The sequence below is a fragment of the Tenrec ecaudatus genome, chromosome 5 (genome assembly GCF_050624435.1).
Source record: "Tenrec ecaudatus isolate mTenEca1 chromosome 5, mTenEca1.hap1, whole genome shotgun sequence".
NCBI lineage: Eukaryota > Metazoa > Chordata > Mammalia > Afrosoricida > Tenrecidae > Tenrec > Tenrec ecaudatus.
Window position 1 is genome coordinate 181,714,721 of NC_134534.1, and position 106,979 is coordinate 181,821,699.

Here is a 106,979-nt window from a genome sequence, read left to right on the forward strand (position 1 = left end):
CCCTCTTGACAACATGGCCAAAGTACATGAGATGAAGTCTCGCTCGCCTTACTTCCAAGGAGCACTCTGGTCACACTTCTTCCAAGACAGATTGGTTTGTCCTTTCAGCAGTCCATGGTAGTTTCAATATTCTTCACCACCGCCACAATTCAAATGCATCGATTCTTCTTTATTAAAGATCAAACTTCCACATGCATACAAAGCTATTGAAGCACAGTATCATGGGTCAGACACACTTTAGTTCTCAAGGAAACAGTCTTGCTTTTCAGCACTTTAAAGAAGTCTTGTACGACAGGTTAACCTAATGCAGCGAGTATTTTGATCTCCTGCTCTGAGCATTGACTGTAGACCCAACCAAGATGAACGAGATCCTGGACCAGTTAAATCTTTCTCAATTTATCATGATGCTATCTATTGGTTCCGTTGTGAGGATTTCTATTTTCTTGACATTCAGTTGTAATTCACACTGAAGACTGCGATCCTCGATCCTCATCTGCAAATACTTGAATTCCTCCACACGTTTAGCAAGCAAGGTTGTGTCATTTGCATATAACAAGTTGTTCACGAGCCTTCCTCCAATCCTGAAACCCAATTCTTCCTCATATAAGCCAGATTCTCTGATTATTGGCTTATTGAAACCTCATCAGTAATTGGAAAACCTATGGATAGCTCTTAGCATGATACCCACTAATTGACAATTTCAGAGATTAAAAAAAATTACTTTTGTTTTCAAAAATATACACAACAGAACATCTTACCCCGATTCGACAATTTCTATGTGTACAATTCAATGGCATCGAAACAGGGTGAAACATGTTGAAAACTTTATGCAATTGGGTAAAATGGCAGTGTTAACTACAGATTGTTGAGATCTCTCTCCCCTAAAGTGACTCCATAAAGCAAAAACAGCGAGGAAAACAGCATTCATGCTGAAGCTAGAAGCAGGTCCAGCACCAAACCACAACCTGGGAGCAAATGAAGATAGAATACGGAAACAGAACTCACTCCCTAAAGCAGCGGTTCTCAATCTGTAGGTCGCGACCCCTTGGGGAGGGGGGTCAAACGACCCTTTCACAGGGGCCACCTGATTCATAATAGTAGCAAAATTACAGTTATGAAGTAGGAACTGCATTACAGGGTCACGGAATTAGGAAGGCTGAGAAGCACCGCTCTAAAGTGGGCAGAAAGCAAAAACAAGGCGAACAAGATGAATGAAAAACAGTTGCTGTCAAGTTGAATCTGATTCGTGATGACAGCGGAGTAGAACAGTGTGCCAATCAGGTGTTCCGTGGCTGGTATTTCAAAGGCAGACTGCCAGGACTTTCTTCCAGGGCAGCTCTGGGTGGGTTCAAGCCTCCCATTTTCCACTCAGTAGACAAGCACTTAACTCTTTGCATTACCCAAGGACTCCTAAAATACCAAAGGTGGAGGAATTTCTGAAAAACTCTATTTCTTTGGGAAGTCCAAGGAAAGAGAAAACATATTCCATTTCCAGCCTTTTTCACATGCTGTAGGTAAGACCGAGGCTTAGGCTGGGAGAGATGCAAAACGTACCCCGCACTGATCTAAAGGAAACACACAAGGGCCAAAGTCCAGCTAACCCAGGACCATTTGTACATACCTGGCAAAGACAGCAGCCAACACAGATTCCGTGGGGACAGGGAACTGCAGGGGTAAGGTTTTCCCTCATTTAAATTTTTTTGAAAGCAAACTGCTTAAAGAATCTACAGCAAAAGAGACTTTTCCCTCTGAAAGATCATTTCCTCTATTTTTGCACCTACCTTTGGGGAGAAGAGTGTCTTTTACTGTACTTTTTAAAATGTGTTAACACTGAACGTGTGATTTCTAATTGCTTCTTTAGATATCATAAGCCAACCCCAGCTTACTGCCCCTGGATGCTGACCTATAGCAGCCCTATACGACACAGCAGAGCTCCCGCTTGGGTTACCAGGGCTGTGGCTCTTCTGGAGCAGAGAGCCGTATTGTTTGCCTGGGCAGCAGCTGACAATTTCAGACCGCTGACCTTGTGGTTAGGACTCCAGCTAGTAATCCTCCAAGCCACCGGGGCCCCTCAAGAGCTCCTACTGTGAAGAAAATAAAGAAAGTGCCCTTCCATACTCTGTCAAGCTTTCTGGGAACTGCTGAAAGTTTGCTTTAAGCTGTGAAATGAAACAAAATGGTATTTAGCTGAATGAGTTCCAAGGCCATTCTGAATTTGAAAGGTGAAAATTCACATCTACTTAATGTTCCCTGCCAACATTCAAATACTCCAATAATAATAATAAATGTTCAACTTATGGTGCTATATAAAATGTAAGCACAAACCTCCTCCCATTATTAATTTCTCAGAGAGAAAATTAAATTTAAAGATGAAAGCTCTTGGGGGGGGGGGTTGAAATCTAAAATATTTCTGTTAAAGTCCAAAAAATTTAAAGCCTGAAGAGGTCCTGCTGTCTTTGTGCATTATAAATCCAAGGAAATTAAAGTTTCAAGTCTCAACTAAAATTCTAAAATCATTCTCCCCAACTTCTCATTTTGCTCCATTTCAGTTAGATGAATTCCCTGTGTCTGGGCTCTTTTTGCAGCTGCAGTCTGGACTGTCTGCCTCTAGTTTTTCCCCCTGCAGTTCCTTTAGGACCTCAGGAATTATGTTAGTCCACTGCCAAGTAACTCAAGAATCTCACTTTTTAAGTATCCAAAGCACTAGTAGAAAAATGCATAATTCTTGAAGCATTCGCCTTGCACATTTTATAAAAGGAAGTAATCCTAAATTCTAAACCAGTTATCCCAAACATCAGGTCATCCCACACAAATTATCCCAATACCCAGTAATATGAATTGCCAAATGTCAACAGAAACTCAGAATTTATCTTTGAAAAACAATTGCTTCCAACTACACAGGGCTACTGGTCAATTCATGATGCTTATCTGGGTCCATAACCATTGTCTTACAATTCTATTAATCTACTGGGTTAAAATTTAAAAAAGAAATTACAAGTCTGAAAATAGGGAACCAGAGAGAAATTTGTAAGGATGACAACAAATGACAAATTAAGCAGAAGGAATAATGTACATATAGAATCCACACAGGGTGAGGAAGTCAAGTAGACTTTAAGATAGAACAAACTATTTGAAACTTGAGAAGAAATTAGTAAACTTAGGGTAACCTCAAAGAAAATTATAAATTTCATCAAAATTTTAAAAAAAGGGGAAGCACAAGATTTAGGAAACAAAAACAACAGCAATGAAGAAAATGACAAGAAAACACATAAATAAAATTAATTCAACAGCAGAAAATCACTTGGAATAAAGAAATTGGCAGCACTACAAGAAAACACACGGTCAAATAACAACTATAAATTAATACCTATCAATAAGGACACTGAATGTAAATAGTGTAAATGCACCAGAGAAGAGACAGAATAGCAGAATGGGTAAGAAAAGAAAACAGGCCCATCAATATGCTGTTTACAATAAAAAACATCTTAGTCACAAAGGCAAAAATTGACAAAATACGAAGGATGAGGGGAAAATATCAAGCTAGTGGGAATCAAAAAGAACAGGAACACCAATATCAATCCATTTAAGAGACCAAAAAGGGCAATTAAAGAAGGGTCAATTGAACAGGAAAATAAAACCATAGTGAATATCTTTGCACCCAATTAAAGAGTCTCGGTATATGTTAATTATACTCATAGAGTTAAAGAGAAATAACTCTATCATAATAGATTTTAATAAACTACTGTAGATGGAAATAGACAAATAGAAACTCAAAACACAGAAGAGCTAAACAACATAATCAACTAACTTGACCTTTTAGTCATACACAGAACACTCCATCCAACAAAAAATACAATGTACATTCTTTTCCAGTGCACATGGAACATTCTCCAGAGTAGACCATGTTAGGCCACAAAGCAAGCTGCAATAAAATTTAAAATATCAAGACATTACAAGCTAAACATCCTGCTTTAAAACTACATAGAAAAAAATTTTAAATGAAATTTTAAAATTCCTTTGTTCAAATGAGAATGAAAACACAATGTACCAATTCCTTCGGGACATAGCAAAACTAGTACTCAGTGAGCAATTTATAGCACTAAATAAACACATCATAAAATTTTTAACAACCAGCCCTTTAGCCGAACATCTCCAACTTTAGCAGTTACCAGCTACTCCAAGGAATAAAAGACAAAATCCAACACCCATTCCTGATTTAAAAAAAAAAAGTCTTAAAATAGTTACAGGAAAGATCCTCAACATAATAAAAGGCATATATTATAAAGCCAATAGTCAACATTACTCTTAATGAAGAGGAACTGAAAGCATTCCACTTACATACCAGAGTCAGACGAGGGTGCCCTTTATCACCACTCCTACTTACTATTGTGCTAGAAATCTTACCCAGAGCTAACAGGCAACAAAGGGAAACTAAAGGCATCCAAATTGGCAAAGAAGTAAAACACTATTTGCAGATAATAAAATTCTATGCATAAAAAAATCCCAGAGAATCCCCAAGAAAATTGTTAAAAATTAATTAAAAGAGTCAGCAAAGTGGCAAGGTATAAGGTCAACATACAAAAATCATTTGGATTCCTATATACTAACAGAGACTTATTTTTTTTAAAAGGAAATCAGCAAATAATACAATTTTCAATAGCCACCCCAAAGATGAATACTTTGGAATAAATGTGACTAGAGAAACAAGAGCTATACAAAGAAAGCTATAGAGCACTACTCGAAGACCTTCATCAATGGAAGGATGCAGCATGTTCATGGATAGGAAGACAACATGGTGAAAGGGTCAATATTGCCAAAAAGTGATCTACAGATATAATGCCATCTTAGTCCAGAATCCGTCATTCTTTATAGAGACGGGAAAACTCATCAACTTGAGAGGAAAAAGACAGACGCCATATAAACAAAGCACTACTAAAGAACAACAAAGCAGGAGGCCTCTGAGTTCCTGATCTCAAAAGCTACTACACAGCCTGGCACGGTACAGCCTCTGTGACAACTTCCATCTTCTCTCCATTTGTCATGATGTTACCTGTGGGTCCAGTTGTGAGGGCTTTGTTCTTCTTTACCTTGAGTTGTGATCCACACTGAATCCATCTTCATCAGCAAGTGCTTCAAGCCCTCCTCACTTTCAGCAACTAAGGTTGTGTCATCTACGTATCACAGGTTGTTAATATGTATTCCTCCAATCCTCATGTCACATTCTTCGTCAAATAAGCCAGATTTCGGATTATTTGCTCAGTAATTTGAAAATAGTCTTGGTGATAGAAATTAAGCTGGAAAGCATAGGATAGAATTTTGCAAGACTTCTTTTTTCAACAACACAGTGACTATGATGGAGAAGCTCAATATCAGCAGCTGAACCCCGGCCAGGAAAAGGGGAATCAGAACAGAATTTTCCTTTCCTTGTAAGGATCTAATGAGCCCTGCTGACCTAGTGGTTATACCTTCAACTGCTAACCACAAGGTGAGCAGTTCAAAACCACCAAGACAAGGTTTTCTACTCTTGTAAAGTTAGTCCTGGAAACCCATGGGGAAGTTGTCCCCAGCCCTGTAGGGATGCTATGGATCAGATCGCCTCCATGGCAGTAAGGTTTGGGTCTTGAGTTCCCACTATTCTTGGTCTTTGAGGTTCAAACGTTGGAACATTTACATGAGGGCAGTTTGTACCTTGTAGGTCAGCACTAACGTGAGGGGGATCCTCTTACACTGTCCGTACATTTCTCACAATAGGAACCAGGTAAAACCAACAAGAAGAGGGTGTAACCAGGAGGAAGCTGGGAATTTCAAGCTCCTCTGATCCTCTTTTATTGTCCTCCCAAGAGTCTGAGGAAATGTTTGAACAGAAAAAGTTTATTGGCGGGGATACTTCGGAAAAGCCCCAAAGACCCATAGCTAGTCTAAAGACCTGCAAAATCTAAAGCAGGAACTTATATCGTGCTAATGGTGAACCCCCCAATATAGGCTGCCTTTTTGGGGGTGGTGATGGTATCTTCTGCTATTGGCTAGTGCTCTGTCATGTACCTCCTCTTCCCAGGTAGCTGCAACCTTGTACCCCAGCACTCCAGCCTTTAAGCTAAGCTCTTGCCTCAGACTCAAGAGTCTATTCAGTCCATTGTTGGGGTACTGTGAACATCCTGGCTTTCCCCTCACTCCCCCTTTCATTATCTCCAATATATCCAGGTCTCTTCTATTGGTAAGGAAGTGTATTTTATCCTGCCCTTCACCTCCCTTCCTTTGTAGGGGGGTGAGGGTATCTATGGAAACATGTTTCCACCTCTTTTTTTGTGTTAAGATTCCTGCCAGGTCCCTCCCATCATACCCTCTTCTCCCCTTGCCAGACTCTGACAAGCTAAGAGGCATAAATCCGCTCTGCTTGATCATGCATGCCCAGCAAGAAAGGCAGGTCCTACCTTGACCTTTTGAGGCTTCAGGCTGAAAACCACCCCCTTTGCTGGCCATGGACCCTATGACACCTTCATACATGTTAATTAGCAACCCAAATGAATCCTCTGGATATGTGTAATGTTGTTAGAAAGTATGTGAAAATAAATCACCCACTGTATTAGGCCAGGTTTTCCAGAGAAACAAATCCATGACGTCATCTACGTCTAAGAAAGAGCATTACATCAAAAAGCAATTATGTATCACGAAGGGCAACCGGTACAGTTCAACTCAAGCGTCTGAAATCATGGGGGCCACCGAGGCCAGACTGTGACACAGAGGCTCAGCACTGAGACTATGGGGTGCCTTCTTCCTATCTGCCTGAGACCAAGGAACCAGGAGACCTAGCAACAGGCAAAAGGGCCAGACTGCTGAGACTGGAGAGACTTGGCTGCAGGTTGGGGAGAGTTCTTAATGCTTGCTGATGCCGGCATGTGGTAACCAATTAACTTTCCCAACAAACCCTTTAATTGTGAAAAATAATGACTATATAAAGAAGTGGTTGGTCATCTCTGAGCACTCTGTCAACAGCAGACATTTGGGGTTCTTTGAACGTGTAAAGTCAGCTGCTCTAGTTTGGATGCGCTAGTCCACCCAACAATGCCTCAGAAGGAAAGTCCTGGTAAACCACTCCTGAAACATCAGCCACTGAACACCCCTGGGAGCACAGTGGTACTGACACACCCGAGACTGCCAGCAATCAGAATCCACTCAACTGGTAAGTTGCTTTTTATTTGGGGTTTGGGTATACTGTATTAGAACTGAAAGTCCGAGTACCTCATCTGCAGAAGGCTATGCAAAGGAGATCCCCAAATCCCTTTGCAGAGTCTCACGTGTATTCAACTTTCATGGGATCTCTTCTGTTCATTACCTAGAGAGGAGAACCATCTTGCCCCTAGGCAGAGTGCTCTGGAAACTGGGTTACCCCGACCCTCTGCAGCCAGCCCGGGGAGGGCAGTCTACCCGAGGGGCTCCCTTGGTTGTCCTTGATTGGGAGTAGATATTCACGAGTTGGGTCCTGCCAGGAGTTCCCTGACTGCATTGGTCAGATGGCCTGGTCCAATCTTAAAAGCTTTCTACCTGACATAATGAATGTACCCCAAGTATGGCCCAGTTCCTGCTCCTATAGTCCCCCTGTAACTGTGATGCACTGATCTCCCACCAATCAGGAATTTGTGATGGTTTCTTAGGTTCCATGGCTTATTTTCTAGCTTCCTAGCTATGAGTCTCAGATGCCTTCCTCATTTGGGTGACGTGTCTGTGTCTTTGTCCTTCTAATAAATGTTCCCCTTAAATTATAGTTGAGATTGGGGTGTCTTTTGTACCCTAAAACAATATAAAAATACAGTTTCAAGTGTACAAATTTTCATCAAACACACATTTTACAAAAATATTTTCTTTTAATAAAGATTTCCAAATGTGACATAAATAGTCCAGTAAGTAAACTTTTAGTACTTATCCTTCATAGCACAGAGTTTTTCTTCTAAATATGTCCACATTCTTGTGACATTTTCAATATTGGACCTCAATTTACTTAAACATATTCCTAGATCCCATAGGAGAGATTCTAAACATGTCCGATTCTAATTCAGCATGAGCTAGAAAGAAAATGAAAGAATTATGCTTTCCAAAATACTTGTTAACTAAGTCTAACTCAGTAAAAAACGTTGATAACTTTATCAGTATAAATACAAGATACTAGATTACAGTTAAATATAATCTTCAATATTTACACAACGAATTAATTATCATTATGCTTAAAGCAGAGCAGTCCTGGAATGCACAGGAGAGCTAACTCTGCCAGGGTTATGTGAGTACTGGAGGCTGTGGGGTGGAGGTGTCCTTTAAGGACAAAGAGAATTCTGCCAGATGGAGGGAAGCAGCCCATGCAGAGCGAGGCGCAAGGAAGAGCACTGGGAAATGTGTAGGTTTGGCTCGATGCTAGATCAACGGGGAAGAGTAAGGGTGGTGAAGAGGTAAGGCTGGTTAGCTTGGCAATAAATGAAGGGATTTGAGCATTTTCATTTCATGATAAAGAATTTGGAATTTATTCTGCGGTCAGCAGGAGACCAATAACCAAGTGAATGATCAAGTCAGATTCACAAGGGAGAGCTGTTTGCTAGCACTACATTAGTTGACTTTTTCAGTCTTGTACTGTCACAAACAGCAGGACTGGGTGAGGCCTGTGTTTTCTGAGCAAACTGCCAGAGTTCAGGCTAGTAGTTTGCAGAGATGGCAGGATAGAATAGAGTGTAGGCAGTAATAAAAAGGGAGCCACATATGTTTAAAAGATTTTTTAAATATACAGAACATGATAGAAGTATTAGGAATAATTATGTTCATTATGAGTATTTATGCTTTATTTTCTTAAGATGTGCATTGAGAAATAATTTAATACTTAATTTCATTTACTCAATACCTAAATGTAATTAATAAAATTTATCAACATACCTTCCTCCAGTTCTCTAGTTATATTGTTTTGCAATTCCTCCTGCATCTGAAATAAGTCAAATATTATTTATAATGTTACACTAAACAAGACATAATTTAATTGGTTAAGTGGGTGAGCATAAAAATAATCATCTGAAATGTAACCTCCGCCTAATTCCCAATGAAAAGGAAAGACAATTTAGTAAGGATTACACTTATCTTTATAAAATTTAATCATTATTTAAATAATACTTTAGAAATTAAATCTAACTTAGGAATTCATTAAATAGAATAATAGGGAAAATTAAACATATTTCCTAGAGAAAAATTTAAAATATTGCTTAAATGACTGATAAAAATCCAAATATTGGCCCATTGAATCTATATCATTTTTTAAAAGTGAAACCTGATCTTATTGGTATAAAAATTAAATAATTCAAGTCACAATCATACTTTGTATACTGAATGCATTATTTTATCATTCTTAATAAAACATTGCCTTTTATAAAAGCTAAGTCAGTTCTTTGACTTTAATGTAGACTTTTCCTTAAGATATCAAAAGAACTTTCCAGTCCCTATTTTTAGAAATTGAAACTTTAAAAAATATCTGTACCTTCAATTTTTCAGTAGCTCATTAGTCCTTAAACTGAAGAATGTGGTACTACCTTAGTTTGATGTGACTATTCAACTGATAAAAGACGTAGCAAAAAATATTGTGAAATATATGTTACGGTTATACTTTATTCATGTGCATACAAAGAATCAAGAAAAATTTGCTTGAAGGAAGGATAAACAAACATTTGAAAAGATTTGAAATCAGATTTCAAATATAGTTGATGTAAGACTTTCTGGAGTTAGAAATAGTTATATTCAGAGGCTTGAAAAAGTTCCATCAGCTTTTCATTTCACTTTTCCCCACACTTTCTTATGTCCCTGAGTGCGTAGAAAGAGGGACTTCCAAATGTGGGTGGAAAGGGAGCCCCCTTTATTACCACTCCTTTTGACTAGTGGGCGGGAAGTCTTAACCTAAGCTAGCAGGCAGAAAACGGGGATTCAAGAAGCACACCTTTATTAGCAGACAGCGTGGTTCTTCCACACACAGGGAACCCCAGACGCGGAAAGAAAGTTGTTGGAACTAAGCTATAACTCAGCAATGTGCCAGGACCAGCATACGAAAACCAGTTGGATTCTTTTCTACTGTACAGTGGTGACAGGCACTGGGAGGTGCACACCCACGTGCATCTTCGCACTCTTCAGAAGCGCGGTGACAGGAAACCCTAAATGCCCCGGGGGCAGAATGGAGACTGATAACAAGTGCACCCTGCTGCAGGGTTACAGGCAGGGACAGATCCTGCAACAACTCAGACCACGACGGATTAACCTGAGGTCACTGTGCAAAGTCAAATCCATCAAGCACAGAGGACAAATGTCGCGACTTTCATGGGACAACTTCATGACTCATATAATGACCTCCCTTCTGAGTTAGCCAGGCCCCTTTACTTGTTTCTGCCTCACTTAATATGGTTCCATGAAGCTCCTTTAAAACAAAGACAAAGGTCCTTTTTTTTTTTTTCTTAATGCATGACGGTTAATGACTTAGTCAACCTCCCTAATCTTACAGAGGAGAAAAGACAGCCTCAGAGAGATCATCTAGCTTCTGGGAGGTCACCAAGGCAATTAGGGGAAGACCTTACCTCTAACTGAGCCCCCAGTTCTACTATGCTCGCTAATTCCTCCTATTCAGGAACATGTAGATAGTTAGATTTAACCCAAGAGAAATGAACCCATAAAAGTCCTGTAATAACGTGCAGGCTTGAGCTATGAAAACAGTTGCTGTAATCAAATAGGAAATTCTACAGTTATGAATAAGAGTAAATGAACAGAAACGATTCTCACAGCTTCTCTTAGTGGCCGCCAATAACCTCCATGTCAGTGCAAAAGGACTAACACAGTATGAGCCCCACGCATATGAAAGCAGCAGCCAGACAGATGGCAGAGTGGAAATTCAGAACAGGCAGGCTTTGCCTGGATCGAGGAAACAGGCCATCTATTCTTGCTTGGGAACAAATGGTCACAACTCACACAGTGCTCTCCCACATAAAAGAGGTACGTCCTAAGACCTGTAATTTCTGTCTTTGATATATTTATAGAACAACATTTAGGGAAAATATTGCTAAATTAAGTGGATATTTAAGAAATAGCATCATTACTAAAATAAATAATAGGGAAGAATTTTAAAGTGACAGTGCACCAAAACCAAAAATAACTTTTCTGATTTGAAACAGATTTAAAAACATTGACTGGGTAGTATGTACCATCTATCATCTTGGATAATATAAGTACTAGAAAAGCTTTGAACAGAAAAAAATATATAGTTTATAATAATTATAAAGCTTTTTATAAAGCTGCCTGAGATAAAATTTTAAGTTTAAATTCTTACCAATGAATTCTTCTAAGAAAAATAATTTTATGTGCCATAAAATCTTCTAGTGATGTACTGGTTCAGGCTTATTTTAACGTCTGTGTTTATATTACGATACCATTGCATGAGGAACCAATGAGAACAATATCCCTGCTCAGAGCAGTCAATGCACAGAGAAGATCATATGGCTGGCCCCACCACAAGACAAGACGTCCCTCACTGACCCACAGCCTTATAAGGGACAACACTGGAGACACAGTGTAGGAATTGCGCCTGATCTGACCCCACCTCACTGAGGCAAAACACTAAGGGCGTGCAACAGAACAGCACAGAGAGCAGAGCAAGGAAGTCCCCAGGGAGTACCAAAAATAGACTTTGGGGCCAGGGTGTGGCACCCCATCAGACTTGACTGGAAAATCCTCTTATACGTCAACAAAAAGACCTTGAACTATATAAAGGCTTTTTTGGTCATTGTTTTTTGTTGTTGTTTTGTTTTATTGCTTTGTTATGCTTATTTTTATGCGTATTATTATCTCTGCAGGTCTATATAGATAAGATCGGCTGATGAACAATCTGGAGGAGAAAAAAACAGGCCCGATGGTTCTGGGGGGACATGGGAAAGGGAAAGGTGGGGGGAAAGGAAGCAATGTTAATAAACCCAGGGACAAGGGAACAAACAAGTGATCCAAAAATCGGTGGCAAGGAGGGTATAAGAGGCCTGGTAGGGTGTGATCAAGGGCAATGTAACTGAAAGGAATTACTAAAACCGAAATGAATGCTGAGCATGATAGTGGGGCAATAGGAAAGTAAAAAGAAATAGAGGAAAGAACTAGGAGGCAAAGGCATTTATAGAGGTCTAAATAGAGGCATGTGAATATGTAAATATATTTATATATGGTGATGGGGAAATATATCTATGTGCATATATTTATAGGTTTAGAATTAAGGTAGCAGATGGACATTGGGCCTCCACTCAAGTACTCCCTCAATGCAAGAATACTTGGTTCTATTACATCTAGCATTCCATGATGGTCACTTTCCCGACACCATTGCTGAAGACAAAGCAGGTGCATAAGCAAATGTGGTGAAGAAAGCTGATGGTGCCAGCTATAAAAAGAGATAGCATCTGGGGTCTTTAAGGCTTGAAGATAAAACAAGCAGTCATCTAGCTAAGAAGCAACAAAGCCCACATGGAAGCAGCACACCAGCCTGTGTGATCATAAGGTGCTGAAGGGATCAAGTATCAGGCATCAAAGGACAAAAAATCATATCATTGTGAATGAGGGGGAGTACGGAGTGGAGACCCAAAGCCTATCTATAGGCAACTGGACATCCCCTTACAGAAGGGTTGCGGGGAAGAGATGAGCCAGTCAGGGTGTAGTATAGCACAGATGAAACATACAATTTTCCTCTAGTTCGTAAATGCTTCCTCTCTCCCACTATCACCACCCCAATTCCACCTTACAAATCTGGCTAGACCAGAGGATGTACACTGGTACAGATAGGAACTAGATAGGTAGATAGGGAATCCAAGATGGATGATCCCTTCAGGACCAGTGGTGAGAGTGGTGATACCGGGAGGGTGGAGGGAAGGTGGGAGAGAAACGGGGAATTAATTACAAGGATCTACATATAACCCCCTCCCTTGGGGATGGACAATAGGAAAGTGGGTAAAGGGAGACATCTGACAGTGTAAGCAAGACATGAAAAAAAATAATTTATAAATTATCAAGGGTTCATGAGGGAGGGGGGAGCGGGGAGGGAGGGGGAAAAATGAGGACCTGATGCCAGGGGCTTAAGTGGTGAGCAAATGTTTTGAGAATGATGAGGGCAATGAATGTACAAATGTGCTTGACACAGTGGATGCATGTATGGATTGTGAGAAGAGTTGTATGAACCCCAATAAAATGATTAAAAAATAAAAAGAAACTGTAAAATTACTCTGACACAGAGGATAAAACATTGCACAATTGAACTCGAATGTGAAATCTGAGACCAAAAATTAGAATGTATGTGCGGTTGTCTATTGGCACTAGATAGTATCCAGTGACAAGGCTAAAATGAATGCAGTGGTGAGAGATGGAACCAATGTGAATGTTTCCGATGTGGTGAAAGAAAGCGAGCTTCAACAAGGCGTACAACTCAATCAGCGACATAATTGTTTCCCTTTAAGTTAAGAGAAATCCAGATATTTAAAGAAAAAAAAGAGAGATGAAGCCCGTCTCTTTCTTGCATAGATACTTATGACTTCTACGTAACACACACACGTCACTTAAATAGCTCGGCATTTCACCAAATTAAAAACATCAGAAACCTGCAGCCTAAAAGGTAATGTAACAAACCTTAGCCAGGTAGGTGTCTATGTTGTCAGCTGGATGCCAGTGCCTACTTGTGGGAGAAACCCCAATATATTCCCGGGGGAGATTTCTACCAAGCATAGAACTAATTTGAGCAGTTCCTACAAAAGGTGTCTCTAAGGCTGGTCTCATGAGGCTGTTGAGTAAAGATTGGTTCTGTTGGTTCTGCTGTTTTTCCGCAGCTAGTTGTCCACTGATCTCTGAGAGTCTCTCGTTGGTCCTGTGAAGATTACATAAAGCAAATTAGTATTCATCCATTTCACTGTTCTCTACACGATTCTGTTTTCTTCAATGTGGTCGCCATGGCTAAACTCTAAAGAAAGGTCGGTCTGAAAGCCTGCTGGTAATGGGAGGAGCAACAAGTTCATAAACAAGTGCTGGACCATTCCCCGTGGGACACGTTAGTTACATCGGTTGTGGTGAACAAGGAAGCCTGGTGGCAGGGCAGTTCAAACACTCAGCCGCTAACCGGCACGTTACGTGTTTGAACACCAGCTGGTCTACCAGAGAAAGAAGTGGCGGCGAGCTTGGTAAAATCGTTGCTATGGTTAAGTGCCACCGAGCCAGCCCCAGCCCGTAGGACCACTTGCATAACAGAATGAGACCCTGCGCGGTCCTGAGCCGTCTTCACAGCTGTGTCCTGTGCCTGCGGCCACGGCTGCAATCAGTGTGCCAATCCATCTCGTAGCGGGCTTTCCTACTTCCTTTTCAATGGCACTTCGCTCTACCAAGCGCGATGTCCTTCTCCAGGGACTGGCCTCTCCTGGCAACGCGTCCAAACTATGAAGATGAAGCCTTGCCATCCTTGCCCCTAAGGAGCACTCTACGTACTTCTTCCAAGACGGAACAGTGCGTCCTTTGAGCGGTCACTGGGACTTTCAGTATTTCTCCAGCACGACTCAGATGGATCACTTCTTCATTGGCCTTCTTTTTTCAATATCCAACGTTTACATGCAATGTAAAGCGGCAATGGAAAATACCATGGTTTGGGTCAAGTGCATCTTATAGTTCAAAGTAATAACCTTGCTTTTCAATACTCTGAAGGGGTGCGCATCAGATTTACCTAATGCAATGTGTCGTTTGATCTCTTGATTGCTGCTTCCATGAGCACTGATTGTGGATCCAAGTCAGACAAAATCTGACTTCAAGCTGTTTTCCATTTATCATGATGTTACCTATTGGTCCAGTTGTGAGGATTTTGGTCTTCTTGACATTGAGTTGTTATCCATGCTGAAGGCTACAATCTTTGATCTTCAATCAGTAAGCAAGGTTGTGTCATCAGAATACTGTAAGTTGTTAATAAGCCTTTCTCCAATCCTGATGCTACAATATTCTTCATATAATCCAGTTTCTCGATTTGCTCAGCTGAGAGGCTCAACAAGTCTGGTGAGAGGACACGACCATAACAAGCACTTTTCCTGATTCGAAACCACGCAGTCTTCCCTCACTCGGTTCTCACAACTGCCTCCGATCCACGGGGAACTTCTACTGGACTTGCCTCAGAGCAGGAGGTCAGGGTTCGTTCGCTTGCTGTTAGGTGTCACTGAGTCAGTCACTTCTGACCCTGAGCGGCTCCCTGGGGCAGAGTAGAAGTGCCCCAGAGCCTGTTCCTGGCTGAAGCCAACAGTCCTCTGTGGAGCTGCTGGGTGGCTCCAACTACCAAGCTGCGTAGAAGCTCAGTTAGCTGCGTGCACACCACCAGAGCTCACCTGCTCAAAACCAGTTCCATTGGTACTATTTCCACTTACGGGAATACTGACGAGCAATTATATCTAAAAAATATGCGTCAATCATAAAACTTCAAAAATAACTTTAACCCAGTAGATCAGATTTCCTATGTAATAAAGAAAATGATAGTAAAGCCAAATAGAACCAAAAAAGGGAAGAGATGTAAAACATCCTACATAACATTTTAAAGATAAATTAATTTACTAATAGTATTTCCCAAATTATATTATCTAGGGTTCACTTCTTACCTTGTGAAACTGGCTCATTAAAAATAGACTTTAAGGCAGTGGCTCTCAACCTTCCTGTGACCCCCCCCAACCATAAAATTATTTTCCTTTCTACTTCATAACTATAATTTTGCTACCATTATGTGTTAGGCAACCCCTGTGAAAAGGCCATTCGACCCCCCCAGAGGGGTCGTGACCCACAGGTTGAGAACCGCTACTTTAAGGTATATTAATGAGTTAAATTTATTTTCTGTGTTTCCATTTTGACTTACTTTTCTAGTTTACTTGACAATTCCCTTTTCAGTTGCAATTCTTGAAAATAGAGTTGTTTGTATGTTTCTATTTCTGTTTTCTGAGAATCATTTTGGGAAGTTTTCATTTTGGAAAGTTCATATTCTAGCTCGTTCATTCTCACTTCCATTTGACTTCTCATTGAAGCATTATGTTCTTCTCTTAAGTACTCTAAGTTCTCCTGGGAAACTGCTTGAGTCTAAAACCAATTAAAAGGACACATTCAGAAAGATTGACAATGTGAATAATTATAATGCTTTGTTTCCCTACATTCTTGTCAGTGATTCTTAGAGAAATTCTAAGTATGTAAAAAATAAGGATGTTTTAAAAAAGGCTCAAGTTTAAAATAGTTACTAATACCAAGTGACATATCTGATACAAATAACTTTGAATTATATTTCAGTTATTACTTATGTGGTTTCATCATTCAAGGCACAATAATTACAGTATATACTCGAGTGTAAGCCGAACCAAATAGCAGCCAAAGTACCTAATTTTCCCACAAAAACTGCATTAAAAATGTGCTGGAAAACTTGGTTTATATACAAGTATATACAGTAAATAAAAAAATATATCAAGACTAAACCAAGAGTATGGGACATTTATAAAATCAAAACTTTTTCTCTGCCTGTTAGTACTTTTGTTTTATGGTAACTAGACTTAATAATCAAGTGATTCTCTAAAGCGAATCCTTATTCTGAGAGTAATTTATTATTAATAACGATGGGACTCACATATTAAAGAGATAAACAAATGCAACTTTCTAACAATCTAGACAACTGAGTTAGTTAATTGTGTACCAACCTGGCTGATAAACACATGTGGGGTTAATTGAAGGACAGAGGGATAAATGGCTTGGTGAGCCTTGCCTTTAAGTTCTCAGGTCTCTTGCTTTCTGATGGTTGGACCAGGGTGTAGCGTCTTAGCCAGTTCCCTGCTTTAGCTGGCGAGGCTCACTTAATGCAAGACATCCCTGAGGAGAAGCCGCAGACTCACTTCCTGCAAGACGTCCCCGAGGAGAAGCCGCATGGACCTACCCCGATGCAGCCCTGGGTGCTGGAGCAGCCACGTAGAGACCCCTGCCAGCGCTGAGATGCTTACATGTTCACTGACTCAGCTTGCGTCCTGCAGTCAGCATCATAGTGTGTGTTTTGTGAGATGGAGGAGGACTTTGTGGATCGGTGTTGGACATACGGGTTAATGGGTTAATGTTGGACTCGTGGTCTTGGGCAGCACTGGGTTGGGATGTTTTCTTGATGCCCACTTAACCTTTATATAAAACTCTCTCTTATACATTAGTTTCTGTGGATTTGTTTCTGTAAAGAACCCAGACTAACACAAAAACAAACGACCCCAAACAAAGTAAACATGGGCAGTTCCATGAACGAGAGCAGAAAACAGATAAAAAGCTTACCTGTAAAAACAGGTTGACTTGTTTTAGCTTTTCCACTAATTCCTTCTTGGCCTTCTCCTCAACCTCCCATTTATACTGTTTGACTTGAGCGTAGTCGATCACGCTCTTCTCCAGCTGGCTCTTGAGGTGTCCGACTTTTTGCTCCAGCTTGTCTTTGCTCTTCTCCAGCTTCTCACATCTCCTCTGCGTGTCTTTCACGGCGAGTAATTCCTGCTGAAGGGCTTGCTTCTGCGCTTCCAAGTGTTGACACTTTGAATATGAAGCTTCCAGCTTTTCCGTAAGATTATCAATCTGCATGAATAAAATAATATACTTTAACAATAAAGGAAGTAGGCTGTGAACTGTCTAACTCAATAATAATAAAAACTTAAAATAAATAAATTCATTGCAAGAAAATACCCATGTTCTTACGGTGGGATAGCTTGCATCACTCTAGACATCAGGAGCAAAGTTGTAACTACAAAGAGCCACATAAATTTATTTCATTTCTCTTTGCCACACAATTTCTGCACTCACTTCTATACTGTGTTTTATTTTCTGTGAGTTTGCGCATGTTGTCACTCCTCAAAATGGCTGTAAGTCACTTAATCAGAAAATTTCCCCCCTGAAGCACTCCCCACCTACACGTGTCCGTCCATTCAGTGTAGAAGAAATGGGCTGGCTTCACTGAGCTTTGTTTGCCTTTGTTGTGGATTCCTGAGCAAAATCTATGTTGTTCTGAGGCACTAAGATTTAAGTGCTTACGGAGCAAAATAAATAGCTGCAATGACACTAAAGAGCAGGATGCTGTGTCGATAAAAAACAAAACCACAAAAAATAAAACAACTCTGAAACGTGTGGAGTGGCGTTAGGACCACTCCTAACAGGAGGCATCGGAAGCTGAAGAGACCACAAGAGTATGACTGAAAACCAGGGGCTCCAAGAGAGGAAGCCTGCTGGTCCTTGAGGAGGCTGACAGCAAGGATCTAAAGGCAAGATTTTTTAAAAAGATATTAACTCTGGAAGAAAGTAGACTCTTGATAAGTAGCAACTGAAAGTACAATATTAGAGGCTAGAGAGAAGCTGAAGAAAGATTGGTCAATATAAAAGAACTGGGGTTCATCAGTTCAAATATATTGTCTGTTTCATATTTATAGCTTCTCTACATGTCAAACCATGTCCAAATGAAGAAATGACTTCTGGCTCCCACCAGTCCATGAGCTGTCAGGAAAACATGCTCCAAAGGCAGTGCCAGGCCAGATCTGCAAACCCTTTGCTAAGACCTTGGAATGGATCACTGGAGACAGTGCGGGAATGGCGCCCCATCTGAGCCCACCACACCGAGGCAAACCACTAAGGGCGTGCAACAGAACAGCAAGGAGAGCAGAGCAAGCAAGTCCCGAGGGAAGACCAAAAACAGACTTTGGGGCCAGGGAATCGCACCCCATCATATTCAACCAGGAAAACACTACTAAAGGTCAATAGAAAGACTTTCAACTATTTACAAGATTTTCTTTATTTTTGTCATTGGTTTTTGTTGTTGCTTTGTTTTGCTCTGTCTTGTTTTTTGTGTATATTATTATCTCTGCAGGTCTATCTAGATAAGATAGGCGGGATAAACAATCTGGAGGAGAAAACAATGGGACCGATGGTTGGTGGGGGGGGCATGGGAGAGGGGGAGGCGGGCAAAAGGAAGTGGGTGTTAACAAACCCAGGGACAAGGGAACAACAAGTGATCCAAAATCGGTGGCGATGAGGGTGTAAGAGGCCTGGTAGGGCTTGATCAAGGCAATGTAGCCGAGAGGAATTACTGATACCCAAATGAAGACTGAGAATGATAGTGGGACAAGAGGAAAGTAAAAGGAAATAGAGGAATAAACTAGGAGGCAAAGGGTAGTTATAGAGGTCTAAGTACAGGCATGTACATATGTAAATATATTTATATATGATGGCAAAAGATATCGATGTACATATATTTATAGGTTTAGTATTAAGGTAGCTGATGGACATTGAGTCTCCACTCAAGTATTCCCTCAATGTAAGAACACGTTGTTCTATTAAACTGGCATTCTATGATACTTACCTTCCTGACACAATTGCTGAAGACAAAGCAGGTGCATAAGCAAATGTGATGAAGAAAGCTGATGGTGCCTGGCTATCAAAAGACATAGCGAGCGTATGGGGTTTTAAAGGTTTGAAGATAAACAAGCGGCCATCTAGCTCAGAAGCAACAAAGCCCACATGGAAGAAGCACACCAGCCTGTGTGGTCACAAGGTGTCAATGGGATCCCCTTACAGAAGGGTCGTGGGAGGAGACGAGCCAGTCAGGGTGCAATATAGCATAGATGAATCATACAATTTTCCTCTAGTTCTTTAATGCTTCCTTCCCCCCACCATCATGATTCCAATTCTACCTTACAAATGCAGCTAGACCAGAGGATGTACACTGGCACAGATAGGAACTAGAAACACAGGGACTCCAGGACAGATGAACCCCTCAGGACCAATGGTGAGAGTGGCGATACTGGGAGGGTGGAGGGAAGGTGGGGGAGAAAGGGAGCACTAATCACAAGGTTATACATATCACCCCCTCTCTGGGGGACAGACAACAGAAAAGTGGGTGATGGGAAACATTGGACAGTGTAAGATATGATACAATAATAATAATTTATAAATTATCAAGGGTTCATGAGGGAGAGGGGGTGGGGAGGGAGTGGTAAAAATGAGGAGGTGATACCAAGGTGCTCAAGTAGAAAGCAAACGTTTTGAAAAGGATGATGGCAACAAATGTACAAATGTGCTTGACACAATGGATGTATATATGACTTGTGATGAGTTTTCCGAGCCCCCAATAAAATGATTTTTAAAAGAAAAAATTCACTATGACTAGAGAGAACCTGCCCAGGTGATGCCACTGGGTGCACTAACTCAGGGCGAGTTGCTTGAAGCTCACCTAGCTGGAAAATGCATACAGAGCTTTATCCCATTTTGGAGGTACCCCCTCATAAGAGCCATGGACCAGTGACCAGAAAAAGCACATTGCTTGAAATTGAGAAAAATATTTTATAATAGGTTTAAAAAGAAAAGTAATGCATTTAGCACAACCACATGCAGAGCGACAGGTAGACATCAACATGTGAGAATCTTGTACTTGTGAGCCCAGGCAAATGGCACTCTCTTACAGCCTTCTATTCAACACGGCTAGTTTTCAAATTTACTTCTGGGAACAAACCCAGGTTTGGAAATTGATGTTTCTGAGAGTGGGAATCTAGACGTTTTCTATATTTTAAAGCTCCCTAATAACTTAGCTGCCCCACATGATATTTGGGAATCACTGACGTCTGCTATCTTCAACTACCATTATAATGCTCACTAGATAGACTCTGAGGGGCCCTGGTGGTATGGGGGGGACACACTGGGCTGCGACCCACAAGGTCAGCAGTCCAAAACCAACAGGCACTCTGTGGAGAAAGACGAGGCTGTCTACTCCCATACAGAGTTACCATCTCAGAAACCCACAGGGCAGTTCCACTCCATCCCATAGGGTTGTGATTAGTTGGAATTGACACAATGGCAGTGAATTTTGAGTCTTGATCGATAAGCTCTACCTAGCTGAAAAACTGAACTTACCATGATCTCCATTGCCTTGCTATGGGAAGAAGGGAATCCCCCTCCTTTGCTATCCCTTTAATTGTAGTTTTAATATATTTTTGGTAGTTTTATTTCCATAATGACCATTTGTTATTATAAGCCAATAAAAATAACAACAACAGCAACAAAAAGAGCACTGTCTTAAACATTAAACAGCTTCGCAGGAGACCAAGGTGGAAAAGAACTTATCTAAAAAAATGTTGAGAGTAACTTTTCCAATGGAATGAACTCCAACCAGTAAGATTCATAGGAAACTCACAATGTTTTCAAGGGAATTACAGTACCACAAACATCGCTTGCCACCTTGGACTAAAACAGACCAAGACACTACAAGACAGAAAAGAACCTTTGGACTTTAGAGGTTCCACAGAGAGGAACACAGGCTGAGGTCATTTCTTCAAAAAAGAAGAGTACTGACTGGCGAGGAGCCGAGGGACATTCCTCCTCATGATTCAGCCTACTCATGTTTATGCAAATAACACGCTCCTTCTACATTTATCTATCAACCACTCCTTTCCTTCAGAGATATTTTGTAATTGTGATCTACTAATTTTTTATAGCAACATTAAAAGAAGAAATTGGCATAGCATGTGCTTAAGTGAGAAACCTGCCAGTGGGGAGGGAGCAGTGGGCAAACAAATTTCGGCAGCCCTCTTGATGTTTGTGTAAAAATACGGTGCATACCAAAGGACGGACAACAGGCACCTCTATTTAAGAATTTCTGTGGGACTATCGTTTTTAATGTTCTCAGTTTTAAATGCAGTGTTAATGTGCTCTGAATGTTAAGAAATTATACACAATTTCCCCCTTGCCTTATGTCAAGCTTGTCTGTGGGGAAGATAAGGCCTTCTCATGTGGTATCACCATACTTATTCATATCATACACATTAGCTTGAAAGTTTGAACATTCAAATTAATCGTTTGTCTGTTATCTGACTGCACTAAATTGCTTGCGTATACCATGTTTTAAGCACTGTACTCCTGAAGTTTTTCTTTGAATGGATTGAAATATATCACCATGTATGATGTACTAAAATAGAAAGTAAAGCTTATATATGATTTTCTGTGTGTTTAAGAAATAAGGAACCGAGACTTCTGGGGCTGTAAGGGTCCAGTGCTGGCACAAGAAGCAGGTCAAAGAGCATGCCACTATGAGCTGCAAGTCGGTGGATGAAGCAGGTTTCCAAAGAGGACACCTAGAAGCCCAGATTTAGTCACTGCCGAGTTCTATAGGGTCTATACATTGTAACAACTGGATGTGACGCATCAGGAAGTACAAGGGTGCTCCCAAAATTCATGGAAAATTCGAAAAGATTTTCCAATTTTCACAGCAACTTTTTGAAGCTCCCTTCTAAGCACTAGAATGAGACGACACATCCCGTGACCATGACTTGATGGCAAGGAAAGTGGAGGAGGAAGCCGGGTGAAAGACTAATGGTTTTACTGAAGAAAAGGAATGGCCTCCATCTCTGTATCATACGCAAAACTAACTCCCCACCACCAAGGAGTCTATAGATCGGCACAGCCACAGGTTGTCTTAAGAAATAAAAGTTCTACACGAGCAAAATTAAAAACGTTTCCCAACATTGACTTTCATTATTACCTAAGACCTCAGGTAATATGCTCACTGGCTGGGAAACAGCCCTCATAATATGTGATTTGGACTAGCACAAAGATACATATAGGTCAAGGGTAAAGAACTGCAGGGTCAAAACGAAAGCTTCATGTTTATAGCCAATTGATTTCAAACAAGAAAGGATAGCTCATCAACAAATTGTGCTGAGCAGCTAGATAGCCACACACGAAAGAGCTAACTTGGATCCCTACCTCACACCATCGGTAAACACGAACTCAAAATCCAAGACCTAAAACTATAAAACTCAGAAGAAAAAGTCCTCACAATTTAGCATTTGACAATGAATTCTTAGATATAATACCAAATTTGCAAGTAATCAAAGAAAAGAGATAAATTAGACTTCATAAAAATAAAAAACTTGGAGGTACAGGGAATCCAGGGTGGATGATACCTTCAGGACCAAGGGTATGAGGGACGATGCTGGGAGAGTGGAGGGTGAGTGGGTTGGAAAGGGGGAACTGATTACAAGGATCCACATGTGACCTCTTCCCTGGGAGAGGAACAGCAGAGAAGGGGGGGGAAGGGAGACTCCGGATAGGGCAAGATATGACAAAATAACGATGTATAAATTACCAAGGGCACATGAGGGAGGGGGGAAAGGGGAGGGAGGGGAAAAAAAAAAGAGGACCTGATGCAAGGGGCTCAAGTGGAGAGCAAATGCCTTGAGAATGATTGGGGCAGGGAATGTATGGATGTGCTTTATACAATTGATGTATGTATATGTATGGATTGTGATAAGAGTTGTATGAGTCCCTAATAAAATGTAAAAAAAGAAAAGAGGAGAAAAAAATGATTAGGGCAAAGACTGTACAGATGTGCTTTATACAATTGATGTATGTATATGTATGAACTGTGATAAGAGTTGTATGAGCCCCAATAAATTGTTTAAAAAAAATAAAATGAAAAACTTGTACTTCAAAGAATACTATATTGAGAGTGAAAAATCAAGCTACTGATTCAGAGAAAATATTTTTAAGTCATACACCTGTGTAAGATAAGGAACTCTTATAACTAAGGAACAAATTGCCCCAAAAGGTAACTGATTTGAAGAGACATTTCTCCAAAGACGATATACATATGGCCAATAAATACATGCAAAGATGTTCAACATTATTAGTCATTAGAAATATGGAAGCTGATTAATGGAAAAATAGAATGTGTCATATGCATAGAAAGGAATACTATTGAACAGAAAAAGTAAACATATTCTGTAATGTGGATCAATCTTGACAATAGTACACTGACTAAAAGAAGCCAGTTATAAAGGGCCACACTATGTGAGTTCATGAATAAGAATTGTCCAGAATAAGCATATCTATAAAGATAAAAGAGTAGATTAGTAGCTGTCTAGGCTAGGGGAGGGGAGGAGAGAAGATTGGCGGATATTCCTCAAGAGTATTTGGTTTCATTTGGAGATAATGAAAATCGTTTTAAAATGATCATGGTAACAATTGTACAATTTTGTTAATATATATTAAAAGACAATGAGTTGCATATTTTAAATGAGTGAATTATATGAAGTGCTAATTATAGTTCAATAAAAATATTACAAAAGTATTTTATTTGGTGCTAGTGATTTGGGGTCTTGTTCTGATAAACCAGGGGAGAAAGACAGGGTTCCCAACTTCTGAAACCAGCTATAGCCTTGGAACTCAGAGGGGCAGTTCTACCCTGTCCTGTAGGTCGCTGCGAGCCAGTATTAACTAGAAGGCAGTGAGCAACTGTAGACCGCTTCGTTTTAGATTTTAAGCCACAAAAAAACAATTTCAACAATGTGCCGTTTTTACAGAAAAGTCCTATCTCAAAAAGCTGTCTTTTTCACTGGCATCAAGGATATAAAATTAGTAGAAAAAAACTATTCCACCTCTCAAAACACTGAGTGATTTATACTTCCCAAACTTAAGTGACTTTAGTCCCAAAACTAATTACAGATTACCTTCTCTTTCAACTTGGTCACATGACTTTCCATTTCAACGTGACTTGTTTGTAAGTCTCCAAGGAAACAAAGGTCTCCATTTTCATATTCATTCAACTTCTTTTTTGTTTCTTTTAATATTTTCTTAAGGCTGCAGATATATATACATTGAATAAGCTCTTTCATAGTACATATATAATTATTTAAACAATCTCTAAATCATACTCCTTTCTCATTTGCCTCTTCTTAACATTGTTTATAAGCCTACCATCTATGTTAATAAAAATATGGCAACAACAACATATGGCAATACCATATGATGGCAGGTAAAGGGTTAATGATATAACGATATAAAGTTCTTATAAATAATTAACACCCTTTTTAGTGTGTCAATGTAAAACACTAATCTACGATTTAACAAAGGAAATATACAGAGATCTGTGTTTATGGTCAAGAAGAAACACATCATTACTAAAGTTTTGAAAAGACATAAAAACACTATCAACCTGCTCCTCAGCCTACAAGAGGGAAAAATACAGCAAGAAGCTTGAGATGAGAAAAAGGAAAATAACTGAAGGCTGACTGAGCAAGCGCAGGAGGCAGGCAGAGCCTCACAAGAAAGGAAACCAGCAGAAAGGCAAGGGGCGAGTCTGAAAAACTCTGTTCAGCGAGCTCAAGGCCTTGGCTAGGGCAATGTCTACAAAATGAGAGAACAGCAAAGCGTGAAGAAAAAGAATGAAATGAGAGAACAGCATTGATCAGGTCTCAGAACAAATGTCAGGGCTCAGCAAACCTGGGGGATTTAAAGGCATCAGGAATATTCTAGTTGTTAAAATGTGACTAGTGGAGACACGACAGTTCAGCTTCACTTTCTTCTAGGAGTCACAGATGTGGGCATGTTTGTCTAGGAGTGATATCTCTTATAGTTTAACTTCTGGTGCTGTCAGTGGCACAGATGAGTGTTGAGGTTTTAACTATTTTAAGGTTGAAAGGCTGAATACTATGAAAGAAAAAGAAGACTCCGTAGAGAGCAAAGATACCTCGCAGTAATAAAAGTTCGAGGTGAGCGGCGAAGACTGCAGCTGACAGTACATGCAAAGGGAATTCAAAAACGGCTCGGATTGTGATATGCATTTCTTAAATAAACGTTAACGTAGTTGGTTTAACTAAGAAAATGTAGCTTAAAACCAAATACACATTTATTTGTAATAAAGCAAAAGAGAAATTTCAGCCAAATCAATAATATACAAAAAATATCTGAAGTATTACCTTACCCAGTACGTGATCCATGTTATAAACCAAAATGTGTATAAACTGTGGAATGGAAAACTAATTTGCTTTGTAAAGTTGCATCTAAAATCACAATTAAAAGGTGGGTTTTTTTTTTAAGTCTTACCCAGCAATATCTTTTTCTAATTCATTTTTTTTATGTGCTTCTTGGTCCAAACGATGTTCCAGAGCTTTTTTCAATTTTTCATTTTCATCTTCAGACTTAAAAGTAATATAATAAGCAAAGTTAGTTTTTTAATGTACTCACTTTTCTTTTTTAAATATGTGCATTTTTCATGAGTTTGATAGTAATTGGTGTTTAGACAGGGGATCCTGAGCAGTGCAAACAGGTACAAACTCAACTGCTAGTTGAAAGGTCTGTGGATTAAACCCAACCACAGGCCACTTGAATAGCAGGCCTGGTGATCTCCTGAAAGACCTCCCACCTTGAAAACCTGGGCTCACAGCAGGAGGACTCGGCTCCAGGGCACTAACACCAGGGTAGGCTATTCATAGACACAATCAGAGCTTTAGTACAATAGATATCAAGACACTGACGCACCAAACTTTTACTTAACAGGGTTTGCTGAAGGTTTTCAATCTTGTTCTCTTGCAATCTGATTGTAGCATTTAATGTCACATTTTCCATTTCATGCCTAAAATGTGTATTTTAAAACAATTATTCTCACACATAGATTTAAAAATATAGAATTATACAATTATTACACAAATGCTTAAGATTTAGTAAGCAGATAATCTGTCAATGGTAACATTTTTTCTAGCTATATTTTTGGTGGTAAAGATAATATGCAAAAAATTATGCATTTCAAAGTAGTTTAAAGTTGATATTTTGCTCTGGATTTCATACCGGTACTTATTATCATCATAACTAAAAACATTAAACAAGAAATGAATTGCTTATTTGTTTCACAAATATACACGCTATTTTCTGTGTGACTTTAAACCATACTTTTGCAAGCTGTCTTGTATCCTCTCAGCATTTCTTATTGCCTCTGCATGTTGACACTGCACTTCTTCATACTAAAATAAAGAATAAAAGAAATTGCTTTTACTAGTAATCCAGTATAAGTCCACTCATCACCTATTTTTTTATCTTGTCTGTGGCTACTTTGATGACCTAATGGCAGAGGTTAGCAGCTGAGACAGGGAACTTACGGCCTGCAGAGTCTATGACAATGACTCTCTGAACCTTTGCAAAATTACCCACAGACTATTGCATTTAAATTATATTTGATCAGATGAATAAGCCAGTTTACTGAACTGGTGACATTGGGAGACATAAGAAATTAAATGAGTAATTTATATTTTCGTATTCCAAGTCCTGCCACATCACCTACAATTTTAAATTTGCACGTGTGTGATTGGTCATGACTATGTCATTGACTATTAGAGTTCCGATGTAGCTCTAAGGGACCTGAAGAGTTTGGGAAGTAGAAGAAATACAGGAGCCAGGATGCCTGAGTCCAAATCCCACTGGTTAACTCCACTAGTTACTGGTCGTGCAACCTGAACCAAGTTGTGAAGCACCTGTTCAGTGAAGAGAAAAATCCTGTCTACTTCATTGCATGTTGGGAGAGACTCTATGAGGGAATATAGGTAACGTCCTTAAGGAGTATCTGCCGCACAATGAGCAAAGGAAGGGTTGCTACCGGCATCATCATTGTTACTGCATTTTATGTTCCACTGAAATCTGACAGTGTATGCTGGTGGTCTGCCAACAGAAACGGTCTCTACGAAAGGTAGAATGAAACATTGCACATCCCACTGGAAGTGGCATCAAACAGGGATGTTTGAAGGCTATAGTCTGTATACACTCGTGGAGAAGCCGAGTTTTCCAGCACATTTTTAATGCATTTTTTGTGCTAAAATTAGGTGGCTTGGCTGATATTCGGGTCGGCTTATCCTCAAGCATATACAGCAATATGCTCCTGGGACTTCATAAACCTTTGCCAATCTCACCAAGAACTTTTCTCTTTTTACATTTTACTTTTTTTTTTTTTTTACAGTTTTACATTTTACTACTTTACCACTCAGTGGGAATGATCACAGACTACAAGGCAGTACAGATGGTACCTCCAAAGCGAAGTAGTGGATAACAGACATGCCTGTCATAAATGAGCTTCAGCTATGAGCCGGAAAATATCGAGATACAGTCAGGAGTCCTTCGAGGCAAGCATGGCAAGACTTGGTCGTACATTTTTGGGACACGGTGCCAGGAAAGACCAGTTCCTTGAGAAGGACGTCACGTTTGGTACCAGAGGGGCAGCACAAAAGAAGGCTCTTGAGAAGAAGGACTGACACCGTGGCTGCAAAAATGGGCTCGAGCCCAGGAACAATTGTGAGGATGGCGCAGGACCAGGAAGGGTTTCAGTCTGTTGTGCATAAGGGTGCTATGGGTCGGAACCGACTCAATAGCACCTACCAACCAAAATAACATTGCTGAATGTAGGCTTCTCAATCAATTCATCCTCAGCAATTGTTTATGTTGAGCAAGCACAATGAGGAGGAGATAACCCAAGTGAGTAGTCAGGGCCTATCAGAAAAGCCAATGCCTGGAGAGTTACAGCTGCCAAAGTGCCACGGAGCTGTAATCCCACTTCTGGCAGCCTACTGCATTTTAAATCGTGAGGGAAACAAAAGAATATACAAACAATGAGCATGTGATTGTGGAAGTCTCGATTAGTTAAGTGCTTTCAGTTTTATATTTAATTGCTTTAAAGGAACTTTAGAATAAAAACTTAGTTATTATAAGTGTCTCAGATAAATTACTTGATACGGTATAAAACACTTACAATTACCCTAACAGTGTTCACATAGAGTTTTCAACTTGCTATAAGTGCCGTAGATCTTAGATAACTCTATCCTTAGGCAAATTTACAGTTAGAAGCCTAGATATTCTCTCAGGGAAAAGTAACAAAAGCAAGGAGAAATTAGGAGTCAAAATGTTCTGCAGAAGCTGGCAGGGCAGGTACTGAAACAGCAGCTAGAGACGTCCTGGGAGATGGGGAGAGGGTGAGCTCCCATGAATGGATGTGGATGGGGAGAGAGTGAGAGAAGATGAACGGGTGTGGATTAGGCTACATGAAAAGACAGCGAACGCTGTCTCTGGCAGAACAGCTGGTAGTTCCGAACTGCTGACCTTCACAGAGACAACTGCGGAATTCAACGAGAAACTGAAAGCCACCACACTGTACACGTGAAAAGGGAAAGCGGTACAGCACGTGAACTAGAGCTCAGTTACTTGTTCAAACACCAAACGGCATGCTCGTTAACTTTCTTAAACCTCGATGCTTTGACAATACACACACACAAAAGAAGAAAAGAAAATGAAGGCAATGGCCAAGTTCCCAAAGGGTTTGTAAAACCACCTTAAAATTTTGCCTCCGACTGAGGATTCTTTTTAATGCTCTCAGTTAGTTCTTGTTGAAACTGTTTCAGACCTGCCTGGTAAGACGCTATGGACCTTATGAATCACATATGCTTTTACTTATAACACAACTCTGACATATATACATTTGCAGAATAGTATAATAGCATTTCTACACCACGTTAATCTTGAAAATCAAGAAATAAACATGTACTGATTCTGTAGTTCCAAAAGTGAAGGGAAATAAGACGCTGTTCACATAGTATCCTCTGCTTTAATCTCACCATGACAAGAGCGATCATGAGAAAATACTATTTTGCAATAAAGGCTCAACTTATAGAGAATTACGTTGAATTTCCAACCCTCCTAAGGGTATTGCAGGAAAAATGCTTAATCTAAATGGTAGAATGAGAGCCAAACTTTCAGACATTCATGTTATTAAAGGCAGTTTAACACATTACAGTGAAAATAAAAAGAAAGTTGTCCGATGGACCCCATGTTGTGAAATAATTTATGCTTCGCATAATCAACCATAAATGCACTGTTCCACGTTGACTTTCAAACATACCTGACACCTGATTTGGTCTAATTTCTTCTTTAAGTCCTGTACCTCGTCTTCTAAAGTCAACCGATAGTGCACAGCGACCTCCAAGGAAGCCTCCGACATAGAATGCTTCTTAATGCTCTCGGTCAGCTCTTGCTGAATTTGCTTCAGATCTGCCTGGTTAGATGTAAAGGATCTTGTAAGTCACATATGCTTCTAATGATCACAGAACACTCTGACATATACACTTTAAAACTATCACAGCATGTATCATTTGCCAACTCTTCCTCACATGCATCCGTTCCTGTTCATCACTTGACTTAGGTGAGGATACTCAAGGTTGCTATTGCCTTGCCTAACCAGTACTAACGCTTATGAGCTCACAGACACAGCCCCTCTCCACTGCCCCTCGCGGATTTGCAAACGTCAAAAGTCTACAGAAGGCTAACAACGGTGGCTGTGTGAGCTGGAATGCCGTGGCAAATTCTAGACTGTGTGAGATGTTCTCGCTCTTTTGTAATTGAAATTCAAATTAACTTCAGAGTTCCTTGCATGTCCAATCTTCTGCTGAAATCCTTCCAATGGGCGCTTGTCTCATTCCAATGGAAGGCATTACAATAGCCTTCCAGGCCCTACGCAACCTGGCCTCCACTTCACTCCTTGGATTCGGCTCTTACAACTCTCCTTCATTCGCGCCATTCCCACCAGCCAACGTTCCTCAGAAGAGGGATCCCGCCGCAATATAAATTCATCACACAGTTAAAATCACCTTCCCGTTGGGGCAATTCATGTCCAAATGATAGTTGCTGAGAATTGTTAGCAAATTACAGTCCATCCTCATTACTCATGGATTCTGTTTTTGCAAACTCACCCATCTAGCACATTTTTAAACCCTACAATCAAGAGCTCCAAGTCTTGAACAGTCATTTGCATGTACTGAGTGGCAAACAAAATTAGTCTCCCAAATGGACAAGGCTGCCTCTGAATTGGCAGGAACTTTGCAGAAACGTTTCATGTACATAACTACCACAGATCAGGAGAATGGACTATACTTGTAAAACTGTTCAAAGCAAATGATAAATAGTAGTGAAAGGATTAAATCAACTACGGCTTTGTTGAAATTTATCACATCTCTCTAATCACGATCAAACAAAAAGTAGATATTTTTAAAGTGTTGTTGAGAGGTCAGGCGGAGACGTGATTTTGATAACTAAATCCCTTGAGGGAGTAAGCTGCTGGAACTGGGGGATCAGGACCATCGTCTTTGGGGGACACCCGGTGCAGCAGCATAACACAGTTCACAAAGACCACGCTGTACAAACCACTTGGGTAAGGAGTAATTGGGCTCTTAAAAGCCCATGCGTAGCTACCCAAAGGAACAGCCCTTGGCCTCTCCCGGTGCGGAGGAAAGAAGACTGGTGAAATCAAGACACCTGGAAACTAGTTCAATGGACTCGTGGGTCACACAAACACCAGTCTCCACCACCCTGACACCAGACAAGCTGGATGGTGCCCACCAATCGCTCTGACAAGCATCCCATTAGAAGGACCTACTAGACAGGATGAGAGAAACAGGTGGAACAAAACTCAAAGCCCTAAGAGAGACCTGGCCTACTGTTCGGGTACAGACAGGACACCCAGTTATGACCGTTTAGTCACCGTTCAGGTCAGGAACTGTGATAGAATTATCAACCCCTGAAGGTCAGAGGGGCAGCTTCAGCCAGGGACAAAGTTCAGAGGCTAGGAGAGGAGAAAGTGAGGAAACAGGACTAAGGGACCTGCAATGGATGAACTGAAACAAAGTGTGTACGAATTTGTTGAACGTAAAACTGACGATTTGCATGGGACCCCAAAGGGTAGAGAAGGGGGAGTGGCAGGCCTGGTGGGAAATGATCACGGGTAAGGTTGCTTAGAGAAGAGGTATACTCTAGCCCAGGTGGCGATGAAGCACGGTGGTAGGGCAGGAGGAAGGTCAAGGGAGATGGAGGAAAGAGCTAGGAGTCAAAGGGCATTCATGGAGGTCTAGACAAAGACATGTACATGCAAATATATATAGGAGGTTGGGGAAACAGATCTTTGTGTCTATATTTATAGGTCAAGTATTAAGGTGGCGGAAGGACCTTGGGCCTCTACTCAAACACTCCCTCTATGCATGAATACCTTCTTTTATTAAATTGGAACTCTATGATGCTCACTCTCCCGACACAACCGCTGGAGCCAAAGTGGGTGAACAAGTAAATGTGGTGAAGAAAGCTGATGGTGCCCGGCTATCAAAAGAGATAGTGACTGGGGTCTTAAAGGCTTGAAGATAAACAAGCGGCCATCTAGCTCAGAAGCAACAAAGTCCACATGGAAGAACACACCAGCCTGTGTGATCGAGTGGTCCCAAAGGGATCAGTTACCAGGCATCAAAGAACAAAAAATCATATCATTGACTGCACACCTCCATGATAGGATCGCTGAAGACAAATGGGTGCACAAGCAAATGTGGTGAAGAAAGCTGATGGTGCCCGGCTATCAAAAGAGATAGTGTCTGGGGTCTTAAAGGCTTGAAGGTGAACAAGCGGCCATCTCGCTCAGAAACAAATAAGCCCACATGGAAGAAGCACACCGGCCAGTGTGATCACGAGGTGCCCAAGGGACCAGATATAAGGCATCATGCAAAAAAAAAAAAAAAGATATAAGTGTGTGTATGTATGTGTATATATGTGTATATGTATATATGTATGTATATATATATTATATTAAATGAAGGGGGAAGTGCAGAGTGGAGACCCAAGGCCCAAGTGTCGCCCAATGGAGATCCCCTCATAGAGGGGCTTAGGAGAGGAGATGGGTTAATTAGGGTGTGAGGTAGTATCGATGAAGAACACAGCTTTCCCCCAGATCCTGGATGCTTCCTCCCCCCAACTACCATGATCCGAATTCTACCTTGCAGGGCTGGATAGGACAGAGGCTGTACACTGGTACATATGAGGGTTGGAGGTACAGGGAATCCAGGGTGGATGATACCTTCAGGACCAAGGGTGTGAGGGACGATGCTGGGAGAGTGGAGGGTGAGTGGGTTGGAAAGGGGGACCTGATTATAAGGAGCCACATGTGACCTCTTCCCTGGGAGAGGGACAGCAGAGAAGGGGGGAAGGGAGACCCCGAATAGGGCAAGATATGACAAAATAACGAGGTATAAATTACCAAGGGCATATGAGGGAGGGGGGAAAGGGGAGGGAGGGGGGGAAAAAAAAAAGAGGACCTGATGCAAGGGGCTTAAGTGGAGAGCAAATGCCTTGAGAATGATTGGGGCAGGGAATGTATGGATGTGCTTTATACAATTGATGTATGTATATGTATGGATTGTGGTAAGAGTTGTTGGAGTCCCTAATAAAATGTAAAAGAAGAAAAGAGAAAAAAATGATTAGGGCAAAGACTGTACAGATGTGCTTTATACAATTGATGTATGTATATGTATGAACTGTGAAAAGAATTGTATCAGCCCCAATAAATTGTTAAAAAACAAAACAAAAAAAAAACACGATATGAAGTAATAAAAATATTCATTGTATTTAAAAAAAAAACTGACGATTTGCTCTCTAAACCTTCACCTCATTCAAAATAAAGATTAAAAAAAGACATGGTTTTTAATTTACACCGTCAATTCAAGTGGACATACATGAAAATAAAATTACACTGAAATATAGTTTAAATTTCTGAAAGAAAACTATTACGGCAGCATCTAAATTCCAGTTCCTCTGGAAAGCTTGCATGGCAACACAGGTAACCTACGCAAGTGCATCCTCCTTTCAAAGTCCCCATTTTAGGAACAAACCCTTCTGCTCCATCAAAATAAGTATGATCCTAAAAAATCTCAATGATTATCTCATCAGTCTAAGGCTAAATTAATAATAACAGTCTCTGCCTGTAACAATTGATCATTTCACCTCTTGGGATTTTATAGGTGACAAGAGGTCACCTATAAAAGGAAAGCACGTTTCAGACGACTGTACTAAGTATATTCAGTCTATATATTTTCACGGATTCAGCATGTCACCACAATCCTACGCCATTCTGAATGTTCTTCTGGATACTTACTTCTCGTTCTGCTTTCTCACTGTCACACTGCCATATCTGGCCTTTTAAGCGGCTGCACTCGTTGGCTAACTCCTTAGTTCTCTCCTCCAGCTTATGACTTTTTTTACTTTCATCTTTAAGCGTTTTTACAATCGCATGAAGTTGATCTTGGAGATTAATGACTTTCCTTTCTTTACAGTCGGCTTTGTTTTCTGCCTCATCCACTTGCTTTTGAAGTAAATTATTTTCAGCCTGTAGACTAGTCAGTTTTTCATTGATGAGTTTCTGTGCCGTAATGGATTCACGCACTTTCTCTTGTTCATTCTGATACCTGCGTTCCATTTCCTTCAATTGACCCTGTACTTGGCTGAGGTCCCTCTGTACACGTTCCAAATTCAGCATCTTTTCTCGGAGTATATCTTTGGTGAGAATGAATGCATTTTCCAGGCTACTCAATTTACTTTCAGTTACAGAAAGCTGTTGACAAAGCACGTCATTGTTGTCTTTGAGGTTAGACAAGTCTAAGCTCATTTTGTTCTGTGTTTGAAGCAACTCATCTCTCGCTGTCTGGAAGGAAAGCTGTAATTCTGCTTTTGACTTCTGACTCTGCTCGCGGTTCTGCACCGCAGCAGCCAGTCTAGACTGTAAGGAGTCCATTTCTGTCTCTAGTCTCTCCCGGTTTACTTTCTCATTCTCCAGTTTGGAGTGTAGCACGGCATTCTCGGCTGTCAGATCGTTCACTCGACATGCTGTTCTTGACAATGTTTCCTCACGCTTTTTCAGAGCCTTTTGAAGATCATCATTTCTGGCTTTTATAAATTCAACGTCCTCAGAATATTTCTTTTCTTTTGCTTGACTCTGATTTTTCAACGTCTCTATTTCCAGTGTTAGAAAGTCAATTTTCTTCTGCAAAACGTGATTTTGGTGTGAATCGTCTTTGTCTTTACTAGGAACCTAAGTAAAAGAAAGGAAGATATTCAGTCTACACTCAATAAAATGACACATTATCATTTTCTTTGAAAATAGAGATTAACCTGTATGTCTAACCAATAAAATGATTGGGATAAGTAGATATCCAACTAAAAAATGTTGGATATACTCATCTTCCATGAGTATAAATTTCCCAAAACTCTAAAATCTAATTGAAGAAGAAATAAAAAGGAATCCATGAAATTAAAAAAGAAACCATGTTACCCCACATGACTGATCACTCCAGAGACCAAGGGAACAGAACATGGAGTTCCCTTGCCCTCTCCTCTCCCCATTCCCTCCTTGCCAGCCCCTTGGCCATGGCCTGCATCTCGAGGGGGAGTGGTGGGGCCAGTCTGAAGGAGTGGGGTCAAAAGCGTGTCTGGGTCTGGTTTCTGTCCTCCCCAGGGTGACTGTTTTAGGGTGGCCCCAGGATAGGCAGAGGCCACACCATCTCTTCACCCCAGTAAAGGTGGCCCCTACAGTCACGGCTACGAAGAGGGTAGTGCTGTGTGATGCTCAGGCATCTCTTCATCCCAAAGGCGGCCTGCTGGGATCAGGCGAGGGTACTTGCTCTCCCCTCCTGCAGTGAGGGGAGCCAACCTCAGGGACTTGGGTGGCTTGGGTTGGGCTCTTTTGATGCTGAGAGCTGTCTAAGAGCAGAGGGCACTGTGAGCCCCCAATAAAATGATTAAAAATAATAACAATAACAGCAGAGGACAGCATGGGACATTGTCAATAAACGAATTCTGAGTCTCAAAAACAAAGGAGAAAAAGAAGAAACTATGAGATAAAATTTTAAAGACTCTCAGGCTTAGATCTTTCTCTAAATTATAAAAAGTCAAAAGATATAAATTAGGACAATGTATTTGGCTATATTAAAAAATTACTCTGAGAGCTAACTTACTGCTTTATAGTCAGTTATAAGAAGTACACTGATTGATAACTGACAAAACTAAGCATTATACTAATCGCTTTCACATAAATCAATCAACACAAGTTTGTGAAGTAGAAACTCAAAACATTGGCATGAAGCAGGATCTCCTGGAGGTCTTTTGCCCTTACTACCAGTGTCGTTCCACTAAACCATAGTTTAGGGGCTTACTCATTCTCTAGTGCAAATAGATAAGTGCAAAGGAAACAACCTATCTTAAAAGTCTAAATAAGGCAAATTTTTATTGAAATGTCTTTAGAAAATTATAAGATTATGTGCGGATAAAATAAATTTTGTTTCTTTTTTATAATGCCTGAAAGAAGAGTATGAAATAGAGAATACAATGAATTCTTCTATTAGGAATAAAATATTTATCAGTAACTTAAGACTACATATGTGACATGGCATATCACTGTTTTCAAAAGCCGCTCGTATTAAAATAGGGCAGCGCTTGGAGGAAACTGTTGTTTTTCATAAGAGTAAGGAGAAGACGTCCAAAATAAGATCTCTGAACTGGCTGTACACTTCCTCTTTTACCTGTAGGTGTAATTGATAAAGTAACCTTCTTTATTCATCTATCACAGGAATGGATCACTGTCCCAAAGTAGAACATGTGATATGACCAGTCCGTTTTATGAAGGTGGGAGGACTGACCATTCCTACGGAGGATACTAAGTGTCATGACATGACTGTGACAAATGAGAAGGTTACTTTACCCAACAGGCCCAAAGCTCCCCTCCGACTGCCCCCCTCAAAGACAGACCAGAGGGATATAAACAGTTTGTTCATAAAAAAATGGAATTTAAGAGATAATAGAATTTTTCCATGAACTTTTAAAAGTCCTTTCATATATGCCATGAGGCATACAGTTGCTTTTTAAACATGAATTAAACAAACTATTGCTATAAAAACCACAGAAAGTCTAATAAACAAAAATATCAAAATGCGAAGCTATTGTTTTCTGGCATATTTACAACCAATACAGTTCTGCAGGTGGTATTTACATCTCTCTAAGCTTTCCCCAAACCACTGTTTACTTTTTAGAGGTGATGCCATAAAAAATATGTCAGAAGGGCAGTCTGTCACCCTCCAGGGACTCGACTCTTATTTCTTTTCCGTGCTCTTTGGAAACCCCAGAACAGTTGCCATAACCTTCTGAACTGATCTTTCTACCTTGCATTTATTCTGCTCAGTAGATCCCCTTCTAAGCCACTGCTTGGCCTGGACCACTTTTCTGAAGGCGCCCTAAGGAAAATAAGACAAGTGGATTACTGGGAGAACTTGTCCGTAGCCATCGGCTTATCACAGGCATGTGTCAGCCCTTGCAACCAGCGGGAATCCTGCCATCAACACTTCATTACTTATCCTCACATGTAACACACACAGACACACACAGGCTTGAAGATCATGAAAAAACAATACCTCCGAATTCTTTTTCTTGTAAGCCATGTCAATTGCCTTTTGCTTGCAAAGATGATTGTTCAGAATTCCATCTTGTAATATCCTGGCATTCTGCTCCTGAGACAGCTGCTTCTGGGTGTCATCTCGTTCAGCTACAATCTAGAGACATACTGCATTACATTGTGGTTTCACACTATTAAAAGTTCATTTAGAGCCTTAAAGGAATGTATTAAAAGGAAGAAGTCTCTGGTGATAGAGTCTATATCAATAAGATGATACTTGTGTGGAGACAGGAGTAAACTCTAACCTTTCAGTCAGGTCACAGCCTGGTGACGCCTCCTTTTCATAAGGGAGACACTGAGAGTTCACATTCTCTCTCCTGCTCTTCGCTGTCCTGCTCTCCTGGATCGCATGTCTGAGTCTGGAGGAGGCCCAAACCTGGGAGCTGTGACGCCCCGCCATGTTCATGCAGACCTCAGGTCTCTGTGACTCTCCTGCCTCATCAACATCACCTGTGTGATTCCGATGAGGGCTCTGGGCTGGGCTCTGTGTCACTTTGTGGACATAAAATTCTTTCTTGATATAAAGTTCTTCCAAGTATATATATATGGAAAAACTCAGCCTAACACATCTATTCAATCACAAGGATCTTTATATTATAATAGATTACATTCTATTTACATAAAACCAAAAACCAGAGTCAAGCACATTGCCATTAGGTCGGTTTGGACTCAGAGTGATGCTATCAGGCAGGGTAAGTCTGAGGTTTTCTATAGGTTTCTGAGGCTGCGAACCTTAATGGGAGCAAAAAGCCTCATCTTTTCCCTGCAGAACAGCTGATATGTTCAAACTGCTAATCTTGCTATCAAGACCTCAATATATAACCCAATAGGCCACCAAAACAAAGGAACAAACAACAAAAAACAAGTAAACTCACTGCAATTGAACCAATTCTGGCATAGCAATACGACAGGACAGAAAGACCTGTCACTTTGGGTTTCCCAGAGTGTAACTCTTTGTGAACGTCTCATTTTTCTCCCCAGGAGCTTCTGGTGGTTTCGAAGGTGGACCTGTGGCTAGCAGCCCACTGCATAATCACGACCCACCAGGGCTCCATAAATACATACGAGATTGCTAAACTTGTCCTCGAGCCACACACTCCAAACTCAGTGCCGTCCAGTCAAATCCCACGCGACGTGACACACAGGCAAGAGCAGAGCTGCCCTGTGAGTTTCCAAGTCAGGCAGGGGCCTGAGCCCGCCGAGGGGCTCATGTTCCAGAACTGCTGTTCTTGGGCCAGTAGCCCGACACCCCCAACAAGAGTTCCTCAATACAGGCAGAGATGGAGTTCTCGGAAAGAACCTGTCTTACAAATATTTAACTACGTTAATCATAAAAACTACTTTTATCACAAGAAGTGTGTGCATGGTGCAGGACTGAGCAGTGCTTCAGTCTGATGTGCAACAATCATAACAATTTACCCTGTATTTAACATAAAAATGCAAAAATAACATTCATGTTAATGATGATACTCAATTTACCTTTAATTCCTTCACTTAGGAAAGACTACTGAGCATGAAATCTGTGAATAATTGGAACAGATAAATTACTTCAGCTAAAAATATCATTCACAAGGTGGTCCATCGTAAATCGAAACAATAGACATTAAATTACAGCACCATCCTAAATAATGTTGATGAAATCACATTAGAAATGAACCATCTCTACCGAGAACTGGCTTACCTTATTCAAATTGCTTCTTGCAGTCTTCAGTTCTAAGTCCAGAGCACTCAGCGTGTGCTCAAGCTGCCGCTTCACCTGCACCTCAGCATTACACTCCTCTTCTTTTTGTTTCAACTGAGCCTTAGTTACTTCAAACAATGTGTCAGCATTTCTTCTCTTCTCCTCTTCTTGTGCTAAGGCAAATCTGCATACAGACATGTTTATCTTAAAATTCGATTTGTTAGTCAATAAGTTGTTTTCCATTGTGCTCTGGTTCTACATATGTGTTGGTTTATTATAACAGTTAATAAAATTTGCTTTTGACAGTTTTCTTTCCAAACTACACTTTATTTTCTCATTTCAGTTTCTTCCAAAATTAACATTCTGTCCATTAGTGAAAGTGTTATTATAAGTAAATCAGATAAGTATTATGGGAAAGCAATTTTAAAATTACTCAGAAAAATTGGGGTTGACTATTATAGTCTTTGATTACAGTACAAAGGCTTAGGGTTAGAAAATGAAAAAGGAAGAACTCACTCAGCATACCTCAAACTAAAAGAATGGGAGAAAAATTCAAGCCTTGAGTTACAATCTTGGAAGATTATATGGGCAAAGTACTGAATGATGCGGGAACCATCAGGAAAAGATGGACAAAGTCCCTGTAGCAAAAGAACTAGTTAACATCTCCCCATTTCAAGAAGCGGCACAGGAGCACAGACCAATGGTACTGAGGGAAGAAGTCTATGCGGCACTGAAGACACTAGTCAAAACAAGGCTCTGGGACGTGATGGAAAACCAGCTGAAATGTTTCCACACGCTGATGAAACACTCACTCGTGTATGCCAAGGAATTTGGAAGACAGCTCCTTGGCCAAATGACTTGGAGAGATCCATATTAGTACCCATTCCAAAGAAAGGTGACCCAACAGAAAGCTCAACTTATAAAGCAACATCTTTACTATCTCATGCAAGGAGACTTTGGCTGAGGATCATCCAGCAATGGTTGCAGCAGTACCCCGACAGCGTTCAGGCCGGATTCCGAAGTGGACTCGGAACAAGGGCTATCATTGCAGATGTCAGATGGATTGTGGCTGAAAGCAGAGAATAGCAGAAAGATATTTATTTGTGTTTTATTGACTATGACAAGGCATTGGACTGTATGGATCTTAACAGACTATAGCTAAGCCTTGAGAAGAATGGGAATTCCACTGAGGGAACTGATGGCAATGACAGATGTAGAACCCTCCCTGAGGGGATGAATAACAGAGATGAGGGTGAAGGGACACAACAGACGCTGTAAAATGTGATAATAGTAATATATAGTTTATTAAGGGCTTACGAGGATGAGAGAGTGTGGGAGGGTGGCAAAACGGAGGAGCTGATCTCAAAGGGCTCAAGTAGAAAGATCAAGTTTTGAAAACGATGATGGCAACATAGGCACAAGTTCGCTTGATATAATTGTCATAATATCTGTAAGAGCCCCCAACAAAATGTCTTAAAAGGAGAATGGGAATTCCACAGCACTGCAGTGTGCTCATGGCGATCTTGTACACGGATCAAGAGGCAGGTGTGCAAACGGAAGGAAATACGCCATGGAATAAAATCAGGAACTCTGTGTGTCAGGGTGGCAACCTCTCACCAGACTTATTCCATCTGCATACTGAGCAAGTCATCAGAGAGGCTGGATTACATGAAGAGGAATGTGGCACAAGGATCTGAGGAAGGCTTATTAAGTATTCAGATGATACAGCCTTGCTTGCTGTGCAAACAAGGGAGGAGGACTTGAAGCCCTTGAGGATGAAGATCATGGGTTGCAACCCTCAGTATGAATTACAACTCAAGGTCAAAAACACGTAAATCCTCACAACTGACCAATACGTAGCACGATTGAAGTTGTTCAGGATTCGGTCTTGCTTGGATCCACAATCGATGCTCACAGAAGCAGTCGGACAGATATCAAAAGACACACTGCATTGGGTAAATCTGCTGCAAAGACCTCTTGAAAATGGAGAGAAGCATGGCTGTCACTTTGAGAATTCGGGTGTGCGTGACTCGAGCCAGGGGATTTTTCAAGTCCCTCCCATGCCGTGAAAGCTGGACGGTGACTGAGGAAGACTGAGAGAAATCATGGCATGTGGACTGTGGTGCCGGTGGGAACTGCCCGCAGTCCAGTGGGCTCCCAAAGAACCACACCTCTGTTGGGAAGGAATACTGCCAGGATGCGCTTTGCAGGCAAGGATGGAGAGCCTTTTTGCCTCATGTCATCAGGAGAGACCAGGCCCTGGAGAAGGATGTCATACTTGGAAGAAAAACAGAGAAAGAGCCTGCACAGGGCAGACTGAGTAGTCGCAACAATGGGCTCAAACACAGAAACAACTGTCAGGTGGGCGCAGGACTGCACAGTGTTTTGTTCTGTTTGTTCTGCTCGCAGGGTTGTTATGAGTTGGAACCTCACACCAAGTTTATAAATGCACGAGAGACAAAATTGATTAAGAATATAACCTTTCTTTCAGTGCATTTTTCTTAACACATATATGCATATTGTAATAAAATCTCACGCCAGCAGAGGTGGTCTAAGATATATTAACCTGTACGTTTTTGTCCTTCTCCTTTCATAACAATTAAAGCCATCCTATCTTGTTGACAGGATCTATATTAATTCATCTATAATTAATTAATGAAATAATAAAGGTTAACATGTGCTTTCAACCTAGAACTTTGAATGAACTTCATCTACATATGGAGAGCACTACAGAACAGTTCTATGTCCTATGAGGTCACTGTGAACCATGAAACTAGATGACAAAAGTTTATGTGTGAGAAAGAAGCTTGATAAAATAATAATAACTTTAATTTACTCTTCTTTCTAGGTATGTTAAGAGCAAAACTTCATACATGTAAAAAAATGGTTTTAGTTTGAGAAGTCATTTGGTACTCCATTGATGGAAATCTTATAATAAATGTTCTGAAAACATTTTTAAATCTATTTTTTAAAGTTCTTATATTAATCAATTAATTTTGTATTGAATATTTTATTCAAAGTAAATAACCAGAAATATACAAAATAAGTAGCAGTATTGAAGAAGCGTGAAAAAATATTGATTTGCTAAACTACTACTGAGATTCACATACAGTGGATTTTCATATGGCCATTAAAATTACGGTTTGGAAAATATATACTTAATTAGTAGTAGTCTTAAGGATTTGCTATATTCCAAGAATTTCACACTCCAGAGGACTAAGGATTTCGCTCCCCTACAAAATCCCAGAAAGCAAGTTAGCAATGATAAAAGTTTTACTTATCTATTGTGTAATACTAAGTAATCCATACATTTCTGTGAAATCAAAATTTTATACCTCAAATTGCTGAGTTCTTGTTCCCATTCCATTTTTTCATTCTCCAACTCTACTTTTATTTCCTTTGTTTCTGTTAGCTCCGTTTGTAGTGCACAAAACTTAGTTTCCATTTGTTTCATTCTTCTGGTAAGTAGTGTACAGTGATTTTTTTTAAGTTCGATTACTCGTTCATAGGAAAGAATTGCATCCTGAATTCTCAACAGATTAAGGGAATCTGTCCACGGGGAAAATGAAGATAAAGGTAATATAGGTGAGTAATTTTTGTATACGAAGGGCTACGCTGTTTCACATTCACTTATTCACACATTGCACATCTATGTACACATGGTGCCCACAATATGTGAACTGTTATACTAAATTATGCAGCTAAAACAGACATGACACCTGGCTCCTGATGAGCTCAAAGTCGACTGCAGGAGAAAAGCAAATACAATGATAACTATCAATTCATATAGATGCTCTTAGAAGGCAGAGTTCTATCCTTATACAAGAACCCGTGCTTCAGAAACACCAGGGAAGCTTTCCTGAGCACGTCACGGCTATGCTGAGAGCCAGAAGAGGAGCAGGAAGTGCTGAGCAAAGAGGGAGCATGTGGCCCAGCTTTACTGCAGCCAGCTTCCGGCTGACATGGGCTAGCAGGTATTGACTTACCTTCCCACCTGGAAGCGGCCAGAAAGAAAACAAAGATACATTCTTCAGTGTTTTTCAAAACGTCAGGCAATGAAGGGACAACGACCCTTGAAAGGCAGAAAATGAAGTAAGCCTGAAGGGTGCCCAGTGCACGGCCCTTATTTAGAGAGTGTCCAGGCTGACACAGGAGGAAGGAAGTGAGGTGGAGTCCAGATGACCACCCGAGTGGGAGGAACGAAGTGGAGCGTCCGTGGCAACCCGTGTAGATAGAGATCACAGGTTACGACACTGGGGACCAGAGAGCAGTACATAGTGAGAACCTCGGGCGAGGCCCCTTGGCCACTGAGAGGGTAATCAACAGTGCAGGAGTACGAAGAAACTATCTGAGGCTTTTGGAAAATAAAAATATTTTGGAAGATTAGAGGAACTGGTGCCTGGTGTTCACCGAGGGCCAAGGAAGTGTCTGTTTCCACTAGCTACCCAGAAGCACTCTCTGCATTCACACAGGACACTGAGGCGAGTAGGCAGAAAGTTCTGCCTCAGTGGTGAGGGATAATTAGCCCTGGACCAAATGCTGCACGCAATCTGCCCACCAAATGATAAAAGCTGGAAGGATGAAAGTGTCTGCTTCCACAAAAGTTCTACTCTGTCCTACAGCGCTGCTCGGAGTCTGACATGACTTCAAGGGCAGCGGCTTTTGAATGGTAAAATCAGTAAATGCTGGCATCCAATCACAGTTTACTAAGTACACAGAGAGGCAGGAGGAGGAACGAACACACACACACACACACACACACACACAGCGAGAGAGAATGAGAAGAGTGACCAATTGAACCTGACCCAGAACTATCGTGAGTGTCAGAATTACAAGAGAAGACTATTAAGTTATAATAACTGTATTCTATCTTTAAAAAAATCTTCAAGTCGAGCTAGAAGAAATATGCAAATCATAGTGTCACAGATAAAAAATGTACTGTATGGGAACAAAAACTGATTGGACATTGCAAAAGAAAATAGTAGTAAATGGGAAATAACAATATTGAAGCAGCTGATAGACACGTTCCCAAAGAGGTGGGAAAGGAGATAGGAAATAAAATTTTAAAGAAAAAATACCCCCAAATATTCCAAACTTAACAAAAACTGTCATCCCACAGATCTAGTGAGCTCAACAAGAGAGGGGACAAAAAGACACGTTGCCTACTGAGGTACAAAGGTAATGAGGTTCTGTCAAAAAACGCGTGCTTTCCTTCCCGACCCAATCGCTGAGGACACACGTGTGCACAAGCAAATGTGGAGAAAGCTGATGATGCCCATCTATCAAAAGATACAGCGTCTGGGGTCTTAAAGGCATGAAGGTAAACGAGTGGCCATCTAGCTCAGAAGCAACAAAGCCCACATGGAAGAAGCACACCAGCCTGTGTGACCACAAGGTGTCGAAGGGATCAGTCATCAGGCATCAAGGAACAAAAACTCAAATCATTCTCAAAGAGGGGGAGTGCAGCTTGGGGTCCAAAAGCCCATCTGTAGGTAACTGGACATCCCCTTACAGAAGGGTCGTGGGGGAGGAGACGAGCCAGACAGGGTGCAATGTAGCAACAATGAAATATACAAATCCAGCTTGACCAGAGGATGTACACTGGTAGATAGGAACTGAAAACACAGGGAATCCAGGAGAGATGATCCCTTCAGGACCAGAGGTAAGAGTGTTGATACTGGGAGGGTGGAAGGAAAACTGGGGGGAAAAGGGGAAACCGATTACAGGGATCTACATATAACCTCCTCCCTGGGAGATGGACAACAGAAAACTGGGTGAAGGGAGACATTGGCTAGTGTATGAGATGACAAAATAATAATAATTTATAAATCATCAAGGGTTTATAAGGGAATGGGGAGCGGGGAGGGAGGGGGAAAATGAGGAGCTGATACCAAGGTTTAAAATAGAAAGCAAATATTTTGAGAATGATGAGGGCAAAAAATGTACAAATGTGCTTGACATATAATGGATGTATGGATTGTGATGAGAGTGGTATGAACCCCCAATAAAATGATTTTTTAAATGTGTGCTTTATCATGGCCATTCTACCTCACTGCAGCTGCTGAAAACAAAAAGCTCTTGCCGACAAAAGGTATATGGAACAATGAAAGTAGATGTACACAACTACTGCCCAAGTTTTGTTTTGTTTTTTTAAAACGTTTTATTAGGGGCTCATACAACTCTTATCACAGTCCATACATATGCATACATCAATTGTATAAAGCATATCCATACATTCCCGCCCCAATCATTCTCTAAGCATTTGCTCTCCACTTAAGCCCTTTGCATCAGGTCCTCTTTTTTTTTTCCCCTCCCTTCCCGCTCCCCCCTCCCTCATGTGCCCTTTGTAATTTATACATCGTTATTTTGTCGTATCTTGCTCTATCGGAGTCTCCCTTCCCCCCTTTCTCTGCCGTCCCTCTCCCAGGGAGGAGGTCACATGTGGATCCTTGTAATCAGTTCCCCCTTTCCAACCCACTCACCCTACACTCTCCCAGCATCGCCCCTCACACCCTTGGTCCTGAAGGTATCATTCACCCTGGATTCCCTGTGTCTCCAGCCCTCATATGTACCAGTGTACAACCTCTGCCCTATCCAGCCCTGCAAGGTAGAATTCGGATCATGGTAGTTGGGGGGAGGAAGCCTCCAGGATCTGGGGGAAAGCTGTGCTCTTCATCGGTACTACCTCACACCCTGACTGACTCATCTCCTCTCCTAAACCCCTCTGTGAGGGGATCTCCAGTGGCCGACACTTGGGCCTTGGGTATCCACTCTGCACTTCCCCCTTCATTCAATATGGTATATATATATACACACACACACATATACTGCCCAAGTTTTTAAAGGAGAACGTGACATGCTCGTATCTGAAACTTTAAAAAGATCTCATCGTCATGGCAGCCACATCGACCGTGACTTAGGGAGGCAGAGAAAAGAGGTCTGAGGTGACTGCAGTATTCTAAGCAGAGAGGAAAAGCAAAGGAGACAAAACGGCTGGCAGCACCATGAACAGGGAGGAAAGGACAGCGGAAATGCACGGAGCGCCTCAGCTCAGCGCGCATGGCAGCTCTCGCGGCAATTTCAAGTGGACGCGTTTCTGAGATGGGCAGCCTGGTATTAACCCATCGCTGGTCTAAGCTGCAGCGCTGGACAAGTGTGCGTGCAAGACTGCAGGGAGAGGTAAAAGACTTTGCAACTGGAGAGCGCTCTTACCGGTACAGCTCAAGGCAAGTTGCTCCAGCAGCGTCACCGAGTTAGGGAGCACACAGTCCTCTGAGGCCGCTTCAGAGGTCAGAGACCAGCAATCATTGTCATTCACAGGATCCATTTTCTTTGAGACCTATGAAATAAGTAAGTAACCGAATGCTCCCAAAATATTTATACTACACACTAAATTTAGAGAGGTAGCAAATATCTACTTTTTTATAAGAGCAGAATCAAACTTTCTGTACTTTTTGAAGTAACTGATTTTTATCAAAAATGTTATCAATGTCTACTGTTTCTATATCACCTTTTCAAATTAAACATTATTTTTCATTTTACCCTTAATAAATGCATTTTGTTCAGCTACAGAACAATACTTTTAGTAATTTACTTTGTACAGTACCTTGGTGTTATTATCAGATGTTTTCTTTGCAGGCCTATAAGACAAAGTATTATTTTTAGGCAGATATTTGATAAGTAAAATACAAGTAATTATTATTATATTATATAATACAAGTAAAATACTTAGTATTTTACTAAGTAATATATCAAGCTATTGCTTTCAATATAAAATTCCTGCATTTAGAGCTTATTTCTCTTGTTCATAAGAAAGTTGATGGGTTATTTAAAATATGCTATCCAATCTTCTACAATGAGAACTGAAGTATAAATAGAAAGAGTAATATTAAAGGAAAAGGAAAATATGATTAATATCATCACCACAGAAAGCCTTAGATTAAGATCTAGCTTTCTGACAAACAGAAGAAAAACCATACTATAATTTACAAGATTTGATAGGAAAAAAATGTCAGGTTGTTTTTTTGTTGCTGCCTACAGTAAAAGCAAGCTTTTGCTGGTGCTAAGTCCTATTTGGAAATGATTACTTAAGTTATTAAGTGGAGCTTTTCTCTTTCTATTAAGAAACTCTCTAATAATGATGCCCTTAGTCGGCTTTTAGAGGGCTTCACTGTGCACTGTTCTAAGCCCAATGTCCCATGTCTTATTTCGATTCTCATGATAATTCTATGAAAATAGTCAGTATTTTACCAAAGAGGAATCAGGCACAGAGAGGCTGAGCCAGACAGCTCAACAGAAAAAGCAGGACCCTAGCCCAAGAGCTCTAGCTCCCAAACATGACTTTCATAAAAATGCTGTTAGAGTAATAATTATTTTTAAGTAGCAGATAGAAAATGAAGCTAAATTATTACTCCATCTCTGGTTATAATTAGAAATATTAACTTCAGAATCCTGAAAATAAATATTTTTAATAAAAAGACTTTATAACTAGGTAAAATTAAAAACCATTTTCATAAACGCTTTCAATTTTCAGAAGAAACTCATGACCAAGCGCTCCCTCATTCAGTGGTCAATTCACGCATTCGGCAAATACTGCGCATAGATTACGTTAATGACAGGTACGAGGGACCTTCTCATTGTACTTTGGAACTTTGAAATCCACAAATAATTTATAATAGATTGCTCTCAGAGGCTAAATAACAATTAAGTTGATATAACCTGTTATTTCAGAGTACCTTTATAAAAATCACAATCATTCAGAATGATTCTGTCAGGGGGGTACAAACATCAAAGAATCAAGGAATGATTAAATTCTATGGCCAACATGCTTGTATGCGTAGGATAACATATTCTAAATTCTATTTGATAATTTAGTTTTAAATCATCTGAATATCCAATTATCCGAGGATATGCCATTCTGAACTTCTTACCAACAATCTATATACATGGAGGATACAAAAATTTGTGGAAAAATTCCATTATCTTCCATTCCATTTTTACACCAACTCTTTGAAGCCCCATTATATGTAAAAAGAAAAGAAAAACAGAGGGCAGGACCAAAAGATATTAATTGTTAGAAATTAAAATATATACACACACAACTATATATGTATAACCAGAACTAGTAAATCTTTCAAGGGTAATGCAGCTAACAGCAATGAATACAAGAAAGAAGACGATGTTCCAGAATTGACTGTGGTGAGGCACTCTCCTACTGTGATTCAGCTATTACACTGTGTGTGAGTTATCTGCCAGTAAAACTATTAAAAAGAAGCAATAATATCAGCAAGCTTTCTGGAAATACAAACAAAACTAAACCTGATAAGCATGTCCTCAACTGAATCTCATCAGCCTGCACTCAAATAGCTCCCATTTTAAAATAAAATAAAACAGAAAATATGCTCTCTTAAATCCTGTCTCGTTCCGTTATCACCCAATTCTCTCCAGCCTGTCCTCACAAGTATATCCGCAAGTGCCAAGCGCCGGGGGCTTCCAAGTCCGCCAGGCACTGAGCATGCGCAGTGGGCTTCCATGTCCACCAGGCACTGAGCATGCTCCTTATCAGTAGTCACTTGTTCTCATTTCAGTGAACCTTTCACCAGCACTTGAAATCATTTGTAATTTTTTCTGTTTTATTTCCATTACAGGGACAAGCATTCCTTCGTGGGAAAATACAGAATTCATATTGTTTACCTTGCTTCCTCCTGATCAGTTTCGCTGAAACTGCTGTCAGGAGTGTTCACTTCTGGAAGAACACCACATAGCGCATTAGCCTTCTCCACCACTGGTGCAACTGCAGATGAGGTTGGGGTCCACTTTTGACTTTCATATTTCCTTACTTCCAACATAGGCAAGTCAAGACTACTACTTAAAAAAACCCACAAAAGACACACAATGTTTTCTAATTACTCGGACAAAGTATTCATGCAAAAAATGCAAACATGAGCAATTTACTAAAGTGACATCCAGAAGACCAACAATCAAACGAGGAAATGCTAGCGTCCATGCGCTACAAGAGCAATGCAAATCAAAACGATGAGCTAGCACCTCACATTGACACGGTAACAAAATTTAAAATCATAAATAAATGCCGGAGAAGATGTAGACAGACTGGAATGCTCCTACACTCCTGGTGCGATTGCAGAATTGTATGGCTACGATGGAAAACAGTCTGTCGCGTCCTTAAGCAAATACAAATGATTTATGCTCCTGTGACCCCTCTACTGGGTATACACCCTAAAGAAATAATGAACAACACACACACACACAAACACGTGCGCGCACATATAGGCACACCCATGTCTACTAAAGCAAGAAGGAAACAATCAAACTCTGTATCTGCAGAGGAATGTGTGGCTGGACATTGATACATTCACACAATGGAATATCCTTACAAAAACAATGATGAGGCTGTCAAACATCTTATGACCTAGACAACATTATGCTCTGCAGATTAAATAGTTCATGGCTTCACTATGAACGGGGAAAAGAAGAAAACTGGATTTCAAAGCAGAGAAAAGACTATCGTGAGGCCGGGCTGGTGGGGCGAGGAGGGGAGAGACCAAAAGTACGGAGGGAAGGAGGGGAGGAAAATGAGGTAAAAAGATGGAGAAGAAGAAAGAGCCACGTACAAGGGGGATGCTATCGGGATGCCGTCATGCTTTTGATCCCACAGGCTGTGCAACTACATATAATATGTTTCTCTTCATATGTGTTAGATTCCACATAGAAAAGGGGAATAAATAATAATAGTAAGGATTTTTTTTAATTGAGAGAGAGAGAGAGAGAGAGGTGGGCCAGAGTCTTAAAAACCCTCTAGATTCCTTACCCATCAGGTCTCAATTCTGGACTGAGCAGTAATAAAAGGAGCAAAAGTAATATTGAAACGGACTTAAATTCTTTTGTGAGACACAAGCAAGTTTCAAACAAACAAACAGTTATGAAGTTCCAACTACACACAAAGAAACACACATTCCCTGCTCCAGAAGGCAAGTGGATATGCAACAACGATATATAAGGTAATTCAGAGTGGGTTTATGAGAACTGAAGATTTGAGTACAAGAAAGTCTGTAAAGAAGAGGCTCGCCTGGCAAAGTGCGAGGGCCCCATTCTACTGGGACATGAGAAAGCGAGCGCAGGCATCAGGCACATGTCATGTCTGTCAAGAAACTTGGGGTGCCCCAGGGAAGCGAGCAGTGAGAGAGGAGACAGAAAAGAAAAAGTGTGGAAAATTCTGATTGCTAAATTCAGAGTCTGCAGCTCACTGCCCACATGGATGCTCTCAGACAAAGAAGTAATCACTTTGATTTCAGCTCTCTTGGGTTTTGTCTTTTAAAGATGAGGGCAACTCCAGGAGCATTGCTCTAGAATCACAGGAACGTTTGCTTCACAAAAACCTCAAAGAGGGAAGTTTCTTGGCGCGTCCACATGTAGGTCTGCAGACATTTGGAGGTGGGGCATCTATCTCCCTAACCCTTCCCCAAAGAACCCCTTGGGCTTCGGTTGACGCGTGTGCACATGGCAGGTGCGGCAGCCTCAAGGTCTCACCTTGTTCCTTGACCCTCCGGTCACCTCCTCGACCCTCAAGTCCGTCTTGCAGTCCTGAGTGCGGCCCGGCAGCGGCCGCGTCGGCGGTTGGGGGGCTTCGGATCTCGCGCAGTGCCGCCTCGCCCACGGGTTTGTAACAGCGAGACGTGCCCACGGCGCCCGTTAAGGGGTGCCGTGACGGCCGGCGGCGTGCGCAGTGCGCGGTCACCTGCCTCCGGCCAAACGAACACCGGCGTCCACCGCTGCCCGCGGGAGAGTGGCATCATCGGGCGGAGCAAAGATACGCCTCCGGCCATCGACGGACCTTAGGTCTCGTACTCTTCCCCCTCGGGCGGTGCACGGAGACGGGACACGCTCTTGCTGAGCGAGGTCGGCCGAGATCGGGGCACCCGGGAGGGATGCTTTTTCCCATCCGAGTACCGCCTGCTCATTTCCCAAGCGTAGCAAGGGCTGTCTGGTGGGTCTTTTGCTGTGAGCCCCTAAGGTACTCAGCCGACGGCCCTGATTTTGCCCCATCAATCTGAATTTTGTCTCCCCAAACTCAAAGAATATTTGGGGTCCTTTGAAAATTCCCAAACTGCCATTTTGGCAATGACGTGAATAAAAAAAAAGCAGAATTCTTTGGGGAAGATGTCAACAACACCTTCCAAAGCATATAGACGTACAGGTGGCAGTAACACAGTTCATACAAATACGTTTCCTACAAAACAAAACGTGTGTGAATTGTTGAAAGTCTACGTGTCAAGTAGACCTTAACCCAATTCACCTTCAAAACTTAACAACGTGGACAGACCGAGAGTGGGGCCACGTCAAGAAACAATAGCTTCACACTTTAATATGATTGCTTAATAAAGCTTCCTGTGATTTTGTAAATATACTCTTTGATTGACTCTCATATTCTTATATAAATGCATGGCCCCTTTCTAAATACATAAACCATCAAAGACACTCCAAGTGTTGGAAGGAGTAACTGAAGGGGCAGAGATGCACTTGGAAGAAGAAGATGGATGCGACGCAGGCCGGTTTGAGGCAGAACATGAGCAGCTTCTTCGAGGTGCCCATCACTCCCCATCAGCTGTCCAAACAGAGATGACAAGTAGGCAGGCTGATGCTCAGGTCTGGGGACCACGGCTGCATAGACAGGGCAGGAAAAGTGGTGGGAACACTGCTCAAGGATCGAGCTTGAGACACTCAATGTTTAAAAGGGACGTGATGAAAATGCACCAGAAAAAGAGACTGAGCTGGAGCCCAGCAGACTGGAAAGGCAGGAGGAAGCCAGGTGGCTGAATGACATCCTGGCAGCCACGCAAATAAAGCGTTTGAAGAAGGAACAATTTCACATCTGATCATATACTGCTGGTTGCTTAGGTAGACGGAGGTTTTCAACAGGATCTTGCGTCAGCAGCTTTATGAGCACAGCCCCACAGCTAGTGTTAATTTGTTATTTATGGCTGATTTTGCTCTACAACCGAAGGTCCCTCAAAGCCTAGAGAATGTGCTATCTGGCCCTTTAGCATAAAAGTGTACACGTCCTTATACAGAAATGTTTAAGCTATTCAGAATCTCTTATGAATATTCAGATTACTTTGAGGAGGTAATAAATACATAGAAGCATCGATACATAGGAGCAAAAGCAAGATCTAATAACTAGCAATTTTTCTCATAACCAAGAAGAGTAACAATATAGCATGTAGCTTCACTTTACAACTGGATAGCTATTGGAAGTATGCTAACAGAAGCTTGTTTCAGATGTCATAAAGTCAAACGATTCAGATATATTTTAACTGCAAAACAATTTGTACACTAAAATGTACATCTTCCACAATATCTGCAGAGTACATTCCTTTAAGCATCTGAGAGCTTAATGATCTCATGATTGATGGATAGTTTTAAGAGTGCCTCCACCTTTTTGATATGACACTATAAATACCCTGTACCTATGAGTAACACATTTAAATAAATATCCTTAACCTGTATCTTAAATATAGACAAAAATTTCTTAAGTATCTATCATATTTTACAAGAGAACTTCAAAGAACATGTAGAAAATTTCCCTTATCTTAAACAGGAAGCAATAGGCAGAGAGGGTAGACAGGTTACTTGGGTGAAGGGAAGGCAGTATTCGATAAGAGGAAGAAGAGAGACTGGAGCAGGGAGAGGGGTCAGGACAAGCTACTGGAAGTGGAGATAAGTAGTTAAGTTGTTGGAAACAGTATTATTTGAAATGTAAAAAGAAAGAAAAAGAAATGTAAGGCCCTACCTTATTAACATTAAAAGTTTTTTAAAATGTCCCCTATCTTTTAATACCACTTTTCACAACCTCTTAGAAGCCTCCTCTCCTATGTTATATACCCCAAAATAAACCTGCTGCTATCAAGCTGATCACAATTCAGAGTGAACCTCAAGGACCGAGGAGACCTAGTGCCCTGGAGGTTTCCGTGGCTGCAATCTTACAGACGTAGACTGACTGCTAGGTCTTTTCTCCCAGAGAGCGGCTAGTAAAATTGAACTGCCGACCTTTGGGGTTGGCTGTCAAGCGATTAAACCACTGTGTCACCAGGGCTCCTTAGATATTGTATACTCAGTATCCCTAACATACACGTGTGTCTATACAAGTACACAGTTTTCTCAATGATCTAGACCCAGAAGCAAAACTGCTGGCTTAAAGAGATGCCGCATTTAAAATCCTTATCTACTACTAAATTACCTGCCAAAAATGAGCTTCCCATGTGACATGTCAGAGTATAAGAGAAGGCCCATTCTGTCGGATTTGCCATTGCGAGGTTATTACCGTTTCATAATAAAAAGGAAAATTAGTATTGTTTTAATAAAATATGATTTCAAAAAGTGCTTCAGCATTATGTTACTTTGCCCTTGTCTGATTATGAAGCAAGAGTTAACATCTCCAGTCACCTTGTAACATTTATCATAAACCCGGCCCCCCAAATATAATTTGTTTTATAGGAAAGTACCAACCCCCGGCTGTTAAATATGTCTGTAGACTTACCCATCAGAATCTTCATTCTCCTGAATAGGAAATCGTTTATTACCAGTTTCTTCACTCTTTCCTTTTTTAATTAAGCCCTCACCATCAAAGTCAGCAGCTAAATGAGGTGGGTCTTCGGGTCCTGTCAGTGCACTGCTTCGGAGTCTATCCCTTTCTTCTCGAGCCTTCAACGAAAGAATGTAACTGTCATTATTTCACTCAATTAAAAGAGCTTTGGTTTTTGTTAATCTTTCCCTTTGACTCTGAGATTACGTGTGATGATTTTAATCAATAACATATTTTTGTGTCCTTAATTGTATCACGACAGGTCACTGGAATATCGTAAACATCCTCTTCACTTCGGCTTAAATTAAAAAGGCAGGATTTCTGAAAGCTTCAGAGAGATCTTTCTGATTTTGCACTCTTCCTCATATCTACTATTCACTAACATTTTCAACCCACGTGCCCGGCAGGCACACAGGAATTAAGAAAAGAAGACGACACAAGTGTGTCCTCTCCTGCCCGGAACCTCTCCGCTTGACAGTCAGAAGTCCGCCCGGCTGAGGGGCAGCAGCACTGCAGGCTGCGCCCAGGGGCATGGCACTGCGGCTGCTGCACTACCCGCCCACGCCCACCTCTGCCTGCAATGCCTTTGACAAGTCTCCCTTCCTTCCCTTTCCCATTTGGGTCCTGTGTTCATCCCAGCACTGTACACAAGAGCGAGAAGCTGGACACAACCTAAATGCCCTCCGTGGAAGAATGGGTAAATAAACTTTGCTACATACACACAATGGAAGGCTATGAACTACCAGAGAATAACAATGAAATTGCAAAGTACTTCATGGCATGGGTGGACCAGGAAAACATTGTGCTGAGTAAAATTAATTAAAATTAAATTAACGACAAAATAGCAGATACTGTATGAGACCACTGTTACTAAAAGAAAAGTTAAAATGAAGATTTTTATAACAGAAGCATATTTTGGTGGCTGGAGGTGGGGAGGAGCACAAAGGAGGGAAGGGGAAACGAGAGGATGGAGGGGAGAAAGGTGCTACTTTGGATAAAGGGGAAGAGAGAGGTGGTATTCCAAGAGAGGGAGAAGAAGTCAAAGATGGAAGGCAGAGCAAGCTACCGAGGGATTGAGAAATCATTTCAATTGTTGAAAACACAATGGATGATTAGAAATGTAAACTCCAAAAGTGACAGAGGAAGAATTAGTTGATTGGTTTTCTTTTCAGATGTCATTCCTGTTGGGCTGCATGTTTTTACAACAACTCTGCCCTTCCACAAGTACGGACATTGGAAAATTAGAAAATAATTAAAATTTAACTCTTAAACTTTTAAATCTGTCTTACTGACTTGTAATTGAGAAGTGAAAACTAAAGTTTGAGAAAAAGATGAACCAGTAAACTTAATTTTGTCACTGTTTGAACTAAATGCAATTCATTACACAGCCAATCTAACAAAATACTTGTTTGGACGTGGCTGTTAATATTGCAAATGCTTTTTAGGTTTAAAAAATTGTGGCCTCATCATGCCTTAAATTGTGAGCCCCTACATTGCACAGAAGGGTTTGCTGTTGATGTTTTTTTGCAGATTAGCAGCAGGAGAGTAGGAAAACTTAAAACCGTTAAGAGTCACAGTCAATTCATATAAATTAGAAAGAAAAGCAAATTCCTTATATTTTGATTCAAATGATATACTATGACCATGCTATGAACCTACATGGATTATCTGCATGAGTCTACTTCAAATATACCCCAATGTCCACTGCTGAGAGTGTATACAAAATTTAAACAATGGTATCTACTGATTTCCTATTGTATGCACTGAAGTGAGTAAGGTGGAAAGCCATTGTTTGTACCCGTAACACCAGCTGGCTCAGTCTGGCAGACTTGTTTTCATGCCCCCATTCATTCTCTTCCTGAAGGTACAGTTCTCAGCCAGTCACAGAGAGACCACAGGCCGAATAAATCTTTGACTTGGCATTCTACTCAGTGCCGTTGAGTCGATTCCGACCCACAGAATAAAACTACCTCTGTGGGTTCTCAAGACTGTACATCTTTTCAGGAGCAGAAAGCCTCAACTTTCTCCCACGGCATGGCTTGGTGGTTTTGAACTCCTGACCTTGCAGTTAACAGCCCAACACATAACGCGCTATGTCGCCACAGCTCCTGCCCTTGGCATTCGTGGTGGGCAATACAAAACTGCAAATTCTGAACCGCCGAGAGTGAATATATTCATTCTACACAAATCCAACTCAGTACTTATCAGCTTCCTAATCATGTGCTTCAATGTTTGAAGCTACCGTCATTAACATATGAAGTTATAAAAAAATGAAAGAAATAAACAATATTCAGAAGAAAACCTTTGTACCATTTCTAAGGATAAACCTTAAAATACTGCTATAATTTACTATAGATTCTAAGAAAAATTTAAGTTTTATATCTAGTCAAAATGCTTTATTAAATTGTATGACCTACAGTCTGCCAAAGACTAGTTCAAAAGATATTTGGACAATGGAATGATGTAAAGCAGAGAAAAGAACATAAAATCAAAACTTAAAAGTTCACGTACCTGTGACTCGTTATTTTTATGTTCATTGCATTTGTCCTTTCCCTTGGGACTCATTTTTAAGTCTACTTCTGCTGAAAAATAAATGTATTCAGTTAAAATATATTCTTAGGACAAATAGGTAAAAGTTTAACCTTTAAAAACATAGTTAGAAAATCACATTTTACATGAAAATTTAAATTAAGGTCAAACCCTTAGATTAGAGCTGGGTGAGGAGACTACCAGCAGCAGCCCAGTGACGTCTGGGAGATGAGCACGGGGAAGGTGGGGGAGAAAGAGGGAACCGATCACAATGATCTACATATAACACCCTCCCTGGGGTATGGAAAACAGAAAAGTGGGTGAAGGGAGCCATCGGATAGTGCAAGACATGAAAAATAATAATTTATAAATTATCAAGGGATCCTAACGGAGGGACGGTGTGGGATACAGAAGTATTTCTCCCAAGCTGTCTCCCCCAAATATATGCCAGACAGCTGCTTGGGAATGACTATACTTGGTCATCAGAAGTAGGTCAGGGGTTATTCTCCCTGAGAGCTATCAGCCATCTAGAGCAAGTAGTCACCACTGTTTATCCCACAACAAATAGGGCCCACTCCCTTCAGATAAGGATAATAGTTGTCTGTTTCCTTGTAGGAGACCCCTGAGGTCAAACCCTTCCATGGATGATCAAGGTTAGGTCGCCATCTTGAATCTGGGGTCTGCCCATCTTGTCACATGTATAACCCCAATCCCTCCCCTTCCTATTGCGTGTATGTCCCTAGACCACCCCTTCTGATTACTGTATTACTTATAGTACAGCCCCTTCCTGTGACGTATGTCCTCACCTGTAATTAGGGGGCTTGCACGTCCCCAGAGAATATAAAAGGGGCCGGGGCTACCATTAAACTCTCTCTCTCCCTCCACGTGGACCATCGAGTGGAGCTGAGGTGAGCATGCTACCATGAATTGTGACTGACTCCCATTTACTTCAATACTTCACTTCTATCTCTCATGCTCTCTGTAACTTTACTATGATCTTTACTTATTGTCGCTGTACAATTGCGCCTACCGGACCCGTAATGATGTGTTAGGGGCTGGCTTCCCCTGACAGGAGGGTAGGAGAGGGAGGGGAACAAATGAGGGGCTGATACCAAGGGCTCAAGTAGAAAGAACATGCTTTGAGAATGATGATGGCAACACATGTACAAATGTGCTTGACACCATGGATGGATGGATGGATGGACTGTGGTAAGAGTTGTACGAGCCCCCAATAAAATGAATTTTTTTTTAAATAAAAGAAATGAACACCGAGAGAAAAGAGCTAAATCTGGAGACAGGCAGAAGCCAGATTATGAAAGGCCCCATTGGCTTAGACATTAACATCTTTGATAGAGTGGCCCAGGGTCAGATTTCAATAATGCGGGAAGGGAGCATGAGAATCAAAGCAGAGAAGGAAACAGTGAAAAGTAAAGGTGAGACGAGTCTGAAAGGGAAGGTGTTTTCAGCAATGCGGGGAATATGAAATGAGGAATGCCAGGCATAGACTTATCTCGGAATCATCACCATCACGGAGATTTCAACTGATGGGACCCCACATGAGACAGAGTCCAGCTGTGCTCCAGAGTGCCCAGTGGCTAGAACCTCTGGACGCGGTCGCCAGGACCTTCAGGGTCACCAGGTGGACCACCAACCTCTCAGTTAGTGGGCAGAACTTGTGCCCCACAGATTTTAAGACTTAAAAAGATGGTTCTAAAGTATGATCTGAGAACCTCCGATCATAGGCTTTGCTTTTGGCAAAGGTCAAAATTCTAATAAGCATTTTAAAGTATTAGAAACAAAATTTCAGAGTCCCATTATTAACATCTGTGAATTTCTAAGAAATATAGACATGCCAAACTAAGATTTTTTAGGGGGTAGAAAGCATAAAATGGAAAAGTAAGGGTTCAGGCTTGCTGTGTTAAAGTCTTTTATGCAGCTAGAGATTTTTCAAACATGAATAACAGTGGTATATGAATGACTTATGGCAACTCTCTCAACTCAGTTTACCAAAAAATGGAATAAATTAGAAAGAAAGATCCTGTGAACATGTCAAACAGCTTAATGCACTTATTTCAAAGTTAAATTGGAGCTGTAACGTTTACCTGATTTGTATGTGTTTAAATCCTTGCTTGCTAACACTCCACGAGGAGAAGCAGTTTTGGTGGTCTAAAGGGATTTGAAATAAGAGGATTAACAAATAAGGAACATTTCATACAATCTATAGTTACTAACTGAAAGTAAAACTATGGACGTTTTATATAAAAGTTATTACCTGAAAATGCAGATTTTTCTTAGGAGAATCTAATGAGAAAATGGACATAATCAATTGCATGTAAATATAACAAAATCAATCACACATATTCATGTAGAATTAGTTATCAAACTGAAGTCTTATGCTTGACTGCAGACATGTTTGGCAGACATGTTTTGCATTTGCTGCTTGTTTTTGTTACAACAGAAAAACGAAAGAAATATGCATCCATCTTAAAACACTGAACAAATAATAGGAAGATAGGAATAACAAAACATGCCATTAAGATTTCAAAAGTGAGATTATGTTTCTGTCTGTAATTAAAGTGAGCAAGCTGACTGATGGGGAGAAAAGTGGTCTTCCATGAGGAGCGAATCATGACGCTGAGAACATCAAGCCAAAGCTGGCGGTAGCATGCAGGAAGCACGTCTCAAATGCAACCAGCAGAAGCAGCGCTGTCATTTTCCTCTCGTTATCATTTCCGTGTGCTTCGCTCTGGCCTGCACTGGAGGAAGGCACGCGGTTGGGAGGACAACCGAGTAGAATGCATGCTCCACTTCTCATCCGAGTAATACCATGTTATGACTTGATCAGCTTGAAAACCCGCTCCTAGGATAATAGTTCATAACAATCCTCATGCTATTCCGTACCCACGTGGGCTCCTGGTGCGCCTACATTTCTCGGATCCTCTAGTTTAGCCATCTTAGCGTTCCTCGGCGCACTCATGCAAGACGGTATGTAAAACACATCTAAGAAATAGTGGACAATAACATTCCAATATTGAAATACGGTTGTCAAAAAGGGGCAATTTTAATTACTGAAGGTTACATATCAAAAAAGAATGTTCGATATCAACGTTTAATATTTAAAAATAAGTGCTGTTTTCACTGACAATAGCAATTTTAGTATTCAAGGAAAGAATTCAACCATTTGTTTCTTTCTCAAATCACTCTGGTCACTTCACCCTACTTTCTCAAAGACTTTTATGAAAACAGAGGTTCAGCCAAAAAATGCTTCAATATTTCAATATTCAATTATTCTCATCTGTATAACTAACCCCAATGCCAAACACGAGTGGCTGAAGTCTAATCCAACTGCAGCACTCTCTCCTGCTTGCAGGGTTTTCTAGAGCAGAAGCAACCTAACTTTTCAGCGAGAACATACTGAAGTCAGAGAAGAACTCCATAAAGACTGCTTATCTAAAAGTGAATAAAGCAAATTCTGAGGTTCCTTTTGCATCAACTTCTTTCATTGTTCTTCTTCCCATTCACTGTTCTTCCCTTCAAGTGATCCCGAGATCTCTGATGCTCCTTTTTTTTCTTTATTTTTTAGCATTCTTAACATGAATTCTCCATTTCCTTTTTCAGTTGGATTACCAGTAGTACCTTTCGGGCTAAATTCCTATTTCATTATCTCTTGGCTCCTTCTCTCCACCATAAACGGCTCAGGAACAAAACAACGCCTTCCCTCAATAAGGCAGATGGAGACCACTATTCCACGACTCTTCTTCCAGACAGCCCTCAGCGCTAGGATCGTCTCACACTCATGCTACTCGGAGTGGGGTCTGAGGACCAGCAGCACAGGCAGCACTGGGAGCGTGTTAGAAATGAAGAACTCTGGGCTTACTGAGTCTGGTCTGTACTGTGTCAGCGTCCACTTTCCTTTACCTTAACTTAACCTTCTGGAATCTAACCTTGAGTTTCCTCCCTATCATGTCTGGTGAACTGAGAGTGTATTAAAAGCTATAAAGTTTATCAATGAAACTTTCATTGGACTTTAACTGTGGATTTGCTCTCTCCCAAACTAGAGGCTGCTTGTTTATTTGCTCAGTGTTCTTCTGTAGGTGGGGGGGCGGAGGGGGAGGTCAGATGCTCACAGGCATCCTGAGGGCGATCAACTGCCAGACTGCAAATAGACCCCACTCCCTGCTGTTAAGGACAATGGACGCCTGCAGCCATCTATTTGGTCCCTGTAGGTGGGGTTTACACCCTATTGATAATGGTTCCTATGGAGACCCAGAGAACAGGTCAAAGTTAAGCCGCCATCCTAAATCTAGGATCCGCCCATCTTGTCACATGTGTACCCCCAATCCCTCTTCTTCCTATTGCATGTATTTCCCTAGACCACCCCCTCTCATTACTGTATTGCCTATGGCACAGCCCCTTCTTGTGACATATGTCCTCACCTGTAATTGGGGGCTTGCATGTCCCCAGAGAATATAAAAAGCCTGGGCTAGCATTAAACTCTCTCTCTCCCTCCACGTGGACCATCAGGCAGGGCTGAGGTGAGCATGCTACTCTGAAATGTGACTGACTCCATTTATTTCAATACTTCACTTCTATCTCTCATGCTCTCTGTAACTCTACTATGATCTTCACTTATTGTGGTTGTACAATTGCGCCTACCGGATCCGTAATGACGTGTTAGGGCTGGCTTCCCCTGACATGTAGGCACATAGAATGCTGTCCTATGAAGTAGATGCATCTTCAGTACCAAGATCGCTTGACCACACCTACTTAAACTGGTCCATCTAGGTAAGAGTTCTGCATGATCAGTGCAGGAGTCCTGGGGGCAAGGTGATTATGAGTTGGGCTGCCATCTGTGAGGTGGGCAGTTCAAATCCATCAGCCCTTCCAGAGGGAGAAAGCCGGGGCTTTCTACTCCAGCAGAGACGCAGTCTCTGCGACTTCCAGGACCCTGGCATCTCCAGGGCCACTCCGAGTCGGCCTCCGCTGGATGGCAGTGAGCTGGGGGGATTGGGGGCCCCATCCTTAGTGGAGTCCCACTAAAGAAGATAGTAAAAGGAAAGCTACATCTCAACTTGCCTGAACTTGGAGGTGAATCTCCTTTTATGTTCTGTCCACCTAGGATCCCGTTCTTCCTTCTTCTAAAGAATCCGTTGATTTGACCGCCTTCTCCTAGGTGCCTGTTTCTTTCCCTCCATTTGCCCAGGGCTGGCTCTGTCCTTCTACGTGTCCCCTCTTACTCCTCTCTTCTTCCTTAATTACGTACTTCATAATTTGCAAATGAAATGAGCACTTTTCCTTCTTGGTGACACTCTTAAGTTAATCTGTTGCTGACACCTTCTTTAATCATCTACAACGCATCTCCCTCAGACTCCACTCCCCCATCTGGACACTTTCTGTTGGCGACTAGAATTTATCAGGACCCATGCTTACACAAGCATCTCTCAAATGACTTTGTATAAAATAGAATTTTACCTTGACTTTTTGATAAATCTTCTACTTTTACATCTGTAGTTGCAAATAAATCATCAACATGCTTCTGTGAAGGACTCTCGGGTATACTCTGTTAAAATTAATATCAACAATGGTAGTACAAAGATTGATTAATCACTTTATGATAGTGCTTATTTTAAAAGCAGTTACATTTAAAAATAAGAGACACATGTACTGAAAAGCTACACATTTAAATGACACCATCATTTTTGCTTCTAGATCATGTCTCACTTTCATCTTGAGTTAGGCATTAACTCTGTAAGCTGAGCTTGAAAGGTCAAGGAAAACATATTTACTTATAAAATACTGACTTATACATCTATTTCAAAAACAACTTCAAAGGAGCGGTTTGCATTCCTACCAAAAAGAGACTTAAAAAAACAACTATCTAAACAAATTATCTAACAAATATACTTGCTATAATACATATTCAAGAGTTCCAGTATTTCTAAATGACAGAATTTTTTAAAGTAAAATACCTGGCAAGATAAGGTACTGCACAGTGTTGTCACGCTGAACATGAACAGACGATCTTGGATACTCCTTGACATAGGTAAACATGGGTTGTAGGAACCTAACTATTTTCCATACCAAATAGGGACTAAGGAGCCACGACAAAAAAAATGTTGATGAAATTTTTACTGATAGAAAAAAAGCAAAATAAAATGATGGCCACGAAGAATTTTTTTATTCTGTAGGTTATAATTAAATCATACTAATTAATATGCTGTCAAGCTTTTTTCCAATTTTAGGAATATTTGAAAGAACAGTAAGTTTTCCATAAAAGGAGAATAATTTGAAAAGTACTAAGCATTGAAAATGTGACAGGCTCTTCTTAGTCATATTTTCCTTTTCTACCCAAAACAATAAAAATGATTAGGATGATGGCTACTCTACTTCCTACTTCCTGTCCTCCCAAAAAGCAGGAAGCAAACACTGAACAAGGCCGACAGGGCCTATTGTTCCCTCAGTGCAAACTACTCTCCCAAACCTTCACCAGACCCCACCTTCCCCTCTGATAAGTTAGGCAGCTGAAATGTTCACACAGATCGACTCTACCTCCCTAAAGCACCCCCACTGCCATCCACCCACTCCAAATTAACGACCCCCCAGTACTCACTAGGCAACCTAATAGTCTTCCTTTCCTTTATATGAGGCCTAGAATGACTTGCAATTGTTTGGTGTTTACTAATTGCCCTGTTCCTCCGACTACGGCATAAGCTCTGCATAAGCTCTGACCTTGATATTCAGTATCTAACTGCCGGGCACATGGTAGATATTTAACAAAGCTATTTAATTACAGTCAAACCATAAGGAAGGCCCCAAGTGCCAAACCACTGTCTAACTCAGCCAGTGAGTCCGCTGCCCATCCTAACTTCTTCCCTGGACACCAATGACATCTTATCATCTTCCGGGTTTGTTGGAATACTCAGTCCGTCACTATGGTAAGTCCACTGTGGCCACTGTGTCTCCCACTTGCATGGCATCCTTGATGGTTCCCCAGTGCTCTCCGTATTTGCTACCAGTTATTTATCACACACACTCAGGAGTTAGGGATTATTAGTAATATACTTATGTATAAGGTACAGTAAGCGATAATCGAGCATGTTCATTATTTCCCCCCCACGAGCCGATAGCTAATAGGTAGCAGAACATGGGCCTCACACTATGTTTCAACTTCGCTACAAGGCTTGTGACACTGGGACAGCTGCATGAATGGAAGAGAGTGCAGGCTCTTCCGACCACCTTCCGCAGTGGACTCCATGAATGCAGGGCATCATTGGCTTGTACCTACATACTACAACCAGCGATGCAAGAAGGGATTCAAGGCATTCTATCTAACTATCCCCAAAGTTATGAAAACACCACTAAAGCAGATGGTCTTGATTTCAGTCCAATGCAAGGCCAGTCACACACTCTTCCTTCACCCGCGTGTTCCCTGCAGAGCTTCTGGACCAGCACTTCCAGGTCCTAAGTATTACGTTTTCAAGTCCTAGTAGTTAAAAGTAAAACAAACAAAAAACTCCACAAAAGCATAGTACCACGTTTCTCTCTGGATTTCTCTAGTTTTTTTTATGCATCAGATCATACAAATAGATTGATCTGGAATCATTCTCTAATTTTTAGATGAAGTCAACTCCAAAATGCAAAGTGGACCTTAAAGCTTCTAAGCCGTGGCTTCGGGGTGTTATACTACTGTGGCTTCATTAAGTGAGTCCAGGAAATGAGTAGAATTGTGTGTGCAGCAGTATAGTTTAGAATGCACCTAATAAATTACAGGTTGAATAATATTAGGAAATAGCTCCTTGTGGGCATATGCAGAGCTGAAAAATTAAAATGAATTCCCTTTTATTTTTTCCCCTTTTTATTTTTTACCATCACTGTATGCTTACATTAAAAATTTTTTAAAAGATAGTACCTCAGAATCCCACGGTGACTCTGTTTGTTCTTCTTCTCCTAATCCTAATATTGACATCATATCTGTAAAATGTAGTTACAGATACATTAATCAGAGCATCTAATACCGTGAATTAATGGCATTTCAATAAAGTAAAAGGGTTGAAGCAGGTTAGGAAAAAGTAGTAGTTAGTAGAGCTGAGAGAATTATGAAAGGAACTAGCTAAAGGGAAATATTTAAATGACACAGGTATACTTGGATCAGCACACTTGCACTGCCGTACTTTAGCAGCATTTAAGCTTAGAAAAATTTTTAGTTGTAACTTACGGGTTGAATTATCTTCTTGCTCTCCACTGATAGAAGTCACGAAGCCATTATCCGTTTGCTCTCGTCCAGGAACCGTAACCACAGCAATACTACTGTTCTTTTGTCTGGTTTCTGACTTTGTTTCCTCTTCCTACAATTAGAGAAAAGAAAGTCAGTTTAGAAAGCAACGCATTCATTCATTCGCGCTCTCATTCAATCTACCAATAAGCCAACAAACCCGACAACAGAAATAAGAAACTTGTTTTGCCCTATACACCAGTAGTACGGGTGCCCAAGCCTCTCCCCAAAGTGGATGCTGACTCACAGCAAAGCCTACAGGACGGAACAGACTGCTCTCCGGGTTTCCAAGGCTGTGAACCTGTAAGAGCAGACGTGCCCGACCTTTCGCCTGAGACGTGCCTGGTGAGATTAAATGGCTATCCTTTTGGTCAGCAACCCAATGCTTAGCCTCCTGAACCGCAGGGGGCACTCTCTGATAAGGGAAAGGCAAGAACCCCAGTCACGGTCATCAAGTTGGTTCTAAGTCACAGTCACCCGACAGGGCGGGTAGAACTGCCCCTATGTGTTGTGAGATTGCAACTCTCTGTGGGATAGGAACGCCCCACCTTTCTCCAAAATCGGGGTGAAGACACATTTTAACAGACGAAATACAGGGAAGTACCCTTATTTTTCTGCAGTGTCTTTGGTGCAGAGTAATGCCTCTGCTCAAAAGCTGTCAGGGACACTTCCTTTCACGGGAAGGGGAAAGCTTGCTCTTACAGCTGTTTTCCAATTTGACCCCCTTTCTTTAGTATCGATCCTGCCTCGACCGTGCTCTTCTTCCACGCCTCAGCCCTGTGCTCAGGCCACGTCCTTCACACCATGCACAAGCCCCATCTGGTACACTTCCCAGGTAGAACTCTTGATTCCTGCCTACCCTTACCACACCATCACTCACTCATTTTACAAATTACAGCTAAAGATCTGCTCTCATAAAACCCACTGCTTATTTTGTGCTTCTATACCAATCTCACCTCGATTCTGCTAATTTATTCAAATATCTTATTCCATTTTCCTTATTCTCTTTTTCATCTTACTCTCCTGGAATGAATTTTCCCCTGGAATTTCTCGTCCACTTTACATCCCTCGAGGCATGTGTGAGGAACTTGTTCCCTGCTGTTGCTTTCCTTCCATAGGGCATACCAAAGAACTGCTTCGTCTCATCAACTTTTTCTAAATCTCAGTCCTTTTTGGTCCCTATATATTTCTACTAGTTTTATATTATTATCTAAAGGAATTCCACTTTGATCTAAAGTGCTTTCTACTCTTAAGCTGATGGACAACCAACAGGATGGGGGCCAAGACATGGAGAAGCAGAGGAGAAGGGCAAAACTGAACAACCGCCATTTTACCTTTGTGACACCTGAAGCTGTTAACTTAAAAGGAGCATCAGACGATGGAGCGGCCGCCCAGGGACTCTCCTTGACCTTAACTGGTCCCTCAGGAAGCGCTTCAGACACACCTTCACCTCCACAATCAGAATTCTCATCCGTAACGGGAGGAGAATGCTCAGTGCCTTTCATGTTTCTCTCAGGAAGAGGTTTCGGTCCACCTTCACTGTCACTGTTAGAATGATTCTCCTCACCGTTCCTCCCGCTTAATGGTCTCAGGAAGGGAGTCCCATCTGCTACAAAGCAAAGGAAAAGAAGACGTGAAATAACTGTGATCTCAAATCTGAGAATAACACCCAAAGGGCCGATCTTCAAATGGCTTACTCTGGTTCCTCAATTGCTGAGACAGCTGAAGCAACTTCACTAAGTTGGGCTTTGGGGAAACCTAAGAGGGGGGAAAGTTTAATAACAAGGATTACAATAGGTAAAATGTTCATCCCATTCACCATTATATCTGATAGAACACAAAGAGCCTAAGATTTGGAGTCATTCAGATAAAGACTGCCACTGACAACCTACGTCTTCTCAAGGGGTGTGACTGGGAACCCCCAAAGTGTTGCTCCCCTTGCTTCTGGTTTCTTACAGAAGCACCGTGGTATCCATTACATCCTTCTCTTCATCAAAACAAGATAGAATAAAAATTTGCCATGGGGAGGTATTATTTTTAGATACTAGCAACCGAAAATTTAATTGTTATATTTTTAAATGTGTGTAGTTTCATGTTTGCATGGTTTTATCTGGTCATAAAAATGATCTCCTGTGAAGGAAGTGTGCGAGTTGAATTCCTACTGGCGTCTTATTTAGAGGAACTGGAAACACTGTAAATTCCCTGTTTCTCAAAAAGCTGAGGATGAATGGCTGCGTCAATGCAGCCCCTCACAAGGGCAGGGGAATAAACTTTTTATGAATGAGAATGAGAGCTCCCAGAAACACATGTGGACACGGCAGCTAAACGGAAAGATGCAGACAAAGAAGCTGGAAAGAGACAGGAAGAGAAAAGAAATCCTTAAATGCTTCTCTGAGAGGAAAACTAGGTGAGGGGTAAATAGTTTTTTTTAAGGTGGAAGGAGGAAAAATATAAGGAGTAAAAAAAAGATACGCCCAGTATAAATTCAGGGGAAAAAAAGAAAAATAGCACAATAACCAAAAAACAAACAACTACTTTGTAAATAATCAACTATTTGAGGAGGCAATTAGTGAGACTAAATAACATCTTTTTTGCATATAGACGCAGTTTATTTTTGCACATCCCAGCCATCTAGTTTGTCATCTAGCAGGCCTGCTTCCTTCCTTAGGATTGATGGTGTGTCTCTGCCCTGCGCCGGGGCCCTGTGTTTGTCCCTTTTCTCATCGGTGCTCTTCGCGGCGCTGGGAGGTGTATGCAGGGCTTTCCTCCAGCCTGCGCTCATTTTCACAGAGGGTGAGGGATGGGCCCCTATCATGCTTCTGCAGGTAAAGATCCAGTTTGCCAGCAGTGATGGAACTCTCTTTCCCATGTAAGGTTTTTTTTGGCCTTTGTCAAAAATCAATCGTCTACAGCTGGATGGTTTTTAACCCTTGGTTTTTTCAGCTCGCAAATCTTTTCCTGCAGTTTTAACAAAGGTAAAAGGCTGAGGTAGTTAGTTTATTGTGCCATCCTGGCCAATAAACACATGTGGGGTTAACTGAAGGGGGTGGAGGGATAAATGGCTCGGTGAGCCTCGCCTTTCTAGTTCTCGGGTCTCTTGCTCTCTGATGGTTGGACCAGGGTGCAGCTGCCTTAGCCAGTTCCCTGCTTTATCTGGCAAGGCTCACTTCCTGCAAGACATCCCTGAGGAGAAGCCAAATGGACCTACCCTGATGTAGCCCTGGAGGTTGGAGCAGCCGTGTGGAGACCTGCCAGCGCTGAGATATTTACACATTCACTGACTCGACTTTCCACCTGCAGTCAGCATCATTGTGTCTGTTTTGTGAGATGGAGGACTTTGTGGATTGGTGTTGGACATATGGGTTAATGTTGGACTTGTAGGCTTGGGCAGCACTGAGTTAGGATGTTTGCTTGATGCGCACTTAACCTTTATATAAAACTCTCTTATACATGAGTTTCTATGGATTTGTTTCTCTAAGTACCCAGACTGACACAAAGGCAAATTAAAAAAATAAACTTCAAGAGTCACAATAAAGTTCAGTTAGTCATGTTTTATCAAAATATTTTAACAGCTATTTATTACAAATATAAAATGGACCATTGCTAAATGGTAGACTATTGCTAATTTTTAAGAGTAAAGACACAAAGCTACATTTCTGAAAAGCCCTTTACCTTGGGTTCCAAACCAAAGATGTCGTCATCTGAGGAAGGCCAAGAATCATCAGGGCCAGAATTTTTGGAAAGGCTTTGGAAGAAAAATATACAGCAAAAGTGAGTTCATTTCTTTGAAAACAAAAAAACTAGCAAAATGTTGGCTATTTACCATATTTTTACCAATAATATGAGCATCTTACATTTTTGCCAGCTAACCATCCTCTTCGCCACCCACATATTTTCAAAAGCACCCTATACTAACTTTTTAAATATACTGTTGTAATAAGAGGTTACAGATTATACTGTTATAAAAAATTTAGCATGATACATTTCTGAAAATACTGGACGGGTATAAGAAGGTGACCAAAAAATGTGTGGACATGCATAAAAATATGGGTATACACTAAGTGCCATTTTCCCTAAAATGTTAGACTTTCTTTGAAAAGGCAGTGTGATCTATTGCTGACTTCAATTCTCCCAACCTGGGAGACAGTCTATGCAGACTGACTCTTAAACACCTTAATCAAGAGAGACTGCCACTCAGAGCCTGAGAAGGATTTGTTTTTGCCCAAAGTCCTGGGGACGAGCTGAAAATTACAACCAATCGCTGACTGAATGTTTCCTTTCTAAATTTGAGCAAAACTGATGGATGAAAACAAGGTGGAAAGAAAGACACACTGTCCCTCGTCCATTGTCTTTCCTTGATTCAATGCCAAAGGTGCACCGACCAAACCAGAATGGTAACCTTGCTTCTGCAACATGGAACCAAAAGCCAACCCACAGCCATCAAGCTGTTTCCAAGGCTGCAGTGGTATGGGCGTAGAGGGTTCCGTCTTTCCCGTCCTGAGGAGCTGCGGATGGGTCTGAATCACCGCCCTTTCGGTTGACAGCCTCGTCCTCTACCCGCTCCCGCAGGGCTCCTTCAGCAGGAAGCTACTTATAAGGAGGCCACGTCACTGCTCCCGGTCCTGCCCTTTACCCTGACACAGTACAGGAAGGCCCCAAGATATTTGAAATGCATGAAGATAAACTGTGTGAAAGTCAGAGACAGATTACATGCGATTATTCAAAATACTGTTCCCAGGAAGGCTAATACAGTGAAAAAGTACAAAATCTAATATCTTTTCCTGCACAGGTCTTGCCTTATTCTGGACTACATAACCTGACAGTTCCCTGGCCACTGAACATCTATTTTCCTAAACACTGTTGAGATAGCTTCCTGCCTGTGGGTTCCATTCTGGTATCCCTCTTCTGCAGGGTTCGGTGGAGTCTGCAGTCCTTGTAGGTTCCGACTACGGAGGAACAAAGGTGGGCTCAAATGATTCAGTCAGAGCTCTCGATTTCCTTGCTGCTGAGAAAACTGCTAAATGGAGTCTCAATCACTCATCCCCAACATAAGCATGTTGCCAAAGACAAAATGAAGTTCTGTGACTAAGTTCCCAGCCAAACTTACCCTCGACCCCTTTGCTATGGAGACATGGGAAGGACAGCAGCAAGTGGGAAAAGAAGTAAAGTTCCAAGGATGCCTGCCCTGGAGCACACATCTATGTAACCCAGCAAGCTCCAGTATCCTAGAGTGACATCCTAGACAGCCATGTCATCCTCCAGACTTGGGGTGGTAGTAGGTAGTAGCACATACATGTCTGCTATATAGATATCACATTCTTACCAGCTGCCCAGAGGCTCATTATGTTAACATCTTTCAATAGAAATCTTGAAGCTTGTTAGACCCTTTGATTAAAAGGAAACAAACAAAACATCCAGCAACCTACTCAGGACTCCCTTAAATTCCCCTAATTTAAAATGCCTTTCTAGGTAACTTCCCACACCTTGTAGCCTTCCTCAAAACTGTCACAAACACAATCGATAATTCTGATATCATTTCTAAAACGCTCATTCCTATCCAGGCCAGTGCTGTCACTCCAAACTCACCCTCCCCTGCCAACTCCCCTCTTACCTTCTTCCACTGTGTCCACTAGACCTACTTCCCCATCATTCTGTTATTAAAACACTCACCTACAGAATGATAGAGTGAAAAGCACTGGGATTAGTGCTAGCCTCACTGAATATGATTCAGGTAAGTCACTGTTATGCTGCGTTTCAGGTTCTCCATCTAAACAACCACTTGGCAAAATGCCAAATAGAAGCTGAAAATACTAGGTGGTGTCTTGATAAATTAATCTTTAAATGCACTACCGGAGTCCTGGTGGCTTAGTGGGCTTCTCCTTGGGCTGCTAACCTCAAGGTCAGAGATTCAAAACCACCAGACTCGCCAAAGGAGAAAGATGAGGCCACCTCCACTGGTAGAGCTTCCCAGTTATGGAAATCCCCAGGGCCAGTCCCAGTCATCCTGTAAGGTCACTGGGAGTAGAACTGACTCCAGGGCAGTGAGAACCCACTGGCACGGACTCAGTAAGTCTGCATCGGGTTACCGGGGCCATATCCTGGACAGGAGCAGACAGCCTCATTCTTCTCCTGGAGAGTGGCTGTGGGGTTGAGGTTAGCAGCCCACTGAGTCAGCAACCCAATGCATAAACACACGCCACCACCAGGGCAGGGTGCCTGACTCTCCATGACTCCCTGACACCTTGAAATGCGAGGTCCTTATCATTTTATCTAGAGAAATGGAGGAATAATACTTAGCCGGCAGAAATTTTAAAAATATAAAAGGAGAGAAGCACCAAAAAATGTATAGACCAGTCACAAATGAATAAAAAAATATTCTAGGGAACATTTCAAATGTCACGCAAAACTAGGCGAGAATACAGATCTGGACTGGAAGTACAGCAAGAACACCCCTAGAATGGTGAGGGGCAGCCTTCAGCTCACCCACTTTGTTTCCAGGGGCGAACAGTTCCTGGAGCAGGGCATGGTGCTGATGAGGCAGTGTCGCGGAAGATGAGGGAGACCCTCGGAGAGGTGCGCTGACACAGCGGCTGCAACAATGGGCTCAGGGACCAGCTAGTATTTTTCTGTTATATACAGGGCCCCTACCAACTGAACAACACCGAACAACAACAGCACAGCTACTTTACAGAGCTGTCGGGGTTACTGTCTGATGTAACAAATGTAGGCACATTTTAGGGCTTTAAAAAGGTCATGGAAAGTGGAATGAAAGGGTTTAGCAGTTTTTCCATGAACTCTGAAGCGTCCTTGAATTACGGTATCTAGCCCAGAGTACAACACTCAATAAACGTTAGCTTCTCTTCTCTGCAGCCCTCTTTTATAAGATCTGGAAAATCTTACCTGGTTGAAGGCTCCTCTTCAGATATCTCTTCCCCTGTTAAAGAAAATGGTCAAATTACATTTCAAACCAGTAGTAGAACAACATAGGGTAGTAAAAGTATAAGATGCTGACGCTTAGTTATAGGATCACACCTGGAGACTATACTTCATTGAATTAAATAATAATTGTACTATTGGTAGTCAACTGATAGATTAAGACATTTCCCTCTCCTCTGTACTATCATTTTATTTATATAAGAAATGGAGACTATGATTTATCAAAATTTGATAACCTATAACTGCTGTTTACAATTAGTAAAACCTAATGAGCCTAATCTTAGCAGTTTTCAGACCTATAGAAAATAATATCATTAGTAGAATCAGCATCTTGAACAGTCATTGCCAAACTTAAATAGCATGCTTGTTTCTGGATTTCTACCACAAGGAGTTTGAAGAGAGCAATTAATTTTGTTGTGGCATAACACAATTTCTTCCGCTCTTGAGTCACTTTAGGATGAAGCACCCCATTATCAGGAAGAGGAGCCTTCTATTACCATGGAAGACAGCAAGGTTTAGTCATTGTGAAGACTGAAGATAAAGAGCAAAGTAATAGCCTATGGGTATTATTCCCCAAATTAAACTATATGAAAATATATAAAGCAAAAAATGTTAATTCGGTGCTCAGGAAATATAGAAATGATTGAATACTTTATTTTTATCTATATAGATACATTCAGTATACAGCTGGGCTACAAGTCAGGCTATATTATATAATTTGCTAGTGAGAATTTTAAGAATCAACACTTAGGTCTGTCTCAGCTATCATTGCTGTGCACAAAGGAGTTTGCACAGCAGGTCTGGGAGTGCAATTCTTGGAAAGGCCAATCACCAGGTTGGTCATTGGTTGGTAGCTGAAGAGGGCTCCATCATTCCCAAAATTATAAGAGCCGTTCACTGTGCCCAAGATATGCTGCACACCTGCTTTCCCTGTGGGAGTCTGGAATTTTGTGCATCCAAAGCACAGGGTGCCCACAAGCCCAGTCCCCAGTAAAAACCTAGAGTCTCTAACTACACCCTACTACCGACAAGATTTCACCTGGTCTTTCATCCATCATTGGATGCTGGCAAAACAAACTCCATGAGGAGAGGAATCTCAGGAGCTTGTGCCTGGTTTTCCTCTGGACTTCACCCACATGCCTTTCCCTGGACTTTTTGTTTTGTATTCTTTTCTTGTGGTAAATCACATCCACAAATACAACTGTATTCTGTGCCCTGTGTGTCCTACAAGTGAATCACTGAACCCGGGGGTTATTTGAGAGCCTCTGACACAATTACACTCAATGACATTTTCATTATTTGGTTGGATGTGTTACACGTGAATACAATCAGAATGTGTTAGCGCAAAATACCTTTTGTGCTCTGTGTCTTCGGTAAGAATAGATTTGGGGATGGCTTTGGTCCTGAAGTCATTAAGGAATAAATAATACAATAATGTTAAAAATAATGTAAGCCAAGCAACAACCCTATTTTTTAATTGTTTTATTAGGGGCTCATACAACTCATCACAATCCATACATACATCCATTGTGTAAATCACATCTGTACATTCATTGCCCTCATCATTCTCAAAACATCCACTCTCCACCCAAGCCCCTGGCATCAGCTCCTAATTTTCCCCCTCCCTCCCCATTCTTTCCTCCCTCATGAGCCTGTGATAATTTATAAATTATTATTTTGTCATATCTTGCACTGTCTAATGTCTCCCTTCACCCACTTTTCTGTTGTCTGTCCCCCAGGAAGGAGGTCCCACGTAGATTCTTGTAATTGTTTCCCTCTTTCCAACTCACCCTCCCTCTACCACTCACACCACTTGTCCTGAAAGGATCATCTGCCCTGGATTCCCTGTGTTTCCAGTTCCTATCTGTACCAGTGTACATCCTCTGGTCTAGCCAGATTTGAAGGTAGAATTGGGATCATGATAGTAGGTGGGGAGGAAGCATTTAGGAACTAGAGGAGAGTTGTATTTTTCATCGGCAACAACCCTATTTTAACTAACATGGAAAATAATGAATCTTGTTAATTGAGAAAAGAGTCTACAGTATAAATGCGCTTATAAAGAAAATGAAATAATCACGTAATTTTATCCAACTTAATAGAGCTTAATTCCTTTTTATAACAGTTTTGTGACAATCAGGTAGCTGGAAAGATATATAATTGTGGAAAGACATGTTCATCATAGAATATAATAATGTACTTCTGGCTACAGAGTTCCTTTTCTAAATATTTTCTTTATTTTTCCTAAAACTAAAGTCAAGAGTTTACCTATAAAAGGCAGCGAGGGGCAGACCAAGTCAAAATATGGATGAAAACACACCAATATTATTTTCTAAATGAGCAGACCTTCAGTAAAACACGTGGGAGGGATGAAATGTGCAGAAAAACACTGAGGATTTTTCAGGGAATAAACTGTTCATCCAAACTTTACTGATTTCATAGGAATGGGTGAAAACTTCATAAAAGACTGATCATAGTCCAAGTTTTGGCGGTGAAGGAGTTATGGATTTCATAACTGCAAATATCTTATCTTCTTGGCTCGACTTGGTTTCCCACAGTCTATCTTTTATATGAGGGGCAAAAAAACCCTAAAATCCATATACCAACTCCAGTCTCCTTTTAGTTACATAAATAATTTTTATTTTATTTGAAGACAACCATGCCTAGTATCTTCTACATTTTCACACGTTAGCGGGAAAGCTGAGTAGATGTGATAGAGACCAGAAATTCATGCAAACTCTAAAACTTATTATCTGGTCCATGACAGGAAAGCTTTGCTGATTCCTGCTGAATCCCACAAACAGAGGGCTATAATCTTATCTTGTTACCGACACCTCAAAACACTTCCTTGAATCCCTGCAGCAACAGTGCGGGCTCCCTGTCCAATGGCCACCCCTTAATCTTCTGTCTTGCTGCAGAACCACGAGTCTTTTTAGATAAGTTTCACCCCAAAGGGAGTGGTATCCACTACCTCTACAGAGAGACTGGTATTCTACGACAATCACAGTAAGCATATTTCCTTGGCCAGTGCCTGGTGTAGGAATGAGCACGTGACGCACCCCCATCGGTACAATGTGAGCGGATGCCTGAGGCAAGTTTCTGAGTTTACTCCCGTTTAAAGGAAAGATGGGGAAATGGAGCACCCCGCACCCCGCCTTTGGATACTGTCACGTGAGAATGTGCAGCTTGGAGCTGATTAGGAGGAGGCACAACCAAAACACAACAGCAACACAAGCCAAAGAGGGAAAACGCCTGGATCTGAATCACAGCCCCAAGCCACTCAAACAACCCCAGTTCCCCTCCTGCTGTGGTGGCTGCTCCTTAGGCCATCTGCTCTTTGCAGGTGAGGCATTCTAACCAATAAGCTTCCCACGGCCTACAGGATGGGGCAGTCTTCCATGAGCTTGCCTTGGCCATGGATTCTCTGTGTTCCCAAGCACTCCCAAATCACACTTTTCGTACTAGCTAAAGTGATGTGCTCCTGCACCTGAATCGTGCATAAGTCAAGAAAAGTACACGCAAGCATCTCAGCCTTTGCATTTGTTCCTTTCCACCAAACACGCACCCTTCTTAGATGTTCCTCTGTGCCAGCACTGTCCTTTTGCCTCTCTATCTCACACACGTGAATTCAGACAGCTGCTAAACTTAAATTCTACCCACTTTTTAAAGGCTCCTATTGCTAAATGTGTGTCTGCCACGTAGTGAAGACTAAATATAACCCATAGATTATTATGGTTATAAACCCCTGGATGGAATCTGGCTCTCAGTGAGCAATGAGTAAAGTAGAATAAAAAATAAAAATGACATTAATAGCAAATAGTAACTGAAAGGCAGGACTCTAATATTTGTGTTCTACACTAGGCTAATAGTTAATACGTGAAATACACTTCATAGCTATTTGTGAAGTGGCCACGAAGCTATCACATAGGGTCTCAGAGGTCATAATTAAATAAACATATTTCTTTTGAAACAACAGTTTCAGAATATAAGGTGCCTACAATTGAATTTTTAAATAGTTCTATATTCTAGACTATTAAATGTGAAAATGAGTACTGCATTTCCACACTAATTTTTTAAAGACTTTTTTATGACAAGCACCAAGAGTAACATGATTCTCAGTTTTACCTTGTTTTCCATTTTGATCAGGATATTTATGCTTCAATTCTTCTTTGTACTTATCCATTTTTTCAAGATAGCTATGTATTACAAAATGAGAGTTATTACTATTTGAATTTTGATATGAAGATATTTACCAAGTGTATTAAATAATCTTAGTGTTATTTCATGTATTAGTACTAACTCAAAACCCTACCCCACATATTTCAAGTTGTACCACATTTTTCACGTAAAGCACCCACGCAATGCACACATATATAACACACGGAGCACACACAGGAAACTAATGTGGAAGCGGGTGTGTTGTTTGGAAAAGCTGTGTAATATTTGCATAAAAACATGGTAAGCTCTATCAACTTTTTATTAGGTTTTACTTTAAAAAAACGAACTAAACTAAAATATATGACCCTGGATTGATGGCAGTACAGTTCAGCGAATTACCTGGGCTTAGCCTGACATAATGGAAAGTCCCTGAAAGCTGGAGCAGTTCAAGCCCCGTAACAAAGAGCAGTGGACAAATACCTTCTCTAGTTGTTCTCAGATATGTCGCTATTCTGAGGTTCAACATGCTGTTCTACGAAACACAGCGCTCTGACACCCTCTCACATGCTGTTGGTAGGAGACCCAGTGAGGAATGCTGAAAACGAAACTGCTCATAGAAACGGTGAACAGAGTAATTTGTTGTTGAGCTGCACTGCTGAAAATCGAGGTTCCAGCGAAACTCGTGTGTTGATGCGTGGTTTTCCACAGGCTCTATATTGAAATGTTGCATTTTTTGGAAAACACTATTAAGTATAATGTTGGTTCTTATTAGTTCTATTCTTTGTTTTGTAATTTCAGACATCTCAGCAACGATGTGACTCATAAATAAATTTATTTAGCGTATGGACATATTAACTCAGTAATTAGGTAATATGATTCCCCACTACTATTACTTCAAGGGCAGAAAATTAACAGAGGATAAGACTTACCTTGAACTACTATTTTCTGCATTACTCACAATAACTTCTAAACTACCAGATACGTATTAAAATGATGCTTAATTGCCAAGTTCATGTTCAGTTGACTTGGCAGATGGAATCCTATTTTTATATTGGACACCAATAAATCGTGACTGTAACTTAGCTCTTACAAACCCAAGGAAGACAACTAGATTCACAGAATTTGATGGGATGGCCTGCCTCCTGAGTCACAATTTTAAATTACGCCTCTCTGGAAACCAGAGGTAGAGATACAAGGCTCCTGGGAGATTGACCACTTGAGGGGCCAGGCTGAATTATGAAACTGAAGGCAAGGTGGCCCCACTAATCTGGGGGCAAGACAAGGATGCAGCTTGGTCTACAGATCTGGCAACAACGAGGAAAGGAAACGCTGAAATTCTCCTATAACTGTATTTTCCCTGCTTTGCAGCTTAGAATGCTTCCTACTAACAACTGCTAGCAAGAAAGCATCCCGGGCCCCACAGGTCATTCATTCTGAAGGTCTGGGAGAGGACCTCGGCGCGGCACCCTCCGGGGTTGAGCACAGGGACAGGGGAGTTTGCTCACTGCGTGTGGCCAAAGCTACCAGGATGCTGGTGCGTTGGGGATAGTGACTGACTAGATAAGCGTATGTGAACTAAGAATAAATAACTAAAGAGGGCAACGTTGACATCTAATACTACGAGAGACCTAGATCAGGAAGGCATACTGGAGAGCAGAGGCCGGTTTCATTAGCAATGCCACAACACGAACAGAAACAAGAGAGCGAGTAAAATGCCCCCCCCCCCACCAGCCCTGTGTGCTGTGTGATAACCCTCCGTCAACTCCAGGGGGTCTTGAAAAATGTAATGGGAGGGCGTAGGAGATCGAATTTACTGTGAGCCAGACATTTTAGGAAGCAAGAAATTCATCAGGAAAATGCGTTTCTACCTGAATGGTGTTTTATGTTGACATTTTCTCTATATATAAATAATTACAAACTAATCATCGTCTTATAATTTCCTCTTTCTGAGTTGATGGGTGTCAGCCCCTAGAACACTAAGATGGAAAGAGAAAGAACTACTGAACCTTTCTGCCTTAGCCACTGCACGCACATCGGCTTTGTTCTCCATTAGAAAGGCCACCATTTCCTCCTTGTTTTCATTTACGGCAAGTGACAGCGGTGTGAGGTCATCCTGTAAAGTAGCAAAACAACTTATAACTTACAAAATTATTTATCTCTCATCTCAATTGAAAACCTTAAAGAAGGAGCTACAAGGGCGTCAAAATTAGTGTTACGTAGGTTCCAATTTAGAGGCGCACAAGTATTTTCGAAGCATCTTTAAACGCGTCTCTGCAACCAGTGTTGGCTGCAGACAAGTTCTCTGCGCCTTTTGTCGTGGTTCTTGGGGAAAACGGCTGGAGGGGTTTTCCCACCACACCCTTTCCCTGGTCTCCCTCCAAGGGTTGGTTCCATGCAGCCAGGAGGGTTAACGTTTCCTGGGTACACGCAAAGTTGTGTAGTGTCATACTTACCACAGCCTGGCCTGGGACTGGTATACAAACTGCAAGGCTAGGTCAATGAGTTATACAAATGAAATGACTATAGCCTATTATGCAAAGGAAGCTTCTGTTGCCTACACTGCAAGGTTTAATTTGATGCCCCGCCCCACCCCACAGGGGCAGCCATGTCTTAAACTTGACAAGTGGTGGTTATAAATGTGCAGCCAACCCTACAAAAGTTTTGGAGGCAGAATAAGAAAGAGAGGCAGAAAAAGGAGAAGATGTAGAAGGAAAGAAGCGGTAAGGAATTTTCCTACAAGAGTTTAACAAAGGCTGTAACACTGAAGGTGGCAACAGGCACCAGTGGGGCCTGGCAGCAGAGCCAGAGGCAGGGTTGGTCTCTTTTGAAGGGGCAAAAGGACCTTGTCCTCAGGGGCCAACAGAACCTGTCTTGCCAGGGAAGAAGGCCTGCCTGGCCAAGAAGAGCAGTGCTGTCCTGTCTGAAAGAGGCAGATTTTGCCTACATGCTTCCTGATCCCAATCCCAAGTTGTAGCTATTGATCCCGGGCTCGAGTTGCGTGTACCCTATTATTTCCTTAGTCAGAAGGCACTTAGCCAGGAGCATGACCTGTGGGTTCTATGTGGCCATTGCAATAGATGACTCCAATCCAGAAGAGTCAGCTGGTGTCAGAACTGGTACACATGAGGAAGACTGGCCTGACCACCATCTCATGGGATCCGCCTCAGCTGATCCTGATCCGCTATGACGTTAGACATATTCCGACACCAGTGCTGACACGGGGGAACAGAGTGAGCCTGCTGTCCACCAGTGCTGGAAACACGACAGGCTTTGAAAGCTGTCCTGTTTAACTTCGGTTGCAGGAAAATTGAAATTTAACATTCCCCTTCCCCCACCACCCAAACCCCTGCTAGCAGCAAAATTCCCTTTAAACTTAGGAAGGTTCTAATTCAGCAAGTTTGAATGCAAAAAAAAAAAAATCATATGGGCAAGGAAAGCCTTCTAAGATAAGGAGCAGAGACTAAGACCTTGAGGGAGTGACAGGGAGTGAAGCAGGCATCCCAAGTCCCACTGCTGTCGCCCTCTGCCCACTGAGACAAACCTGTGAAACATTCCCTCAACTTGTCAAATAGGTACAGCCTGCATTTCACTGAGTTTCTGAAGCAATCGTGGGAGGTTTCAACCCTGCTGCTTCCTTCTGACAAGTGTTTACAGACACAAACGTAGAATTTCTCGAATCCATCTGCTCTCTGTATTTGGCTAAAAGACCTTGTCAGCCAGCACTCCTCTCACTCCCATCTAGATTGTTCAACATTCCCTGCCATGGGCTCGATTCCAAGTCAATATGGCACCATCTCAAACAACTGAGATCAGAACATGGAATCTTGCTGGACAGAAGTCAAATGGGCCAGAAAGCTCAAGCTGGAACTTGGTTTCCTTTATAAGCCCCTTCTAATCAGGATATTCCGGGTTTAAGACCAGAGGCTAGGCTCTCACCTAAGTGGCAGTTTCTGCCAGACCAAGGGATGGGAAGTTAGTTCCTGCTCTCCCCGCTTGCTACTCAATCAGCACTGCTCGCTGCCGGGCCAGATGCCTCCGGTCCTCCCCAAAGTGACTTCTCAGCAAGTTTACAACTCACTTGCTCTTGCCCAACCTAAGGACTACCTTGCCTAAGCCTATAAAACAGAGGAAAAGAAAACAAACACCCAAAATACTTTTTGGTATTTTCCCTCACTTATAACATTCCAATAGTGACTGTATATTTCTGATTGTAATCTCCTTTTTATTTTTCTTCTTCTGCTTTAAGCTTTGGCTACTGAAAATAATCACTTTTAGATGAATTTTGCATCTTTAACTAAAACGAGAACCCACAAGCTATAGTAATTGTAAAACGTTTGTGTTTTACTGTTTAAATAAGCATCTTTCCAAAATAAAGTGTTGTCCTGTGTTGCTTTAAACTGATTGCAAACAAAAACAACACTTGAGTAGCAGTGACATGGACTGAACTGCGTTTTCGAAAAAGTGGCTAACTTGTGTGGACTAGGCCTCTCGGTGGCTTGGCAGTTTGCAGCGCTGTAATCACCCCTTGGCATGACCAGCAAGTCAGCAGCTGTAAGGAGAAGATACCCCGGTTCAAGGTCAGGGGAGTTTCCTTGGGGTTCGGCCTGCACCACCTTTTAATTTACAAGATTGAAAATGAGGAAGAAGCGAGCAAAGGAGAGACTTGGTGACTATCAACAGAAAAGAGTCGGGAGCAGCCTTGGGTCCTCCAGACGCAGGGGTCCTGCACTGAGAACACAGCAACGAAGGATGGCACATCACCTGGGACTCTCCCAGAAAGCTGTGCACACAGATGCCGAGAGCAAACAGACTTTCTACGGAAACTGTACGGCCAGAGAGAGAGACAGCCTTTCTGTAGAGTTGGTGGCCTGAATCTGAACTCTCAGCTGGTCAGACTAGCGCTGCTAACCACAGATCTGTGGGCAGTTCAAGCCCCCCAGCTGCTCCACAGGAGAAAGAGGAGACTGTAGCTCCCACTAAGATGTAGAGCCTTGAGGCGGAGCCCTGAATGGGTGGCCATTCATCAAAAGGGACTCAATGGTAGTGGGTTAAGCAGTAAAGGAGGCGGTTTCTGCTTGCTAAAGCCATCCACTGACAGCTTCTGTTATGGCAGCAAAAGATAACTAAGATAGGCAGATTGCGATATTTGGGAAGAAAAAGTTTTACCTTGAACAACTAAATTCCGTGTTTCCCACGAGAATTAGCCACAAATATATAAACGGCAGCTGCATCCTCAAATGTTTATTTTAGAAGCATCCCTTAAAGTGGTATCTTCAGCAATTAAGTTTTTTCAAAATATTTGCATTAAGAGAAGGTGCAAATTTACAAATATGTACAATTGACCCTACTTCCATCAGTATTTTAAAAAATCATTTCAAATATTTTATTAAAACAGTTGTCTCATCGGTACCTTGTTTCTCGCTTCAATATCGGCACCATGAAAGAGCAGCTTTTCTGCTACTGAAACGTCACCAAAGGCAGCATGGTGGAGCGCAGTGTTGCCGTCCAGATCCATCACATTCGGGTCAGCGCCGTTTTCTAACAGAACAGCGGCACACTCCTCTTCCTGGCACTGCACCGCCTGTCAGTAGGATGAGGAAAGTAGAGTGCAAGTTCTAATTAGAAGTAAATTTTCCATGCACTTACTTTGCTAAAGAGAAAACAACAGGATTCACAAGAATGTAGAAACACTGGAATCCTTATGCCTGGCTGGTGGCAACACGAAATGGTGCAGCCGCGGTGGAAAACAATTTAATGGCTCCTCAAAAAGTTAACTATAAATATCCCCGATTAGGCATTTATCCAAAAGACCTGAAAGCACGATTCAAATATGTACTTGTATACCAGTGTTCATTATGGCAGTACTGTTAACAGCTAAAATGTAGAATCAACCCAAGTGACCATCAACAGATAAATGGATAAACACCATACGGTACAGTCAATCAACGAGTACTACTCAAAGACATATCAAAATAAAATTCTAATACACACCACTGAATCAATGAACCTTAAAAACATTTTACTATGTGAAATAAGCTAGACGCTGTCGACAATAATGTATGGTCCCACACTCAAATGAGATTACTGTTTAATGGGCGCAGAATTTCTGTTTGAGAAGATCAAAAGTTTTGTTTAAAAAAAAAGATGGCAACGAGTGCACAACTTTGTGAATATAATTTCACTGAAACACCCTTCAAAGTGGCCAATTTCATGTTTTAGTACACTGTATCTATTTTATATATTTTAGTACACTGTATCTACCAAAATAAACTGTCTATACAAGACACTGCAAAGATTTTATGCTAGTTACATTTAAGTGACAAGGATTAATTTTTACCCTGAGTATTCAAATCCAATTCATTTCACACTGAAGCTGCTGGCGGCGACATACCTTCATCAGCGCGGTCCTGTTGTCACGGTCACAGAGGTTGAGGTGGCATTTTCTCTTTACTAAAACTTTCACGACTCCTACGTGGCCGTTGGCACAGGCCAGATGTAGGGGAGTCCTGTGAAAATAAGAGGACTTCTTAGAAAAAGATCCAGCACACTATAGCAGAATGCACATTTACTCAAGGGATGGTGAACATTAACCAGCATGCTAGTCCTTTACCTTCAAATCAGACTTAATTTTCTTCTAAAGAAAGTTAGATATTTGTGAGCTATAATCGCTTACTACATTAATCAAAGAGAAGTCTATTTACAAAAGGAAAGAAAAAGAATGCTGCTTGGATTCAGTCCAAATTGGGTTTTAAATCCTAATTAACCCTGTCACTTATTCACTCCCTGTCAGCCCTTCTGTTCCTCAATTTCCACATCAATAAAATGAGTCCTAACATAATAACTAACCCACAGAACACCTCGGAGATGTGCACATAAGAATATCTGCAGAGAATTTAAAACAATTCCTAGTACAGGGAAGCTTAATCATTGTGAACATAAATGTTAGGTATCAAGGTAGCAGATGGACATTGGGCTTCTACTCAAGTCTTCCCTCAACGCAAGAACACTTAGTTCTAATGACCTGGCATTCTGTGATGCTCACCTTCCCATCACAATTGCTGAAGACAAAATGGGTGCATAAGCAAATGTGGTGAAGAAAGCTGATGGGGCCTGGCTATTAGATGATATAGTGTCTTTGACTCTTAAAGGCTTGAAGTTAAACAAGTAGACATCTAGCAGGGAAGCAACAACAGCTACATGGACAAAGCACACCAGCCTGTGTGATTACGAGGTGTCAACAGGATCAGGTATCCGTAGACCTAAAACAATCGCAACAATCATATTCATGTGAACGAGGGGGTAGGAGTGGAGACAAAAGCCCATCTGTAGACAATTGCACATTCCCTCACAGAAGGGTCACAAGGAAGGGATGAGCCAGCCTGAAACACTCAACATTCCTCTAATTCTTTAATGCTTTCTCCCCCCACTCTCATGACCCCAGTTCTACCTTACAACTCCTGCTAGACTGGAACATGGACACTGGTCCAGAGAAGAGCTCTGGACACAGGGAATCCAGGGCAGATAAAGCCCTCAGAACAATAATGGGAGTTGCAATACCATGAGGGTTAGGGAAAGGTGGGGGGAGAAGGGGAAGGAGGAACTGATTGCAATCAACTTATGACCAAAAGGATTCTTAAAAATGTCTTATTGAAACAAGGTAGGACACCTTACACGCTGTCATGCCTTACATTAAGTAAAAGATGGTATGTGAAACCTACTGCCATCCTACTTATAGGGTAAGCATTTAAAGTTCTTTTTCTTACTGAGTTAGTTAGTTTATTGTGCCAGCCTGGCTGATAAATACGTGGGGTTAATTGAAGGTCGGCAACATACATGGGTACTTCTGTCACCTTGGATGGTCGCATAGTATTCCACGAATCCAGATGCTCTGCAATCTATTAAACAACGTGTATACGACATTTGTCTAAGGAGCACGGATGGTGTGGTGGTTAAAGTGCTGCACTGCTAACTGCAAGGCCAGAGGTGGGAACTCAGTCACTGCTCCTCCCTCAGCAGTAAGCGGTGGCAGTCTTTCAGACGAGTCAGAAACCACCTGCTGGCAACAGGGTTATCTCCAATTATTTCCTAGACCCACTATAATATGAATGAAATTGATGACACGGGTATATCCATATAGTTTGAAGAACAAACAAACAAAAACAGGCTTGATTTTCTGCATGTGCGATTTGGGTGAAAGTTTAAAGAGCAATTGGTTTTCCATTCCACAGTTGATACACATTGTGCTTCGTGATAATGGTTGCAGTCCCCACAATGGAACAGCACTCTTCCCAATTTCTCCCTGCGTTTGCTATTTCTATTTCCCCTGTGTCTCTTGCAGTGTCAGGTCCCTTCCTGCGCTGTGAGCTTTATCCTTGGGCAAGGGCTGCCCTTTTGATGCGCATGGCTGACTGTTCCAATGAGTGCCTACCTCCCTGGTCTGACTGTTCATCTTGTAGGCCTGTCATCTGGCTGGCAGCTGAGCCACTGGGGCAAGCTCAGTTCCTGGCGTGAAGCACGTCAAAGGGCCCTAGTCTCAGGGGTCCCACAACTCCCTATCAGCCTAGTAAGCGTAAGCCCGGTCTTCACGGTCCTGAGTTGTGTTCTGCATTTTTCATAAAAACGTTAGTAATTGCCCTTCCAGATAGCAAACATGCTATTATTACAAATTAATCATTTACCAATAGTCGAATAGACATGAAAATGGCAAGGTAGAAAAGACAGAACCACTTGAATATAGATGAGGACTTAGAATTTGAAAAGGCCAGGCAAGTTACCAAAGAAGCTGTGTTCCACCAGGACAAGGCACCCGCGCGTTTGAGGATGGCAAGGGCTGTCCTACAAGAAGTTCCTTGGGAGAGCTCTCCCACCCACCCTACTGCCTAGATTTTGTCCCTTCAGACTTCACTGTGTCCCCAGAAGTCAGAAGCTCATTGAAGAGGAACACACTCTGAGTCCCTCAAGGATGCCAAAACTGCCACTTGGATGAGGTGTCGACTGAAGAGGGCAGACCTGTTGGAGGAAGGGTTACAGAGAGATACCCTGCCTTCGGATGTGAGCAGTTAGAGATGGAGCAGACCTCAGACAATCATAGCTTGCCCAAAATCTATTTGCATAGTACGTTTGTGGGCTAAGCCTCCACTGAATCCCCTCTGACCACTGACCAGGGATGTGAACAGTCTTGCTCTTAGAGTGAGCAGCCCCAGGAGGAGTAATCTCCCTTAGAGAACTATCTGGGTGTGTCCTTGATGGAGATCCCTGTAATGGGGATTGTTTAGACATAATCCATGCTCCGACTGCCTCAGAGAAGCCCGTGGCTCCTCTGGCTACCATAATTTACATGTCCCAATCATAGTCCCGATCCCGCTTCAGAAGTCCCACTTGTAACAATGATGTGTCTGATCTGCCACCAACCATGTTTTTGTGACATTTTTCTTTGATGGTCTCCCTTATTCAGAGGACATGTCTCTGTAGTTGTCTTGTCCTGGTCCTGTTTAAGACTTAGTAAATGCTCTCTTTAAAAAGAAAGGAACAATAGCTTCACATTTTAATATTTTTGTTTAATAAGGTTTTCGATGATATAGAAGCAATCATGTTTTATTTACCCTCATATACTAAATCCACAGGAGCCCTGGTGGTATAGTGGTCATAGCCTTTGCTTCTAATCACAAGGTCAGCAGTTCAAAACTACCAGCCAGCACCAAGGGAGAAAGACTGGGCTTTCTATTCCGGTAAAGAGTTACAATCTCAGAAACTCACAGGGGCAGTTCTGCCCTATATCCCATAGCATCACTATGAGTCACATCGACTACATGGCCGTGAGTGAGTGATACTAGATCTGATTGTTATTAACATTCATTAAATCACTTTGAAATTGTCAATGAAGTGTGCTGTGGATGAGAAAGCGGCTACTTTTGTTTTCTGCTCTTAAAGATGGACTGGGTGCTAGATACTGCTCAGTTTCCATGTCCGGGGGCTGAGGAACCTATAAACCAAACTAAACTCACTGCCACTGAGTAGATACCATCTCTTAGTGGCCCTATAGGACAAGGTAAACCTCTCTGTGGGTTTCTGAGACTGGAAGGTTTACAGGAGTGGATATCCCAATATGTCTCCCTTGGAGCAACTGGTGTTTTGAACTGCTCACCTTCCGGATCACAGCACAACAGATAAACACACCTGAGGCACCTCAGGAGGGAAAGCCACGCACCTGTAGGTGCCTGGCACATTCACCCTCACCCTCACCTGGAGAGGTGCCCACTGCTCACAGAACTCACCCCCCTACTCATGGACCTCTTCTCATACCAGAACAAGCAAAAATCTTAGTCATGTTAATTGACAAGTAATCATAGCATAATAGGTCATCAGTATGGTTACAAAACACTTTTAGATGAAATGTTTCTTAGCTTAGAACACTTGTTCCGTAAAAATCAGTCCACGTTGAATGACAGTGAAAATATCGTCAACCACGTGGGAATCTATTTAATTTTTCTCTTTTTTCCTTAATTAGGATTTCGTTCTCAAAAAAGTTATTGATCCAGGTTCACAAATACCAATTGCCACACTATTGTAGCTCAAATATCAGAAAATTTTACAAAATCATTGACCATAAAAGACTAGCTTCCAGAAAAACAACGGCCCTGCTAGCAATGCATGCAGCCGTGATCACGATCCTCAGTGTCGCTTTAATTGTGCCACAACGCCAGATCCAAGGAGAGCGCACCAGGAGCTTCAAAACAGTAAATTATCCTGAGGTTTCAGTCTTTCGGCTATCCTGATACATGTTGCCGGGGCTTACAAAAACGGTTTTGTTGCTATAGACTACGGGGGTCTTTTTTATCAAAACAACGCCCTACAGGCAATCTGGGTGCCCGCGCCGGCCGGTGTCACCCGGGTGGCCCGCACCCTCAGGCGCCGGGGGGTCCTGCGTTACCTGTTCTGTCTGTCTCTCCGATCCAAGTCATTTCTCCGGAGCGTGAGAAGGCGCTGGACCTCCCCCACGTCCCCCGCCCAGGCAGCTTTGTGGATCTCTCCGAGATCTTGCTCCCGGATCTGGTACCGGGGGTCCGGGGCGACCGGTTTAGAGGCATCAAGCGCCAAACCCCGCTGGCCCCGCGGCCGGCTGCCGGCCGAGTTCAAGGGCGCCGCACACTTTCTCCTCTTCAGGCGAAACAACTTGCGCACTGCCGTGGTGACCGGATTCATGGGTGCTTCACCTCGCGGTCGGCCTTTGACGGCCAAGTAAAACCAACAACATAGCGAAGAGTGAGCCCTGCACACACAAAGTGCAGGCAACCAAGGCGCTAACCAGAACTGCGCCTGCGCACTTCACGAGAGCGCCGTCTGCGCACGCGCCGAGCCGCCTGACACGCCCACCGCCGGCCCTGTGGCCCAATGCGCGTGCGCAAGGGCCAACTCTGCCCCCGCCCCTCCCTCAAATCTCAGCCGCGGGAACTGGCCGGCTGCGTTCCAAAGATCCCTGGGATGTGAGTACTCCTGTACTTGCGACGGCAGCACTGGTGTCCGTGGGAAGCCAGCTTTGCACAAGACGGAGCTAGGGTGGCGTGGAACTCCGGGGTCCTGAAGACCTTGTCTCTACATAGTTCCTCTAGCCAACTCTGAACCCCTCCACCGATTTCACATCCCTCTGGCCCCAGCCGATCGCCAGGGAAACTGCGTGTGCCTTCCAACAGCTGACGACTTCGATGACTTCATACATCGTGACTGCAGGTTACCAAGTGCAAATTTGTCAGAAAAAGCCAATGCCGTGTTCCCGCTGCACGCCCCTTCCTACCCCGCCGCCTGTTGACATTTTCTTTACTTTCCCCGCACTCCTCCAGCTGCTTACTTTTATTTTCTCCAATTAAAGCTGCAACCAACCCAAGATTTATTCTGGAGCTTGATGCCACGTTTAAGCACTTAAAAGAATTGTTCATTGTGCCTAACAATCTTCTCACTTAGATTGTTACTTTCCCACAGGCTAAATTCTGAATGTGTCTGTTTCTTGGTTTCCCTGCTGTTCGTGCATTAATACTGTACTGTTTTCCCTGGAGAGGAGCTCTGGTGGGTGGTGTGGTGCTTATGAACTGGGCTACAGTTAGCAACCTCAGCAGTTTAAAACCACCAGTGCAGAGAAAGATGGGGTTTTCCACTTGTGTTACAAATCCTTATTCTTTTCAATATTCTTGACAACATTCCCACTATTTGAGGTGAATTTTTAATTACGATGTGCAGTTCTTAGTGAGATTTTTACTGCAATCGACTGAAGAGAGTTTGTCTTAATTGGAGTCAATTTCTTGATCAGACTTTATACAATGAGGCTTCCAAAAAATTCATGGAAAATCCCCTTATTTTTTAGTCCTATTTTCCCATGAACTTTTTGAAGCCTCCATGTAGTTGACTATTTAAATCTTATCTATGTCCATTGTTAGCTGTTGTGGGAGGAAAGTGGGCCTTTCTATTGCTGGGATGATCTCAAAATAACTCCCAGGAAATCTGTGAGCCTGCGTTCATCCAGTTGTCTCTGTAGCTTCTCTCTCTTCGTCCATGTTCTCCTACCTCTGTCTCTGACCACCGGGTTCACAATTTCTGACAGAACTTTACAAAAATAACAACTAGTGTATGAGGTTTAGGCTGGGGAGAGGGAACACTTTTGAACATGCCTCAAGTCTGTGAATTATGACAAAAGGTCATGTGAAAGTCAAAATTCATTTCTGCAGAGCAGAAACGAGGAAGAAACATGAAGGATGCGTACATTTAAGTATAGATCTACCGGTTTAATACTTAAAATTCCAGCAAGGCAGGGAAATGGCGGAAAGGCCTTAGGGCAGGCACGTCGGTTTCCCTTGGCGTCCAGGTGTGCTGTGCAGTCCCTCTTGTTTAGATGCAGACAGACATCTAGCAAACCTGTTCGTGTTTGTTGCATTATTTGGCAGGCTCACTAGGGCAATGTGAAAGGAGATGCTTAGGGGACACAGAGCTTCTGTTAAGGTGATGTTTGCATAACGGGACGAGCGAAGTTGATGTCACTGAAGTGTACCTTTGAAGATTGCTGAGATGGAAAATGCTTTACTATTGATCCATCTTTACGAATAAAAATAACATTGGGGAAAGGCAAAAGAGAAGTAGAAAGGAGCCGGAAAATGGGAAGGAGCAGAACGATTTGTTTTCACTCTTTCTTAGCACCTGAAATCGCGTGGTTCATTATTTTAACTCCCCGCAAAGACCGAATTTGCTCGTGGTACATAAATTCACTTTCAGGACCCCTTAGGAGGCGTCAGGTGCGAGGGCGGTGGGGGCTGCGGCGGGGCGGCAGCGCCATCTAGCGCCCGGCTCGGGCCGGGCCGGGGAGGAGGTCGCGGAGGGCGGGCCGCGCGCGCAGGGGACGACGGGAGGGGCGTGGCCTCTGAGAAGCCGGCGCCCGCGTGGGAGGGGCCGCCCATCCCCACCGCGGAGGCCTGCGCCCTGGGCCCGGGCCGGCTCGGGCCTCCCCAGCAGCCAGGAGGACCAGGAGCCGGCCCTGGCTGAGGGGGACCCAGCGGACGGCGCCAGAGCAGGAAGCAAGCAAAGCCCCATGGAGTCAGGGAGATGGAGGACAAAGCCGAGCATTCTGGCTCGCGGAGCTTTTGGATTCCCCATGTGATTCCCACGGTCCAGCCGGTCTACCCTGGAGAAATGAGTAGGAACACTGTCACGGGGGAGGTGGGGGGCGGGGGGGGACCTCCTCAGCACAACATTCCCGACCTTCTCTTCGGGAATGCAGCTTTCCATGTTCAGGAAACGTCTGCAAGCCTGCGATCGACTGCCGTGCAACTGAACGTAACGAGTACATCTCCACGGATGGAATTGGGGAGCAGTATGTGGAGTCACATGAGTCAGTGACAAATACTGGTGGCGACCGCTATTACAAAAATAATTTTTTAAGACTTTGACACCAACACACACACACACACACCAACTTTGATGGTGCCCAGGGAAGGGAAGGGAAGGCAAGGCCGCAGAAGGTATTAGTTTGGGTAAGGGGAAGACCGGACCCAACAAGATGGAGAGAGCGTGGGGAGGATGGAAACAGTGCAAGCCATAGGGAGGTTTGGTTACTTGTTGAATATAAAAATGATTATTTCATATCTGTAATTTTGTTATTTTGTTTTCTTTTGTTGCTTTGTTTTGTGTGCATATTATTATCTCTGTAGGTCTATCTAGATAAGATAGGTGGGATAAACAGACTGGAGTAGAAAACTGGACGGAAGGTTGCCATGTGAGGGGAGCGGGCATGGGAGAGGGGAGTAGGGAAAGGAAGTGGGTGTTAACAAACCCAGGGACAAGGGAACAACAAGTGATCCATGATAATGGCAATAAGTGTACAAATGTGCTAGACACAATGGATGCATATCTGGATTGTGGTAAGAGTTGTATGAGCCCCACCCCAAATAAAATGATTTTTCTTTAAAAAGATATGAAAACATAATCATAATTTATCAAGGGTTCATGAGGGTCGGGGAGGGAAAAAAGAGGAGCTGAGATCAAAGGGCTCAAGTAGGAAGATGCAACTGTTTAGTCATGACATCAGCAAATGAAGGAGCTCTACTTGGAGCAGGTGATTCTTCTCCAGTGGTATTTTGAGAATCTCCCAACCTCAAGGGTTCATTTCCCAGCATGTAGCTCCCAGCATCACGACATCACCCTAGCCCAACCACTATACGACAAACTGACAGGCCGGCAGTGAAATCAACAGATAAATGCTGGTTTATTGTGATTATGGTTGTTTAAATGTTGACTGTTGGCCGCTGCTGTTTCTTCCACCACTTCAACCTCTTTCTGGCTCCAGTCCACCAGCAGTCTCAAATCCTCAGCCTCTAAGGCACACACAGCTCAGATATACCTTCCAGCTCCCCATGTTACTGACACGTTTTGATGTTCCCATGCTCTCATGTGAATGGATGGGGTCAGCTCCATTCACAAAGACCTCTCCTCATCTGCAGCCTCTGGGGTCCCCCTTCTTTGTCTCCCCACTCAAAAAACATACTCTTCAAGATGAAAATCTCAAGACTATACACACAATTAGACCCTCAATTTCCAGAATCCCCTATCTCAAACTTGGAAGTAAAGACTCAGTGGTTCCCCCCCCCCCAAAAAAATGATCCCAGATTCCCTGCAGAGGCTGGTCCTTCCAAAACCCTAAGCCAAACTCACTGCCATCAAGTAACAATGACCCTACAAGGCCAAGTAGAACTGCCTCCTAGGGTTTCTAAGGTTGTAAGTCTTTGCAGGAGCAGAAAGGACCAACTGCCTCCCACTGAGCGACTGATGTGTTCCAAATGCTGATTCTGGGCTTGGCAGCCCTGGCTGGCCTTTACTCCCTGCTGAGAGGCTCTCTCCTAAACATCAGCGTTGCCCTGTGGCCTGGGAGAAAGAGCTTAAGCTTTGGCACCACTGCTTTCCAATCCCACACTGCCACTTAGCCGATGTGTGACCTTAGCCATGTACTGCCCCTCTGAACTGCACGAGCACCCACCTACTCCCAAGAGTTAAGGCAGAGGTTCGGTGAGAGTGGACACACTGTTCCCACAATGCCTCAGATCGAATGCTAGCCATCCATGTATTCAATAAACACATGACTAGCAAACGGCACCCTGCCTTCGTTTGAAAAAAGAATCACTGCTATGGATTGACAACAATAAGTAATATAAGTGCTTTATGCACATTAACTCACGTCAACTCATTTAACACAATGAGTTAAGTAATTACCCTCATTATGCAGAGCTGGAAATGGACATGGAGAGATTAAAGAATTTTCCAGTAAGTTATGTAATGTGACTGCGAGCCACAGTCTCTAACTCCCACCAAATGGCCTTTTCCTGCATGAATCTGAGAATCAGGTAACTGACAGGATTCCCTGGAGTGGCATCCTGCTGTGTATGAAATGGGTCCTCTGAGAAGCAGGAGGAAGGGTCTCGTTAGCAGCAAGAGCCAGGCGTGGAACCCTTCCTCTGGACCTGAGATCCCCACACAATGGAACCTTCTGGGTCCAGAAGGCAGCGATACCATCAGCAGAGCAGGCGCAGAGCAAGGAGCAGAGCAGGGACTTCCTGGACCACAGAGCCATAGAGCTGAAGGCTCTTGTGCAGGAGGCCGGCTGATGGAGCAGGGTGCCTGTGGGCACTTAATTCAGGGAGCTGTGTTTGCTGACCCACAGCACGTGAGCAGAATGCCTTCGCGTTGGGGCTTCCAGCAGAGTGGTGTGCGCCTTTGAGCCTTTATTAGCGGAACTGGGAACACTTGGTAACGCGGCCCGATGAAGAACTCAGCCCTGAGCCGTTCTGAGTGGCATGACAACGCGTTAGCCTCTTTAGTCAACCCTTTCATCGTGAGTTTTGTCTGTGAGCTGAGTCGCCATGGCAGTGGCTATGAGAACCCAGAGAGGGAAAAGAAAGAACATTAATTACGATAACACAATAAGCAAAGCCAGGGATGTCTAAACCTGAATTTGCGGAAGCGAATTCAGATCTCACTTGTTTAAAAAGGCAAATGCCAAGTTGGTCCATGCTTAATTTAAGTAGTAAGAAGTCTCTGGGTTTCCCAACACACCTGAAGCTTGGCAGTTCAAACCACCCTGCAGTGCCCTGGAAGACAGGTCTGACATTCTGCTGCCATACAGATTACAGCCCAGGAAACCCAGGGGGCAGGGTGGGGGGCAGTCTATCCATATAAGATAGGCAGGATAACCACTCCTGAGGAGACAATGAGGGGGCCGACAGCTCCAGGGGGCATAGGAGAGGAGGATGTGGGAGAAAGAGAGGGGAGCCAACAAACCCAAGGACAAGGGAACAATTAGAGATCTAAAACCAATGGTAAGGGGGGTGTAGAATGCCTGTTGGGGGTTGATCAAGTGCAACGTAGTCAAGAGAAAGTACTGAGAGTTAAATGAATGTTAAACATGATAGTGGGACAGGAGGAAAGTAAAAGAAAAAGAAGAAAGAACTAGGGGGCAAAAGACATTTACAGAGCTACAAATATAGGCATGCACATATGTAAATATATAAACATATTAATAGGGATATAGGTCTATCTACATATATTTAAATGTTAAGTATTAAGGTAGCAGATAGGCATTGGGTCTCTACTCAAGTCCTCCCTCAATGCAAGAACACTTTGTTCTAATAACCTGACATTCTGTGATGCTCACCTTCCTGACACAATCAGTGAAGTCAAAATGGGTGCCTAAGCAAATGTAGTAAAGAAAGCTGATGGCGCCGGCTATTAAAAGATATAGCACCTGGGGTCTTAAAAGCTTGAAGTTAAACAAGCCCACATGGAAGAAGCACACCAGCCTGTGTGGTCATGAGGCGTCGATGGGATCAGGTATCAGGCACTAAAATAAATATATGGATACAAATGATGGGGGTTAGAGTGGAGACCCAAAGCCCGCTTGTAGACAATTGGACATTCCCTCACAGAAGGGTCACAAGGAGGGAATGAGTCAGCCAGGGTGCAGCACAACAAAACGGAACACAGAACTTTCCTCTAGTTCTTGAACGCTTCCACCCTCCACCATCATGACCCCAGTTCCAGCTTACAAATCCAGCTAGACAGAGCATGTATACTGGTACAGACGCTCGACACATGGAATCCAGGACAGGTCAACCCCTCAGGAACAGTGATGGGAGTTGTGATACCATGAGGGTAGGGGGAAGGTGGGGGGAGAAGGGGAAGATATGGGGAGAAATGGGGAACCATCTCCAATGATCGACGTATAACCCACCCCCCAGGAGCATGAACAACAAAACATGGGCAAAGGGAGACAGTGGATGGTGTAAGATATGAAAATAATAATAATAATTTATCAGGGGTAGATGAGGGTGGGAGCGGAAAAAAGGGAGCTGATACCAAGGGCTCAAGAAAAAAGAAAGTGTTTTGAAAATGATGATGACAACGTATGTACAAATGAGCTTGACACAATGGATGGATGGATGGATTGCGATGAGAGCTATAATGGCCCCCAATAAAATGATTTTTAAAAAGAAATGATGATGGCAACATATGTATAAATGTGTTTGATACTGATGTATGGATAGTTATAAGAGCTGTAAGAGGTCCAAATAAAGTGATTTATTAAAAACAAAACAACCTAAAGAAACCCTGGGGCAGTTCTATTCTGTACCACATGGGGGCCACCATGAGCTGGAATGAGTTGGAACTGATGCCACCGAAGTGTGTGTGTGTGTGTGTGTGTGTGTGTGTGTGTGTGTGTGTGTGTGTGTATCTAGGTGCAGTGCTCAGAAGGAAGCTTACCATTCATTCAAATACACTCAGCATGCAGCTGCTGGCTGCTGGTAATCCTTGACTCAGTGCTTAGCGCTGGTGAATCATCACATGTACATAACAACATACTAATAACCACCCCTAATCACTTCCAGGGAGCCCATGTCCAGCAAAGACAAAGCCTTGGTTGCCTGTCAGCAGTCCCTCCTGGTAGCACAGACATTCAACCTGATTTCGGAGTTTCCACAATGCCCACCCCCCACTTCCCCTGCCCATGAAAGACAAGCCCAGAGTCACTGGGGTCCGCAGCCTGCCTATCTCCCAAGAGCAGATATAACGGGCACACATTCTGTTCCAACCACCTTCATTTGCGGACTTCTCTGGTTGAGCGATCAGCTCTTATTCTTCCTCGGCTATGAGTCAGTGTGGTAATAGCTCCATTCATTCATTCAATAAGTACTTAGTGATTCCCTACTGGGTGTCTGACATGGGTCCCAAAAAGCTAAATTCAAAACAGCAATTTATCCCCAGCTCTTATTATTCCCCGTGACTTAATTTCCTCCAGAGCCCCCCTTGGTCTCAGAAGTCCTGTTGGCTCCATGACTCCCCAGTTACTATTTGTGAGTTGCCGTCAAAGGTACTCTGACTCATGGTGACGCTGAGCACAATCAGGCCAAACACTGCCTGATCCGACGCCATCGCCCCATGGTTGGCATCACTAGTCCATGAGGATGGCTACGGTGTGTTTTGGGTGCATTCAAAGCGGGGGGCTCGTCTTCCAGCATTGCATCAGGCAGTATGCTGCTGTGGGCCAGAGTTTTTAGGGTAATGTTCAGAACTAGATCCCCAAGCCTTTTGTGTCAGTCTGGGTGGACTGCAGAAACAAATTCATAGACACACATATGTGTGTAAGAGAAGACTGTATGTCAAAGAGCAATTGTACATTAAGAAAACATTCCAGCCCAGTCCAGATCAAGTCCATAAGTCCAATATTACCCCATATGTTGATACTAGTCCATAAACTCTTCAGACTTATGCAGCCATGCAATGACACTGAATGCAGAAGACACAGGCCAGTGGCTGGAAAGTCATGTGGATCCAGTGGTGATAGGAGTATCTCAGCACTGGTGTGGGTCTCCACATGGCGCCTTCAGCTCCAGGGCTCCGGCTCCATCAGCGTGGCTCCATGCGGCTTGTCAACAGGAATGTCTCGCAGGGAGTCAAGCAGATCAAGAACCTGGCCTCCAGTGAGTTACTTATCCCCTTAGCGCCTCCAAATGAGGTCATCAAGCTGTGACTTGATTGACAGGTTAGACCCCACCCCTTCCCAAGTTGACAGGAGATTACATAGCTGCCACACCTTTCATCCTGGTCTGTCGGGATCTTGAAGCTCCACTGCAACCGGCCCACCATAGTGGAGCCTGCTGGTATCTTAAATACCTGGTGGCATAACTTCCAGCCTCATAGCAACCTGTGAGCTACCACAGACTAGCAGACAGGCTCTGGACTGCATCCTACCGGTCTTTGTCAAAGGGAAGGGTGCTGTCAGACCATCGCGCCCCCGTCCTGCCCAGGAGCATCAGGTGAGGGCACCACTACCCTGTGGGTCGTCTCACATTTCGGGCTCCAGTCCGCCGTCCCACGGCTCTCTTTCCCGCAGTTGGTTTTGTCCCCAGCCCCAATTCCAAGACCAGCATCCTCTGAGCACTTCCTTAGGACCAGACGTCTACCTAGCCCCTGTCTTCCCATATCCCAACCACTTCCTCCTTCCCAGTCGTCATGGTCCCAGGAACCAAGCCCCCAGACCACTCATTGCCTGGTCCAAAAAATGGGGATTAAAACCCAGGTCTGTCTCAATGACATCGCAGAATCAGTTCCTCCTCAGGAGCACATACATAGATTTCAGCAATATGGCACATGCTTGAATGTCGGCAACGTCGTCGGTCAATGTGGCTGGGTCCTCTTTTGGTTTGGTTTTGTATATTTTTCTGTGTAGGGAAGTCGGGACGGATGGATTTATGAAGCCAGCAACTGGACTAAGAGTTAGGGCACTGAGTGGGAGGGCGAGGGGAACGGGAGTTAACAGCACCGGGTGCTGGAAGCATGAACATGTCCCAAAGTTGATGGTGGTGATGATCACACTACCCTTCCTGTTACGACTGAACTATTGAAGGCTATGATAGGTTCATTCTATCTCAATAAAGCTATTTTTAAAAATAAGGCTCAATCCAAGGCTGATTCTGGTGAAGCAGAATTCAGACATACATCCTCATCCTCTACACCTTTTCATTCATTCTGACACCAACTGTCCCAGCACCACCCCCTCAACTTCTCTGCTGGCTTTGAGCGTTCACTGAAGCAACCACAGAGCTCCAGACCACACTCCCAGTTAGGGGGTTAGAGGACCGACAGGTTAGAGTGCAAAGGTTCAACGAGCTGTCTGACCACCATTTCCTATCTGTCCTACTATCAACTTTATCTCTCTCTTTTTAGATAAATCACTTTATTGGAGGCTCTTACAGCTCTTATGACAATTCATACAGCAATTGTATCAAGACATTTGTACATATGTTGTCATCATTTTCAAACCGTGTTCTTTCCACTAACTTTCTCTCTTTTGCGGCAAGTTTACATTTCAATACAGAATTGGAAAAGCCATGGTGATTGGTACTGTTTATGTTATGTCCTGGACCACTAACCCCGTACATCCAACCACCACACCTTTCAGCTCCTCCATAATTCACGAAGCCTTTCGAATTACTGATCCATCAGGATTCCTTCTTATTGTTAATATAGATTTTGTGACTCTTACGGTCTGAGTTTTGGGGAAAATGGGACTTTTTGTTGATGTTATCTGCCACAACTAAGCAATCTCACAAGAATTTGGGTTTGGTAAATCTATTAGAGACCGTAGCTGGATTGGGGCATGGCCTGGAGGACTGGGGAGAAAGAAGTTAATAATAGTGAGCACGAGCATGCAATGTTCTGAAATGGACTGGAGTGATGATTGAACAAACCTTAACACACTCAAACAATTAAATTGTATGAAATGGAAAGTCTGTGCCAATAAAACTATTTTTTAAAACTATTTTTTTTAAAAAGGAAAAGAAGACTATCAAACAAACCAAGGGAAAGAATTTGGGTTTTCCTCCTCAGTAAGTTAGCGGTTCTTACTCATAATAGCTGTCTGACATGTTAGAGCATGCCCCTCCCCACCCCTCAAAAAATCATGTTGAAGTCCTAACTCCTGGTCCCTGAAACATGACCGCGCTTGACCATAGTGTCTTGAAGGGAGTATCAGCTAAGCGGACGCGAGGGCATGCAGAGTACAGTGATCAGAGACAACTCTGTTAGGGGTGGTGTCCTTGTAAATGAGAAGAGAAGAGACACAGAGATGGCAGCAGACAGGAAGATGGCACGTGACTCTGCAGCTGCAGCCCACGGAACACGTGGAGTTACAAGGAGCTAGGGGAGAGGCATGGGACAGTTTCTCCCTCAGACGGAATCCGCAGGGTCCACACATTGATGAGGACCTTGTGGTAGTTACATAAGCTGGTGTCAATTTGAAGATTAAGAGTGTAGGGGTGGAGTCTAGCCTGTCAATCAAAATATAGCCAATGAGGCCTCTGTGTGGGCATGGCCTTTCCCTGAGGATTCTGGGAATTCCTGTATTTCTTCCTCAGAGGTGGGACTCTCTCTCTCTCTCTCTCTCTCTCTCTCTCTCTCTCTCTCTCTCTCTCTCTCTCTCTCTCTCTCTCTCTCTCTCTCTCTCTCTCTCTCTCTCTCTCTCTCTCTCTCTCTCTCTCTGCTCACTCCCTGAGAGACACTCTACACAGACAAGACACATTCCACTACACTGACAGACCCCGTACCCTGAGAACTAGAGGAGCCACGTGGAGACCCCTGACAGCACTGAGATGCTTCTACTGCCACTGGATTCACAAGACTTTCCATCCACTGGCCGTGATCTTCCTAAATTCGGCATAATTGCCTGTGTTTCGTGAGTCTGAAGAGGGCTTTATAGATTGGTATCAGACATATGGACTTGATCTGGACTGGGTTGGGATGTTTTCTCAATATTCAATTGCTCTTGTAGATAAAGCTCTTTCCTAAACACATGAGTGCCTATGAATATGTTTCTCTCGTCTACCCAGACTGACACAGACCTCCACCCTCTAGAACAGTGAGACGCTCATTTCTGGTCTCTTGAGCTACACAATTTGCTCTCTCTGGCCATGGCATCCCTCGTAAAGGAGCACAGCCTGTCCTAGAGCCACCTCATCGTGGTGCTGACCTTGGCTTCTCCCCAATCCAATTCCAAAGGCGCACTGCAACCGCTGCAGTGTCCCTGGAAGTTGGGAAGGAGCAGCAGAGGCACACTGTACTGCAGACACAACTGCACTCCTCACCCCCCCCCCCAAGCCCCTTCTCTTCCTCCAACGCTCTCCCGGCCCCAGCTACTGGGTACTCAGCTCCAGGGCGCTGGCCTCCTCTCCCGACTGCCGCACTACTGATTCTAAAGCAGGGAACCACCAAGAACCAGAGCTAAAAAAAAAACCCCAAACAAACAAAAATCAACAACAACCTGTCACCTGGGCACAAATCTAGAGGTTCCAAGGTATTCGGTCTGAACATTCAAAGTCCGTGAGAACAATCACCCCAGACAATAATGCTCACTCAGTCTCCCATTCTGAGGTGGGGCCACGGCTGAATCCCTAGGCTTGTATACCGCACTCTTTCTCAGTAAGCTGGGCCCACTCCGTCCGGTTTACTGCGATCCCTACCCCTCCTCCACCTCACTGAGGCTGAGTCGCTTTTACTGTTATAGCATCGGACCTGTGACCGTTCCAAGAGCTAAAATAGAAGAGATGTACTTCTGGTCCCCAAGTTTATCAAAACAAATGTCGATCAAGATCACGAGCTTCTCACACCTGCCCTGCTCAATTCCTTTCCCGTACCTGCCTGTCTCCTGCGGACATTTACGTCTGCACAACTGGAAACGTCTTCCTTCCATCCATTGATCATCCTTCCGCTTTCACAGGTGAGACCACAGGCTCAAAGTCACACAACTCGGATTCTCTCAGGGAGGTTGACTGCGAAGCCATTCTACCAGGCTCCTAATAGCTCCAGGGCTGCCCTGCTCCAGATAAATGACCCTAGAGGTCCACGCTAGCCCCAGAGTCCCTCTGACATGAACTTTCAAATGTGTTCTCTCTCTCTCTCTCTCTCTCTCTCTCTCTCTCTCTCTCTCTCTCTCTCTCTCTCTGAACCAAGTATGGGCTTATTATGAATGACTTTTGTCAAGCTAATTTCATTTGATTTGGAGTAAAATTACTAGAACAGTGTTTCAGACAAATCGGACAGTTACAATAATCCTGACACTATTAAAAAAAATCTTCCAGGAGAAATGCAGGCTAGATTCTAGTTAACAGAATTGTGTAACCTGATATGGAAGGAAATCCCATCTCTAGTACTTCCTCAATTCTTAGTAACCAAACCCTAATGGACTCCAAACGCCTTCAAAGGAAAGGACTCCATTTCCTTTCTGATTTACTCTTGACCGTTCACCGAGTGATGGGTGTAATGGCTGGAGATGTGACTGTTAGCTCGAGCCATCAGGGGGTCTAGGCAATAGACCCATAGGTGGTAGAACTGAAGGCACGACAATCATTGCATCCTTACTAACTTCCAGAGTTGCCATGCCAACTCTGCCTACTTCGCTGATACTCTCTTCAAAGTACTGCCTACTTGCAGGTTTCCTCTAACAGAAAAAGAACTAAATTCTGTTTTTATTGGTTTGTTTTTTAAGTTTGCTTTTTTAGTTATCCATCACAATCTCCTTACTAATCCTGGAGGTAAAGAAGAGGGTTTTTTGAAGTGAATATATGTCAACCTGGAGGTAAAGAAGAGGGTTTTTTGAAGTGAATATGTCAACCTAGAGGAAGCTCTCTGAGGGCCGATATTTCTATTTATTCACTTACTCAACACCGTGGAGACCTTATTATATGTGTGATGAGCAAGCTTGGAGGGACGGTTCGATACTGGATTGTAGGTAAGCACCAAAAGAGATTCCACGAAGGGGAACAATAGGTCAAAACTGAAAAGGTAAAATGCAATAAGGGTTGATGCATGAAGCCCGGCTTGGTGCTAAAAAAGAAAATGCAAAGTCTACATCTTACAAGCAAAGTGAACGAACCTGGCTAAGGTCTGTAACATTCAGAACAAGGAGTATTAACAGAGGCCCACCCCATCCGCAGCATTGCTGTGCTGACAGACCTGGTTGCTACACTTTCTATACGGTCTTGTTGAACATCATGGTCGCTTGCATGTGTGTGTTTATTTCCTCATTGTCCCCACCAGAAAAGCAGCAGAGCTGTGTGGACATAATTTTTAAAGTTTTTTTTTTTAATCGATTTACTTCTTGTTGTTTAGAGCAACTGACTTGTTTTTCTCTGGGGAGAGGGAAAAAAAAATGAACAATTCCAGACGCCTTCTCTCCCCAACCAAGACCAAAAAAAACCAAACCAAAACAAAGGAAGCCTTCTATGTTTGCATTTCTCAGTTGATTCAAACTCCAGGGTCCCACGTGTGTCAGACTAAGATTGCTTTTTATAGGGTTTTCATTGCTGTGACCTTTCAAAGCAGATCACCAGCCTGGCTTCCAAAGTGCCTGTGCGTGGATTCAAACCACCAGCCTTTCTGTTAGTAGTCAATTGCTTAGTGCTTGGCACCACCCCTGGACTTCCTACCTACTAGTAACATCTTCCATTCGTGTGCACAGCAGTTACAGTGGATGAGCCAATGCTGATCATGGATCCTTTTCCTGTCTCTCAGTTCTACCTCCCTCTTTCATATTAAAAAACAAAACAAAAAAAAACCTCTGTGGTGAAGGGTTAGGCGCTTGGCTGCTAACCTGCTGACCATTTAAACTCGCCCAGTGCTCCCTGGGCGAGAAACCTGGCAGTCAGCTCCTGGAAAGAGTCGTCTCTTAAGAACTCATTCCCGTGACCCTGTGGGACAGAGCAGAACGACCTTTGTGGGTGTGAGACTGTAACACTTTATGGGACTAGAAAGCCTCCTCTTTCTTCTGAGTGGCTGGTGGGTCTGAACTACTGACCTTGTGGTCCACAGCCAGACACGTAGCCCACTACACAACCAGGGCTTCTTGTAAAGATTACAGCCTATAAAACCTAAGGAGAGTTGTACTTTGTCAGATGAGGTCATTATGTGTCAAAAATTGACAGCCCTGAACAAGAGCGTCACATATTTTGAATCAAATATGAGTTTATCTTATTACCTTAAATGTGCTTCCAAGATCTCCCAGGTCTTTTCCCAGCTTGATAGCTCATTTGTTTTCATCACTGAAAAAGCCTATTGCATGGCTTTACCAGACAGAGTTGGTTCAATCAAACAAATATCTTTGTAATTTTCACTTATAACGCGGCTATGAACATTCATGTGCACATTGCTGTGTGGTCACAGATTTTCAGTCCTTTGGGGTCTCCTTTACTGGGGAGTGATTGGTGGATAAGATGAATTTGACAGAAGCTGCCAAACTGATTCCCAGAATGGTGGTGCCATTTGGCACCCCCCACCCACCCACCGCGGCCCAAGCAATGAATGGGACTTCCTGTTCTGGCGCCTCACCTGCATTTGGTATCATCAGCATTTTGAACTGTAAAGCCGTTTTTAAAAGTGTGTAGTGGCATCTCACTATTGTTTTCATTTGCAATTTCCTCATGACCTATTCAGGAGCCCTGGTGGGGGAGTGGTTACCCGTTAGGTTGTAATTGATTGGAGAGGGGTCAGCATTTCTTCCCTGGAAAAACAAGTACTTCCCCAGCTCCCCCCTCCTGCTCCCTCCTAGCCCAGAGGGGGCCTGATTCTGGGTCCAGAGCCCTCCACTCCGCACCCTTTCCCGGATGCCCAGCACACTCCTCAGGGACTGCAGGTGCTTGTGGCATCTCTCGCTCCCTGTAAGACTGTGAAGTTGTCTCAGGCCGGTGACGGCTTCCTTCCAACATTCCCCACAGCCCAAGACTTTCTGGTCTCCTGCCAGCACCCCGTTAGCCAGGGAGCTATTCCCGTCTCCCCTGCAGAGCCGTAGAATCTGCCGGGTGGGGATCCAAGTCTTCTTCCCCATCTGATCCGCTGCACCTGCTGTATGGCCCCACGTTCAATACGTGCTGCGGGAACCATGCATTTTTCATGTGTCTCCAAGCTGCTGAATCGAGCAACACGCAAGGACAAAATAACTGTGCCGAATACAAACACCGGCCCCTGGGGAGACTTCCCTAGGCCTGAAGAGCCCGGCTCCCCTGCCTAAAACAAGGCCTCGTAAGAAGTGCAGCTTCCTCTGCACGTCCAGGACTCCTGGGGCAGCCACATCCACAGCTGAGGCTGCTGGGAGATGGCATCCAAGTCCTCTCGACGGAGGCGCCTCGTTCCTCTGGGGCTCTCAGCAGACAGACAGGGACAGACAGCGATTGACTCTCTCCTTCCCACAATGTCAGAGGAGAGGTGTTTCAGGTGGAAGCAGGGGTCACCTCCAGAGCCCCGAGTCAAAGAGGCTGTGGCTCTGCCACCACGCAGCTCAGGCAGAGCTCAAAACCCCAGCTCTCGTGAAGACAGTCCCCCTGAGCTGACAAAGCCCCAACTGCTCTTGAAGATCAAGCCGAGGCTGAAACAGAGAACGATAGTCTCACATGGATCTGCAGCCGCCCATGTTGCCCATCCCTTGCTGTTCTTTCGGGTTGGGAGAGGCTCCATCTTTTCCCCCTCATCTTGGAGGGAAACAAAGTAGATGCCCCCGGCCAGTAGCAGGACCATGTTCACCCGACTTGGCATGAGCATTGAAGAGTCATCTGGCAAGTGTGGCCCATTTGCTTAAGCTTATCCTGTGGTAAGAGAGGGGATACCAAACGTGCTGCCACAGAATCAATACCTACTCATCGTGATCCCTGTGGGGTTTTGAGAGCCCCAGCGGTGTGGTGGTCATGCACTGGGCTGCAATCCACATGGTCAGCAGATTAAAACCACCAACAGACTGAGCTTTCTACTCCCATCAATGGTTACAGTCTCCGGAACCAACAGGGGTCACTATGAGTCAGCATTGGCTCAATGTTTGGTCTTGGCTTTTAACTGTTTACAGGAGTAGAAAGGCCAGTCTTTCTCCCGGAGAGCTGCTGGTGGTTTAGAACTGCCAACCATGTGGATCGCAGCCCAGTGCATAACCACTACACCACCTGGGCCCCTTCGAGAGGAGGGAAGGGGCCAAGTAACTCAACAAAGTGTACCAAGCTCAAGTCAAAGTCAACAAACTAAGCTTGAGTAGATCCTGAATCAAGGCAACTCCATGTGTGCCAGCCCTGGCTCCACGGAGTTCTTAATGATTTCTAAGAAGTCAGTGGGCAGGCCTTTCCACTGAGATGCCTCTGCATAGATTCAAATAGACAAACTCTGTGCTAGTGGCTGAGCATGTCACTTGTAGGTGGCAGTTAGATTTTATGTCAACTTGAACTTGCATGAAAATGGAGGGGTGAGATCTAACCTGTCAATCAATCTGGTGATGCCTCCTGAGGCGTGTGTGGCCTTTTCACAAGGAGAAACTGGGAATCGTCTCTATCTCTCTCTCCCCCCCACACCCCCTTCACCATTCCACTCGCTGTGACTGTGTGTGCCTCCTGCAGTGGACCCATATGGGCCAGCTGACCCTGAGAGCTGTCAGCGCCCTGCCAGGTTTCCACTGTCCTTGGAGCCACACGACTCTGCGACCCCTGCCTGGGATCTCCCTGCTTCCTGCTTCACCTTTGTGTGTCACTGACCTGCAGCTAGCTGAGTCTGCAGAGGGCCCGGCCAGCATTGGGCCCGTGGACTGGAGTTGGGCCGGGCTGTGATGCTTTCTTGATACAGAGCTCTTTCTTGGCACAGCTGGGTGCCACTGTTTCGTTTCTCTAGACCACCAAGCTGAACACACTGCACCCCCAGGTGCTCAAACCCAGAGGAAGGGAGAAAACTGCAGCAGTTCACATTTGGGACAGTCTGGCCAAGGTGGCTCTGAACTGTGACCCATTTTGGGGCTCCAGGGTTGGCCCCAATCTGACTGCGGCTGACTTTTTATCCTCACGCATTTCCGTTTGCATCAAGGGCTTTGCCCAGCCTAGTCTTGTCATTGGTATAGGCAGTGCTGGGTCCGTGGTAAGCGTCTCCCCTCTGTCCGGAAGACCAGACTCTATATTCCACCAATCACTCACTCGTCGTCCAATGGGGGATTGTGTGCTGCACTGTTGCTGAACAGGCTCCAGGGCAGCTTTCAGACGAGAGACAAGGAAGAAAATCCTGGTGATACCCTTGCCAAGGCCAGCCACCGAAGACCCTGTGGTTCCCAAGATCCTACTCCACAGCCTGTCATGAGGATGCCACTGTGTGTGCGGTCACCATGGTCAGAGGCTGGCTGGGGGGCAGCTCACAACACACAACTTATATTTCATGTAAACCGGGCCTTCTCAGGAGCAGTCCTTTTGTGACCAGTGTGGTACATGCCTCAGACCCTCATCTTCCATGTACGGTGGGATGACACGTATGTTTGTCAGCTGTTGTGCAAGAACACAGTCTGCCCTTCAGGAAGCACTGACCCTGATTCCTGCTGTGCTACAAGGACCCACGGACACACCCTGACAGACTGCAGGCCCACCAAGCCGGAAATCAGGCCTGCTGTCTGAGCCTGCAACCTGCAGGGCCTTTAAAGGTGGCCTAGGCTCGGTTGGTCTGGTGCCCTGTCTTGAAGTTCTTAGTAATGTTTTGCAGGCTGCCGCCCGAGCATTCCTTTCCCTTGCCCTTACTTTCCCTTTTCACAGTCCCAGATGCATTTCCTCCTGCAGATCCCACTTTCAAAGCCTTTGGTGCTCTCCTGGCAAGCCGAGCGAGCCACAACTACAGAAATGCGGTGCAAGAGAACACAGCGTCCTCCTGCAAACCCCACACACAGACAGCGTGGGAAGCGAGTCTCCCTCCTTCGTTCTGCATTCTCGCTGGAAGCGCCACCGCAGGGCTGGTTTGTTCAGCATGTTCTTCCAGAACTTCCCCCTTGGGTGCGTGCAGTCTACTGCTCGAGGCACAGTCACTGCATGAAGAGTAGTGGCAGGTATCACCATCCTCATTTGACAGGTGAGGAGAAAACTGAGACACAGACGGAGAGTAGCAGGCCTGGGGGCATACAGGTGCTCAGTGATGGGGCCAGGAAAAGCCTCCAAGACGAGGGATGCTTGAGTGAAGTGGTCTTGCCACGGCGCTGCCTTTGAAAACAGGATGGCCATGGTGAAATGAGAAGCAGCTTGTTCTCTGCCTCTGGCATCTGGCCCTTTCTACGCTACCTCCGATTCCAACCCCCTTCTGCCCAGCTGAGGTGCCACTTTCCAAAGTACCTCCCGAAAGCTCCCACGGACCCCTCCGCTCAGACCGCCGCGCTCCCTTCCTCTCAAACGCAGCACATGACTCCCAGTTCCATCTCAGTCCCTGGTCCTCACCACGGAACTCCAGAGAGAGACAATAGGCTTTTAAACTCGACCAATGAGCCACCTTACTTACCCACCTCCAGTGCCAGGTACACGGCCAACCCTTAATCAGCATGGGTTGCTATGCCCGTGATCACCCCTTTTCACATAAAGGAATAGGATCCTCCTGGGCTCTGTGGGTCAGACAGGTAATGAAACAGGGCACAGAGGGGACAGGTATGTCTCCACCATGCTTGGGCACTGGAGACCTGAAACCTCGCAGCAGTTTGTAGACTGCGGCTGGAATCATCCAATACCTCCATCGCTCACACGACTGAGCGTCGATGTGGGCTGTCGGCGAGGGACCTCAGGTCCTTGCTATTTGGTCTCTCCACTTGGGGCTTCCTCGTGACCTGGTGTTTGAGTTCCCAGGACAAGCATCCTGAGAGAAGGAGGGAGTCGGGAAGTTGTATCCCTTTCATGGCCTTAACCTTGAAAGTCACAGAGCTCAGTCCTGCTCTTCTCTGTTGCTGCTGCTGTTGTTGTTGTTGTTAGGTGCCATCCAGTCGCTGCTGACTGACAGTGACCTTGTGCACAACAGAAGGAAGCACCCCGCATCCTGCACCAGCCTCACAATTGCTCCCATGCTCGAGCCCGGTCTTGTTGCAGCCATGGCGTCAATCCACTCTGTCCAGGGCCTTCCTCTTTCTCACTCCCCCTCTACTTGACCAAATAACATGTCCTCCTCCAGGACCTGGTCTCACCTGACAGCATGCACAAAGCATGTTAGGCAAAGTCTCCCCGCCCTTGCCCCTACAGAGCACTCTGGCCATACTTCTTCCAAGACAGATTGGTCTGCCCTTTTAGCAGGCCATAGTACATGTAATATTCTTCTCCACGCCAGAATTCAAATGCATTCATTCTTATTCAGTCTTCTTTATTCCATGTCCAACTTTCACACGCAGAAGAGGCAACTGAAAACACCATAACTTGGTTCAAGCACACCTTAGTTCTCAAAATAACACCCACGCTTCTCGACACTTTTAATAGTTCTTGTGCAGAGTTACCTAAGGCAACCCTGCTTTGCTCTCTTGACCGCTGCTTCCAAGAGCATAGATTGTGGATGCAAGCAAGACAAAAGCCTTGACAACTTCAACCTTTTCCCTATTTATCAAGATGTTATGTATTAGTCCAGTGGTATTTTTGTTTTTTGAGTTTCCTTTGGTCTTCTTTACATTGAGTTGAAATCCACACTGAAGGCTGCAATCCTTGATCTCCATCAGCAAGTGCCTCAATCTTCCATACTTTCAGCGAGCAAGGTTGTGTCATCTGCAGATCTCAGGTTGTTAATAAGCCATCCTCCACTCCTGAAGCCACATTCTTCCTCATATAAGCTAGGTTCTCTGACAATTTGCTCAGCATACAGATTTAACAAGTCTGGTGAGAGGATACAACCCTGTCTCACATCGTTCCTGATTTTAAACCCTGCAGTATTCCCTTGTTCTGTTCCCACCATTGCTTCTTGATCCATGTACAAGTTCCACACAGTCAAGTGTTTCCTGCATCATTCGATATTTTCCCCATAGTCTTTCAATATTGTCACTCAAGGTTTGAATTTTTGCCTCAGTTCTTTCCATTTCGGATCTGCTGAGTGTGTTCTTCCCTTTTGGCTTGAGCTACTCTAGGCTACCAAACACAAGCTAAGCACTGACGGCTCAACGTGAATTCCCATGTGATCAGCGGCACACACAGGCATAGGGTGCAGACTGCACCGGAAATGTTATCAGTGGGCGATGAATTTTTTCATCTTCTCTACAAGGTTCTAGAATCTCTTGTACTGGCTACACAGAACTCACAGATAAAATTCATGGTTCAAGAGTTCATTAAAGAAGTTAACGAGTTGTAATGCCAGT

The 106,979-nt window shown here is 43.0% G+C and overlaps 1 protein-coding gene across 8 annotated transcripts; it reads right to left on the reverse strand.

Annotated features, from left to right (window-relative positions):
* Positions 1 to 7,880: 7,880 nt before the first annotated feature.
* ANKRD26 (ankyrin repeat domain containing 26) lies at positions 7,881 to 86,621 on the reverse strand. Of its 8 annotated transcripts, none has more exons than XM_075550379.1 (36): positions 86,247 to 86,621; positions 81,708 to 81,822; positions 80,727 to 80,897; positions 77,323 to 77,429; positions 75,284 to 75,354; positions 72,514 to 72,564; positions 71,126 to 71,159; positions 67,898 to 67,970; positions 65,923 to 65,983; positions 65,560 to 65,831; positions 64,169 to 64,298; positions 63,863 to 63,924; positions 61,426 to 61,513; positions 58,855 to 58,953; positions 58,226 to 58,254; positions 58,056 to 58,119; positions 55,936 to 56,006; positions 53,380 to 53,543; positions 48,519 to 48,692; positions 46,432 to 46,465; positions 46,038 to 46,164; positions 42,161 to 42,374; positions 38,826 to 39,009; positions 37,104 to 37,241; positions 36,855 to 36,926; positions 33,800 to 34,732; positions 29,738 to 29,890; positions 26,752 to 26,822; positions 26,344 to 26,437; positions 25,909 to 26,003; positions 24,534 to 24,663; positions 17,332 to 17,622; positions 15,899 to 16,116; positions 13,657 to 13,891; positions 8,914 to 8,959; positions 7,881 to 8,060 (listed from the first exon to the last, which is right to left on the reverse strand). In XM_075550379.1, exons 1-36 carry the CDS (start codon positions 86,516 to 86,518, stop codon positions 7,993 to 7,995), a joined length of 5,211 nt encoding a protein of 1,736 aa, XP_075406494.1. In that variant the 5' UTR covers positions 86,519 to 86,621; the 3' UTR covers positions 7,881 to 7,992. The 8 variants fall into 8 exon arrangements, with proteins under 8 accessions (XP_075406494.1, XP_075406492.1, XP_075406493.1 ...); XM_075550377.1 differs by having other exon boundaries at positions 55,936 to 56,003; positions 65,560 to 65,834; XM_075550378.1 differs by having other exon boundaries at positions 48,519 to 48,689; positions 65,560 to 65,834.
* Positions 86,622 to 106,979: the final 20,358 nt, after the last annotated feature.

What these genes read in the sequence shown, in the direction of transcription:
- ANKRD26 (XM_075550375.1), bottom strand. Translation starts at nt 86,518, where the DNA reads ATGAATCCGGTCACCACGGCAGTGCGCAAGTTGTTTCGCCTGAAGAGG. An exon ending in CGGAGAGACAGACAGAACAG is followed by an intron (nt 81,823 to 86,246) that starts GTAACGCAGGAC and finishes TTATTTTCACAG; the next exon opens with GACTCCCCTACATCTGGCCT. An exon ending in GAAGAGGAGCCTTCAACCAG is followed by an intron (nt 67,971 to 71,125) that starts GTAAGATTTTCC and finishes TTTCTTCCAAAG; the next exon opens with CCTTTCCAAAAATTCTGGCC.